General features: G+C 37.7%; 1 protein-coding gene and 1 long non-coding RNA gene across 23 annotated transcripts; both read left to right on the top strand.

Annotated features, from left to right (window-relative positions):
* Positions 1-9,065: 9,065 nt before the first annotated feature.
* SCEL (sciellin) lies at positions 9,066-120,953 on the top strand. 22 transcript variants are annotated; one of them, XM_005586042.5, is made up of 34 exons: positions 9,066-9,184; positions 28,061-28,122; positions 28,804-28,921; positions 31,986-32,045; positions 35,917-35,985; positions 39,802-39,870; positions 40,450-40,488; positions 41,502-41,582; positions 44,105-44,170; positions 61,430-61,510; positions 63,677-63,742; positions 65,793-65,852; positions 69,856-69,900; positions 71,643-71,702; positions 72,001-72,060; positions 74,399-74,458; positions 74,993-75,052; positions 75,420-75,479; positions 76,744-76,803; positions 81,129-81,188; positions 82,145-82,204; positions 83,159-83,218; positions 85,970-86,020; positions 86,975-87,034; positions 90,458-90,517; positions 90,662-90,721; positions 90,863-90,922; positions 100,729-100,791; positions 107,690-107,782; positions 108,476-108,547; positions 111,210-111,284; positions 114,557-114,665; positions 116,876-116,978; positions 118,431-120,953. In XM_005586042.5, the coding sequence occupies exons 2-34, from the start codon at positions 28,080-28,082 to the stop codon at positions 118,445-118,447; spliced, it is 2,160 nt and encodes a 719-aa protein (XP_005586099.3). In that variant the 5' UTR covers positions 9,066-9,184; positions 28,061-28,079; the 3' UTR covers positions 118,448-120,953. The 22 variants fall into 22 exon arrangements, with proteins under 22 accessions (XP_005586099.3, XP_005586100.3, XP_005586101.3 ...); XM_005586043.5 differs by having other exon boundaries at positions 90,866-90,922; XM_005586044.5 differs by having other exon boundaries at positions 74,996-75,052.
* A 14,531-nt stretch (positions 120,954-135,484) lies between these two features.
* LOC141408894 (uncharacterized) lies at positions 135,485-136,517 on the top strand. Its single transcript, XR_012426449.1, has 2 exons — positions 135,485-135,602; positions 136,206-136,517. It is a non-coding gene; the product is annotated as an uncharacterized lncRNA (long non-coding RNA).
* The last annotated feature ends 7,662 nt before the right edge of the window (positions 136,518-144,179 follow it).

Raw genomic sequence — 144,179 nt, forward strand, 5'->3', positions numbered from 1 at the left:
TAAATCAAATTATTGCCTGCATTTTGAATTTCATTTACTTAATGAAATATTTAGTTTTTTTTTTAATTGTAAAAATAGATTAAGTTATAGGAAACTTGGAAACATGGTAAAAATATGGTAGGTATGGTAGATTGGATTATGGTCCCCCAAAGATGTTCATATCCTGATATCCGGGCTCTGAATATGTTATCTTACATGGTAAAAGGGACTTTGCAGATGTGATTAAATTAATGCATTGACATGAGAGAATTATACTGGGCTATTCAGGTGGGCCCAATATAATCACAAGTATCCTTATAAGAGGGAGATGAGAGGATCAGAGTCATTGACAGGCGATGTGGCAGAGCAAGAGGTTGGAATGTCACCATGAAGAGATCATGGACCAGGGATGCAGCTGACCTCTAGAAGCTGGAGAAATCAAGGAAACAGATTCTCTCCTTAGAGCCTCCAGAAGGAACTAACCCTGTTGACATTTTGACTTTAGCCCAGTGACACTAATTTTAGACTTTTGACCTCCAGGACTGTAAGATAATAAATTATGCTGCTATAAACCACGAAGTTTGTGGTCATTTGTTACAGGAGCAATAGAAAACTAATACAACTATGGATTATTAGGGGAGAGATAAAATAGATTTCAAGAAAGAAAACTCTGCTGTGATGGATATGGGAACACTGAGGAAAGAGAAGAAAGATTGGGTCTAAGAAGAGAAAAATGCCATGCCAATCAAACAGAAGAGAATGTGAGAAGCAACAAGTTATCATCTAAGAGAAACGAATTATACAGTACTACAGTAAACACTGCACTCCACATGGACACCTCTCATTCTGTTCCTTTACATACTTTTTTCTCGGAGGTTCCTGCACGATCAATCTTTTAGAAAGTCATCAATAAGTCCCAGGGACTGACTCTTGAGAGGATCTTCACACACCTTCTAAAACCTGCATTTAGTCATAGACAACTAATGATGTTCATGAACAACATTGCGTGTTAAAGGACTTGAACACTGGGCACAGTAAGTGTACCTGAGAAGAGAAGAATTATTAATTGTGCTTATGGTCTTGTTCTTAGATATAATTCATGTATGAATAAATAAAATGCGTTAACAGTTTACTAAGAGTTAACTTTTAGGTAGCACCTTACAAAATTGCAGGCCCCATTCTAAGTGCTTTTTCTGTGTTACCATGACCCTATGGGACAGGTACTGTTTTATTATTCCTATTTTACAGGTGAGAAAACTGAGACAAGAGGAGTTAAATGACTTACCAAAAGGTTACTCAAGTAGTCATTGGCAGAGACCATCTGGCACCTGAATTTGTGCTCTTAAGCAATAGTTATACTGCTTCTGCTATTAAGTTCTTCTAGAATGGCATATTGTATGCTGGTTACAATTATATTATCATATAATGCAGTTAGGTATTTAATAAAATATGTACAGAGTTCCCTTGGAGCAGAGAGAAAGGGGGAAGCTACCTGTGTTTGAGGCCCGAAATGGTAGGAAAAGCTCCATAGATCAGGTTATGTGTTTGCAGGGACTGAGAAAGTGAGTAAGAGATCACTAAAGTGCACAAGAAATGGACATTTCAAGTCACAGGAATGACATTAATACAGATATTAAAAGCCTAAAATATTATAGTATGTTTGGGCAACAGGAAGGATTTTGATGTGATTAAAGCTTAGGGCACACAGGGGCAAGTGGTGGGAGATAAGCCTGGAATAGTTGAAAGTGACTTAACAAGACATCTTAGACCAACTTTCTGTATTTCCTATCTTCTCCAGCCAATATGGTATTTGAAATGTGGCCAGTGTAACTGAAGAGCTGAATTGTAAATTTATTTAATTTTAATTAGTATAAAAATTTTAAATAGAAACATGTAGAACAGTAGGTGCTACATTTGACAGCAGAGTTGTGTATTAATCTAAAATGTTTCAATTTCATGCAACACAGGGAACTTATCATGGGTTGGAAGATGGGGAGTGATATGATTATATCTGTCTTTTGGAAAAATAGCATTAGGGAATGGACTGTCTTTACTAGAGAGAAATTTACAACTGGATGCAAGGCCATGCTTGTAGTCCACTTTTTAGCAGTTCCACGGCTCAGGGGAACCATGCATTAAACCATCAGTGCTGTTGCCTTAGTCACAGCTAATTGAGATGGTGTAGTCTGTCTGCAGAAAATGTGGACCCATAACAGCCTGAGGAGCTGGGGTTGCTGGGGCTGCCAAGTTGCTCTTTTGGTAGAGGAAAGGAGGCAGGAAAGTTGCAAAATGGTTCACTATTGAGTCTGTCCTTTTATAACTAGCCAGAGACCCAAGAGATGGCCCAGTGTAAGACCTCTTCCCACAGAAACCCAGTATGGGATGGTGGATGACTAACTCAAGCAGATGTCTTCAGGGGATTTAAACTGAAACATATAGAGACTGTGACAAACTGGTAGCATGGCAGAAAGAAGCAGGTAGAGAATCAAGGTTAGAGAGCTGAGTCATGAGCATGCGAGACTCAGAGCTGTCCTTGGGTCCCCAGATTTGTGCCAACTAGTGTTGGTTTTGCAAAGTAACCAGCAACTTGTATATTTAAGATCTAAGAAAGGCTGCTGAGACAATATTCTTTCTTCCTAACCACCCCTAAATCTTTATACTAAACCCTCTAGGCTGTGAAGGTTAATTCTAGCAGGCCTGAAGCTAGCCTGAGTTGTTCTGCTGAAATGTGAAATGAGCCTGCACAGCCCTGATCTGAAACATACTGATTGGTCGCATGGCTTTGTAACCAAGCACCCCAAGAGTTTCAGGGTGATTTTTACCAGCTAGTCATTTACCAGTTATCATTGTTTATTGATAACAGTGAAACTGACGATTTGTGTCTGCTGAAACCCCAGGAGGCATGGTCCATAGCAGGATATGTCTATGGGATCAGCAGGGTAGAAGATACTGCAGCTGAAACTCCATTTGGGTGTTCCATTCACGAGTCAGTGGTTCTCAGCCTGAGGGAGAAAGTGGATCCTGAGAAGAACTTTGTGGAGAAAGGACAATTGGAGCTTGCCCATGGTTCCTTTGACTTTTTGCTATGAGACAGCCCTTAGCTGTGATGCTTCTCTCTACTTTAATGCAGCTGTTACATTTTATGTTTTTCTTGTGATAAACTGTAGACTTCTAAGTATCATCATTTTGGATTCTTTGGGTATGCTCTGCTTAACTCTACTGCCATTAGCTGAGGTTTCCAGAACTTATCGCTGATCCATACAACCTGAAAGAGCCTAACTGACTGAGCAGGGGTTAGAGTTGAACTGGGAAGAGACTAGTTAGCAGGTGATGAAAGCAGTGTTTTCTTAGGATGATGGGGACCTGAATTAGGCAGCAGTGGGAGTCAAGTGGAAGGGAGACTGAATTAGGAGGGAGAATTGATAGTAATGGTTGAGTGACGAACTAAATTGGATGTAGTTTAAAGCAGTGGGGAGAGGGTGAGGCAGGAGACAATGACGATGGAGGTTCCAACCTTGGGCAATAAGTTTAGCTATGATAATTATTATTTGAGCAATCTCTGTAAAATGCAGAGAACTCTTCCCTTGTTTTAAGAAAGCAGTGAGTGAGCCAGGCACGATGGCTCATGCCTGTAATCCCAGCACTTTGGGAGGCAAGGCAGGCGGATCACCCGAGGTCAGGAGTTCAAGACAAGCCTGTCCAACATGGTGAAACCCCGTCTGTACTAAAAATACAAAAACATTAGCTGGGTGTGGTGGCAGATGCCTGTAATCCCAGCTACATGGGAGGCTGAGGCAGGAGTATCACTTGAACCCGGAGGCGGAGGTTGCAGTGAGCTGAGATCATGCCACAGCACTCCAGCGTGGGCAACAAGAGCAAGACTCTGTCTCAAAGAAAGAAACATCAGTGAGTGTTCCAGGTGAATTGAAGAGAATACTGTAGTCTTTCAAGAAAATCAGATTTATAAACCAGATAAACCAGACTTTAGGTAAGCAATAAATACCTTATGCATGCACACTTGTTGTTTATGATTATTATTCCTTCATTCAACCAACAAACATTAAATGTTACTATATGGATCATATAGGTATATATATGAGTAAATATCTATATGAGTCAAGAATTGTGCTATGTGTTAGCGTAAAAACAAATGTGAAGGCCTGGTCTCTGATCTCAAGGAGCTTATGATGTAATACTAGTAAGTATTTGGTGATGAAGAGACATGAATGAAGTGGGAGAATTAACTAAATTGAGGAAAATTATGAAATAATCTGAGCTTAAAAGTAAGATTTTAATTACAAAAATTGGCCTTTCTTAGTTTTTCAATGGGGAAAAAAAACAGTTCTTGCTTCTAATCCCCATAGAATGGTTTATTTCAGACTGTGGTCAGGGGAATTACACTGTATTTGCAGTGTGGCTCATGACTGTCTCCAGAAAATGTGGACCCATAACAGCCTGAGGAGCTGGGGTTGCTGGGGCTGCCAAGTTGCTCTTTTGGTAGAGGAAAGGAGGCAGGAAAGTTGCAAAATGGTTCACTATTAAGGGGAAATGTGGAAAACATTAAGAAGATGACAGAGTGGATGAATGGTTCTTCTTCTTGACTATCTAATCATTGTCCACTCAGACTTTAAAACTCTGCATCAAAATCACCTCCCAGATTCTTCTTTCTCTCCAGTATGTGATACCTGGCATTGAAAATTTCTGCGTATGACTTTATCATGCTGTGTTATAGCTATTTAATTCAATGTCTGTCCCTCCAAACAAATTGTAAATTCTTGGTGAGCAAGACTGGGTCTCATGAATTTTCCTTTCCCTTGGGATGGAAACAATGTAGGAGCATTATGGGTATTTAATGCTTGTTAAATGAAGAAATGATTGAAAGAAGACAAATGAGAATAAGAAGGATAAGTTGGTAAATCCATTACTGAGGGCGATTTGGCAAGATTTGCTCTACCAAAATTAAAATGTGCAAACACATGGGCCCAACAATTACATTTTTAAGAATTTATCTTACAGATTCACACATGTGCCAATTGATTTATGTACAATGTTACCAATGGCAGCATTGTTAGCAGAAGTTTGGAAATAATGGAAATGCCCATCAACAGTGGATTGATGACATAGATTATGGACTATCCATATCGTGGAATACCAAGCAGCTGTGAAAAATCAATATAGAAAGATCTTCAGAATACAATCTTAGAGGAAATAAGCAAGATTCAGAACAGTATAATATATCCACATCTTACATTTGCTTGTATATGCATAAATGTCTCTGGAAAGACCCAGAAGAAACTAATAACTACTTTTTTGTTGGAAAGAAAGGTTTGGAGGAAAAGGAAGACTTTTCATTGTATTCCACTTTATACCTTTTAGTTTCCAAACAATGTTATATATTACTGGGTTCAAAATATAGTATAAATATTCAAAAAAGAAAACTGCACACACATGTTTATAGCAGCTTTATTTATAATTGCCAAAACTTGGAAGCAACCAAGATGTGCTCCAGTAGGTGAAGTGAATGAATAAACAAACTGTGGTACACTCAGACAATGGGATATTATTATTATTGTTATTTTATTTTATTTTTTAAAGTCAGGGTCTTAATGTGTTGCCCAGGTTGGTCTTGAACTTCTGGCCTCAAGCAGTCCTACCACCTCAGCTTCTCAAAGTGCTGGGATTGTGGATGTGACCTACCATGCCTGGCCTTGGAATATGATTTAACACTGAAAAGAAATGAACCATCAAGCCATGGAGAAAACTTAAATGGAAAGACATGATGAAAACTTCAATGCATATTGCTATGTTAAAGAAGCCAGTCTGGAAAATGCTACATACTACATGATTCCAACAATATGACATTCTGCAAAAGGCAAAACTATGGAGACAGTAAAAAGATCAGTGGTTAACAGGGGTTGCAGGGAGGGAGGTATAAATAGGCAGCACACGAAGGATTTTGTAGGGCAGCAAAACTACTCTGTATGTTACTATAATAGTGGATACATGTCATTATGCATTTCTCCAAACTCAAAGAATATACAAAACCAAGAATGAACCCTGATGTAAACTATGGACTTTGGGTGTTAGTGATGCATCCATGCGGGTTCATTAATTGTAACAAATGTCCCACTGTGATGTGGGATGTTGATAGTGGGGACACTGAGGGTATACGTGAACTCTTTGTTGTTTATTCTCAATTTTGCTGTGAACCTAAAACTAAAAAAAGGTGCTCATTTTGGCTGGTTGTTTCTTTGGATATAACACATAGACAAAACAATGTGATGTTGCAACGTTTAATTTTATGAGACAGGGTCAGCAAACATTCCCCCATCCAAGACCTGTGGTGGATATTGCTAATCGACCATGACATTCCCTTGTTGAGTTCCAACTTGCTTACAAACCTCAAGATTCCTCCAGGAAGCCATCACCAATCAATTGGCTTTTGTACCCGAGATAAAAACCATTTGCCATTTCAGCTTCTGAGCTTACCATTTGGCATTTCAGCTTCTGAGCTTACAGTTCTAGAGAGATCTCAAGAACTCCGACACTGAAAGTGAACAGGTGTGGTGAAGCCAAGTTATTCCAAGCATGCCCAAGGCTTCCCAGTTAAAGACCTGAGTGAAACTAATGCCCAGCCTATTTGGCTACCTCCACACCTGAAAATGTTCTTGATTCAACCTCTTCACATTTGAGATTTTAAATTTTAGGCAGTCATGTCTGCTTAGCATGAAGAGGTCTGAATTTTGCTCAGTGGTTTAGAATTGTCCCTTTTTATACCAGAGATTTGATTCTAAATGAAAAAACACTGGTTTGGCTTAGCAGTGTGGATGGTCCGGTGTATAAAGCAAGAGAAACCCTTAATTGCATGCAGAAATAATTGCTTGGAAGCTCAAAATCCATAACTTTGGCAGCTGCACTTTACTTCATTGTAAGATAAAAACTTATCTTTCAGGTTCTGTGTTTTATGAAGTAATATATTTCAACATTCTGTAATGTAAATTACAACTTATCCCTACAAGGAAGCTCTTAAACTGTGTTTGCCTTTCATTTTGGCTAAGTTCTAAGGCTGAAGATCTCTTCTAGTTTATCTTTTGAGTTAAATCGTATCTTTGTTTTTCAACTTTATCATTTGTAATATTAATGTTCAAACCAAGATTTTTGGGCATCACAGAAACTTAAAGCATATTTTAAAAATATTTTGCATGTATAAAATTCCACAAAAAGGCAGAGTAGACACGTATATATGTTTTACTTTGAAAAAACATTTTCCATTTTAGATTTCAAATTCCTCAGCCCAGAATAAGGGAGCATCAGGGAACGTAAAGGAAGTGGTCTCCCAGTCACAATGACCACATACTGCAATTGCCTTGCTCTCCAGTCTGGGTTTCTACTTCGTGTTACAGTCATTTCAGTGGGCACCACTCAGCTGCTTTGTAGTTTTCAGGAGCAGTTGTTCAGGGAGGATTTGGTTCATTGCTGGTGTGACATATGAGTGACGATGACCCAGGAAGTTCTGATGACGTGACTTCTCTCAGCAATGTTCTGGGTTTGCTAAGCTTCCTCAAAGCCTCTTTGGCACTTACGGAAGTTGCATTTCAAAACCTGTAACAGGAGTCCCCACCTAGGATGGCTCTTCAGTGCTACTCCTTCCTCCCAGTAGAAGCAACCTTTGTTTTTGTTTGTTTGTTTTGTTTTTTGTTTATTGAGATAGGGTCTCACTCTGTCACCCAGACTGGAATGCGGTGGTGTGATCACAGCTCACTGTGGCTTGGTCCTTCCATGCTCAAGAGACTCTCCTGCCTCAGCCTCCTGAGTAACTGGGAACAAATACATGCACTATCACACCCAGCTGATATTTTATTTTCAGTAGAGATGAGATCTCTCTCACTGTGTTGCCCGGTTTGTCTCAAACTTCTTGGCTCAAGTGATCTTCCCACCTTGGCCTCCCAAAGTGCAAATGAAAGCCACTGCAACTGGCCAGAAGCAGCCTTTGACATTGGGTCTACTGCTGCCCTCAGTTATGAGAGAAGTTTCAACCATCCTTTTCACATTTTTTTTTTTTTTTTTTTCTGCGAGAGTCTCACTCTGTTGTCTAGGCTAGAGTGCAGTGACATAATCTTGGCTCACTGTAACCTCCACCTCCCTGGTTCAAGTGATTCTCCTGCCTCCTCCTGCCAGAGTGGATGAATGGTTCTTCTTGACCATCTAATCACTGTCTACTAAGACTTTAAAACTCTGCATCAACATCACCTTCCAGGTTCTTCCTTCTCTCCCCTATGCGATGCCTGGCATTGAAAATTTCTGTCTATGACTTTATCATGGTATGTTACTGTTATTAAATATAGCTGGGGTTACAGGTGTGCGCCATCACACCCAGCTAATTTCTGTATTTTTAGTAGAGACAGGATTTTACCATGTTGGCCAGGCTGATCTTGAACTCCTGATCTCAGGTGATCCGCCTGCCTCCACCTCCCAAAGTTCAGGTATGAGCCACCACGCCTGGCCCTTTTTCACATTTTTTTATACATGGATAAATAAGATAGAGATTAGAATTCTTATGTGCTAGGTGTATTTTCCCTTTGATAGTTTTACAAAATATTCTAGGTGTAGAATGTTTGGAACAGACTTCTTTCGTGTTTTCTGATCCTAGGGTTCCTGGGTTTTTGAGAACTTGTTTGTCTTGAAGTTTCCTTTAAGCCATGTACTCCTTGCATGCTTGTCTGTGCCCCTGCCTTCCAGGTACTGTGGGCATATGGGGGTTCCTTCTATTGAGTTTTCAGTTTTATTTTTTGAAAGAGAATGCAAAATAGATTGGGTCCTATGCCACCTTGTCAGTGATATGGTTGTGCATATTGTTGATATCAGTTAAAGGGCAATCACAGGAGCGTATCTATATATATATATATTTGCATAACAAGGCCGTAAGTTAAAGAATTCACCAAACAAAGGCCGTAGGTTCACGAGTGAGACTGTTTTAATTGAACTGGTATTTGTACAAGGTGACACCCTGTTGCATACCACAGACCTCCTCCCTGAGTGACTCAGCCGCTGAGAAAGAAACCTCTGAACTGTTCATTAATACAGTCAGGTAGAGGTTGAGACTCCACTGAATAAACTCTAGGTTCCCATTTCTTTCAGTCAGATCCTCCCAGGGAATCACTACAGGCCGGTTAGCCAAAAAGTCCTGGTTTTCTGCTCAATAGAGGTAAGTTGAATTATACTTGCAAACAGAAATACATCTGCTGTATGTGCACAGCTTTCTCTGTGTTCCTTTCAAATGATTAAAATTAGAACTTACAGTATTATCTTTGTCTTTTCTTCCTATAAATTTTGACAGCCTCCAGCTGACTGTTAGCTCTGCTCTTCCTTGCTGTACTTTTAGGCCACATTGCATTGAACTTCTTGGCAACTTTACACATTACGGGCATCACAGAAATGAGCACCTATTTGATTTTCTGGGTGGGAGCTGTCAGCTGGTGAATCCTGCCACACAAAGGATAATAAATTATTTAAGCGAAGGGACCAGCACCTGCTGGTTTATTTTCTCAAGTGACTATACAAACATTTTTTAAAGGAACTTTCTGTTTTCATAAATGATGCTTTTAGTGAAATAGTGAACTCAAATATTGCTTTATAGTTAATAAGTCATATTTTTTCTCTACTGCTAAAAATATTGCAAGTTGTTGAGCTATGAGAGAGAGAGGTTTATTTTTATGAGGTTTTTGTCTCCACCCTATCTTCCCCAAATAAGAAAATTGCCATTTCTTACTTGAAAGTACCAAGGAGTAAAGGCAGGGTGTGGGGGCAGAATAGGGGTATATATGATCTGTGGGCATCTGGCCAACTTCTCTACAGTATATTCTGCATTCTAACCTAAGGAGTGATTAATATATATGGGGGCAATTTTCAAACTTTATTCATAGCCTAGTCCTGAAAAACCAGTTTTGGGAGACTTTTGGTAAGGATAGAAGAGTTCTTTTGTAATTAATAGTTAAGCTGACTTGTCTGGTTTGTGTTTTTTTTTTTTTTTTAATCATTTCTATTTATGATACAGAGCTGTGGAATTCAAATGCAGGGGCCACTCACAGCTTGCAAATTGCAGGTCTGTGTCCTCCAGAGAGGCGCCCCCACAGCATACTTGGCTCTATCTTTAGTACTTGAGTTCTCATGGCTTCCTATTGCTGACCAGGTCACCTGCAGTCTGAGAGGGGTTTAGGCACACCAGTGCTCAGTGCTCATTTCCCAGAGGTTTACCGAAGAATTTTATAACTTGGCTTTCAAGTGTTTATAGTAACCAGAAAACTAAAGCATAGCATGTGTGGGTAATTTTATTTTTCATAAAATGTGATTACATTTAAAACTGTCTTTCACTTCCACAGTTTATAACGTAGATATAGCCTTCCTAATATTTGCGGTGCTCCAGTGTTTAAAGTATCAGAAACATCAATTTGAGAAAACTGAGAAATGACAACAGTAAAAATTTTAGTAAAACATTCAGATGATCCTAAATGTTGGGATATGCAGAGAATGCCAACAACAGGTCAGAATTTTTATTGGAATGTTAGCTTCGTGTAAATCTTAGATCTAATTGACTGAATATTTCAACTGAAATGGAGCATAGGCCCATCTAGTCTAATGCCTGAATTTTCTAGATGAGAAAAACAAAGCATAAATGTTAAGTAACTTGTGAAGATCAGAGTAGCAGAACCAGAACATGAAGCCAAATTGCTTGTCTTTTGTCTTACTGAATTTTCTCAATATTTTTTTCAAATACTTTTTATTATAAAATATGTAGTAGCAATAAACGAACCACACTCCATCACAGACTGTGGTTATCCAGCAATATGTGGAAATATTATACTGTGTATGGTGTGACTAAGACATAATGGAAGACATAGACATATGTTTCCAACTTGTGGCTTGTGGAATCAGTGTTGCCATTTATTATATTTATGAGATTTTCATCTCAGGATCCAGTAGCCCCTCAGCAGGGAGGGGATCTGATGTATGTGTGTTAGCTGTGGTCTGTACAATCAGAACACCCTCGCCCCGAATGCCATTCTGTAGGTGATGCTTACCTGACTGCCTTCTCAGACTACCAGAATTATGATGAAATACCTGAGAGGTTCATATTCCTGGGGACTATGTAAACAAAACAAAGAATATGTTTTGAATGACTGAGCTCATACTGTGGAATGAACTAAGCAGTCAACTTAAGCAAACATTGTTTAACTGAGAGCATCCTATATGGTTCAGGCATCAACTCCCACCATTTCTTAAGAGTGAGGGGATCAAATCTTTGGCCCTGCAGTCCAAGGGAAATCTTTATTGGTTTCACTTGGCTTCACTTTCTGTCATTATCCTGCTTCTAGACCATTTGTTGATCATTTTCCATTTGCTCTGGCTAGGGACTTTGAAATAAAGATTTTTATATATTAATTGCTGCATACATAGCTGGAGTTGTTCCAAGTTCACTTCTGAATCAAAAGTCATTTTTGTTGTTGCTTTTTTTTTTTTTTGAGATGGAGTCTCGCTCTTTTTGCCAGCCTGGAGTGCAATGGCACGATCTTGGCTCACTGCAGCCTCCGCCTCCCATGTTCAAGTGATTCTCCTGCCTTAGCTTCTCGAGTAGCTGGGACTACACGTGTGCACCTGACTAATTTTTGTATTTTTAGTAGAGACGGGGTTTCACCATATTGGCCAGGCTGGTCTCGAACTCCTGACCTCAGGTGATATACACGCCTCGGCCTCCCAAAGTGCTGGGATTACAGGCATAACCAATGCACCTGGCCTTAATCAAAAGTCTTTATCAGTTATATTCCTTAAGTGTTTCCAGCTTACCACTGTACAAATGGTAAACTGTGATTTTTCCACGAACTTGTGATTTTGGGGCTTGGGAGAAGCTCTTCCTTACATGGATGCTTTGCCAAATGACAGCTACATTTACTAGACTTTCATTTCATGTTGATTACTAAATTTTTTAAGGATATGAGTCATCTTTTTATTGTAATACTTAACTGGAAGAGTGAATTTTATAGCTATCTATTAAATGACAACTGGTTTGCTTCTAGATACAAGAACTGATCGTCCTGAATCCTCATTGTAATAGTATAATTGAGAGCTCTAAAAATCTAAATAATTTATTCTTTGTCTGTAGACCCAAGTTTCCCTGACTCTAAAATGTGATTACGTATCCTTCATATGAAACCTCCTGGGGAAAGACAGTGAACTATAAGCCATGTTTTTCAAATTGAGATATATACATCCCAGGAGACTGTGTCAATATTCTAGAAAATGCAATACAATTATGAAATAAGCATGGCACATGTCTGTATGGGGAGCTAATTTTTGTTAAAAAACTTTGGAGAAAACTATCCCTACTGCCCTGCCCTCTCGCCAGTTCTCCCCAGGGTTCCCTCTTTTGTAATTAGAAATGCTGTGTGTAAAAGTTTAAAAGAAATTTGTATACAAATTCATGCAGGGATCTGAAATCTAGATAGACTTGAATTTGAACCACGATCCCATGTGGACAAACGGTGACATGTATGAGTATGTCTAACTCACAGCACCAGCAGATAAAAAGAAAAACTAGGATTCTTGCTGAATAATTAATAGATACATAAAGTTATATAATGGTGTATTATATACATATTTTATAATATACATAGCATATTACATAATGGGACACATATGTATAATATGACTCACAATAGCACAAAAATATAGAAATCTAGAAAAAATCTCTACAAGAAAAATTTAAAATCCAGATTTAAAAAATAACAACATTTTATAGTAAGACATAAAGGTCAAAGTTGACCTTAAATGTCAGTTCTTCCCAAACTCTTTTATAGAATCTGTACAATTTTAGTCAAAAGTTCCAAGAATATTTATTTTGGAACCTTAGACAATAATTTAAAGTTATCTTAAAGAAATGAATAAATGAGAATAGCTGATAGAATTTCTAAAAAGGAAATTAATGAAGGGTGCTGTGCTACTAGATATTAAAAATGTATGTATCAGAAAAACACAATAATAAAAGTAGCTTGTTTTTATTGTAAGAAACTAAAGACAGATTTCTTGAGAAAAACAGCCACAAAGCACATTTGAGAATATGTAAGAATTTAAAGTGTGACAAAGGATGAATCATGTATCAATGAGAAAGGGAGTTATTCTCCCATTACCAAAGTAAATCCACATGGATTAGAGAGATTACATAAAACAACAAAATATATTGTAAAAATTAAAAGAAAAGTAAATATTTAGTTAACCTCATGTTTGTCCAACAAATATTCCTCTAGAACTGATTATGTACCAGGTACTGTGATAAGTTTTGAAAATCAACTGTGGAGAAGATGGGCTTCGCCACTACTCTTAAGATGTACAGTGTGTGAGTGTGTGCGAGTGTGAGTGTGTGAGTATGTGTGTATATGCGCGTGTTGGGGGTGGGGGAAGATTATTTAGCCACACACACAGACAGTCTTAGGTGATGTTATGGAAAGAAACTCTTTGCTATTTGAACACACAGTAGGGCTCATAACTTAGCCTGGGGAGGAAGGAGTGGGGCAAGTGGCGATGGCATCATGGAATGATTCCTGGAGGATATAGAATGTGTGATCTGGAAGGTGAATGGAAGTCTTTCCTGAAGGAAAAGGAGGGGTTGAGGGAAGTTCAGAAAGAAGAGTGTTTCAGGCATAGATAGAATAAGCAATAGCTCACAGGTGATCAAAAGGATGGAGCACCAGACACTGGAAGGAGTTGCTATGGCTGAAGCCAGAGTGTGAGTGGGGAGCGGGAAGCAATGAGGCTGGAGAGTATGGCCTTGTTAAAAATTCGATTTTATCCTGACAGAAATGGAACACCCCTGAACAGCTTTAAGCAAGGTGATGACTACTTTGGCACCAGTGAGGAGAATGGATTAAAATTGAGGAAGTCTGGAGACTGAGAATGTAGCTGGGAAGCCGTTGGAATAGTCAGGAGATTATGGTAGTTTGAATTGGTGTCTTGGAAATAGAAAGATACATAACAAGAGATATTGAGTTATAGGACTTGACGATTGCTTGGACTTCGAGGTCAGAAAGAAGATTGATGGATGGTCTACAAAGATGGCTTTTAAAGAGTGAAAGTGGAAGAAATTATAAAGGGAAAAATAGGGAATGCAAAATCGAAAGCTCCTGATACAAAATTATAATTAGAAGCTAAATGAAAAACTAGGAAAGTAAAGATGAATGTTCCTGACATATAAAGAAAATGAGAAATCAGTAAGAAATATATAATAATTGTCAATGGATAATTTATAAAATAAGCAAAAAATGCCCTGTAAAGTGAAGACAAATATGCAAGTAAAACAAAATGATTCTACTTTCACTTATTATGTTATTAAAAAGATTAATGAATGATAATTCTAAATGCTGGCAAATGCATAGACACTCATGCTGCTGGTGGATGATAAACTACTATACGATTTATGGAAAGAAACTGGACAATAGGGATCAATAATATTTTAGAAATAATACATCTTGGCAAGCAATTGCACTTCTAGGATCCATTCAAAGAAAATAATCAGATACTTGGTGAAAGACTTTTATATGGTTTTTTAGAAACAACAGAGGAATGATGTTACATTAATAAATAAAATGGGCTGGGCGCGGTGGCTCACATCTGTAATCCCAGCACTTTGGGAGGCTGAGGCAGGCGGATCATGAGGTCAGGAAATCGAGACCATCCTGATTAACACGGTGAAACCCTGTCTCTACTAAAAATATAAAAAATTAGCCGGGTGTGGTGGCGGGCGCCTGTAGTCCCAGCTACTCGGGAGGCTGAGGTGGGAGAATGGCGTGAACCCAAGAGGCAGAGCTTGCCGTGAGCCAAGATCGCACCACTGCACTCCATCCAGCCTGGGTGACAGAGCAACACTCCGTCTCAAAAAAAAAATAAAAAATAAAAAATAAATAAATACATAAATAAATAGATAAACAAAATGAGATATTTTGTAGCTGCAAAATAAATATTTAAATATTCTTAAATGGCATTGGAAAAATGCATATCAGTAGGCTCTAAGTGGGCAAAGAAAAACCCTGGAAGAAAATTGCTGTGATTGATTAAAGGTGTCTGATTTTTTTTTTCTTTCTTTATGCTTTCTTGTATTTTCCACATTTTATATATACTTTCTTGTATTTCCACATAAGTTCTAAATATAATGAGAAAGATTTATATTGTGTAAAATTGGGATAGAGAATAGCTACATGCCAGAGCTTTCGTGAATATGAAATCCAGTAAAGTATTTAAGATAACTAACAGGGTTTTGGCTCATAGTCTATGGTCAAAATTTGAGTTTTTAGTCATTTAACTTGTATTTTCAGCTAGAACTGAAAATAGCCCCTCGTGGGGCTCAGGTGATAGATAACTTTTATTGGATAGCTTTTTTAATCAATGAATGTTAGACCAGTGTTTTTTGTAAAATGAAATAAATAATTATAGGTCACTATTCACATTAAAGCTTACTGTTATCATTCTGCAGAAAAGATGGGCCATAAGAAAAAGAGCTGGTGAGGGTTGCGTATTAAAAACCAGAATCAGGCAGAGGCAGGTGGATCACGAGGTCAGGAGTTCGAGACCAGCCTGACCAACATGGTGAAACTCCGTCTCTACTAAAAATACAAAAATTAGCCAGGCATGGTGGTGCGTGCCTATAATCCCAGCTACTCAGGAGGCTGAGGCAGGAGAATAGCTTGAACCCCAGAGGTGGAGGTTGCAGTGAGCCGAGATCATGCCATTGCACTCCAGCCTGGGCTACAGAGCAAGATTCCATCTCAACAAGCAAACAAACAAACCCCAGAATCAACAGTGAGAAAATTGTATGGTAGGGTCTTTCATTTGTGCTACATTCTGGACTCTGTTTCACCATCAGTAAACAAGTTTCCCAATGCTAAGCTTAGATTGTGAGGTTGCGTGACTGAAGAAATAGCTGCTTTCTAACCATCGCAGAAGGCTAAATGAATCTCAGCCTAATGATTTTTGGATTTCCTTTTAGGCTGTGTATTCAGGCTAAACACAGTTGTTTGTTTCTGAGAGATCATTTAAAAATGGATTTAAATAGATTTGTTAATATTACACTTCATGAAGCACTGTTTGTTTTCCCCTTACATATATTTCTTGTACTTTTAGGTGGTAATTAGTTGTTTGATGGTTTGTTTTATTTATCTTCCAAAAAATAATGCTTCTGGTTATTGGTCTGTAATTATAGAGCCCCTCTTATACTTCTACTGAAAATGGTTTTATGGCATTTGTCCTTTTCCAGTTCCTAGGGATTTTCGCTGTTTCATTGATTTCTGGGAAACAAGTAGTGGTGGGGTTGGCACTGTTACTGCGCCCTGAAACCCTCAGGACATTTTCAGAAGCAAAAGTGAATACCACCAGGGCGATTTGCCACCCTGTGTCATTTTCTAGACCCCTTTTCTGTATTTGTTCACTTATTCTACTTTAGCTTTTTTGCATTCTCCATCACTAAAGAGATTTGCCCTGGGCAACTATTGACATTTGGTCTTTCATAAAGATAGTAATTTATAAAAATATACTAGAAGCTTGATAAATTGATTGAAAGATTTTGGTTTAGTTAAAATATCCAAATGTCACTCTATGTAGATCTCATGATACTTTGGTAAAATGGTCAAAGAAAGTCTGCTCCAATTCTTCTTTGCTGTTGAGCTCCACCATGGATCTCTATTGTTGCCATCTTTATGTCCATGAGTACCCAATGTTTAGTTCCCACTTATAAGGGGAAACACTTGGTATTTGGTTTTCTGTTTCTGCATTAATTCGCTTAGGATAATGACCTCCAGCTGCATCCATATTGTTGCAAAGAACATGGTTTCATTCTTTTTTTATTCACCACTTTTTAGTCTAGTAAATTTCTTCCTGTTAATTCCTTTTTGTTTCTCGGGCTTCTGAGATAGGTACTCTCGTGTCAGGTTGATTTGAGTTTGAAACTCAACTGGGCGATTCACTAGTTATGTAACCTCAGGCAAACTAGTCATCTTGAGACTCTTTCCAGAAAAAAAAAAAAACTGCCTACATTTCGCCCACTGCCCACATTTCCAACTCCTGCCCTATCCTTCTGCAAAAAGACTCTGACTTCACTGAAACCATTCATCATTAAGTTTCATGTAAAGAACAAGTATAATAATAGTAACAACCTAAAGGCATGTAAGGCTTAAATGAGACAACACCTGTGAAATATAAGCTCAAAATAGTTATTATTATTGTGGGACCCCAAATCTAAACAGTCAGAATTGAAGTCCTCGTTTTTTCTCTTTTCTTCCATCATCCTTTATTTTGCTAATTTAGTTTCTGCTGCACTTTTTTTTGTTTTTCTTTTCTGCCTTATTTCTCCTATTCCTTTTCCTCTATGAGCCCTTCTTTAACCAATTTTAGTTTCTTTGTTCACACAATCTTTCTTAAGAGAAGGTTAGCAGGGAGTGCTAAAGACTTCCTCAGGTAAGCCAAGAGGCGTTATGTCCTTGGGTGGGAAGGGAAGAGTGAGATTTTAAAAGTCTTCATGCTGAGAGAACCCAAAAGATGACGAAGATTCTAGCTGAGCTGGGAACTGGCCCAGGAAATTCTTGGCACTGGGACAGGAAGAGCGGGGCTGCGATCGTGCTGGGGGACTGAAGTGAAAGTTGGCTCAGGGAATTATTGGCATGGGGACAAGAGGAGCTGGGGCTCAGATTGGGCTGGTGGGGGGAGCGGCAATTGGGTCACCTAATGGACGTAAATGCTCCCAGAGGAAGTGCTCTTATTAGAGATAGAAAATACTGAAGGAAATTGATTAAGGGCATGGAGAGATGAGGAGAAGCTGAAAAGAAGACAAATGTAAGAAATAGGAGATGCTGATAGTTTCAAATGCATACGAAAAGAGCTAAGAAAGTTGATTGATTTCATGATTTAGAACTTGAGCAGTGATTTCATGTAAAACCTAAAGACAAATGTCCTTGGGCAGAAGCAGTAGGCAGCAGATAAAACTAGCTGTTTCTGGTGTTTGGCCACAAAGAGGAAATGAAAGATGGGCCAGTAATTGAAAATATTTTTTCCCTCTCTCCTCATAGACTTTGACTTTGTGATTTCACATCATAATTTTCAACACATGCATTCAGTGCTTCATAGGTAAATGGTTTTCTACTTCCCAGCATAGGAGAGACAGCGTTCACACATCTTTTCTCATAATATTACACTTCTAAAACACAGTTGCTGGTGTCTGTAATCAGTAGGCATATGTACTGGCAACAGTCTTTTGAGAAGCCAAGATTAGAGTTTCATCTTTTTTGTGAGAAGCTAAAAACCTAATTGGAATGAAACTGAAATGTGGCGCTTAGAAATAAATCCAATCAGCTGAACTGGAGTCCAGTCGGGAACCATGTCAAGCCACTTCTGGCTGCAGTGTGGTCATCGGAGAGTGAGTTTTGAGGCTGAGCTGTCAGGAAATGTTGGGGCCGTCATTCATTCCTGCTGTTCCTCTCACCTGTTCTCCCATGAGCATCCATCATCTGGGACTCCAAGCATTTCTCTGAGTGCCTGATATGGGTCATATCACATGGCACTTTGAGGTACATATAGTATCACTTACGGAAAAGAGCTCTGGCGCTGCAGTCACACACACCTAACTGCAGTTTCTGATTCTTCCTCTAACTGTGTACTTTGGGCAGGTTATTTCACCTCTCCGAGGTTTGGACTCCCATAATTATAGATAATAGTACTGACCTGGAAGGATTAAATAAGACAATGTGCATAAAACATGTGGTACAGCAGGTGGTACATGGTAGGGGCTTAACATGTGACCCTTCTTGCTAGGAACATTGAACACATATGTTTTGTTGATACAAGAATCACACATCCTTGCAATTACATGTGAATTTTGAGGAGTGACATTCACCACTACCAAAACTAGAAAGAAAAAAAAAAAAGAATCACACATATCATTTGTAGACTCCTGTCAACTTTTGGACCTTTTATTTGCTGCATGATGGCTTCGTGACATGGAGGAAGAGCATTAGGCTTAAGTAACAAAAAAAAAAAAAAAAAAGAAAGAAAAAGAAAAAAGAAAAGGAAAATAAATCTCTTAAACAAACGAGGAGGTTTATTTTTCTCTTGGAAGGAGAAACTCAGAGATAGATAATACAGGGCTCTTGTGGCAACTCTATGACACTGTCAAGGAACCAGGTCCCTTCTAACTTCCTGCTCTGCTATTTTTCGTGTGTGAATTTAGTCCCTATGGTTGCCCACAGTCCCTAAGGTCCAAGAGGACTGCTCCTCCCTCCTGCAAGCCAACTTAGTTTCAGAAAAGAGTGGAGGAGCACAAAAGCACACATTCTTCCCAGGGACTTCCACTTCAATTGTAATAGTCAGAACTACAAATGTGTCTACTGCTAGCTTCAGAGAGCCTGAGAAATGTGGCTTTAGCTATCAGTAAGAAAGAAGGGGAGAATGGATATCAGATATGCCGTCATTGTCTGCTATAAGTCTCTACTTGGAAATCTCCAGATCATCATGACTGGACCTTTCCTTACTGTCCTCTCCCATTGGAACATACCGCCCCCAGCCCCCCCCCCAAATTTAAGATAAATCTTAAACATTAAAAAAAATGTGAGTAACATTTGTAATTTTAAAGAGAGAGGCATGGCATTCTGGAATAATTCGTAAAATAAAAATTTAGATTTACCCCAAAATCTACAGTAATGATTACTAACTGTTTTAAGAATGAAAATTCATTTTTAAAATAAAAACATTCATGATGTTTTACATATAAGACTAATTATATTTTCAGTAATTTACTGGTTGACAAAAGGGTATGATGGATTTGGTATAAAAATGCTTGGATGCTGAGTGCAAAAGGATTTGCAAGCAGACCCTTTGCAATGAACTCAGTGCCACTGCCTTCCATCCCTCACTCCCTCATCCTCTGCCCATCTGGAGGTCTGCACCCAGGGTTATGTACCATACTGGGAGGGCTGAAGTCTTAATCAACTCTCGGATCATCAGAAATTCCTGCAAAAAGATGTGTAGAGGAAAACAGGTATCTCTTCATCATTTTATGTTTAGGGATAGCTCCAATCAGACCCAGCATTCTGCCATAGGGTCTGATATATTCATGCTTTTGTCAGCTAGGTGTTTTCCTGAAGACCTGGTTAAATGAAAACCAGTGAAATAAGACGTTTGAACAAGCTCATGGGCCTTACCCTCTTTCTCTCTGTTAATGACTAGCCCCAGGTATCCTATAGACACCCCCACTGGCTTCATCCCAAAACTTCTGGGATATTCCCTAAGAATAGTTTCTGGTAAACCCACTTTCTTTCTCTGGGACATCCCAGCTGCCTCTTCCATAGTACATAGCTCTTTGGCCAAAAACCCAGATGGTTGCTGTGTTTTAAATTTTCTTTGGTATTCTACCCATATCCCACCTCAGTCCTCCTCTGACCTAGGCTTCTGCTGCCCTTTTAGGGTCTGCGAGGTAGGGAGGAAAGTTCAAACAATAAAATGCTTTAGATGATTTTATAGGAATTTGTAATTTACAAAGCATTATCTCATTTAATTTCCATAACAACCTTTTAAGATTGCTATAACTTCCTCTTTGCAGAGGCAGAAGCAGAGACTTGGTCCAAGTAGCTAATGAGTGATGAAGCTGGGACACACACAATCTGGGACTTTCTTGCTCAAGGGCTGTCAATCATTTTTCCTCCTATGCTACTGCAAACACATTAGGTTGTCACCTGTTCAGGCACATTTTACTTCAGATTGGCTAGTAGACAGAAAGATCCTGAGGCCTTGAAGGTCAGATGAATTTTGAGGGTTTGAGGGAGATGGAAAGTTCTGGAGCATAAAGGGAAGCTAAGGATAAGATGTAATGGGGAAAAGAAGGGTGTTGACATTAAGATGGGCAGGAAGTCTGTATAAAGATCAGCGTGTATCTTTAACTCTCTGATAGGATTTGGCTCTGTGTCCCCACTCAAATCTCACCTTGAATTGTGAGAGTCCCCACATGTCGTGGGAGGGACTTGGTGGGATATAATTTAATCACGGGGGTGGGGTTTTTCTCATGCTGTTCTCGTGATAGTGAATAAGTCTCGTGAGATCTGATGGCTTTATGAAGGGCAGTTCCCCTGCACATGCTCTCTTGCCTGCCCTCATGTAAGATGTGACTTTGCTTATCATTTGCCTTCTACCATCGTCGTGAGGTCTCCCCAGACATGTGGAACTGTGAGCCAATTAAACTTCTTTCCTTTATAAATTACCCAGTCTGGGGTATGTCTTTATTAGCAGCATGAGAACAGACTAATACACTTTCTAAAAGAAAATAAGGGAAATTTTCACAAGCAGAGGATATTTGTTCAGGGAGGCTGGCATAAGTAGCATGAGTAGAAGAATATGGCATGCATAAGATAAATTTATGTGTTTTAATGAGTGTAAGTATGTTTTCTAAAAACTGAATTCTAATTTTATAGCTATAGGGATAGCTCTTTATGTTGTATACTTATAAGTAAATTATTTATATATAGACTGTATTTACTAACTATATACTACATATGTAGTTTATGTATTTTATCTTTTATTGATATAAAATATTTTACATATTTGTGGTATACATGTGTGTTACATGCATAGGGTGTATAGTGATCGTGTCAAGGTATCCATTACCTGAATGTTTAACGTTTTTATGCATTAGCTTCATTTTGAGTCTTCTGGTTACTTTGAAATATACGTAATGTTGTTGCTTACTCACCCTAGCCTGATATCAAACATTAGAGCTATTACTCATAACCAACCTCTCTTCATTCCCCTTTCCACCCATACTCCTACCTGTCTCTGGTATCTATCATTCTACTCTCCACTTCTATGAGATTAAGTTTTTTAGCTCCCACATATGAATGAGAACACGCAGCACTTGTCCTTCTGTGCATGGCTTATTTCACTTAACATAGTGTCCTCTGGTTCCATCCATGTTGCTACAAATGACAGGATCTCATTCTTTTTTATGGTCGAAGAGTATTCCACTGTGTATAGTTCCATTGTGCATATATACCCTATTTGCTTTATCCATTTGTCTGTTGATGGGCACTTAGGTTGATTCAATATCTTTGCTATTGTGAATAGTGCTGCAATAAACACGTGAGTGCAGGTATCCCTTTAATATACTGATTTCTTTTCTTTGGGATAGATACCTAGCAGTGGGATTGCTGGATCGTATGGTAGTTCTATTTTTAGTTTTTTGAGAAATGTTCACACTATTTTGCATAGAGGTTGTACTAATTAATATTCCCACCAACAGTGTATGAGAGTTCTCTTTTCTCTGCATCCTTGCCAGCATCTGTCATTTTGGTCCTTTTAATAATAGTCATTCTAACTGGGGTAAGATGGTATCTCATTTAGTTTCGATTTGCCTTTCTTTGATGATTAGTGGTGTTGAGCATTTTACCTGTTAACTATTTGTATGTCTTTATATGTAATATATATTTTAAAATAGCATGTGCTCAATTGAAATAACAGAACACACTACCCAATGGTTCCATGTTTTGGTAACATGGTAGAATATCACATTCTCTTATTGTCACATAATCTGCTATACCCCATTGTTAATTCACATAGACATGCTCTTGCCTGGGATTGACTTTATCCTTGCAACTCTCATTCTGCTTTCCTGTACAATAGGATGACTCTTCTTAAACCACAAGTGGGAACTAAGATCCAATCAGAAGACAGAAAGTTTTAAACTAGGATGTTCCTGAATATGTGTGTTTATATTATTTATGTGGTTTCTGTTTGTGAGTTCCACAGAAGCCTAGGCCTGCTTGTCTCTATTGTATAAATTTGACAGCTTCTTGCATAGTTCAGGGTCAGAGAGCATATTTTCAGGCCACAATGATGAATGATCCATGGGTCACTCACGGCACCAGTTTAACATTTAGGAGTTGATACAGATGCATACCAGGGAGGGCTCAATTGTTAGCGGTGTATGGAGGTGCACAAATCCTCATGGGACTGGGATAATCTTGTGAAATATAATCTGATTGCATTTTATTCTGGCAAAACCACACGGGACATATAAGAGTGTCTTTTCTGCCTCTCTAGCTCAAAGACGGCCTGGCCTGCTGCCAGTTTTTGTTTCTGGAGTTGAGATATAATTTACATACCATAAAATTCACCATTTTAAAGTGTAAAATTCAGTGCTTTTTAAAAAATGTATTCACAGCTGGGTGCGGTGACTCACACCTGTAATCCCAGCACTTTGGGAGGCTAAGGCAGGTGGATTGCTTGAGGCCAGGACTTTGAGAACAGCCTGGCCAACATGGCAAAACTCCATGTCTACTAAAAACACAAAAATCAGCCAGACGTGGTGGCACACACCAAGCTACTCAGGAGGCTGAGGCACGAGAATTGCTTGAACCCAGGAGGCAGAAGTTGCAGTGAGGTGAGATCGTGCCACAGCACTCCAGCCTGGGTGAAGAGTGAGACTCTGTCTAAAAAAAATATATATGGATAGATAGATATTATTAATATAATAAATATAAAATATATAATATGACATATTATTTTATATTTATCATATTATAATAATTACATATTACATATTATATTATTAAATATATATTATATTTATTATTTAATAAATATGTAATATATAATATATAATATATAATTTTATATTTATTATGTTATATATATATTCGCAAGATTGTGCAACCATCACCACCATCTAATTCCAGAGTATTTTAATTTTACCCCAAAAAGAAACCCATTCCCTTTAGCAGTCACTCTTCATTCACCTCTCCCCCTAACCCCTGGAAAACACTAATCCACTTTCTTTTCTATGGATGTGACTGTTCTGTACGTTTCATATCAATGGAACCGTACAGTGTGTCCTCTTCTGTGCCTGGCTTCTTTCATTTAGCTTAATGTTTCAAGTTTCATTCACGTTGTAGGATGCATCAGTGTTTTGTTCCCTTTTATGCTGAGTAATATTCTGTTGCACAGAGATACCATGCTGTGTATCCATTCATCCACTGATGGACATTTGGGTCATTTCTACTTTTTGGCTGTTATGTGCTACCATGACCATTCACGTACAAGTTTTTGTGTGGACATGTTTTTAACCTAAGGAATATTGGGGAATACACAGAGAAGCCTGTCCTGTGAAGGTTTGTTTGTTGCAGCAGTTCATTGAGAGGCTGCCCTGGTACCAAGCACTTGACGGAGGTCATGGGACTTCCAAGGAGTGAGATGCCCAGCACCAGGCAAGCCCCTGCATCCACGTTCCTGCTCTCGTTCTAACACCAGGGCAGCAGCCTAGTCTTGCAGTGACTACTGATGGGCATTAGTGCTGTTTGCTGAGGAGGGCGTGGCTTGGTTTGGAAGCCCGACACAGCCCCTTAACACCTTGGACATGTTTCATCCTCTCTCTGAGCTCCAGTAGTCTGACCTGGGAGTTGGAGGTACCAAGAGCCACCCCGCAGAGTTTATGTGAAAAATGAGAGACAATGCTTCGGAGGTACCCTGTTCAGGGCAGGGACTCGACCTGTGGATCTTTATTCTAATAGCAATTATCCTGTGCAATAAACCATTTGAAGACACGGAGGGCACAGATCAGGTGCAGTGTGGACCAAAGCTCTTTGAATGACTTGGCTATCTTATAACTCTTCAAATTACTTTTTTCATAAGGATTCCATAGTTTGCTCAGGCTGTTATAACAAAATACCACAGATAGGTGACTTAAATAACAGAAAATCATTGTCTCACAGTTGTGGGGCCTGGGCATCCAAGATCAAGGTATTGGCAGATTTGGATTTCTCCTGAGGCCTCTCTCCTTGGCCTGCAGATGGCCACCTTCTTACTGTATCCTCAAAGTGGCCTTTCCTCTGCTGTCTCTTTGTGTTTCTAAATTTTCTCTTCTTACAGGGTCACCAGTCAGGTTGAATTAATGCCCACCCTAAGGACATTGTTTTAACTTAATCACCTCTTTTTTATTTATTTATTTTATTTATATTTTATTATACTTCTAGATTATATGGCACAACGTGCAGGTTTGTTACATATGTATACATGTGCCGTGTTGGTGTGCTGTACCCATTAACTCGTCATTTACATTAGGTATATCTCCTAATGCTGTCCCTCCCCTCTCTCCCCACCCCACAACAGGCCCGGGTGTGTGATGTTCCCCTTCCTGTGTCCAAGTGTTCTCATTGTTCAATTCTCACCTATGAGTGAGAACAGGCGGTGTTTGGTTTTCTGTTCTCGCGATAGTTTGCTCAGGGGCATGGATGTAACTTAATCACCCCTTTAAAGGCCCTATCTTCAAATATAGTCACTTTCTGAGATACAAGCGATGGAAACTTCAACATATGAATTTTGGAGGAACATGACTTGGCCAGTAACAAGCACCCGGGGAAGACCTACTCTTTCCCAGCTGCTGGGAATAGAAGGAAAACATTTAGGCCTTGCCCACTAGAAACACAGTCTCTTGGGAGGGACAGAAAAATAAGCAGGTAATTGTAAAACACCCTTTCTCCATTTACCCTGTCTTTTGTCTCACAATTGCATTACTGTCTCTGCCGATGTATCACTAATTATGCAATCAGCATTTTGACCACCTGAGAATTCTAGTGCAATCAACTGAGAACTCTCCAGGTCTTTATCGGCTAAGAGGAAAAAAAATATATCAGAGCCCATTTAGAAACAGGAAAAAGGTTAGCCAAAAGTCCTGAGACACACTCCCAGAGAGAGGCAAAATAGTCACTAGTTGAGCTTTAAGTTTGCCTTTAGGTGCTTCTTTACCTTCATTTTACCAGAGGTTATCTATGCAGCCTCTAAACATAGCCAGCCAGGGGATCCCTGACACTTCTGGTGTGCCCAGCTGCCCAAGTTCAAGTCTGTTCCATCGCATCCCACATCCAACCATACCTCTCCTATGTCTTTGCTCTCTGCTTGCCAAGGTAATGGAGTATGGAGTTAAAAATTATCAAGCACCTACTGTGTGCTGGGCAATAATTAGACACTTTACATATATTATCTAGTAATATTTGAACCTCATAATGTTCCTATTTCATCTCATTATACAAATAAGAGACCTGAGCTAATAACATACCTAAGGTGACACAGTCAGTAAACAGCATCACTTAGATGCAGTTCTTTCTAACTCCACTAAGACCTTCAGAATCAGCTATTCATGCAGCGAACAGCTGCTGGTCCCTGAGAAGGTAATGGTCATGATGAATACATTGGTTCTTAATCCACGTCTTAGGTTAGGTTTCCCAGAAGCCATTTCTGAGAGGCATTTGGGTGCTTTTGAGTTATTGAGGGTGTGCTTTCAGGAGAGAGGCAGGGGAAGGCCAGGGAAGGAAGTGAGCAAGGATGTGCACTCTGCTGGCTGATCTACAGCCAGATCCCAGCTCTGAAGTGCAAGTCACTGGATAAAATTGATTCTATCTTGAGGCAAAGGACTGACTTTTTTTATCCCGGTCAGTCAGCCACCGGCTCCAGGTTGTAGTGAGTGGGGAGGCTGTGCAACCAGCCAGGCAGAGTGAAGGGCAAATCCTCAGGGAAGGTGCAGTCATGAGCCTGTAGCTGCCAAGCTTCAGACTGGTGAGGGGGAGCTGGTCTGGACACTTACAGCCTCCACCTCTGATCTTCTGCAGTGCTACTGACATTCTAAGAAGCGACCCCAAGGAAAATAATACCTTGACCCAGAGAAGTGTGTCTTTTCTGCTTCAGGTCCTATGGCAAGTTGTTGCAGGAAATACTTTCGCATTAGAGGATAGGAAGTGGGGGCTTTTAGAACCCCAAGTTATACCTATAGACAGTTGTCCGATAATATTTCCTTAAGTCCAATAGCATTTGATCATTTAACAAAGTGGGTTTTTTGTGTACATTATTCATTTGATCATCACAGCAACTTAGGAAGTAGATGGCAGGTTTCAATAGCTTCATTTTGCAGGGAGATTAAGTGGTTCATTTTCCAGACATTGAGTGTGATAAATATGGACCTAAAACTTGCTTCTGACTTGAGCTTGAATGCCCCTCCTATGTTCCATGCACAGTCTGGGTGAGATGGACACTGGAAAGGACATAATAACCCCACCTAGGGTGACCAGCCATCCAGGTTTGCCCAGGACTTTTCTGGTTTCCACTTTCAGGAAGACGCAGGGTTAACTCAGGCGCACAAAGGCCCACAATACATTTATGATCCACAAAAGCATTCTCATTTTTATTTCTTTCAATAACAGAAGAAAAATATTGATAGAACAATAATAATAATGAAGTCAGCCAGGATCATATTCATACTAACATAGTCATAAGATATAATTTTAAATTTGTGTGTGTGTGTATGTCTGTGTGAGTAAGAAGGGACCCTGAAGGCAAAAGTGCCTAGGACCCACAAAGTCATAATTCAGTTCTGGGGAACTGGATCAGTCCTGGGCAGACTGGTGCTGTGGGTTACCTTAACCCCTTAACACCAGAAGAGTAGTTCAGAAACTTTGAGTTTTTCATGTGGCAGTTGCCTAAAATCACCAATGCTTCTCAAAGTCTGTGATTTCCATGTGCCTGGTTGCTTTCCTTCTAATTACACAGCAATTTCCTGAGTTTGCTTTGGCTTTTTTCAGGAAGGAGCTGAGGAGCCCTTCTTTGGGCATTCACAGTGTGCTGTGGGTTCAGCACAATCTCTCTCTCTCCCTCTTGACCATGACCAGACACTTGTCTAACTCATTTTTCTGCCCCCAGCACCAGGCTCAGTGCCAGGGACAGTGTAAGCATTCCATGCGTAATTATTGATTGAACACATGAATTAATTGATGGCCTGATTCTACCAATTGCTTATGATATAACGCTGGAATCACAAAACGCCCTGGGCCTCATTTTCTCCATCTGTAAAACAAATATGTTGGAAGAGATGAACTTTCAGGGGCATTTTATGTCATGCATTTGTTATGACAGACCATGTGACTATCACTGTCATTGAAAAGTGAATCTCAGTCATGAAACAGTCACTTACGGGTTCTTAGAGTCATTGTTGTGCTTTCTCTATTTCCCATTTTTCTTTTAGGTCCTTACTGGAAGGCAGCATGTCCAATGTTACCTTGAGAAAAATGTCTCCCACAGGAAATGGTAATGTACATGAGTTTCTCTTACTCAGAAAACTTTAAAATTTCAGTAAAACAACTCACAGATCTCAGTTCTTTAATACAGACATTGAATGCTGAGAAACAACAGTCTAATTTAATTAGCATTGCAAAGTTAGGCTTAAGAAAAAGTATACATGCCACAGCTTTTAGTCATGTAATTGGAATTCATTTTTTAAAAATCAATAAAAATATCTTTTTAAAAAAAATATGACCTTCTTTGTGTTTGGCTCTTACAGAATAAAAGAATTAAGTTACTTAGAATCAAATGACCAGGACTTATTGACTATTACTAGGTATTATAAAAACAGTCTTTTGTGGGCTTCCAAGGTATATTTCTTATGGGGTAAAATGGCCAGCCCACTAAATCCTGGCTCAGTTTATCCCAGGCTGGGAGTTCTCCTTTCCCAGGAACTGGATGGGGCCTCATAAGTGGCACTGGCAGTTTCAGTTGGCACCTGAGCAGCTTTGTGTGTTATCTTTGGTGATAGGGTGTGGGATCTGTTCTTTCTTGCTGGTGCATCCTACTTTGAATCAGTACTGGACTTGCCAGCCTAGAAGATTGATGCTGGCCAATCAGTTGTGCCTCTCAGGATTTTCAGGTTACCAAGCCCACGCTCAACTCCACACTATTACATCTTCCAGTCTTTCATGTTTCTGTTGATAGAGATGAAGAGCACCACTCTGGGAACCACACGGAAGCAGCAGGATTTTCAGGAGGTGAACAAAAGAAGAACTTTCTTACAGGATAACAGTTGGATAAAGAAACGCCCTGAAGAAGAAAAGTAAGCTGGTGTGGAGCGTGGTGGGTGGATGGAGGGGCAGAGAGAGGCATTCTCTGTTTGGGAAGCTAATGCTCATCTGAAAAGTGAATACTTTTCTCCTGAAACACTTTGTTGCATGGTCTAATCTTTGGTAAGACTTAGTAAGCTTAAAAAGGTTACACACCAGAGTTTCAAGAATACCTCTGCCATTTTAAAAATCCACATACATAAGAGAATGTGAGTCATTACTGAGAGAGAGCCTGGTTATTACCTAGGATAGATATTTGTGCTTACTTGGTAAATTGAAAAGAAAACATGACTTTCCAGTTTCCAAAAAGGTAACAGTTAATCCATGATCAGACAATTCCTGCTATGTTGATCATGTCAGCTGAAATAAACAAAAATAGTATAATTCCAAATTTAATATATAAAATTTTGATACGTACAGGAGAAATTTAAAAAATTACCGACTTATTTTAGTGCCATCTACTTCTAGGTATTCGGAAGGTGGAATATATGGTATGACTTTGTAAGTACTTACCACCAACAAAATTTTGTCTGTTTTGAGCATTACTTCTACTAGCTGAGAGGTTTAAAGATTTGAAAACTATGGCCATAGGCATATAGCCTCATTGCCAATATAGATTTGCAATAGGTATTTGTCCAGCCCGGATATATATCGTGTTGTGTGTATGTTATAAATTATGTAGACATTTTATAATTTCTTTGTTATTAAGCTTGGTGTTAGATACTTTATGTATAAAGCACCAGTAATTTTACAATAAAACACAAGGTAGGTGTTATATCTCTTCATTTTACAGAAGAGGGATCTGAGCTCAGAGAAGCTAAGTAACTTGTCTAATGGCACATAGCTATTTAGTGGTAGAGATGAGATTTTAACATGGTCCATTGTTTTTCCATTACACAAATGTTTCTCAACCAGGGACAATTTTAACTCCAGGAGACATTTGGCAAGGTTGGAAGACATTTTTGTTGTTAAAATTGGGGAGTGCTTCTGGTATTTAATGTGCAGAGAACAGGGATGCTGGTAAATATCCTATAAATCACAGGACAGCTCCCACACAAAACATTATCAAACCCAAAGTGTCAACAGTCCTGAAGTTGGGAAATCCTGCATTATAGGATACTTACTCTAAACTATTTACAAACTCTGCAGATATGGTTATTTAAGGGTCATTCGTGTAAATGTTAAATTTAAAATATCTATTAATTTCTGTTATTGAATATTATTATTTCAAGGAAATATACAGGAGTTTAGAGATTTAGAGACTCACACTAACTTTTGGAGTTAGCACTATTGGACAACAATCATTTCCTTCCATGAAACAGCATTTATTGCTTCTGTCAGAGCATTTCCAATTTTCTGTAGTGATAGTGTCATGTCAAATGTAGACCATACATTTTGGATTGCCAATATTTACACAGATGAGTGAAGATAGAATGTATAAGACAAATCACAGTTGGGAGGAATGTTGCTTTTATGCCAGGCATGCCTCCCCAAGAAAACCCAGGGAAGCCAACTTGGATGGCATAGGAGCTGCTGAGTGAAGGGAAAATTGGCTTTGATGCTTCCCTGATTTTCCCTGGCCCAGTTCTGGGCTGTGTGTTATAATTCTGCCTCAGATAAAAATATGCCTGGTATCTGCTGCTCTTTCAAAAATTTCAGTAAGAGATACAGAGGAAGATAGGAAAGTTCTCTTGGGGTCTTTGAGAGTATATATTTGTTGGCATTGTTTCACTTTTACTGTTCATCTTTCTATTTAATTGTCTACTACAGTTCTTTTATAGCTTCATTAAAAATGGTACCAGAGGCCGGGCGTGGTGGCTCAGGCCTGTAATCCCAGCACTTTGGGAGGCCGAGGTGGGCAAGTCAGGAGTTCGAGACCAGCCTGGCCAACATGAAGAAACCCCATTTCCACTTTAAAAATACAAAAATTAGCTGGGCGTGATGGTGGGCACCTGTAATCCCAGCTACTCGGGAGGCTGAGACAGGAGAATTGCTTGAACCCGGAAGGCAGAGGTTGCAGTGAGCAAAGATATTGCACCACTGCATTCCAGCCTGGAATACAGAACAAGACTCCATCAAAAAAAAAAAAAAAAAAAAAAAAAAAAAAAAAAAAAAGTACCAGAGGATTGAGTAATGTTACTGGAGCACAACCAGGAAAAATGTGGTATTTCAGGTTTGGTTGGGTTGACATGAAATAGGTTCAAGTACTTTCTGCCTTGGCTCAAATCCAAAGGCTTCACTACATGTTTTGACATTTCCTGAAAGGGCCTGTACTTTCAGTTCCACTGTACAAAACAAGAATGATATTACTTTGAGATTTTACATATGAAGGTCGATTGCAGGGTTGACCAGTAGGAATAGCAATGGTTTGGAATGCAAAGATATGGTTCCTAGACGCATGTCTGTTACTTGCTAACCTTGTGGTCTTAGGAAAGCCACAAAATCCCCAATCAATTTTCTCATCTGTGAACTGGATGTGACAGTGTCTTCACTGCCTAATTCATAGGATTATTTTAATGATTAACTAGAGCAAACTGTATTCTCATGGCTCAAAAGTGGGCTAGGTCTCCTGTGAATTATAAATCTCCTTAACCACAAATATTGGTACTGAGTTTCCCACATTTTATGAAGGAGAACTGTCAAGTCCACCAACATATCCAGACATAATGGGCTTGCTTAAATTTAAACACAATTTGTGGAAAGCTTTTGTATTTGACTTCAAGCCAAAAAGGACTCTTCTAATACATATAAAGCAAATGGGCTCATATTCCCACAGTCTGATAAAACAAAACACATCACAACACTCATTCATTGTTGAACCATGTGCAAACCTCATGGGATAAATGATCATTTGTACTGACAAACTTGTTTCTTTTCTCATGCTCTTTCAAGTGGTGACTGGTTAAAATAGATACATAATTTTGTGTTCTCACAACTGAAGTAAAATGAATTAACCTTGCCAAAAATTGTGAGCTCGCCCTCATGTCTCTCTCATTTGGTGCTTAGCCAATATTGTGGTAACTTTCTATGTGACATACTTTTGTTCTTTCTTTGCAGAGATGAAAATTATGGTAGGGTGGTGCTCAACCGACATAATTCCCATGATGCATTGGACAGGTGGGTGTTCAGACATGTTACATCATGAGATGTAACATAAAGATGGTAGTTTTCAGAGACTTGTTCAAGACAGCTGAATATTTGCAGCATGCCTCGGGCTTTCCCCGATGTTCTGGGCATGTGAAGGAGAATCTGTGATATCATCAGAGGTTTCCACAAGAAAACTCTGCCTCTCCAGAGCCATGACTTGGAGGCAGAACATAACCAACCCTCTGTGCATCCCATGGAGGTAGTCCTCCTGACAGGCAGAGAAAGGACTCTCATAGAAACACGATCAGATCAGGCAGGGTGCCGTGGCTCATGCCTGTAATCCCAAAACTTTGGGAGGCCAAAGTGGGAGGATCCCTTGAGCCTAGGAGTTCGAGACCAGCCTGGGCAATGTGTATAAAAAAAAAAAAATTATTTAACTAGGTGTGATGGTACACACCTGTTGTCCCAGCTACTCCAGAGGCTGAGGTGGGAGGATTGCCTGAGCTTGGGACACTGAGGCTGCAGTGGGCAGTGATGCTCCATTGTACTCCAGCCTGGGTGATGGAAGAAGACCCTGTTTCTCAAACAAATGAATGAACAAACAAACAAACAACAACAGCAACACGACCAGATTAGATATCTCTGAACCTTAGGGAAAGGAATCCTAAAACACAGAAATAACAACTCCAGAGTTCACTTGCTTTATGGTACAGTACCTTTCTTTTTGGAAACTCCTGGGCTAGTGGGAAAACATGAACTGATCCTCAGTGGCAAATAGACTGATCAAAGCACATTAGTAGAAAAATTAAGATAAAACAGTAATCACAATGATGTAAATAATCTCGGACTGATAAAAAATAGAGAATATTGTTACTAAAACACAGCTGTACTCACATGCATACAAACAACCACACCCATCAGAAGAACCTAATTATTTATCAGACGCAAGTTTTATCTGGTCTAGTAGCTTGTGTCTGTTTGTCATTAAAATGTAATTAGAAAGGGAGTGTGGATGTCTTCTATGGCGTGGAGCTTAAAAAGTTAAGCAGACACCTGGGACATGTCTATGTTGGAAACCTTTGTTTATGAATTTCAACCCTTTTAAACTTTTTAATAATTTTGACCTGTTTTAAGGGTGCTGAGCATATAACCCTCTACACAGAGTTGCCGTTTCATTTTCCTGATGCCAGCTTTAGTTCATCTGATTTACTGTTCTGTGATCTGGCAGACTCCGTCGAGGCCCTGTCCTTAGTCTTTATGGTTTTGAAGATCAGAGCCTGGTTCTCAGCTGGCTCTGATCTCACCAACAAAGGAGAGGCTCATCATTTGAGTCCAGCCACCCGTGGAAATTGCTGCCTATATGTTATTCACCTTTCTCTGGAATGATTAAAGAACACAGACCCTTGTGTTTTTTAAGTGTGAAATACGCTTCATATTCTTAATGTACATACAATGTGCTTTAGGTTAACAGGAGCATAATCCCTTTCATGCTTATTTCATATTTTAAATTGTATTGGTTTCCTGAACCCTTCCTCATGGTGGCCAGTGTTGTGGCTAAAGTAGCATATCAGTCTTTTAAGGAACAAAAATCTGTAAGCCCTAGACATTTCCCCCTTGACCTATAACTAACATCACAGAATCAATCTCCCTAAAAGAGTAGGGCAGATTGTTTTTCTCCTGGTACTTGCTCAGAGGGTGTCACTTGTCATTTTTCTGCTCTGCAGAGGCTGTCTTTACCTTGATGCCCACTCAACAGCCACTTTGGAGCACCCGCTATGTGCCAGCATTGTGCCAGGTGTCAGGAATACAAAGATGCATAGAACATAATCTTTGACCTTAAGGAGCTCTTGTATTCATGAAAAAATATCCACAAATGAAAATACTAAAGTTTGTCATGGAAAGTGCTATAGTAGAGGTGTGTGAGTGCACTATGGGAATAGAAAGGAGGGAAGACTAACTCTGCCTAAATAATCAGAGACCTCACTATGGAAGTGGTCTTTGGTGTTGGTGATGATGCTTGAAGGATTATGAGGAAAAATTTCCCAAATGGGCAAGACTGGCTGTTGGGCATGGAGCAAGGAAAGAAGCACTTCCCACAGAGATGACAATGTGTGCAGAGAGCTGACATGAGTGGGGTCTGAAAATAAAGGAAAATAAATAATATACTGTCATCACCTTAGATAATACCTTCATATTATCCACAATTGGAAAGTCGCTGCTTTCACAGAACTTGCATCCTAGTTGAAAGTGAGGGAAGAGAGAGAATGAAAATAACATGTTGAAACATGTCTTATTGTGATAAGTAGTAGGAAGACAACGGCCACCTAGAGACATAGTGATAGTGTCTTGGGAGGGGCTGTTTTCTGGAAGGGGTCAGATGGCCCTCCAGCACCTGCTTGCATTTACACATTACACACGATGGTGAACCACGCCATGATTTCACTTTGGGGTTGTATTAAACTTTGGGGGAGTTGTATTTGGCATTTTTCTTCACTTTTTTTCTTGCCTCAACTGATACTGTTCCCTCTACCTCTATTCGAAAATGTTCACATCTATTCCACATCTATTTCCCCTCCAAGGCCCAGCTCAAACTGCACTTCATTCCATAAAGCCTTCTCTGGTTTGCATACCTAGAAATCAGCTTTCTCACTTAGAACTTCCTTACACCTTACCTAAACCTCTTTTATGGCACTCACTACTTTCTGTTTTTGGAGGTACTGTCTTTGGAGGTACATACCTGATTTGTCCGTCTTACTCTGTAGATGGCAGCTATAGTTATTTTATTCTAGATTTCCTTATATTTATTAGTACAACAGTGTTGATTAATACAGCAAATGTTACTTTCTCCACTACTAATACAACAAATATACTTTTTGCACTATTTGTAGTACTTTTTATATTGAATACATCCAAATAGTTGCTTAGTGAAAATATGCCACATCAAGTTTAAAATTAAATCTTTAGCACCTAGTCTTAGTACTTATTCTAATGCAATACTTTGGATAGGACGGTTTTAAATGATACTTGGAAAAACAAACACAATAAATAATAGAGAATTCTCCAAAAAGCTTGCTTGCTTTATATCATAGGGTTATAGGAGGCATTAAACAGGCTTTTTCATGTTTGATCAAGATCTTTCTTTTGCTTCCATGATCACGATTCCTTCTGTTGAACCTTCTATCCTCTTTTCTATTATTTTCTAAATCCCTCCCCCCATTTTTGCTCATCTGTCTTGCTCTCCTCTCTTTGCCCTTGTCTCTCTTCTCCTTCTTCCTATCACTCTTCTCTCTTCCTCTTTTCCTCCTATCCTTCCCTTCTCTCGCTTCCCACTTTCTCCTTTTCATTTTCCCAGCTTTTCCTGTTTCCTTCCTTTCCTTTCTTTGCTGTCTTTCCCCTCCTTCTCCCTGTAAATTCCCTTCTTTCAACCCTGTCCACGGTGCTGAATATTAAACAAAGCGTTTACGGATTTAGTCCATGGTGCTGGTTTATGGCACTGCTAAAATTCTGCAAACAAAATATAGTTGAGTATAAAAGATTGAGTTCCTATTATGTAGAAATAAACAACATTGACAAGAGTACACATTAGTTATTAACCATTTTGCGTGTCGTGTTGTTTGTTGTGTTGTATGATTTACGAATCCTTATCCCTAATTTGAATATGTTACATTGTTGTTAGAAATAATTGAAGCCAGAGAAGAATCTTTTATTAGCATTGGATATTGGATTTTCCATAATTTATTCCATCCAAGTTGGAAGATTTGGGTACTCTAAATCTATTTTTCCTTGGTAACATGTACATTTCCTACTCAAATAGGTCAAAATATTGCCATATGTATGATAGGTTTTATAAACTTTTTTTTTATAATTTATCTGATTTTTTTGGTAATTATTTTTGCTACAGGAAAGTAAATGAGAGAGATGTGTCAAAAGCTACAATTAGTCGGTATAGTTCTGATGACACTTTGGACAGGTAAGGTTCTTTTGAACCATGTAAGTAGAATGCATAACATATGAAATTCCTTTTCTTATAAAGTTATGAAGAATTTAAACGTTTACCAAAATAAGGTTTGAATCGCTGTTATTTTATTCCCAGGGATGGAGAGCTCTAAGAATTGAATTACTTTCTTCAAATCTCACTAAATCTTGACTAGATGCATTTCTAAAATCTTGCTAATAGTAGGTTGATGTGAACAATTCTTAGTGACGCTGATTTGAGTACAGCTAGGGTGGGTACTGCACGGCATCTGTTAGTTCAATTTAAAATGAAGAATATAGGGGTTTTTTTGTGTGAATATGTGTAATCCTTGTTCCAACATTTGGTTCTTCCACACTGATGGTGGAAAAACATCAGTCCATGCAACTGCTTTATGGAGAGACTGTAAATTTTAATAATACAATAGTTTCAATACACTCCAGGACAGAGACATTAGCTCTTTACTTTCTCTTTAGAAAGTGAAAATACTCTTTCGACACTGGAGTCTCCATAGGGCTGATAGAATGAGTCCAACGTGTGTGCCTGCTGTTAGTTCCTTCTTACATGGAGGGAAAGCGCTCATCTCTACAGGGAAAATAGGGCAACTTCTATTCAGGTTGAAGTATAAATGCCACAAATCACATTTTTAGTTTAGATTTGGTAGAGATGCTTAGTAAGCAGAAGTAAAGGACAAAGTTAGCATCTTTAATAGGAGTCTTTTGGACTCCTATTAAATAGGCACCATGAATACCCAAAGCCAGTGCTAGTTGAGTTTACTCCTTGCAGCTAAAGACGTGCTGCAATTGTAGGCAAAAATGGCACCTACTGGGTTTTAAGAAAATACATGGTAACTTACAGCATCCAATAGATTCTAAACTCAGACTGTGCCAGTGTTGATTAATGTAGCAAATGTATATACCTTCTGCACTATTCCTAGGCTTTCAAGTCAGTCACCCTATTAGAGGATAATCAACACTGGTATCTTAAAGAGTTAGTCTTTCTCTTTTAAAAATTATCATCCTTGTCAAAAATGAATTTGTAGTATATGTACAAGATCTCATCTCCACAACGGTGCATAGAGAAGAGGTAGATAAAATACCTCTGTCCATTCATCCTGGTCTTGCAGATGGCTAATTGAAGAAGGAAACCTTATTTCTAGGAATGAATTTTAAAGTGAGATAATTGACCTCAAGTAAGGTGGAAGACATAAGCTTTTGTAGGCTATGTGTCTGAACGTTTATGTCAGGTCAGCTGAGACGCAGCCTACGAATGCTGGAAATAGACTAGACCTCGCAGGCAATGTAGTTAGGTCATTCTCAGCCTTAGTTATAAATTAGAACCACTGACGGAGCTCTTAAACTTTGTTGGTGCCTTCTATCCTACTACCCCTCACTCCTCAAATTCTGATTTAATTAGCCTGAGGTGGAACTCAAGCATTTTTTTTCAAGCTTATAAAGTAATTCTATGTGCAGCTGAGATTCAGAACCACCAATATATCCCAAGCCCTTCATTTTATACTCTCGAAAGCAGGCCCAGAGATTACATAATTTATTTATACACTTTAGTGGTATGTTTGGAAAAAGTATTCTGGCAGCTCATTCCCAAGGCACTCGATGTGGAAATAGATTTGAGGAAGAGAACACAGGCGTCAGTAAAGAAAGGCAAGTCCTGTTAGCAGGAGCCGAACTTCTGTAATATAGACCACTCCAAAATGTAAGACATGAAATAATTTTAGGAGGAGGATGATCAAATATATCTAGTATGTGTGCATTGGCATTTTAATAATGATGCAGATGAATTGTTTTAATGAATATGAGAAAAGTACTGGGTTTGCATTTGAAAAGTTCCCTTTAAAATATACTTATGTGTGTAAAAGACGAGGTGTGGAAAAGAAACATAAATATGTATGTAGCATGCAGAGATAGTGGGTTATAACTAATTTGGAAAACCTAGGTTAGGAGGCCCCCTAGTGCTCCATTGTGAAAGTATAACTTTTCCTTCAGCTTTTCTGATCATGTTGCTAATTACATTGTTGGGTATTTCAAGTCTCCAAAACCGATTTTTATTAAAATAACCTAATTTATATCACTAGTTGACAGAAATTTAATTTCCAGGATAATTACAAAATTAATATCCCCCAGCAATATGAAATCAACATACATATTGAAATGGTGGTTTAGAGTTCTCTCCATTACCATTGATAGACTTATCCCCTAGGTAGCATGAAAGAGATTGTGAGAGATGAAGAATAAAGACTAAAGGAAGATGTGTTAACCTAATATATGCGTTTGGGGAACAATCATACTACAGAATCAAATATATGACATTGGATCCCAGTGAATGACTTGGGAGATAGACTACTTTCTATTTGTGTTGCCAAGAGAAAGCCACACAATGACTCTGAGACTCCATTTCTTTATCTATAAAATGAAAATCATTATGCCTACCTTGCAGGGATGTTCTGGAGAGTCGAGAAAGCATATCAAATGACCAGCAAACAGTAGTAGGTATGAGACAAGGAAAGAAGGAACGGGGCCGAAGTTATGAGATCCTACCATTGGTAGAGAATGATAACCTTCCTTATTTGTCCTTTCTAACTCAAGAAGCAGATGAACACAGCTTTTCTAGATCTATGAGATTAGAATGATTAAAATCTCTAATGATCATTTGGACTTATTACATGTATTAGTCAAAGTAAACTAATTTGTCAAGGTAGAGTAACTTTTTAACAAGTCTGCTTCCTCTCTTCCAAATCTAGATGGTTTAACATACTATAAGGTACTGCTTGACACATCAGAGTCCAATGTGATTTGCTGGAGTCCATGAAGTGACTCAGGGACCTAAGTTCTTTCCATATTTTAATGCTGCCATCTTTATGCTGCCATGCATACCAAAGCCATAGTAGAAGGGGGAAGAAAGAACATGGAAGATCACCAGGAGGTTTTACAATGGGTCTGGAAGTGGCAGATAACATGTCTGCCCACACTCTTTAGTCTAGAGCTCAATCATATGGTCCCAATTTAATTGCAATGAAGGTTGGGAAATGTGGTCTCCCTGATTGCTCAGAAAGAAAAGAAAATGTGTTTGGCAAACACATAATATTGTTTATGCCACAAACCATTAAAAAAAAAAGTATTTCATTGACGCCTTTCACTGACTTAGGAAGTACTGTCATTGACAAGATATATCATTAGACAATAATGAAAATGAAAATAGTTAATGAGTTAAATGCTCGAAGAGTCAGAAAGACAAACCGGCAAAAGGCATAACACTTTTAATATTTCAGGTTGGGCGCAGTGGCTCACACCTGTAATCTCAGCACTTTAGGATGTGGAGGTGGGTGGGTTACCTGAGGTCAAGAGTTCAAGACTAATGTGGCCAACGTGGTGAGACATCATCTCTACTAAAACTACAAAAATTAACTCGGCTTGGGGGTGAGTGCCTGTAGTTCCAGTTACTCAGGAGGCTGAGGCAGTAGAATAGTTTGAACCCTGCGGGCGGAGGTTGCAGTGAGCTGAGATCACACTACTGCACTCCAGCCTGGGTGACAGAGCAGGACTCTGTCTCAAAAAATAAAATAAAATAAAATAAAATAAAATAAAATTTCAAACTCTATTAAAACAACTTCATAAGTAGATTTTGTCGTAAGTAGTTTCTTTTTATTTAAAAATTTTCTAAAATGTAACACTTGAAAAATAGTTCTCTTTATGGGAGAAAGGTTATATTGTTAAGCTATTCTAGCAAGAAAATGGTCTGAAAGGAGTTTGACAATTTAAATGTTTATTCAGACTTTTGTCTTGTTTCTTTATAAAGGATCTCAGACAGAAATGATGCTACTAAAACGTATAAGGCCAATACCTTGGATAAACAACTAACCAATAGGTACCAGTATCTACTAGCTATGGGAAAGGCTCAAGTATAATATTTTTCTAAGTGTTACCTATGCACTTGCAATTCTTCAATCCTACTTGATATCTTTCTGTAAATTCTTACTCTCTATTATTTTTATTGCAGAAATTCAGGAGTAAAAATCATTACTCCTGTGCATGGCTAGAATAAAATCTTGTTGTTTAGCTTAAAAATCAAGAGCGCTAGTAGCTCCAAATCACCATTCTTACCACATTTATGTTTCTGTTTAAGTTGTCCTGGTGGCAAAATTATGAAATAGGTACAAATGCAAATTTTACATTATTATTGTTAAGGAAAATTACTGAATCCAACAAATAAAAATACTGGACTTAAACGACACTAAATTTTCAGAAGAAGAAAAATTCTTTGGACTCTAGTACAAGAGACAAAATCATGAAATCATCTTATGAAATTTATTAAAATATGATGCTTTCTATTTCTTTCTCTCACCAATGTCTAACTTTTAATAACTCTAAATTCAAGAATAATTCCAAATAGATGCAAACGTTCATTCTTCATTGTTCAAACTTTGCTTTCTTTCTCTCTTACCAGGAGCATGTCCATGTTTAGATCACCGGAAGTAACAAAGTTGTATGTATTCTTTCTAATTGTAGTATATTTCTTTTTACGTGTTCAAGAAAAACCAGGGAAAACCACCTCAGGCCAATTTTATTGGAATACAGCCATGCCCCTATTGCTCTGGCAGAGTTGAGTAGTAGAAGACAATACCAAAATGGTCTGCAAAGGTCCAAATGTGACTATCTGGACTTTTGCAGAAAAAAAGATTTCCAGTCATAACTCTAATCAAACACCAAAGCTTAGGTGATCCTTTCTTTCTTCTTCTTTGTTAAAATCTAGACTCCTTATTTTTTCCCCCACAGGACTTTTCTTCTCTCTACTCCCACAATAATTAACCCTTCCTCCACACCTCACTTCCTTCCCTACCCACCCTTCACATCTATGCCTCCTGCTTCAGAGAAAATTGAATTGGGAAATCATGGGGTGAGCTAAAAATCTATTTAAACGAAATACATTTTCCCTGGAATGTACTACTGGTGGTTACAAGCAGCCCAAATCAGACATATTTGTAAACTTATTTTATTTTTGAATTCCTATTTATGTATAAAGTGATTTATACACTGGATCACAGCTCTCAGAGCTTTAAACGGGCCTGGGTCACTTCCATTTCTGAGGATCTGCCTATATGAATAAATGCTAGATAGAGACTTAAGACGGTATGATTTAAAAATTTTTCTAATGCAAAAAACTGCAACATAATTAGTCACAATACAATCACAGGAATAAAAGAAATGTGAATCTGTAGCATGCCAGAATTGATTGGTGTGAATTTCAGACAGTTAATGTCATTTTATGAATCACTTCTTTATTCCTTTAGTTTTAGCTAGTTCTATGAGAACCTGACAACTTCTAAAATATGTCAACTAAGGGAGAAGATTTTTGGCTGTTTTTCCATCCTCAAGTGAAACACTTTATGATGAACAGAGAGCAGGCAGGAATATGAGTAGAATTTAAGACTTTTCAAAGGTAGGCTGAAATGAAAAAGTTTGAGAGTGTGATTAATTGTTGTTCTTGTCATTAAACAGGCAACCTGGCGGTTCACTGAATGCAAACACCTCCAACACCGTAGCATCCACTTCTGCTACTACTCCTGTAAAGAAGAAGAGGTACAATGAACTCACTGTGTCTGCCTCTTGCTGATATACTATGAAAGACTCTTCTTTATTAATTTCTGAAGCAAGTCATCCACCAAACTCCCAGGCAGCATTAGAAAGCTTCCTCCTCTCTTTGGCGGGGTTCCAGCATCTACATTCTGCTGTTCCCAAACTTCAGCTCTTTCCTCCAACAATCTCTTTCTCAAATATAGAGTCTTGTTTTCAGTTCCTTTAGGGCCTTGAATTTCTAGGAAGTGTTTTAGATGATAGAGCTTGCATGTTAAATGGCGAACTGCTTGAGGTAGCATGTTTCATGGAGTGTTGCTGTTGGGAATATCTTAACCTGAAATAACGATGAATATAGGGCCCCATGCTGCCATGCTCCTGAAACAGGCCTGTATGTGGAGATGCCACCTCTGCTCTGTGGATTGGGCTGGTCTTGCTTCCAAATGCAGAGTCAAAGACCCTTTCTGGAGACATCCATCTGTATTTGTTTGATTATTGCCTCCTCCACCGACCTCCTCTCCATGGTCTCCCACATTCTGCTGGTACCGAGTCCTATGTAATTAGCAGGCACGGAGGAGTAGTTGGACCAGTGGTGACCAAATATTCTTCATGGGACAGAACATGATGGTGGAAGAGAAGTTTGCATGTTGAAAAAACCCCAGGGCTATGAATTGTGATGCAAATGGAAAATAAGCATTTACAAACATCAATGTTTTAAAATTTTCTCAATTTCCCTGTCTGTACCTGGGTCCATGCTCTGTACGGGGTAGGTACTCAATGTTTGTTGATGGACCGGCTGACATCGCCGTGGTGCTGCTGGAGAAAAATGACTGATTCTATTTTTTTCCTTCAACAAAATTCTGGTTGAGGCTGCAAAGTCTCAGAAATGTGATTCATCTTTCCCTTGAACCTAAATTTCATGCCCCTTGACCCTTTGCCTAGTAAAAACAGATTCCTAAGTTTGAAAGAGAAATTTTAGGATAGTCAGTTCAATCTCCTACCTAGTGCAAGAATCTTTCCTCTGACATTTTGGGCATAATTCAGGGTCACTGAAGCCAGCAATAAGACTCTCATTATTTTGGGACACATCTTTGACTTGCTCTCCTGGGTAGCATCTATTCCTTACCTTGAGCTGGGATCTGCCTTGAGTGACTCGTAACTTGTCTTAGTTCAGCTCTGCAGTGGCTCAGAGAAGAGACCTACTTAAACAATTTAAAGCCTGCTTTCCTGTCTGCCTTTTCTTCTGTAGTGCATACTGTTCTCATCTGAATATCTTCAGTTTTCGTTCGTATCTTGGTCTTTCTGCTTAGCTATTGCTACCAACTAAAATTATGACCTAGTGATGTGAGGACATCTTTCTAATTAAGGTTAGAACTGAAGCTAGTGCTGCTATGATACTCACTTACGCTTTCAATATTCTTACTTGTCAGAGTTTTCTATCAGTTTCTTTTCTTTCTTTCTTTCTTTCTTTCTTTCTTTCTTTCTTTCTTTCTTTCTTTCTTTCTTTCTTTCTTTCTTTCTTTTTCTTTCTTTCTTTCTTTTTTGGAAATGGAGTGTGCAATGGCACGATCTCGGCTCACTGCAGCCGCTGCCTCCCGGGTTTAAGCAATTCTCTGCCTCAACCTCCCGAGTAGCTGGGAGTATAGACACATGCCACCACGCCCAGCTAATTTTTGTATTTTTAGTAGAGATGGGGTTTCACCATTTTTGCCAGGCTGGTCTTGAGCTCCTGACCTGGTGATCCACCTGCCTTGGCCTCCCAAAGTGCTGGGATTACAGGCGTGAGCCCCTGCACCTGGCCCACAGTTTTTAAAAAATTATATTTTGAGGCTGGGTGTGGTGGCTCACGCCTGTAATCCCAGCACTTTGGGAGGCCCAGGTGGGTGGATGACCTGAGGGCGGGAGTTTGAGACCAGTCTGACCAACATGGAGAAACCCCATCTCTATTAAAAAATACAAAATTAGCCAGGCGTGGTGGTGGGCACCTGTAATCCCAGCTACTTGGGAGGCTGAGGCAGGAGAACTGCTTGAACCCGGGAGGCGGAGGTTGTGGTGAGCTGAGATCGCGCCACTGCACTGCAGCCTGGGCGACAAGAGCGAAACTCCGTCTCAAAAGTAAAAATAAAAATAAAACTATATATATTTTGAGTAGAGTATAAGATTGTTATTTCTGTTGTGAATAGTTCAGACATGCAAAAAATAGGGAGAATAACATGATAAACATACATGAATTTACTATCTAGATTTAGCAATTGTCATTATTTTCCAGGTTTGCTTTAGATTTATTTTTAAAAGAAACGTCCACATTACTTAGTGCCAAAGGAAATGAGAAAAGAAGTTTACTTGGAGGAACAGATAGCCTAGAATATAGGACAATTACTTCCTACTTCATTTATGAAATAGTGTTCATTTTACTTCCAAGGCTTGGTATAATCTCACTGTCTTTTTAACTGTCAAATTATTTTCAGACATGTGGGTGGGATCAGCCTTTCAAGCATTGTGTTTATTACCGTGTCATTTCTTAACAGGCAGTCCTGGTTTCCACCGCCCCCTCCAGGTTACAATGCCTCTTCAAGCACAGGAGCCAGGAGACGGTAAGGGAACGGTGTCGGGCGTAATTGCTGTGCCATTAGATGGAAGAACATGTCAGACATCTACAACATATAATTGTGGATGCTTTGGGATAAATTGGAGGCAATCTCGTGAACTCTCAGCTCTGTACTGTAGGGTGTCCAGTGGGAGTAAGGTCAGGGCTACAAGTACCCTGGTAGGACATCTGACAAACTGCTAGGAGTAAGTAGGTGGCTGCATTAGATTGCTAGGGTTACTTACAGCCAAAAGAAATGAGTGCCACAAACTGGGTGCTGCAAACTGCCACAAAGTGCCACTGGGTGGCTTAAACAACAGGAATTTATTGCCTCATAGTTTTAGAGGCCAGAAGTCCATAATCAAGGGTTCATCAGGGTTGGTTCCTTCTGAGGACTGTGAGGGCTCCCCTAACTTCTGGCGGTTTCCTGATAGTCATTGACATTGCCCAGTTGGTACAAGCATTGTTCTGATTGCTGCCTTCATCTTCACATGACCTTCTCCCTGTGTGCACGTCTGAGTCCAAATTTCCCTTTGTTATGAAGCAACTAATCATGTCTATCCTACTACAGTATGACCTCATCCTAACTGAACTAATTACATCTGCAATGACCCTACTTCTAAGCAAGGTCACATTCTGAGGAATTGTGGATTAGGACTTCAACATGTGAATTTTGGGGGCAGAGGGGACACAACTTAATCCTTAACAGTGACAGCAGGAGAGAACAGAGTCAGGCATCAGACAGGGGTTCCGATGTGGGCTCCTGGTGCCCAGCTGTCTCCAGGCTGTGCAGAACCTGGAGAACTGGATGAGGTTATGTGTGGCAAGTTGTTCATAAATGTTAAGTGACAAATGAATATTTTCTAATTTTTTTTGTTGTTGTTGAGAGTAATAGTTATAACTAAATGATAGATCAGGTGGAGGACACCTTATTCTACAATTTTCATGCTAGAAATGCCAGCACCAATTCAATGTAATAAATATTTAATAAACACTGCTGTGTGCCAGATATTATTCTAGGATCTTGGGATATATCAGTGAACAAAACATGGAACCTACACTCTGGTCTTTAAAGAAGCATGCTCTATAATCAATATCATCACTAACTCAGAAACAAAAACAGGTCTTCTATTTAGTTTACTTTTCAGGTATCCAAAGATGTTTTTATGTCTCAACTTCTAGAATATTTTAATGTTTCAATGGGATCAGTTTTTCTAATTCTGACTATTGGAAAAGAAAATTTTATTAAACTATGTGCTCATTTAATATTAGATTGGTTTATTTTATAAAATTTTCATCTACCCTGCAGACTTCTAATGTCTCTTTCATTTCCAAGTTATGGATATATTTAGAAATACATGTATTTTGAAATAATTTGAGTGAGATCTATAAGGATGTAAATAAACTCTAGTTGGTCAATAGAAAGAGCTCGAGTTACTTTTTTTATACCTATCATTACATCTATCTATGTATCTATGTATCTATGTATCTATGTATCTATGTATCTATGTATCTATCTATCTATCTATCTATCTATCTATCTATCTATCTATCTATCCTATCTCTATCTGTTTGTCTATCTGTCTACCTATCTATAACTAAATCAAATTATATTTCTATAACATGTTGAGCAGTCACAACTTGGAGTCACATTCACCAACTGTTACAATGTTTTATTTTAGAACCTGCTCATCTACAGATGACTTCCAATTACATGAACTTCCATGTATGAATTACATTTGGAGTTTAAAACATTCTTTCCCCTCAGGCTGTTATTAGATACTTCCCTATGGGTGATACCTTTGATGTAAGGAGTTATCTAAGTGGGGAAAATGTTAACTAGGAGTTCTCCTAGTTATTATTTTTTCTGAGTATTGTTAAGATTCATCCATTTTTGTCTTGATAGAGAATAACTGGTACTTTTCTTAGATCTATTTATTACTTATTTTTAAAATAACTTCATATTTTGTCCTCAACTCATCATTCCAATTATTCATTATTCCAATATCATTATAAAAAGCAACTGGTTATATAACAGGGTAAAAACGTGGAAGGATTATTCATGAATTAACATCTCATGCTATCAATGCCTGTTGAGGTTGTGGATCTGTTTTCACAGAGCTGATGGGGCTTGGCTCTCTGCCCTCCCTCACGATTATGCATTGCTGGATGTGATTTACATGGGAGATGAAATGAGTTACAATGTTCCTATTTCTGATTCTTGGCTCAGATCCATAGCTCTGGAACTAAGGGAAAGAGGAGATTATTAGGCTAGGTTGATCAATTTGTATATCCATTCCTTTTTTAGAGTCACAGATTATTAATATAATGGCTAAACGAAAAGACTTCTCTTTGAGCATCAAAAATATGTCATGCCAAGCCTTCAGGGGAAGGAGAGAATAATAACAATATAGCAATGCCTTTGATTTCTGAAGTGCTTTTCTTTGGAAAAGCTGAAAGTACAGCTTCTGTTTCTCACCTTTAATGCCAGTGCATTCCCAGGGCTGAGAAACAGCCTTTTTAGTAAATGCTGAAAAATAGAAGCGATTATTAAATGATGAAAGGGAGTAAAGGCTTCACAAAGATATCTTTGTTCCCAGAGGAGCCCAAAGAAAATGAAAATAGGTCAAAAACAGATAAAAATGGGGGGCTATGATTGATAACACTAGCTAATAGCTCAATGTCAAACATTTCCCTTTATCTTTCACTAATACACTGGTGTTCATCTCTCCCCCTTTTCTCTCCCCTCCCATCTTCTCCAGAAGAATTTTCACTTAAGACTGACACCCTTACTTTTTCTGTTCTTAGTTTTGCAAGCTTTTTTTCACCACCTAATCTTTCCCTGAAATTTCATTTTCTCCCATACATCTTTTTCTGTGCAGCACAATTGAAAAGACCATCAAACTCCCCTGTCATCCAGGAATGAGTCCTTTTCCTGGAATTTCCTCCCTTGACCTCTCTGTAGCCCTTAACACCATGGGTTATCCCATCTCTCATTTGTTCCTTTCTTAATTTATACTATGGAAGAAATCAAGTTCAGATTAAAAACTTGTGTTATATTGTGTTTTGATTAAAATCTATTACAAGCACAATGTAAACCACACCCAAAAGGCCTTAAATTTTTTTTTATCAACAGAAGAGCTCATAATATCATACCTTTGTTTAAATGTATATCTATGCCTATAACTATGTTAGTCTATCTTTATAATTAATATATCTATTCCTATATCTACATCTATACCTATACTTACAGAGAGTTTTTTTAAAATTATCATATTTTATAGCTAAAGAAAAAATGAAATTTTCTGAGAAGTGTCATTTTATGTATGGTATACATTAGTTATGCAATGAGAGAGTTCAGACCTGGGTGATCAAACAAAATTTTGGAGTTAAGACTTGAATATCTTTGAAAGCCTCTTGTCCTATTTTTGTAAATGTTCAAGAGAGTAGCTGTAATTCATGACAGCAAGACATGGCATGTAAAATTTTTAACTTAAATAAAACCTTTGGCCCTTCTAGTTGATTTCCAAGTTTGCTTCTTGGTCATTGTGATTTCAACCATTGGGATATTGATGTTTTCTGTCTTCTTTCTTCTCTTGCTAAGAATGGAAATAACCAATACAGTGTTTTGAATTATCAAGATATGCCAAGCAGATTATCCTTTGAAGTCTTCTCATCAGAGCATGTTTTATTTTCATTTTAATCAAGACTGAATCAGAATTTTAGCTTTATAACTGCTGTTCCTTGTTACATTCCTCTGTCTCACTCCTATCTCTCTGATCAAAGTCCTGCTTCACTGGTTTCCCCATTTTCCATGTTCAAACCTCTTCCATCTTAAAAAATATAGCTCCTAAAAATTTGATAGCCTAATATTACAAACCTACTCTGCTGACACCCTTCCTCTCTTTCCATCTTAGCCAACGTTCTCAGAAGAGTTGATGCTGCTTTTCATCTCCATTTTCTGGTTCCTATCACCATTAGTTCATGGAAACAGCTTTCCCTAAGTCACTGATGACATTGTTCATATCAGTCTGTATGACCACGTCACCCTTCAAAGGGCACCACTGACTCTTTATGCCCTTATCAAATCTCTCTTGTTGTGTTTCGAGAACCAGCACACTCCCCCAACACACTCTTCTGGATTTTCTTTCTTTTTCGATTTCTCAGCCCTTCTTCCTTAGTCTCCTCAGCTTCCTCATCATTTTCTACCAAGCCATTAAATGTTGATGCTCCTAAAGGCTCCAAGTCCCTCTTCTCTTCTCCTCCTGTTCTGTGCTCTGCCTTTCAACAGCAGCATCCAGATCCAGGGTTTCAGTGGCCATTTGTGTGCTCTCCACTTCTTTGTTTATATCTGCTCCAGATCTCTTCTCTGAGTTGCCTTTGGGTAGCCCACTGCCCACTGTCTCAAAGACATGAGAAACTCAATGTGTTCAAAATGAAATCCATCCTTCTTCATCCTAACCCGGTCTCCTATCTCATTCTCCTGTAATGATAGTTTAATGGGAATAACGTTGACTCTCTAAATTACTTTGGGCACTATGGCCATTTTCACAATATTGAGACTTCCTATTCATGAACATGAAATGTTTTTCCATTTTTTTGTGTCCTGTCTGATTTCTTTGAGCAGTGGTTTGTAGTTCTTCTTGAAGAGGTCCTTCACTTCCCGTGTTAGCTGTATTCCTAGGTATTTTATTCTCTTTATAGCAATTGTGAATGGGAGTTCATTCATGATTGACTCTTTGCTTGCCTGTTGTTGGTGTATAGGAATGCTAGCGATTTTTGCACATTGATTTTGTATCCTGAGACTTTGTTGAAGTTGCTTATCAGCCTAAGAAGATTTTGGGCTGAGATGATGGGGTTTTCTAGATATAGGATCATGTCATCTGCAAACAAAAACAATTTGACTTCCTCTCTTTCTATTCGAACATGCTTTATTTGTTTCTCTTACCTGATTGCCCTGGTCAGAACTTCCAATACTCTCTTGAATAGAACTGGTGAGAAGGAGCATGGCCATGTGTATTAGTCTGTTCCAACACTGCTATGAAGAAATACCTGGCACTGGGTAATTCATAAAGGAAAGAGATTTAATTGACTCACAGTTCCACCTTGCTGGGGAGGCCTCAGGAAACTTATGACCATGGAGGAAGGCAAAGGAGAAGCAGGGGCCTTCTTCACAGGGTGGCAGGATGGAATGAAAGCAAGCAGGGGAAGATACCAGACACTTATAAAACCATCAAACCTCCTGAGAACTCACTCACTATCACTAGAACAGCATGGGGTAAACTGCCCCCATAATCCAATCACCTCCACCTGGTCCTGCCCTTGACTCAGGGACCCATGGGTACTACAATTCGAGGTGAGATTTGGGTGCGGACACAGAGGCAAGCCATATCACCACGTTTTGATCTGATTTCCCTTCAGTATTTCACTTCTGACTTACCTCTGTCCTGTTCTCTCACTTCCACACTAAACCAGCTATAGTTTCCTTGATGTGTCCAAATGCCACTTGGATAAAGTCTTAGTAAAGACATGGGATGGTGGGAGTGGTAGCAATATATTGCAGAAGCCTACACCAAACTACGTAAAATGAAATATTGGAAATCCCTGTTCATAAATTCCTTGGCCATCCCTGTTATTGGGCATTTCTTGTTGGCTGGTATTTCTCTGCAGGCCTTCACCTGCTGCTGTTTTCCTCAACAGCCCCTTTCTTCCACCTTCGCTCTCCAGCCCCCAGTTCCTGTTAACTACTTACACTGGGGAGATTAGCTCCTTTCTTCCTGCGCTAGCCTATCCTTAGAGAATCTTATTGTCATAACCAAACACGATGACATATTCACTTTTGAGAGGCATTCTATGCTACTTTTTAAAATTAAATTTTTCTTGTGTTATCATAAGTTGAATATTCAGCCACACCCACACTTAAAACATCAAAGCTATCATGGACCTCTTTGTGTTCCTTACTGTGTTTATTTAATCATCATTGCAGTGAGTTCCAAGGATTAGGGTGCTGATGGAGAAAAAAGATATGACCATGAGATGGCAGAGGCATACCACAAGCCTAATTTGGCTGGTGCTTTCACAGGCTTTGCTTCTGAGGGAGTCACTTGCCACATGAGAACCTCCAAAGACAACTGCAAAGAGACCATCACCCAGCAAGGGAGGAGGGTGAAGGGACTCCGGGGAGAGGAGGGATCAGAGAAAGGGCTTTCATGTCTAGGTGATGTCACTCAGCATCATGATGGGAGTCCCAGAGCAGAGAACTCTGAAAAGTGGCAGCAGCTTTATAGCCCCAAAAGTTGGAGCATATGAATGTACAAATAACCATACCATAAGATCAACTGTGAGGGCATGAGAAGAACATCAGTCTTCTCTGGGAAATCTGATGTTGTAGGAAGAGCTTCTAGCAGGGAACTCAGAGATCAGGTCCCCATAGGGGTGTGGGATTTGGGGGAAGGAGAGAGATTACACAACGCTAGGTTTTCAAGCCCAGGGTGATTTTAAGCGTAGTAATGCCACTAATCAATGTGGGAAGAAATAGGAGCAGAATAGGGAGTACACAATTGGTCTTAAGCAGCTGACACTCTGCTTTGTGTTGAGCAGGTAGAGCCTGGGACACTGGCGGGATATATTTGTATCAGTGATTCCCAAGCAAAGATAAACACCTAGAGGGGAAGAAGGAGTGTGCTCAGGTAAAAGGCAGTTTCTGAAGATCCAATTTGGGGTTGAACCCAAGGATTTAAAATGTAGTATCTTTATAGAGTAAAGACACCTGTTGAGAAAATATTAAATGAGAAGAAAATGGAAGTGGAACTTTAATGTGTGTCTATACATCAGGTGTGGTGGGGGGCTAAGGTTGCATGGTAAAGGTAAGGTGTAATGAGAGGTAGATAGGGTGAAGGCAGTGTGGGTCAATGGATTCTACCATCTCAAACCAAGCCATCCTTCAAAAAGTCTGGCATGAATTTTACTTCCTCCCCAAAGCTTTCACACCCTAAGGTGTGACTTTTGTCATCTGGACTCAGAAGGCTTATTATCTTCGATTCTCATTTAGCAATTAACTGTGCATTACTTTGACACATCGCTTACTATTGCAGTGTACTCATCAACTAAATGGCATCATCTTATAACTCTTTGAATCATCAAGTAAATTTATCCATAGTAGTTTGTCAATAAGTACATATTGACTGATTGATTATTTTAATATTTCTTCGTATCTACTAGACAATGAATTTCCCTCAACCTGTTATCTTATTTGTCTTTTTGTAGTTGTGCTATATTCTATGTGCTAAGTAACACCTCTCTCTCTCCCTCTCTGTTTCTCCCTGTCTCTGTGTCTTTCTCTTTCCAAAACAATTGTCGAGCTCTCGCTATGTGCTAGAGAACCACTTTGCTAGATGCCAGGAGTACAAAAAGGAGTACAGAGAGAAAACTCAACTTCTAGCAGGGAGTCATTTTGAGCCAGGATTGTTAAACATGAAGGCTGGCCCTCACCAAGGGAGGGTCCTCGGGAATATGATAAACACAAAGGTCAAGGTAGCCACAAAATATGTGGAGTGTGGAGAGGGAGGCAGTAGACATTGTATCTGGAGTAGAGTAGGCTCAAAAGAGGCAATGCCAGAGGTAAGCCTTAAAGAACGAGCAAGAGTAAGCCAGATGCAAGGGGGAGGTATAGATAGAGGCATTTCAGGCAGAAAGGAGAGGAGGAGCGAAGTTCCAGTGCCAGAGAATACGGGGTATATGGGCATGTCTATGTGAGCGTATTTGTAAGCGTAGAACGATGGGCTTCCCATCCATGGGACATTCTCTGCATTTATCCTTTATCAGTTATGTTTAGTGATAGCAGGAAATCCAGCAATTCCAAATCTGATGTTATGTGGGAAAATGTCTTTTAATGTAAGACCCTATGCGCAGATATCCACTCATAATTTGTGGTGAGCCTAAGTACCTTTTTAGAATATCATGTTTCTGTTTTAAGAGTTAATGTTGTGCTGTTAGGTAATTTGAGCTCTGACCATATGCCGTAGATTTGGAATATGTACAAAAGAAAGTGCAAGTGTCATCAATGTAGAAAATTACTAGAAAGTCAGAGCCATGTTCCCCTCTTCCCACTTCTTTTGTTTTATGATATGCCTGAAAGCCTGAGGCAAAGCAGTGTGTCAGCAAACACTTGGGGATGTCTTCATTTTTCAAGTTCTTAAACACTTTCTTGTCTCTGAGACTTTTAAAAGAGTGGTAACATTTGCCGGACGTGAGCCAATGGAGGGAATAATAAGAGCCATCTGGAGAAATATTCAGGTTCATCACAAGGAACTAGAGATATAACAGTTCTGGAAAGTCGAATTTCTTTCTGATTTCAGAACCTACCATTAAATTTTTGTATTCTGTTTATGATAAATTCAAATGATTCTGACTGTGTATTTAGGTGACTTGGAGATTCAGTGGTTAAACGGCATGTAAAGCTCATTTAAGAACCTCATGGAAGCCAAACTAAAGTACTTGCTTAACAGACAGTATGAATATTTATGAATGTTATTCATTATTCTCATTAAGGAACAATAATGAAGCCACCACTAGAAATGAATGTGCTTTTTTTTTTTCTGGAATCATTTTTAAAGATAGAAAAGGAAATAATATTTGATAAAATTAAAGTAGAAACGCATCTAGGAAAATTACCATATAAATATTTTCTACATAATTTCTCATCCTTATTTGTTTCGACCTCTTCTCCTTCAGTGGTTATTTCACTTCCTGTTAGCTGATTGGTAGATTTGGAGGAGGAAAAAAATATCCTGATTGAGAAGTGAGTTGCCATGGCAACCTTGCACTACAGTTATATTTTTCTGTCTGTAACTATAAATGGTAAAATGTAACCTTTCTAATTATGCTGCAACATTTTTAACTCTATTGGTACCAAATCCTCTACAAAGTTTGATGTCATGCTAAATAAAAGCAATACATCCATCTCATTTTTATATCAACAAAAAAATCTTTATATTAACTGGAATCTCTTTTGTAGAAATTAAGATTCTATGACACGCAATAAAATATCAAAATACAGAATTTAAAAATCTTACCTGAATGCCTAGATTGCTCATTCTAAACATTCAAAGTAATTAAAATATTAGCCTGAGTTTAAGTTTATTATGTTTAAATGTGTAGTTTGAACAGAATAAGGAGAAACCTAATTCAGAATCTGTAAATGAAGGTCTTAACATTTATCATGAATAATATTTTCTTCAGTCCTAGGGGAATAACTTAGACAGTCCCTGATTTCCTAACACTAGTTTGAAGTAACTCATACCTTCAAACAACAAGTACAAAGCATCCCTGCTTTGCCCAACCCAGATTCCCACCTCCCCTCCCTCTCTTGGAACCCCTGTTGCCTCTGCCCCTGGCAGAGGACCTCCTGGAAATATGAGAAAGCAGGGAAGCTCCAGGTTCAAAAGTAGGATAGAGAAAGAAGCTGTGAGAATCAGGATACCTAGGGTCAAGCACTCTGTCAAAAACGTCACCTTGCTCCGATCATAAAAAACAAATAATTTGATTTAAAAAAAAAATTATTTCACCATTTAGTAGTATTGCTGAAAGTTCTATCGACTAGAGATTGTAAATTTCACCTCAATTATAAGCATGACAGGTTAAAGGGGCTATCTCTGGTCATTCAAATCTTAGTGTCAATTATATAAATCAGGTTTCTTTCCTGCTAAAACTGGGCAGGATTAGAGCATCCTAAGGGAATGGAGGCTTGCATTGTGTGGAGGGGAGTGGAAGATGGCTTTGGAGGAAGAAGATGGGAGGCAGGGAGGCCTGACTATGAAGTATAGGTGATGGGGACATGCTGTGGCATAGGGTTTGGGAGAGGACAATGGGAGTGGGGGATGGGGGTGAAAGGACCAGCATTTTGCTTGGGACTGTCTTCATACTTGGCAGCCCGTCTTTGTCCTCTCATCTCTCTGTCTCCTCTCTTAGCTATATGCAGAATGTCATATAAATGGAATCACCCATGACATACACCCTTTTCATATGTTTGCATGGGTGTGTTTGTCATCTGTGTATCTTCCTTGGTGAAGTATCTGTTAAATTTTTTCTTTTTTTTGAAACGGAGTCTCACTCTGTTGCCCAGGCTGGAGTGCAGTGGTGTGATCTCAGCTCACTGCAACCTCCGCCTCCTGGGTTCAAGTGATTCTCATGCCTCAGCCTCCTGAGTAGCTGGGACTACAGGTGCGTGCCACCATGCCTGGCTGATTTTTTGTATTTTTAGTAGAGACAGTGTTTCACCATGTAGGCCAGGCTGGTCTTGAACTCCTGACCTCAGATGATCCTCCTGCCTCAGCCTCCCAAAGTGCTGGGATTACAGGCGTGAACCACCCTGCCCAGCCCAAGTATCTTAAATCTTTTGCTGATTTTATTTCTGCTGGTTTGTTTACTTATTGTTGAGTTTTGAAATTTTTAAAAAAATACATTGTGCTTGGAAGTCCTTTTTCAGGTATGTGAATAGCAAATATTTTTTCCAGTGTGTGACTCGTTTTTCAATTCTCTTAACGATGCACTTTTCAGAGCCAACATGTTTTTCTAATTTAATGAAATCCAATTTATCAAGTTTTGTTAAATAAATTATGTTTTTGGTATTATGTTTAAGAACTCTTTGCCTAACTAATGATCACAAAAATTTCTTCTGTTTTCTTCTAAAAGTTTGTAGTTATATGTTTGACATATAGATGTGTGATCCATTTTGAGTAGACTCCTTTTTAATGTGAACATTTTTTTTTAGTTCACTTGGTAATAGTTGGAATATTTTTATGTCTTTGAGAAAACATCTAAGGACAAAAAGCTGCTATGACTTATCAATACTTGAATTTGTGTATCTTTGTATCTACTGACCAATAAAAGTTGACTCATGTTCTTATAGAGCCAACTTACATTTAAATTTTATTAACCACAACAGCATCTACATACATTTGAAAAGCACAGTACATGAACGTCAAGGTACTTGTGGAGTTGAGGATTCCTTGCAATAGCGCCACCCTCCCTCAGTCATGTAGTGGTTTACCATCCACAGATCTGGGCCAATCTCTTCCTTTTATAGGCAAATAAGCAGAGTTTCGGAAGGAATCAGAGCTTTTTCCAGAGTCAAAGAGAAAGTTGGTGGCAAAGCTAGTCTAGAATCTAGAATCTAGATCTCTAGAATTCTAGTCCAGTGCACGCTCCATTACTAGGTTACGGTTTACTGACTGGCCACTAGAAAGCGAGGCATCATTACAGTAACCACTCTTTTGAACAAGGCAAGGAAATATTTCAGATCAATCAATTTTTAATAGATTTGCAGTGAAAATACCTGGAAGAGAATTGGTTGTCTACAGTATGATATAGAGAAAAAAACAAGGATTTAACATCAGAAAGACCAGTTTGAAACCCTGGCTAAGCACAATGAAAAGGGAAAACAAAATTCACAGGTAAATATTAGAGACAATGATTCTTTGTTCAACCTAGATTTGCGCTGCAGTAATAGACATGTTCACACAGCCAGACTAGAACAAAAGTCACAGAGCCAAGCATGTTATGCAAAAAAGCCATGAGGAAAGATGTGATCTTTGCAGCAGCATATGGAAATGAAATAATATAGACAGCTTTCTTTACAGTGTTATTTCTTTTAGCTTTGGCCTTTGAGCTACAGTCTGCAAGTGTTCACATATTTCTCATGAAATCCACCTTTTATATTCCTGAAAGCTCATCATGATAGCCACTAGTGTGGTGGCATAAATCCTGCAGGAGCCTTGAGGTGTCTGGGAATGGGCGAAGGGGAGAGCCAGGGTCAACTTACCCGAGCTTAAACATCGCATCTCAAAGCAGAATTCAATGAGGATCATTCCAATGAATGTCTCTTGTTTCCTTCTCTTCAAAATATTCTGGCCACAGCTTCCTGCCTCACTCTTGCATTTTAATCCCCCTGCTTGGCATCACATCATGCTCCTGGCACGACATGAATGACTCTTCTCATTGCCCGCCCCACCCCAGGGCTTGAGTTCTGTCATCTGTGGCTGTCATTGCAGTGATGCAAATGAAAGCTCCTTTGAGGTAAATGGAAGTCAACATGGCATCGCCTGGCTCCTGGCCCAGCAGGGGTGTAAATGCATCACCCTCGGAAATAAACACACTCCTCCACTTTTCTTGGCCTTCATAACCGCACATCCATCTTTCTCTTTCCTGTGTATTCTCCAGACCATCTCAGATCTATTTCTACTCACCTCTACTGCCCTCATCCATGCAATGCATATTTACCCACCTCTTTGAGGCCCTAGACATTTTAAAATGGAAGAAATTGAGTATGTCATTAACATGACTCTAACATAAGTAAAGTTTGGCACCATCCCATTTCTACTTTTTGTAATCCTCCTTTCCACCTTGTTACCTCTTTCCTGCCTGTCCTCAGACATCTAGTGTTCTGTACAGCCTCATTATTACCCAGGACTGACCGTCTCCTTCCCTCTTTCCTCTGCCTCTGGAAGGAAAGCATGTAACCAATGAATCCACATAGATATACTAAAGACTCTAAAGACTAAAGATCACTTGATACATACACCCAACACAGGCATATTCTCTGAGAAAAGAAGATGGTAGCAATACAAACAAAATACTGTGGAATCTGCCCCTAAGCCAGGATGGGAAGACTATTTCCATGTAAATTGCTCTTCCAGAAATATCACACAGCACAATGACTCAGCCAAGTACCTGGCACCTAGTAGGTGTTCTGTAATGGGATTGACAGTGGATTTCTCCTATGAGGAAGCTAAGCTTGCACAGATTTTGAAAGTTGCAAATCCCTCTTTGGTACCTATTTCCTTCCTGCCGAAGAAATACAGCCAATCACTTCCTCCTTCATTCTTACGTCATACACAATCCTAGTACTTGGGATATAGCTGTCCTTTTAGGAACTTTCAGTCCAGTGTGGGAACAGAATATCATGTGTAATCCAGAATAGCGTGGTATGTGCTGTAAATAGGGTTGTTATGGGGGAATGTAGGGATGTACGCAGCATGGCTTTGGATATCCCTGGAGATAGTTACTCCTAAGCCAAAGTCTGAAGGGCAAGGAGAGAATCAGGGAAAGGGAAGAGGGAGGTGCTCCACAGCGGGGACAGAATATAGTGGGGTGTGTTAGTAAGGGTAAGAGTTTGTCACATCTGCAGCTCTGGGGTCATGTGGGGTGAAAACAACAACCACTACAGCAAAAGACACTTACTATTTCCTGTGTGGAAGCCAAGCATGCACACCCTCTTCTGGCTTCAATGTCACCTTCAACATGAGAGCCAAGAGACCCACCATGCTTGGTGCTCCACTGTCCATCACCCACAGCCTCGTTACCACTCTGCTGAGAGGTCTCAGGACTCATTTCATCATGTCCTCCATCCCTATGTCCATAGTCCCTCACTGAAACCCCAGTCAGGTCATTTCTTATCACCCGGACCATCTCCACAGAGCTCTGTACCTCCCTGAACCTGACCCAACCTAATATCACACTGAGCTCTCAGACCCTTCCACTCCACCTTGCTGAGCATGTCATTTGTCATTGCCAAAATCCTCCACTCTTCAGCCTCCCCTCTGAATGATCTCCCACCTTTTTGTTGTGCTCTTCCAGAGGACCCTGCTTCCACAGCCTCTCTCTCAGCAAGGGCTGTTTTCCCTCTGAACTGACCTATCACAGGGTCTGGAGGAAGGGAGGGGTCTGGTTTCTTCTCATCACCACCTCCTGTTAATTTTAACTCCCGCCTCCCTGAAACTCTCCATCTCCTTTGAAGTCATGCCCTTGTGAGCTTCTCTTCTTCACTGGAGTCATCTGAAGGTCTCTGAGACACTCATGCTCATTCTTTGAATACTTGAGCACCAGGTTCACCATCTTTCCCAAACCCTCCTCTTGTCACAATGCTTGGCAATTTCAAAATCCATGCAGAGCATCCTTCCCCTCCCCAATCTCTCACTTTTGTGACCTTCTTCCCAATGATCTTGTCCTTCCCACTACTGCAGCCATTGATAGATCTTGCCCTGTAAATAACCACACACCCTACAAAATTACAAGACTTCTACTTCAAAGCTTTCCCTCTCTGGCTCCTGCTTTCTATCTGTCCAGCTCACTCTCTTCAGTCCTTTAATTCCAGGAATTCCTCAGCCCCACCACAATCACCAGTCCATTAATTCTACCAGTTTTTTCACAGTCCCAACCACTCATATTCTCATTTCCCTCTATGCCCATCTCAAACTCCACAGCCCCCATTGTAACCCTTCCTTGCAGACCCCTTCCACTCCCTTGCCATCATTCTCTTTGTTGCATTCACTTGGCTGAATTGTAAATGTGGCTAATGGTAAATCCAACTCTCAGTCTATTCTGTTCCTCCTCCCCAACTAGTTGAATATGGCAAGAGGAAACAATGCCAAAAACGTGATTTGTAACCCCTTCCTTGCAGACCCCTTCCACTCCCTTGCCATCATTCTCTTTGTTGCACTCACTTGGCTGAATTGTAAATGTGGCTAATGGTAAATCCAACTCTCAGTCGATTCTGTTCCTCTTCCCCAACTAGTTGAATATGGCAAGAGGAAACAATGCCAAATAACGTGATTTGTAACCCCTTCCTTGCAGACCCCTTCCACTCCCTTGCCATCATTCTCTTTGTTGCACTCACTTGGCTGAATTGTAAACGTGGCTAATGGTAAATCCAACTCTCAGTCTATTCTGTTCTTCCTCCCCAACCAGTTGAATATGGCAAGAGGAAACAATGCCAAATAATGTGATTTTAAGCCCATGAGTACTAACCTCAGCTGAGCGATTGGTATGGCCCAAGGATCCTTCAAGAGACAGCACAGCATGTGGAGAGTTTATGCAGCCAGACTTTCCAGTTTAGATTCCGAGCTCTGCCCCTTATGAGCTGCACCATCATGAGATATTTATCTTTATGTTCTGTGCTTCAGTGTTTTAATCTGTAAAATGGGAAGAAGAATAATACTTATGTCTGGGATTGCAGTGAGGATTACATTAGTTAATATACGTAAAGTGCTTAGAAAAGTTTCTGGCACATAATGACCCTATATAATGGTACATCATCATCATCATCATCATCATCATCGTCATCATCTTATTACATTTCCTGGGTCCACTTACTCTTCTGCTTGCCTAGAAAACCATTTCACACATTTTCTACCCCTCTTTCTTTCTCACACAGCCCTAACCCCTACTCAACCTCCTCACTTTGAATCAATGATCTTGATTACTATTTTACTGAGAAAATAGAAGTAAACAAAAGAGAACCTTCTCCACTCTGAGTCAATGAACATACCCCAGCTATACCCATCTAGTTCTTTCCCTCTTGCTGCTATGAATGAGCCCTCTGTACTTCCATCTAAGATCGGCCCCTCCACTGTGCCTTAGGTCACATCAATTCTCAAAGTCATCTGTCTAGTAATTTCCCCTCACTCTCCTGCATCAGTGATTCACTGGATCATTCCCATCATCCTATCTACATGCTGTAGTAACCTTCCTCAATCCATCAACCTCGAAGTAGCTACCTATTTCTCTCTTTCTTCTTTACTGCCAAACTGCCTCAATGCCTCTATCTCCTTGCTTCCCATTTTTCCCTAAATCCACTCGTATAATGGCTTGTTTGTTTTGTTTTTGTTTTTCCCCCCCCACCCCGCCACCATCGTTCCATCAAAACTGCTCTTATCAGGGTTACCAAAGACCACTCTGTTGGCCAAACCAGGGTAACTTCCCAGTCCTTGTTTTTATTTGATTAACAGCAGCATTTGAAATGGCCAATTACTCTTTCCTTGAAACTTTTCTCTCTTGGCTTCTGGGATACCACGCCCTCCTATTACTCTTGTTTCCTTCTTGGCCACTCCTTCTGATTCTTTTGCTGTTTTCATCTCATATTCTTGACTTCTAAATATTGCAGGGCCTGAAGGTCCAACCCCTGGCCGTCTTTTTGTCTCTACTTACTCTGACTTCCTTAGTAATCTCTGCCAGTTTAAAACATAATAGCATCTCTAAGCTAATGATGGCTGTATTTATATGCTTTTTCTCCAGATAGCCTCACGGCTTACTCTATTTCTTCCTACAGGTCTTGGTTCAAATTTCACCTGACAGAGAGGCCTTCCCAGTCCATTCTAAATAAAATAGTCTTCCCACCCCATCAGTCTATATCTCCTTATTCTGTATTATTATTATTATTTGCACAGCACTTTTCTTCTTCTGACATATATTTATTTGTATATTGAAAGCCTTTGAGAATGAGGACATTATCCAGCTCACAGAGAGCCTTGCACATAGAAAGCTACCAATAAATGTTTGTTGAATAAAAGCACAATTTCATTCAGTCCTGACAATACCCCAACAATCCTATTAGAAGGATTATTACAGATGAAGAAACAGAATCAAGTTAACTCATTATCACACAGCTGGCAATTCAGGCAGCCTGACTGCTACCCACATGCTTACCTACCTTGCTACGGAAGCCAGAAGGGTACACAGGATCAGAGGGTTCTTTCACTAGGTACAGAGTTTATGTTGAGGGCAAATAGAGAACTGCTGGGGTGGTAGTGGTGGGGAACACATGGGAGTGACATACCCTAGTAAGGTGCTGACTCCATCCAAAATGTGCACATAATTGCCCATCTCCAGTTCCTACGTCATTAAGTCCTGCCAACTCAGAGACTGCCGTGGTGCTTCATTGGAAAGTCTAGGCTGACAGTAGATTATATGTATGCTTTGTCAGCATCAAACTGGCCTGTGCTGACAATATTTAAGTCAGATTTAGTTAAGAGCTTCAAATCAATGCTACCTTGAGGTCTCTGAAATTAAAGCCTTTTCTTGCTGTTTCCATAGCAGCCTGATAGTTGACATAATCCCCAAAGAAGCTTATGTTAATACCCAAGGACCATTTACAGTTCTCATGCACTGCTGACCTGAATGCCATGACTAGAGCTAGATATACTAGCAAAATTTTGAGCTATTTAAAGAACATAGGATAGTCCAAACTATAGTGAAAGAGGATAGGGTTTTCAAGAACCTGATTAAATAAACTTTTAAAATACACGTCTTTTAAATATTTGACTTCTTTAAAGTTTAGTGCTCCATGGATTCTGACCTTTCAGGTACCTCACACATGGGGGTTGTAAGATGCAAAGGATACTTTTATGTAGGTAATAAATGCATTCAGTTAATAGATCTAAAATTTGCCATGTTTCCATGGGGAAATGAACTGCTGTTTTCTGTTTTAAAGGGAACCAGGTGTTCACCCTCCAATACCTCCAAAGCCCAGTTCTCCTGTTTCTTCTCCTAACCAGCTGAGACAGGATAATAGGTAAGACCTAGTACTCCAGAATTCCTTGACAAAATGAAGTTCAAGGGAAATGAAAGCAAATGGATTATGACCCTCTGTGTGCAAAGCATGAATGTTTTGTGTGCACATTCCCTAAAGAAGCATCTGTAGAACTTTTTCTAATTTTATTTCCCAACACATATGTTTATTTATGTTTGCCTTTGAATACTAATGGCTAACTTGTCTTAAGAAAATAGCCTTCAGGATAGAAATGGAACAATATTCATGTTCAGAAAGTGTTTGTGCACAGGCTTTTTTATATATTAGTTCCTAATATGCAAATATAAATACATATATATATTTGGCCTGTAGTATATATAATATAAATATAAACCATATTAAAAGTATATTTTTTGTTCATATTTGCTCCAAGTGAAGTTTCCCACTAAGAGATACAGATTCTGATGAAAGATGTTCTTGAAACTTTGTGTTACCACTCAAATCCTTGCTTATGTTAGAAATACCTTTGGGTAGTTCTTTAATCTTTTTTTTCAGTGAAGGGATTTGTAATTTATTTCAAAACTATCACAAGTTTTGAAAGATGTTCTAATTGACTTGTCTCTGAATCAGGAAAAATAGACTTGCTTCTCAGCTTTGAATCTCTGTCACTCTATAATTAATACTTGGAAACAAATTCAGAGATCTGAAACTCTTCCCATGTGTTACATTTAAACTGTTTAATATATCTTGAACAATTTTTCGAGATGTACACCCCACATTTCCATTATTATTGTGAGATTAAAAATGGTAACTCAATGAAGATTGACTACATTAGATCTGCTTGATTGCCTACTGTTGCTTCTTTTGTATTTTTGCTCTTTGATGGTTATTTTTTTGACACCATGTAAGACACAATTATGAAACTATTCTTTAATAAGACACAACTATAGAACTATTTTTTAGTAGTCACAATTATAGAAATTTTCTTCATTAAGAGGGTAACTTCAGTTAGAAAGCTTTGACTGGGCAGCAGGACTATGTAGCAATAGGTGTTAAAACTCCAGGTTTGAATTTCTGTTCAGTGAAACTGCACAGTATCTTTGAAATTTTGTCCTTAGGATGAGAACATAATTTTTTAAATTGAGTCAAGAGAATATTTCTTCACTGAACTAATTAAAATATAGATTAGATTTATAACTTTTTGTTTGTATGATGGTTATAATGATCTCTTAAAAATATCTTCTCAAGCTTTTTAATCTTACATTATTTTTCCTCTAACATTTCTAGTATTGAGTAATTAAATACCAATTTGAATAGAATTTTTTAAGGGGCTAAAATTAATTGGCCTTAGTACCACCGACATTCTAATCTATAATCAGCATCACTAGAACTACCAGCTTTTTTAAATTTAAAGGAAGCCAAATTTCACAGGAACTTACTACTCAAATTTCTTTATTCCACCAATGATCTAAAAAATAAAATTGGGACAACTTGCATGTTTTTTAAAATCCTGACTACTTTAATCACAGCAAGATTATTTTAATGAAAGAATATGAAATGGAAGTGTTTCCTATGTAATTAACACATGTCCTCAGGAGTACAAAAAATAGTTGAATGTAGCTTCTTGAGATCAAGTAGGAATGTATAAGTAGGTCAACCAGATACTTTTGAAAAGAGTAGAGAAAAGTCTTAAATTGTGCCAGAACCTAACATAATAAAATTTAATTCTGTCAGCTTAGTATGGTCATTCCCAATGTGGTAGGTGTACTTGAAACATAGACTTTTTTTTCCACCTTATATTAACAAATATATTTCTTGATAGTATTCAAATGGGTTAATTCTTTAAGCAAAAAAAATCTCTTTGATGCCCATAACAAAAATTAATATTTTAAAATATTATATTGTTATCTAATAGAGATAAGTATGAAAATGCTTTATTGATGGAGAACAAAAAATCAACATAAATGTATTTAGAACTTATAAGTCTAGATATATCCAGTGGTTTACAAATATGCAATAAAGATAGATTAAATTACAAACTCATTATACTGGAGTTCCTGCCAACCCAAAGAGTTTAAGTTTGTTATCTCAGGTATGGTTCCAACAAACACTAATCTTTTTGTACATAAATTTTTAAAAATAAATTTAAATTTATCAAAAAAGTGTCTTCTTTTCTGACTGATATAATCTTTAACTTTGAAAATATAGGCAGATACATCCACCTAAACCGGGTGTATATACAGAAACCAACAGATCTGCTGAAAGAAATATAAGGTAAACTGATTTCTATCTATATCTACATAACTGTAGCAATGATAAAGTATGCTTTCTCAGCACATTTAAAACTGCAAGGCAATTAATAATAAGGTAGACAAAATCAATTTTCCAACTGACTCCAAAATATCAATAAATGTTTTTGTAGGCACTTTCAGAATTTTGTTTCTTTTAATTCTATCCCAAACTTTCCATTAAGAAAACTACCAAAATGGTGTGAACAAGATAACAGGATAAGATCAAACCCACTAAAGGCAGGAGAGCTTGCTCACCTCTTTATTCCCAGGACCTGCTCTGAGGTCTATCATATACTTGGTGTGGATGTATAAACAAAGAGGTGGAAATAGAGTTGTTCAGTTAAACTTGTGCTACAAAAACTTTGTCTAGTGTTGGCTGAACATAGACATGTCCAACTCCTCCTACGGCATCAGGAAGGAGCACATTGATGCCATTTGGTAAAGGGACATTCACCAAATGTCTTGGGTGGGGGTAAGGTGGCATTCCCCAAATGTCCGGTGTCCTGATTTACACTTCTCATTTATACTTGTTGTCTTGCACATCCTATTTAGTCTAGCATTTGTTCTGGATGTGTCTTGTTTTTCTCCCTTTTTTAAGGAAAAAAATATTTTTTTTTGAAAATAGTTTTTAAACAGTGCTATTTTATAGGTCTATCAATGTGATAAACTATTTTTTCAGTCAAAAGATTTTTATCACTGAAAAATTATCTTGAAATTTAAAACTTATATCCTTTTCATCTTTTATATTATCCCCGTTTGACTCTCAGAAGAGTCCCATTCTAAAAGACACATCACATAGATTCTTTTCTTTGGAAAAAGTCGTTTCCCTTGTTCCGAGGAGCTGACGGCACCACTCTTGGCATTCCCCAGCCTGTGTTCTATGTGCCACAGGATGTCAATGCATGTTCTGCAAAAGAAGAGTTCAGTGTTTCATTACATTTAGGAAACACAATTAAATAGAGTTTTCTGCCACAGAACTTTTCAGAATCTTTAGTGTGCTTATGTGTATTCCAAATCAGCAAAAGTCGGTTACATTTCCCAACTTGGCTACAGAATCCTTTCTTCATGGAACCTTATTAACCCTCTGTCTATGAGATGCTGAGTTCTTTTCTTTTTTTCTTTCTTTTTTTGGACAGGATCTTGCTCTGTCACCCAGGCTGCAGTGCAGCAGAGAACTCATAGCTCACTGCAGCCTCAAACTCCTGGGCTCAGGAGATCCTCCTGCCTTAGCCTCCTGAGTAGTTGGGACTACGGGCACAGGCCACCACACCCAGTTAATTTAAAATGAAATTTGTATGTGGAGATGGGGGATCTCTGTTGCCCAGGCTAATCTTGAACTTCTGGCCTCAAGGGATCCTCCTTCCTTGGCCTCCCAAAGTTCTGGGATTACAGGTGTGAACCACCACACCCAGCCCACAGTTCTTAATTACTATAAGAATTTTCCTAACTGTTCCTTTTATGATCCAGGGATATCGGCATTGATCTGATTTGGAATACACAAGCCGTCTATGTGCTCAGGTGCTTCCACCTATTCTAGAGTCTGAGAAGACAAACATTTTCACCGCTACAGGGTGAAAAGGAATAAATAATTGTATCTGATACTTAATGCTGCTTGGCTCTGGTGGAAAACCTTTTGAACTCACTTCTGTGTTTACTTGTTAGTTAAGTGGATTTTGTTTTCTATGTCTTATTTGTAACATAGAACCTGGGAGCTGGCAATACCAGTTTTCAGGAGAAAATGTAGTTATTTCAGTGAGCACTAGATGGCAGAGCCAACACCCAGGTGGAATAACAGAGGGAAGTGTGTGTGTGTGTGTGTGTGTGTGTGTGTGTGTGTGAGAGAGAATGGGGGATGTGTGTGTCTCTGTGTGCCATGAGCTGACATAACAGAACCATTTTGTCTTTCTGTTAAACTCAGTAATTCCTGAACACCACCTATTTACTTTATTTACTGAAAACAAATGAGAAATTTTAGCTCCTTCAAAAAATAGCTCCTCTGTCACCGACCTGTATTTATTTTTCATTGTTTGAAGGAGTCAGGATCTTGATAACATCGTCAAAGCGGCCACTTCACTTCAGAGAACTGACAAAGGGTGAGATCTCCGAGCTTTTGAGCTTGGGTTTTATCTTCTCTTGTGTTTCAAAAATGCTTAACCATACCTTTAAAAGTTCCAAATAGGAACAAAATCCTAGTGCTCTATATTGTATGTAATTTAAAATAAGAAAGCGTCAGTTTCTCTAGATGAGTACTCCTGAATAGTGGATGGTGCCGACATTTACAGACACTCTTCCAACTCTGCCCCTTTTTCTGGCAATTTTACTCACCCAGTGACCTCAGCTGTCAAGCCTTATTCCACATGTCCAGTCCTGTTGCTGGTCCAGATCTCTACTTATCTCCTAGCACCCCTGCTCAGGCTGTCCAAATTCCTTCCCAAATGTGCTGTTCCTGACTTCTCTGTTCTCGCATTCCTGCAGACTCACCTTTCTGGAATAATCCTTGATTCTTCTTTCTCCTTCCCCCTAGGTAGTATCATGCATGCTTGAATTAAACATCTAAAATGTTCCTCATGTGTACACAGACTTCCTCTAGTTTAAACCCTCATTGACTCCTGCACAGATTATTAGAGTAGCTATCCAGCTTTACTTACATTCTTCAGGCTTTCCTTCCACTAAACTATTATTTCCCATCAATGCCAGAATTTTTCCAAAGATTCTGCTCAATCACTGAACCAGATCCTCATTGCCCATTCAATGGCATATAACCTCATTCAAAGCCCTTGCCAACCTGGCTCCAGCCTCACATTCCAGTTATTTCTGTTTTCACTCCTGTATTTATCCCACATTCATATCAAGGGAAACCACTTTCTCTCTGTAGTTTCCAAATACTCTGGCTTTGTTTATACCACATGGTAACCTTGCCCAGTCTCAAGCCACCATGCCAGTCCATCCAAGCCCTGCCCATTGTTCAAGATCCGGATCAAGTGGCACCTTCTCTGTTGTCTTCCCTGAGTGATCCAGTGAGATGTGACTTCTGCCTCTATAAGCAATTAGAGTTGCACTATTCATATTTTATAAGACTGAATCATACTCAGTTTTGTTTCCTGTTATTTGCATAAATGTGTTACCTTCTCTGTCATCTCTATAGTCTCTCAGGGCAGATGTTTTGTCTTATTTGCCATTTACATTGTGTGACATGATGCTTTGTACAAAGTAGGTATTTAATAGATTATGGTAAAATCATAATATTCCATTGTTTAAATCCAAAGCTCTCAAAAAATATTCCTTGTTTAATAGATTTTAGTAATGCTAAGAGTGTTGTTAGAGATTGCAGTCTCTGTCAAAAGAACTGCAGAGAAGAAAATATGACACTTGGCTTTTCTGTGCAAATTCATAAACAAAATAGGAGCTCTGAATCCAGATGGAGTCTATAGAAATTGTCCTGAATGTTTCATTTCCATGTCTTCTCTCACTGAGTGTCTAGATCTCTAATTTTATTGATTTATTTTTGTTGCAGGTAATATTTTGTTTCCAGTAGGGATTAGACAGTGGTTTGGTGGGTGATCAGGATATCTGAGAAACAGCTAAGTGAGTGACTCTGAAGGGAAATTATGGTTTGGTGTAAACCAAATAAAAACCATGAGAGAGGCAGTTAGTTTAACTTTCCTGTCCCTGCTCCCTAGCCATAATGCTCAAATTCCACAGCCAGGTACATTTATCACAGAGAGAAGTTGCTGCCTGACATGGATCAGGAAAAATGTTCGTAGTAGTCATGATAGAGTATTGTTACTTTGGGCCATCCACAGGGAGTAGAAATGGCTTTCATTATCCGAGCTGCTCTTTGTGAAATGGAATGTTACTGCTATCTGATTAAGAGCATTTAATTTGTTACAAATGCAATGGTGAAACTTAATATCCAAAGCTTTCATCAATTTAAAGTCATTTTGAAAGCTTAAGTCTTTTATTTGGAATACAGTATCCATTTTATTTAATTTGCCACAGAGCGTCTTCTCATGATTTATGCTAATTTTCTTGGGATAAAGCAACTCCAAATCCTGATAATCTCATCATTGTGACTCATGCCAGTCAGAAAAGTCTGGGGCTAAGATTTATAGAACTCGTGGGTTTGCTCCTTCCCTTGGGGACATGAACAGATTGTTAGTCTCAGAGTTAGTGGGTAGAATTTCAAGCAAGAAACAGTAATGGGTTACTGTATCAAGGGACTGGGTAGTGTTTGTCACACGCAAGGATAGAGCATTAATCTTTTATTTTTTCTTTTTTTCTTTCTTTTTTTTTTTTTTTTTTTTTTGGTTAGAGGTGGCAACTTTTGTATTTCAGTATTTATTATCAGGCATCAATTCTACCATTGATACCTAAAACTATTTGAAAGGATTCATCTATGTACTGGCTGTTAATTTAGGGTCTCTAAGAGGACTACCCTCAGCAGCTATTCTTGCCTTAGTGTCCTCGTGCCAGGCATCTTCAAGCACATAAGTGACTCAGCAATTGCATCTCTCTGAAGGCTAAGTCGAATTCTTGGTGTTTCTAAGTGCAATTAAAAAACAAGTATAGCAAGCATTTATTAGGCTGGGCATGGTGGCTCACACCTGTAATCCCAGCACTTTGGGAGGCTGCGGCGGGCAGATTACCTGAGGTAAGGGGTTCGAGACAAGCGTGGCCAACATGGTGAAACCCCATCTCTACTAAATCTACAAAAATTAGCTGGGCATGGTGGTGCACACCTGAAGTCCCAGCTACTCAGGAGGCTGAGACAGGAGAATCGCTTGAACCTGGGAGGCGAAGGTTGCAGTGAGCCAAGATCATGCCATTGAACTCCAGCTTGGGCAACAAGAGTGAAACTCTTGCCTTTAAAAAAAAAAAAAAAAAAAAAAAAAGTAAAGCAAGCATTTATTAAACAAAAATTTTAGTGTTGACAGGGCATTATTTATTATAATGGCCCAAATTAATCAGGAATTTATGACTGACTAGGCGTCGTGCTAAGTACTTTATATTCATGAGCTTATGATTCTTTTCTGAGGTGGGTATGACTAGTATTCTTATTTTACAAATGGGAAAATTGAGTCCACAGAAGGTTAGGTAACTCGCCCAGATTCACCAATGAATAAGTGATGAATCCTGGATCGTACTCCAGGTGTCCTTAACGAGGAAACTTGAATGCGTAACTACTGATTTGTGAACAGAAAAACTTGCTGAGGAAGGCAAGAGAGGTGGGGCAAGGGGTGTGTGTGTGTGTGTGTGTGTGTGTGTGTGGGCAGGGGGGGCGCGGTCATGAATAGATAAGTTAGAGAAATGACATGCTGTGATGGGGAACTAGAGGAAGAAACCAATAGCACTGTGGTGAAACCCCCACCCCACCTCACCTAGGGTGCCTGCTTGGGAGAGAAGGTTGAACCCATGTGGTTTAAACAGAATTCCTGAACCTAAGAGTTTAGATAGGTTGCTCCTGAAGCAGCAGCCAGAAAGGGCTTTGCAGTTCTCAGATGTGGAAACAGGCTAGCAAATTTAGCTGACCTGGAAATGAAGTAGCAGAACTTAAGAAGGAAGCCAGACTTACTGATGAACAAATGTTTTCTAGAAGCTACGTGTGCAAGTACATTGCGCAATGCTGTAATTAATCAATGTACCTATGTGTAGACTCAATTAAAAGTGGGTATTAAGTATCTACTGTATGAAAGACACTGTATTAAAACACGGAAATGTGTCTGATGTAAAATACAGTTCTAAATTTTAAGTGGTGCGCATAGGTGTGCCTGTGCAGAGGTAGGGGCATTAACATGAGACCAGTGTGCAATGGCTATAACTCAAAGTATAGTAATAGATCTGTCATAAAGGAGGTGCAGAAAAAACAAATGCTGCAAGGGCTCCAAAAATGTAGAGGACTCTATTCAGTTAGAGGACTAGGAAAGGCATTCTGGAGAAAGTGGTGTTTGATGAGAGCTTTGAGGATCATCAGGATTTTCGCAGATGATAAAAGTGGCATGTGTTGTATTTCAGAGAACTGTTATTTTAAGGCAAATTTACCCTTTGACCCTGGGCAAGCTTTTTACTAACATTAAACATTTTTTTCTCTTCCCAAAGTGAAGAATTGGATAATCTCATCAAAATGAACAAAAGCTTGAATAGGTAAGATTTTTAAATGTTTATTTTTTACTGCTGAGTTGCATATTGTGACTTTTTATGCCTTTCCAGTCTTTGAGCGTGAGGACCCACATACGTAGTCAAAAATATCCTACAAATCTTGAATAAAAGCTTGCAGCAATCATCATCATTTCATTGTTATGATGAATGGTTATTGAGGTCTAAAGATACTAATATGAAAGTGTCCTTGATTTTCATGCTCCATGTGTTTATTAAGGCAGTTATATAAATAACCACTTTTCTCTTCCTGAAATACTAAATCACTAGAATGTAAACAGAATTTGGTTTGATCATGGAATAATTTTAGTTTAACCATTACAAAAAACATTTTATTATCATAGTTGATGTTATATTGTTTATTATTATTTTTGAGACATGGTCTCACTCTCTTACCCAGGCTGGAGTGCAGTGGTGCACACATAACTCACTGCAGCCTTGACCTCCTGGGCTATAGCCATCCTCTTGCCTCAGCCTCCCAAGTAGCTGGGACTACAGGCATGTGCCACCATGTGTGGCTAATTTTTAATTTTTTGTAGAGATGGAGTCTCACTATGTTGCCCAGGCTGTATCTTCTTGTTTTGAATCATTTATAATTGTATAACTTGAAATATGCCAAGAGAGGAAAATCAATAATCAAGGCTTGTGTTTGTGGTCTGTATAAGGTAAGCAAGCTCTCTATTATTTTGCATACTAACCCACTAAACAGCGATCAAAGAGAAGGAGAAAACAGGGCAAATGCCAAATGAATTGATCAGAGGATCATGGGATGTGTTTTTCATATTCTGTTCTGGCAATAATGCTCACTTAATTTGCTGCTCTTCAGTTTCCTCATTTACAAGGAGAGGAGGTTTTAGATCAGGAGTCACAGACTCCACGGCCCACTGAGGCCAGGCAGGTGTGAGTGGGTGAGGAGACTGACTATATGAAACACAGGCAGTGAGAGAACTGGGGCCAAAAGGAGAGCAAATGCCCTGTCTAAGCACACAGCTACTTCTCAGCTCAGCTCCAGCTGAGGGTCTTCACTGAGTCTAGTGTTGCAGGACAGCAGGACATTCTCAGGAGATCCTATAAATCCAGTTTTGTTGTTTGTTTGTTTTAGAGACAGGGTCTTGCTCTGTCACCCAGGCTGGAGTGCAGTGGTACAATCATAGCTCACTGCAGCCTCCATCTCCTGGGTTCAAGCAATCCTCCTATCACAACCTCCCAAGTAGCTGAGACTACAGGCACCAACACCATGCCTGGCTAAGTTTTAATTTTTTTGTAGAGATGGGGTCAGACCATGTTCTCCAGGCTGGTCTTGGGCTCCTGGGATCAGGTGATCCTTCCACCTTGGCCTCTCAAAGAACTGGGATTATAGGCATAAGCCACCACACCCAGCCTGAAAATCCAGGTTTCTGTGTGTCCTGACCATCATTGTAAACATGGGCTCACTTTAAAGCCCATGCTTGAAAGCTAAAAGGATAGAAATGCTCCATGAATCCAAGCAACACCTCTATGGACCTATTGTGGTTGGCAGATCCCCAGTTTATATCTTTTATTTTATTTTCTCTAAGGCCCACTACAATTTAAAATTTGAGTCTATGAAAATACCTGTTTCAAGAATTGTGGCTCATCTTCCCCAACAAGCTTCTGTTTCCTGTCTTAGATGTAAACTGGTCTATGTTTTTATAGGGTTAAGCATTGGTCATTGTCACTGATGAGGCTTTTCTTAATCAATACATTTAAAGGAATCAAGGTCTTGATGGTCTCTTCAGAGCAAATCCAAAGGTAGACGAAAGAGAGAAAAGGTAAGTGCATCTGTCTCAAATCTGAAAATCTTATCTTGCAGATTGCTCGTCTTATTCCTTCAGACATTAGCTGTGAGGGAGTTGAATCCTCTGGCATGGAAATGTACTAGCAGATGGGGTAGTGCTCTCAGCATTGTACATTTAGTTCAGACATAATTACCAAGAAGGATTTCTGCTCTTCCATTCAATAAGAGTAAATGAGTAGTTCATGGAGAATTTTTATTGCATCTGACCTTTCAAGATACCACACAATTTCATTTCAATACTCAGTCTTTTATGTGAATTTCTTTGTTTTCAGAGCCAAAAGCCTTGAAAGTCTCATCTATGTGAGTACCCGGACAGATAAACATGGCAAAGGGTAAGATTTTATTAAGACAGACCATTTTGGTTGAGTCCCAGACAGTATACTATTTTCTGGAAGAGAGCTCCTGCTTAGGACAAGGGTCAGGCAGGCTGGTGGAATAAGCCTCAGACTGGGGTCCAGAGGTAGTGTGTGTCTTGGTGCTGGCTCTCCCACCAACATCAATCTGGGTGACTCTGGGCAAGCTGTGTAATTTCTGGACATCTCTGTTTCCTCATTCCATAAAATGAAGGATATGACCTAGATGATCTCCCAGTTCCCCTTTATATCTAAAATGGAAAGAAACACAACTAGCTGTTAAGAGTAGTGGAGAATAGGTTGATTTATAAACTAAATACATTTATAATAAGGCATTTAGGAGCATAGCCCCTCACCACCGAAGTCTCTCTGTTTTTTTTTTTTTTTTTTTTTCTTTAAGATAGAATCTTGCTCTGAGGCTCTACTTTGGCTCACTGCAACCACTGCCTCTGAGGTTCAAGTGATTCTCCTGCCTCAGCCTCCCGAGTAGCTGGGATTACAGGTGCCCGCCACTATGCCCAGCTAATTTTTGTATTTTTAGTAGAGATGGTGTTTTACCATCTTGGCCAGGCTGGTCTTGAACTCCTGACCTCATGTGATCTGCCCATCTAGACCTTCCAACATGCTAGGATTACAGGCATAAGCCACCACGCCTGGCCACCACTGAAGTCTTTAGAGTGTATAAGGCACTTCTCAGTTGGAATCTTAGTTGAGTCATTTCATATGCATATCTCTTCATATATATTTGTAAACATCTTTAAATGCAAAACTAGGCTTTTATTTATTTTAAATCATAAAATGGGTTAATTAATTATTAGTAACTGAGCTGATAGCATTTAAGAGGTTACCTTGTAGTTCTAGCCTGACTGATACACTAGATAATTGACTTACATGACTGATATTATTTTTCTTGTTGAAAGAAACCAAAGCCATGCCAGTTTCATTAGAGAAAATCCCAGAATAGTCAAGAATGGCAAAGGGCAAGGATTTATGAGATCTCTACTATTTTTGCCTTCCAGATTGGCTGTTTACTTTGTATTTGGTTAGTCATGAAATTTGCCTTTCTAACATGAGAATTATTTCTGTTGTCACAGTTATTTTTAAAAACCATTTATCTGTGCCAGTCTATGCCCAGGATGGCATTCTAGCTTTCCAAGCCAATCTTGGCGATGCATTCTTAACCCTTTCTGATATAGAACACTTAACAAAGTCTATATGATGAAAAGCGTTGGCAGTAACCATCACACAGGCATTGAATGCTTATTAACAACTTATGACTATAATGTAAACATGCCAACATATTGTAGGTGACTTTTTCAAATATGGAATAGATGAAGTAGAAAAATAGCCTTTTGTTGTTGTTGTTGTTCATGGATATATGAGCTTTCTAGGAATAGATGAGGTTCCAGATATTTTTCAAAAACAGTTTGGAGAGTTCTGCAAAAGTGGTAGACGAAAGGAAGACTAGGATGAGCATCATAAGTAGATCATTTTGTGGGCTAGGAAAAAGATTTATAATCTGGGATAATTTGATGACAACTGAGTTTTGGTGCAGGAATAACTGATCTTGTCTGCGTGGTAGGGAAAAAGTCCAAGTTCTTTTTTCTTCTTCCCTTCCTTCTTTCTCATGTTGAAATAACTTAAAATATGGACAGTCTTATCACAGAGAAATCAGAGAGAGGTGAAAATGGCAAAGCATAATACTTGGAAGCTTGGGGGAATTTAAAGAGATTAGCTTTCATATTTGCTAGTGATTGTCAGTCACTGGCATGTGAGAGTTTTATTTCATTTATATAAAGTGCTGGGACCATAACAGTTATTTTGACTTTACCAAGGTGACTTCAGACCCTTTAAACACATCTGCTAACTTTTAAGGAGAAATGACTTGTCTAAATCCTCAAAGTATTTAGACTTAAAATATTGATCAATTGATTTCCACCCCTGATGTAAATGATTTTCATGCTTAAATAAGACAGTATCTCAATATATGTATTAAAATCAGTATCTCAATATATGTGTTAAAAGCCTCCCACTAACCCACCTCCAAGAAAGCAGAAGCCAAGACGTTGGTTAAAACTTTTAAGTTGACTCTATCATAACTGAGTAATGGTTGATATCTTAGTCTCAGGCTGCTGCTTATGCATTTTGCATGATGGATAGAGCCACTTGAATTCAATATTTCCAAGGACTTCTGATCCTTTAGGCACTGATTACATCTTACGAGATTCTCTTGTGGGAAATCTGCTGCTTGTCATTACAAGATTCTGAATATACCACTGAGTTGCTCTTTCTCTTTTTTTTCCCCAATGTTTTAAAGAACCCAAAGCCTTGGAAGTCCAATTAAAGTTAATCAAAGGACTAACAAAAACGAGAAAGGGTAAGTAAATCTCCTACCTTGATGGGTCTCTTTTTATTCAGGTTAGCTTTTTATACCTCATTAGGAATGGGAGTGCTATGCTTTCCTTTGTGACAGTGAACTCTTGCACTGCTTTGACCCATCAGACCTAGCAGGCAAAAGGAATACGATGAGTGCTGTTTCCTTCATAGGACCTCTGATTTGAGTTACATTGAAGTAGGTGCAAGAAAACCCGCTACATAATCTCTTATTCCATATTTTCTTAAATAATTAAGAGATGAGTCAAATTTTAATTTAAATTAAGAAATACAAAGGACAAAATTGCACAGTGAGAGCCACATTGAGAAGTTTTTCTAAACTGATTTAGACTCGTTTAAATGAAATGCTGTTGTGGAAATTAATAAAGGTAAGTTAAGGATAATTACATCAAAGCTCTTCCTGGTCATTTTGTCCTGAAAACACCTGACACCACATTCAGGGACATTCTTGATTATACAGATTTCAGAGAAAAGTGTACTGTAACCTAACTGACAAGTTTTGGTGTTTTTTTCAAAGAAGACAGGATCTCGAATCTGTTGTTAAAGTGAATGCCAGGATGAATAAAACGAGCAGAAGGTGAGAACTGAACAGATGTCTCTAAATATTGGTTATTTTCTCTCATATTAATTATGTGATATTGAGGGCATCACATCTTTGTTTGGCTTCTCTCTTCTGTGTCTAATCCCTGGTGCCCTGATCTTCACTTCAAAGAATCTACATACAGTATATTCGATCTAAATTTACATTTACATATAACCCAATAAAATCCTAAGGATTAATTAAACTAAGTTATTGATAGGCAATTTTTATCCTAAAAGCCAATTTAATGTTAGTATAATAATTTTCTCCAAAAGCTTGAATTAATCATTGGGAATACAGAAGATGTATGTGTCTGATATTATGGGAATGTTTTGAAACTGATATAAACCTTTTTTTTTTAAAGAAGTGAAGACGTTGATAATGCTATCAAAGTAAATCCCAAAGGAAATGAAAATACCACTGGGTAAGAATAATTAATGTCTTTAATTATGGTTTCTGTTACATGTCAATCAGAAGATAAAATAATTTGACTTTTTAGCTTCATAACCACATTTTATTAGCAGGGAATTAGACAAGAAAGATAGGCCTCATGACCATCCCTCCTTGCCCTCAATAAAACCACTAACTTTTGAAGCATTGTCTTAATGTTTGATAGTAAATTGCCTTTTTGCCCAGATTTTGGGCTTTGATTTGTCTTCAGAGTAAGTGATCAAATTGAATTTTTTGTGCCTAAAGAATGCACAGTCTTGACAAAATCGTCAAAGCGTCTTTCCAAAATGACAGAGATGGCCAAGAGTGAGCCATCATTGAAGCTCTGCTAATTCAACTTCTCTAAAGCTCTGCTAATTCAACTTCTCTAAAGCTCTGCTAATTCAACTTCTCTAAGGGTGGTGGTCTCAGGAGGCAGCCCAGGGGAGGCTGGGCTGGCACACACAGGGGTAGTGAGGACCTCCCACCACTTTGTCTCCTGTTCAGAGCTGTGTTGACATGGCAATGGCACCCAGTCACAGTGCTTCTGCCTTCCCCTCCTGTCCCTTTTAGATTCTGCTTCTGCCTTTTATGGTATCAAAGTATTTTAATGGGGTGGCCCCAGGTGTCCCCCTGGGGAGTGAATCATTAATTTTTCTACTATGTGAGCTGTTTTTTCTTGCCCTTTTTTGCTCACCATAATCTACTCTGAAGGAACTGATATTTAAAAGGGTTTGGGCTAGGTAGATAACTGAGTTTATATGAAAGCATACATTCTTATTCTTTTAGTTAATATTGTTAAATTATTGTTATTATGAAATTATGATTCTCAACATTATTCTTACTACTTAAAAACAGAATAGGCAATTGTATCCAGTTTGTTGAGTAGAAATTTATACTGTCTGGGTCCAGTGTAGAACTTAATCTAACTTAATGTTACTTCAATGCTGCCTGCCTGGAGTGTTCTAACAAGATATATCTGAAGACAAAGTTGATTTTGTTAAATAACAAGTTTCATATACTTATGCATTCTGAGAACAAAACAAAAAATCACATTTATCACTAACAAATAAGCAACCTTAAATGGTCTTCAGCTCAAGTTACAAGAGAATAATTTTCATTTTCATGTAGAGCTTTAAAATTTTACATTGATATAGAAAACTTGTATATTTACCACTTCTTAATTTTTCCAGCCATTATTCATCTGATTAGTGCTATATTTTAACATCATTCATTAAAATTAATTTCCTTTTCCAAAGAAAACAAGACCACGATGGGCTTGTTAAAGTGGATCCTGAAACAAATAAAAATATTAGGAGGTAAGGCATTTAAAGTTCCCCTCTCCCCTTTGTTTGGCATTTAGAAGCACATTAGAATTTTGAGTGTTGGTATTCAGGACAGTAAATTGGAATTCAGGCCAAAACAAACTGAGCTCTTTTTTCTCTAAACACCTTATATTAAGTAATTCTGTGCAAGTGATACACCTAAATCTCCTGCATTTTATTCTTGGGCGAAGTTTGTTATCAAATAAATTTGAGAAATTAAATGAGATTTGGGCTGACCTTCTCTACTGAACTAAATGATTTATTTCTTTGTATGCTAGTGTGAGTACATGTATTAGTGTATGTGTGTGAATATATAAGTAGTGTGTTTATATATAAGTGCATGTATGTATAAGTGCATATGTATGTAGATATAAGTAGTGTGTGTGAGTATATGTGCACATGTATCAGTAGCATGTGGATTTAAGTGCATGTGTGTATAAATGGGTGTGTGTATAAGCGTGTGTGTGTATGTGTAAGTGCATGTGTGGATGTGTATATGTATGATCTACATGTGCATGTGTGGTGTATTTGTGTTTAGTGTATGTATGTGCATGTAGTGTGGTGTGTATTTAAAGATGAAGAGCTTAACAAAGTGTACTTTGTTCTTACCCATGAGTTGTCAAGTAAGTCTGGAGAGCTTATATCTTCTTGCTTTTTGTTCTTTATAAGGCAGATGGAATATTTTTGAAACTGAATTTGTTGGTATGTTGCTGGAAACAGTAACATATAATTGCATGTAGTTTCCCTTGAATTCCTTTCCATTCAATTATCTCAGTTCATGATATTATTTGTCAGTTCTAACGTGTGTCAAGGATGCCTGCAGGCCAGTTGAGAGGGCAAAGGCTTAGGTAGTTGAAAAGCTGGTGTGCACACTGTCAAGCCTGCCCTGTTTGTGTAGTTGTGGCATGGTCAGAGGCACAGCGACCCAGTGAGTTCGAGGCTTGCACAAGCTTGCAATCCATAGATGGAGAAGAAAGCATTGATTTCCTTCAGTACCTGGGTGGTTCAGGGAGGTAACCTGAGGTAGTGAATGCGAGCAGGGAATCCAAAAATCGTAGGTTCTAATTCTGGCTCTATCACTTGCTAACTGTGTCCCTGTACCTCAGTTTACTCATTTACAAAAGAGGGATCATAAGATTCTCATGCCAGGCATATAGTAGATACAAGTAATTGTTGCAACAATAAAGATTCAAGTGAATTATATTTTCTTCATAATTTAGTGTTCAAATATTTAATATCAACTTTCCAAGAAAAATCCATGTTTCCTTTTCTAATTTTTATTAAAAATAATATTTCCAGACTGAGTACGATGGCTCAAACCTGTAATACCAGCACTTTGGGAGGTCGAGGTGGGCAGATCACAAGGTCAGGAGATCGAGACCATGGTGGCTAACACAGTGAAACCCCATCTCTACTAAAAATACAAAAAATTAGCCAGGTATCTCAACTACTCGGGAGGCTGAGGCAGGAGAATTGCTTGAACTGGAGAGTTGGAGGTTGCAGTGAGCCAAGATGGCACCACTGCACTCCAGCCTGGGTGCCAGAGCAAGATTCTGTCTCAAAAAATAATGATAATATTTCCAATCAGGACTTATTTTTCTTCATATATTGGTGTGTGTGTATGTGGGCATGCCTATGCTCATGTGTGTATGCATGCATGCAAATGTTTTTGTGCATGTGTGCATTCATGTGCATGCATATATGTATATGTCTATATGCATACGTGATTGCCTATGTACATGAGTCTGTGCATTGCATGTGTGTACATTGTACATGTGCGTGATTGCATATGTATGCATGTTGCTTGTGTTTTCATGAGTATATGTGTAAATATACACATGTGCTTTTGTGTGTATATGAGTGCATATGTACATGTATGTGAATGTACCTGTGTGTGTGAGCGTGTATGTAGCACATGTGTCTATATTTGTATGTGTGTACTTCCTGTGGGCTTTTGAGAATAGTAGTTGTCATTTCCTTTTTCTGAACATAATGAAGTCTGTGGATCTTTTAAAAATAAAGCAATAGCCTTTTACTTTCTCAGTAAAGCCTCGCCAAGCTGATATTTTTCTATTCCAGACTCATTCCTGCCTTAAGGTTTCAGCATATGCTGTTCCCACTTCCTGGAATGCTCAATCCCCATATCGTCACCTTCTCCAATAGGTCATTTCTGACCACAGAATATAATTAAGTCACTGTCCTGTTCCCCACCCCCACTACTGCAGGCACCAACCACTCTTTTTTATTTTCCTCATAACATATATTGTTATTTGGAATTGTGGTATTCATTTATTTGTTTAATTGTATATTGCCTGACTCTTCCGAAGCTGAAATGGAAGCCTTGTGAGGTTTAATCCTGTGTCTATATTGTTCACATTTATCCCAGAGCTTGGGGCAGGGTCTGGCCCATGGTGGGCTTTCCAAAACATATATATACTCTGAAGATAAATATACTATGAGGTATATACTATGAGGTATGGATATATATACTATGAGGGTGGATTGAAGTAACCCATAATACTGCAGATATATATACTATGAGGTATTGCTTTACATAAACTCACATATTACTTTACATTATTACATTAATAGTACATTACTACATTAATCTACTCTTCTTTATGGACTTTATGAACTATGAGATTTAAATAACCTTATTTGATTATGTGCTTTATTTAATATTTAAAGAGATCAAGTCCTAAAATATAGTTAAAGCAAATTCCACAACCAACACAAAGGGAGGAGTTATAATGCTTACCGTTTTGTTATTTTTTTGAATACACAAGTCTGGAAATAGCATCCCGGGAATTTTTTTTTTTCTGTCACTGGCCTTCAAATCCCACATACTTCATTTGGGCAGAAATCAACAAGGAGTAATCTGGAGTGGAGTGATTGCTTCTGTGGGGCTAATTGTTTCATTATTTGCATGACAAAGGTTCAAAGTAATTATTGCTACTTTGAGTCTGTATATCACATTCTCAGACATCTGGATACAAATAAAAGACTTGAATCAACATCTAGTTGCTTTCAAATATCTGTATCTTTGATGTTGTATAGACAAAACCTTGGGGCTTTTGGACATGGCCTTAATAGAGTCACAGAGTATGGAGACGCAGTGCAAAAAGGCCTTCCTGTGGATATTCTTTTCCCTATGTGGCATCCTCTGTAGATCAGAGCAGCATTTATTGCTGCTATTGGTATGCAGAAAACACATGTAGATGCAGGGAGAAAAGCAAAATTCCACTAAGATCAGAAACCGACGTATGCTAAAGAGTAACAGCAAACTACTAAAATGTTTTCGATGACTGCATGGAATTTAATTTAATTTAATTTAATTTAATTTTATTTCATTTTATTTTATTTCTTTCTCAGACAGGGTCTTGCTCTGTCCCAGGCTGGAGTGCAGTGGTGCAATCACAGCTCACTGCAGCCTCAAAAGCCTGGGCTCAAGGGAATCTTCTCACCTCAGCCACATGAGTAGCTGGAGCCATAGGTGTGCACCACCATCCCAGGCTAATTTAAAAAAAAAAATTTATGGAGACAGGATCTTGCTATGTTGCCCAGTCTGGCCTGGACTTCCTGGGCTCAAGTGATCCTCCCACCTTGGCCTCCCAAAATGCTGGGATTACAGGAATGAGCCACCATGCCCAGCCAGATTGTGCTTTATATTACAGTTGATAGATCTTACATTTCAGAATGTTTCAGAACTCTGTAGATTTCAATATTCCTATTGTTTGTTGCCAAATACAACTAGTCAAAATTCATAATTCTAACATAGTTATAAGTACCAGAAGCAATTACTGGGTTGCATATCATAGATTTTTAACAAATTGGTGTATTAATACAGTTTTGTGATAGAAAAAATCTGCTAATGAATGCCAATTTTACAAAATATGGATTCTCCAAAGCTGGTTTTAAAGTTCTACATGTCAGAGGTTGGTAAAGAGTATCCCTTCTGGAATATTTCATGAAACAAGTATATAGACTAAGTTACAAAAATGTTTTGTGCACCTGGTAAAAGCTAAAATTGTAGCATTTAATGCGTAAAAGTAGAGAGAATCCTAGTGCAGTACTTGCTAGCGGCTAAATGGCTCTGAGACTAAAATACTGTCTCCCTGAGTCTCAGTGAATTTCAGACATGTACAAATCCCTACATACTTCTGCAGTCACCTTTCACAATCTTCAATCTTCAACTCCTTGGCATGATCTCAATGAGTTTTTACACTGCTTCTGAGTTTTAATGAACAGCTTTATCTTCTTGTTGTCAGTCTACTGTTGTTATGTGTTGTCAATCTTACCATTTCTTCAATGTTTTAAAGGGGCCAGAGTCTTGACAATCTCATCAAAGTGACTCCTGAAGTAAACAGAAGTGACCAAGGGTAAGGACTATGTCTTACCTCTCTTCCTTCCTCTTCCCCATCCATTTGTGGCACTCAGGAAAGAAGATGTGTTGAAAAACCTTTGGATTGGGATCAGAAAGTCTGAACCCCATTACTTACTAGCTTGGTGTCCTTGAACAAGTCCCTTGAATGCTGAGCTACAGCCTCCTTAGTTATAAAATGAGGATCATAATATTTGTTTGGCTGGGTACGGTGGCTCACACCTGTAATCCCAGCACTTTGGGAGGTCGAGGCAGGCGGATTACTTGAGGTTGGGAGTTCAAGTCCAGCCTGGCCAACATAGTGAAACCCTGTCTCTATAAAAAAATACAAAAATTAGCCAGGCATGGTGGAGTGCACCTGTAGTCCCAGCTACTTGGGAGGCTGAGACAGGAGAATCGCTTGAACCCAGGAGGTGGAAGTTACAATGAGCTGAGATCCAGCCACTGCACTCTAGCCTGGGTGACAGAGTCAAACACCATGTCAATAATAATAATAATGATGATGTTTGGTTTTTGTCACTTGATAGTTGTTAGGAATGAATGAAATAATGGGTATAAAATCCATTTTTTAAAGAAGGATATTACAAATGGAAATGATTAACAAAGCAGTTTAGTTATAGCTGTAACATTAGATGGAATGCTTAGGGGAACCAGGTGAGAGTTTTTAGCAGATTATTATGTCATTCATTAACTGATTTTTTTAAATGGAGTCTTGCCCTAATTGTATGGTTTTATTTTGGGGGTAAATGAGAAACTATGTCAGTGTACCAGTGATTGGTAGGAAGGTCACAAAGTTTAGTCTTTTAAATTAAGAGCATAGTCTTGTACCAATTTATCTCAAAGCTTAATAGTAACATTTATCTTGAGTACATATATCCTTTAAATCGAAACAGCCAATTTATTTAATTCCATTTTTATTTATCATGTTTTTTGTTTTTTGTTTTTTGTTTGAAGTTCCAAAGACCTCAATGACTTCATCAAAGTGAATCCAGGAACAGAAAAAAGTACTCAAGGGTAAGATTTAGTAAGCTCCCTTTTTTTGTTTCATAGTAACCAATACCTAAAAGTATAATTAAAGCCTCATTTCGGCTGACTGATGCTGAACCCAATGATCCTTCAAGAGAAGCTGTGTAACCCTGCCTACTTCACATCTGAAATGTTAAAAATTTTGGTCAATCAATTTCTGATACAATGAGAGTACTCTTTGACTAATCAGGAATAAAATTGTTTTCCCACCATGGACAGGACATTTTTATTCATTGATTTATTATTTTTCTCAAGCAGAAGGGATGACATAGTAGAGGAGAAAGAGAACTAGACCGGACCCCGTAGTTGTGGGTATAGGCCTGTCTCTGCTCCTCTTACCTGTGTGTGCTCAAACTAGTCACTTCTATTTAGGCTTCAGTTTCTCATCTGCAAAGTGAGGAAATTGCACCAGGAGCTCTCTCAATACTCCCAAGTCTAATTCAGTTACTAAGTTCCAATAGATGTTTGGTGTCATGATAAGGCACAGGCATTCTGCAGCCAGATTACCTAGCTTTAAATCCCAGCTCTGCTACCACTAGCCATGTGGGAAAATTACTTAAGCTTTCTGTGTCTCAGTTATTCCCTCTATGAAGCTGGAATAATAATACTTCCTATGAATACTTACTATGTCATAGGATTGATGTGAGGATTAAATTAGACAAATCACGTAAATCACTAAGAAGAGTGCCTGGCCTGGCACATCAAACATTTTCTAAAAGTACTTATTCATTATTTCTCTCCAGTTTTAGTTAGGTCCCTATATGTATATTCACAGTCAACACTGAAAACCCCCAGCCCTCTGAGATGCTCTCTAATTTTATTATTTTGATAAATATTTTATAATAAAAGTATTTCTCAGTTTTAACAAATACTTGAAACCATTAACAAATACTTGAAGTCAGCGGTAAATCTACCACTGATCTGGTTTTCTATGTTTTGAAGGGGCCAAAGTCTCGACCGCCTCATCAAAGTGGCTCCTGAAAGAAACACAGCTAACCAAGGGTAAGGTTTATGGAACTTCTCCCCCGTTTTTTTCCTAATCAACTTAAAAACATGGTAAATTGCGCAGTGGCTCATGCCTGTAATCCCAGCACTTTGGTAGGCCGAGGCCAGCGGATCACGAGGTCAGGTGATCGAGACCATCCTGGCTAACATGGTGAAACCCCTTCTCTCCTAAAAATACAAAAAATTCGGAGGGCATGGTGGCGGGCGCCTGTAGTCCCAGCTACTCAGGAGGCTGAGGCAGGAGAATGGCGTGAACCCTGGAGGCGGAGCTTGCCGTGAGCCAAGATCGTGCCACTGCACTCCAGCCTGGGCGACAGAGCGAGAATCCGTCTCAAAAATAAATAAATAAATAAATTGCATCGTCCCACCGTAGAGACAACCAATGATGGGACCCAAATCAGCAGATCCTGTGCTCAAGGCTCTCTGGCCATGGGAGAGAGAATTCCTTGAAATACAGGAATGATCTCTTACCAGTATGAGATTTGTGTTCCATGCTGAGGATTTCCTTAAAAATTAATGAGAATTCCCCATGAGACAAAACATCACCCCAAACAATTTCCCAGATCTAAGTAGCCTAAAGAAAGGTCTTCATATGATAAAAAATTCTTCCTCCTTCTTCCATCATGTATTCCCTCTCTTCTTATTGTCTACCACCCAAACAATTCCTAAAGTTGGGAAGTCATTTAAAAAATTATTCTCAGTTCATTGAAAAAAGAATGACATTTTTCTTTTATATAGAAAGAATTTTATCTAAGGCATATCATGTTAAGTAAATAAATAGGCATAATAAAATCACCAACTTGTAAATGTATATTGTTATATGAATTTGAACATGAGTTAGATATAAAAGATACCAAGATATATATCTTCTCTCAGCAGATTTCCTATCTTACTTTGCATATTGGAATACGGTCTATTTTAGAGTATGTGGCTATCAAACAACTTATTTAGACTAGATCAGAGGTCAGCAACTTTTTCTTAAAGGGCTAATAGTAAATAGTTCTGGTTTCAGGGACCAAAATTGTCTCTGTTTTTAAGTATCTCTGCCAATAGTGTGAAAGCAGCCATAAGTACCTTGTGAACAAATGGGCGTGGCTGTGTTTCAATAAAACTTTATTTACAAAAGCAGGCTGCAAGTTGGATTTAGCTTGAGGTCCATAGTTTGCTGACCCCTAGACTACATAGTATTTTGTTTGAGCGGGTGAAGAGAGTCAAATCTGAATGTAGTTGAGGTGGAGTCTGAAATACAGCCTACTACCCTACTGCCCCCCTGATTTGGCATATATTAATACAACTTTAGTTTTATTATTGAGGGTCAGACACTAAATCCAGAAACCATATAATTACATTACAGATTAAGATTCAGTGAAAGACAGTTGCCTTTTCCCTCTCCCAAGATGACTTAGTTTCTAAAGGTGAAGATGGCCTGATTATTCATGACTTTTCCTTTATAATGTTTGAGGCTGTATTTTGGTAGCCACATGCTGCCATGTATTGCATTTGGTTGTGTGTCTATTTCTTTTACTTGGTAGTGAGATTTTTTTGAGTTCAGAGGACCTTTTGCTAGCTGTGTAGTCTTGGACAAATTGCCTAACCTCCTTTATACCTCAGCTTTTTTATATGTAATATCAGGATTGTAAGAGTTAATTTCTTCATGAGTTACTACAAAAATTAAACATGATCATGCTTGTAAAACACTTAGTGTTCACGTGCTTATTACACATTATCTATTAGTATTATTATTACTCTTAACAATTTTTTCTTTATTGTTAATTTCCCATAGCACTACTCAATGTGAAGAACATAGCAAATAAATTTTCCTGGGAGGTTGAATCTTATGAAATTGCTGACATTCAACTATTTTTGACCAACAAAATGGCAATTTTAAACAGTTCAATGTAATAGAATATAATAATTTACATGGAAGAATACGCACATGATAAAATGAACCTATAGATTAGTCTTAAGGGTTAGTTAAGATATAAGTCTTTCCAATTATTTTCTCTCCAGGATATATAACATATCATCCAATAATAAAGTATATCAAATTAGGCTTCCTATTCAGGTCTTTGGTGTTAGGGTTGGTATCATTACTGTAATAACAGCAGCATCTCTGTAGAGCGATGAATGCCTATTTGAGTGTTTAGAATAGAAACATAAATTATATAAACTGATGCCTCGCTCGCTCTAATTTAGCTTTGCATGAAGTGTGATTCTGAAGTGATTTAATATCTTGGGGTAGTGTGAATATTACATATTTATATTATATATATTACCTACATAGAATCAGAAAATGACTTTTTTTCTTTTTTTTCTTTTTCTTTTTTTTTTTTTTTTACAAAAAATCTCAGCTTCTGTTTGTTGTGGAAGAAGGGGAGCAAGGAACATATGGATATAATGAATAATTTTATATTTTCTCTCGCTCATTATAACCTCCAGAAAATATTCTAAATGGTCTAATTCTGCCACACAGATAAAGTATGTAAAATAAAGAGTTTAGGAATAATTCTGCTTTGAGGTTGACTTGAAAGAAACAAGAATAAAACCAAATTAAATTATCATATACACAAATATATGCAAGAAATGAATTGACAGTAGCTACCTGTTTTTACATAAGGCTAAAAATTTAAGTATAGATGAAGTTTTAAATTAGCAACAATCATTTGGTTAATATTAAGGCTGAAAAAATATACAAATTATTGGATTTTAGTTGACCTAGTCAGCTACTGAAACTTAACATTTTTTTAGGAACCAAGACTTGGACAATCTTATCAAAGTGATCCCTTCAGCAAACAAAAGGTAAGTCTATTAAGATTATTGAAGACTTCTTAGCAAGTCTCCAATTTATGCCCCAAAATAAGATTAATTATTGACTAAAGACATTTTGAAAGGGGACATGAAAAAAAATGAGAACAAGTTGATGTATAATAATGCTGGATAGATTTTTTTTATCTATTATTGCTTTCATTAATTTCATTATATTATTGTTGAAGATGATAATATTGAAGGTAATTCTGTAATTACTACTTTAGAAGTTCCTTTGACACAGTAATAGCATAACTAAATTATAATCATAAATTCATAGTAAATTACAAGTTCATAAAACTGAACAAATAAGTAAATATTGGCTTTCTGTTCTCTCACAAACCCAGAGATTAATATTTAAATAACTGGCAAGAAAACTGACAACATAATATTCTTATGTTTGATTAGAATATTTTTTGCATGACATTGAATTTACTTCTGTTCTTGAGAAATTAAGACCCATTATACACGGGACAAAAGTTACTAAAAGCATGGCAGAGAAATCCCAAACTATCACTCATTAAATTACTGTGAAGATAATGTAGGTGAAAAGCATTGTATGGATGTGAGGGATTGTTATGAACATGAGACAGAGGGAGGATGTTTGGGAAAGGAGTGTGGAGTTTGCGGTCCAGTTCCTGTGGTTGGAATTTTGGTTCACCCTCAGCCATTTCTTAGGTATCTGGCCCCAGGGAATGCCTTTATCCCTCTGAAGTGCAATATCTTTGTTTATAAAGGCAGTGGGGGTGGGGGTAGGGATGGTAATGTGGATGTCACTGAGTTGTTTTGAGGATTAAAAAAATGGTAACTAATATATATAAATTGGAAACTCAGTAAACTCATGACTTCTTACACTAGGATTCTATTGAATGATTTACACCTGTCGAAACAAAAAAAAAGAAATGCCGGTATGAAATTTGCCAATTTCCTCTAATTTTGTTTTCGCAGTGAACAAGGTCTTGATGAACACATTAATGTCAGCCCCAAAGTTGTCAAAAACACTGATGGGTAAGAGATGGGTGTGAGTTTTGTTATGTTTCTTGTTAAGTAAACCCAAAATTAATAGAAATGATTTAGAATTATTCTATGGGCAAATTGAATGCAAATCTCAAAATATCATCGCAGGTGGAAACCTAGATGTCTCAATATTTGTTAATTGCAAGAAAGAGAGGCAGCTGGAAACAATGTATGGCTGTGCTTTCTCTTCTCTAAGCCTCCAGTAAAGGAACTGAACAGAGCGGTTGGAGAAATGGGCAGGAAGGAACATAGGTAGTCTAGGAGCTGTTGATGTTTTGTTTTGTATGGTATTGAAATTAATACTTTTGTCTTTGAAATTGATGATAATTTATTAATGGTAGTTAATTTTTTTGAAAAAAGACCTAGACACTTCATTGGACTAATCATTAGCAATATCATTCACCTCATTTTAGAGTTTTCTGGTAGTCAGTGGAAATTTTATGAGGTTCATTATTCTTGGGAGGTTTACTGCGCTCAGCAAGGTGATGGACCTAAAGTTTAATAATTCTTCTTGAAGTAATGTCAGTAAGATAATGAAATTCACTTTTTGTCTATAGTTAATTGAAGACTTAATGTCATTACACATTACTGTTTTATATATAAATACATCTTAAGAACGGTTTCATGATTTCCCCTTTTAAGTTCTGTTGGTACGTATACAAATTGTAAAATTTTGGAGATGGAGGGAAGGAACCTTAGGATATCTTGGCCCAGTCGTTTGAATAATTTTGAAAACCAGTGTTCCAGATGAATCTACTCATTTTGCAGAAGAGGAAATTAAGACTCAGAAAGGTTAAGTGATTTGAGCAGGCCACAGAAAAAATTAGTGGAAGACTGATAGTAGTTCTATCATCTCTTAGGCAGTGAATAATTACTGAGCACCTACTGGGTTCACAGCTTACAACCAGGTATCATTACTTGTACATTAGGTATAATTATAGGTTGTGGAAGCCAAAAAGAGAATTCAGTAGGCATATTCAATCTTATTAACAGCAGGCAATTAACATAGATTAAAGCTAATTATGTACCAGGGGCACAGAGATGCTACACCAAGACAATAATAGGTTGTCAGTTTAATATATTACATTTTGGAGCACTCATGTACTGCTTGCTGAATATAGAATATATTGTCAATGAGTTGCATTCTTAAAAAGGAGAGATACTGAAGAGCTAATTAATAAACACAGAGGCAGTAAAATTCGTATTCATGGAGTCCTAGGAGGAGATGTTTGGAGTTGGACAGAGCCTTGGAGATTATCCAATCCAACCTCCTCATTTACAGATGAGAATACTGAGACCAGGGGCGAAAATCTCACAGTCATCTGTGAGATCTTCTAACTCCCAGCCCAACTCCTAGTCTTTACATCACAGCACACAGACTTTGATCTTAAAATACATAAAAATTAATTAAGCACCTTGGGAAATAGCAGAGGCTGTAAAGATAGGAGTGTTGCTCTTGCTGTGGGATGACCAGGAGGTGTTTTTTACTGTTCTTACAGGGTCACTTGAAAGATTGCTTCATAGATTAAAATGGCACAAATGTGCAAATGATTGCAAAACACTTTACAGCTTTTAAACTGCATGAAAGTAATAATAACCTAAATATCCTAATGTATCCTTTACTACATTCTTAAAGCTAAATAAATAAAAACAGTAACTTGAGAGAAAAAATGTTACATTTTCCTGGATAAAATTTAGACATCTTGCTTTGCAGGATCTAGGGCCTGAAAAAAATCTACATATTTGTTGTTTTCAAAAATTGCATGATGCTATCAATCAAGGCAATTCCAGACTGTTCCTGAGATTTTTGTTTTATTAACACATGGTGTTGTCTTTATAGGAGTGGTGGTAGAATATAGCATATATTTATGTTTTCTGAGCTAGTGTTTCTCAAATGTGGGTTGCAATCCATTAAAGGGTCTTGTAATTAATTTAGTGAATGGCAATCAGCATTTTTCTCTTAATTAAATAGAATGAACTGAACAGAAAATATGAGAGTTCTTATGTAGTAAGAATATTATTTCATAAAATGTATGTCTTTGTGTGTGTGTGTGTGTGTGTGTGTGTGTGTGTGTGTGTGGCTGTCGGTAAAAGACAGTTTTAGGCTGTGATGTAAAATGTATTTCTTATTGGGCTTTATGTAACAGTGGTTAGTATATAATTGTTCTAGATTATTAGGTAAATTAAATTTTTGTGCTCAGTAGGACAGTGAAAATGGAAGTTCTAGTGGATTTTTGTTTTTTTTTTAATGTTACTCTTAATTTTGCTGACACATAAATATTATCTGTAGTTACACTAACCAATATTGTGATTAATTGTATATTTTTAAAAAATTGTGGCTTTTGAACATACTGTCCACTCTACAAAGTTTTATTCTTTGTATTTTATAATAATATGTGAAATTAACCTCATTTTAAAGACTGTTGTCTTTCTGACACAGTTTAGTTTTGTGACAGATTTTGTCATCAGTTTACACAAGGAAATTATGTTGTGGATAGTTTTCATATGTCAATCATTCTTTTAATAGTATTCATAGATATCAATTTATTATGTTCAGTTGAGAACATTATCACAGAATAAAGCTCAAAATAGGGAAAATTCAGTTAGAGCCTTTCCATAGGCTATGGAGAGGTGAGAACCATGAAGAATAAATCAAACTAAATGAAGCCTTGAACATTCTATGGAAAGGTTGAAGGCTGGGGAGAAAATGCAGACCTTTTCTCAGACGTTCTGATGATTCATCTCTAAATGACGCTCTTTTGGTCCCTGACCTTGCATCCTTTTTTTTTTTTTTTTGAGGAATAAAATGTATTTTATTTTTATATAAGGAAAAAGCACTGTTGCAGGGAGAGGTACATGTAGATTGTTTCCCAGATGGTACTGGAAGCAGGTGTTGTCAGTTCTGCAATCTCTTGCCATGATAACTGCCATGTATTTCTCTGAATAAGTATTAAAATGGGTTTAGAGGAGCACTTTGAAATTGATGGATTGCTGGAACTCTCTTTGCTAAGCCTTATATTAACAATAATCCCCATTTTAGAGTTTATTTTTTTTTAAATTGATATCCTTAGTTGATTAACCTGATTTTAAAAATAAGGATATTAAAATCAGTTGGTATCTTCATAATGTTAATACATTCAAGAATGAACAATTGTCAGTTACCAAATGTTTGCTATGGTGACTTAACCAGCATGCCCTTGTAGATAGGCTCTGTCAATAAAATGTATGAAATTAGAGTAAGTTTTCTTCTGATAAAGCGTAATTCTTCATCCCCTAAATTGTTTAGAAAACATATTTCATGGTTAGTCAATACTAAAACAATATGTCTTATACTATTATCCTTTCCATTTCCAATTACCTTAAACCTATGATTATCTCTAATCCAAGTTGCTTTAATATTTTTTCCACTTAAAGAAAACAAGATCTTGATAAACTCATCAAAGTGAATCCTGAAATTTTCACAAACAACCAAAGGTAATAAAACTATGTTGTTTTAATGTGCTTTGGTCAGAAAGAATATTAAGTTTTATTATTATTTCAAGCAGATTTATAACCTTAATGATATTACCAAAAGAACTTCATAATTAACCTGCTCTCTTTTTATTGTTTGATTTAAAGAAACCAAGATCTTGCTAACCTCATCAAAGTAAATCCTGCAGCAATCAGAAACAATCAGAGGTAATCAAATAGAAGCAGTCAATTCATGTTTTTATTTGTCTGTTGCCCCTGGATGAAGTAGATTTATAATGTTGCTTTATTGACCTAGCACAACCCCAAAACCTATTACTAATCTGAACTTTTTTCTCTCCCTCTTTTAAGCAGCCAAGACTTGGACAATCTTATCAAAGTGAAACCTTCAGCTCTTAGAAACACTAATCGGTAAATGACCTTAACTATCTTGACATGTTTACAAGTTTCTAGGGTAGGAAATTCTTCCTCCCTCCTTGCCTCCCTGCTTCCCTCCCTTCCTCTCTTCCTCCCTTTTTTCTTTCTTTCCTTCCTTCCTTCCATTTCATTCTATCACCCAGGTGGGGGCACAGTAGCACAATCGTAGCTCACTGCAGCATCAAAATCCTGAGTTCAGGTGGTCCTCCTGCCTCAGCCTCCTGAGTAACTGGCAGCAAATTTTAAAAAATTTTTTTAGAGATGGGGTCTTACTAGTTGCCTAGGGTGGTCTCAAATTTCTGGGCTCAGGCAATCCTGCCTCAGCCTCGTAAATTGCTGGGATTACAGGCATCAACCACTTCTTCCTATCCTTTTTTTTGTTTTCTTCTTTTCTCCTTTCTTCCTTCCTGCCTTTCTTTTGAAGACTTTAAGTTTTCTTTGGTGTGTTAAATGAGGATACATTTACGATCCATCCCATGTGACTCCTGTCAACAAGGAAACATATCACACTCTTCTGGAATCAATTGCACTATTTTGGAATTAGTTCTGGGCTTCTTATTTGCACTAAAACAACTTAGTGTTTGTTGTCTACAGAAAATAGAGTTTTAGGACTGAAATGTAAGAAATGAATACAATTAAATAAGGAAAAAAGATATTTTGAAGAAGTTGAACCAAACTAATGGTTTCTGTGGATGTCTGTAAAACATTAGAATGCATGTCTGTAGAACATTGGAAAGAATGTTCATGGTCTTCAAAATCCTAGATCCACAGCTAGTGTGGGCCCACAAAATATTACAGATTTTAACCATAAACTTCCATTTTACATTCTTACGATATCTTATAATTTGTTATTTGATATATTTCACATAAACTGCTTTATTAACCTGTAATAAAGTAATAGACAATGCAAAAGAGTGCACTGTATCAGAAGTCCAAATTGCTCTACTGACCTGAAATTATATTATAATAAATACATTGCTGGAAATAGTAGTCCAATATTCTAAAATGACAAAAAGAAATTAACATATGATAAAGTACTTTGAACCCATTAGGAGAAACAGGAAAGTGTAATTCATGATTGGCCTAACTCTTACATCTCCTAGTTTGTTTTCTATCTGAGTATCATATTTTGTTCTTGCTGTTTTGAGCACCTAGGATATGACTGGCAGTTCACATACATTTAATCTTCACAACAATCCCATGAGAAATCTATTCATGCACCCTATTTTGTAGAAGAAGAAACTAGAGCTCAAAAGTACTAAATAACCTTTTCAAGAAAGAAAATACACCCTGGACTTAAACTCAGGGACTTCTGATGTCACTACCTAGAGGAAAAACAAAAGATCTGTGGTAAAATCAGCTCAGACTCTCTTGTTCTTTCCATTCTTCATATTCCCTATGATCCTCTGCTGCTCATACACAGTTAAAGGACAATGATCAGATATATTTATTCTGGAGGATTATTGTAAAAATGACAGGGAGGAAAGAAAACCTTGCTGCATGTGGAGTTTCTAATAACTGAAATAACAGTGGACTCTGCTGCTGAGAATTGTACGGAAATATCTTTGCGAAGTAGAACCCTTTCTTTATAGTGGCATTTGTTGGGTGGATTTTTCTTTTTATCAGTAACAGTTTTAGGAAGTTCCCAATCATGTTGAAAGTGGTTACGTTTAATAACCACGTTATGTAATAACTGACAGTGAAAAACGTAGTCTCTGACTTTCTCTCCCACATCTCCTCCCTCCACCTCTTTCCTCCCTCAGTTCCTCTGACAATTGTGCTTTATTGACAACGGTAACTTTCTCAGAAGGGTTTTTTCCCTGTTTTATTAGAAGAGGCCAATTTGGTAAAAAGGTAGTTTATATTTCAGCAACTCCTAATCAAATATCCATAGAAAGAGGACATTTTCCGTATACAGATATGATTACTATAAAAAAAATTTAAAAATATTGGCTATCGTGTTGTTTTAAGATGGTGGCTTGATTCACAAATCTAACCTAACCTATGTCTAATTATTCTTTAGTAGTATGACAGATATGATGAGAATCAGCTGGGATGTTCAAGAATTATCACAAAGCAGACAAACAGGAAAGACTGAACCATCTATTTGAAAAAAGCGACTTCATTCAATTGGTTCAGCCACCCGTATCTATAATCTATCCATTCTGCCCTCTATGAAGGAAAGCATTTTAAAAGTGCCTCTCAGTAGGAAGAACAGTCACAAGGCACTGTTACATCAATTCAATGTGACATAAGCACTGATTATTTAATAGTGTAACAGCCGTGAATCAGAGTTCTTTCATCTGACTTTGCTGACATTTCCAGCAGCTGTATATTTAATTCATAGTTAGGGGCTGAATAAACTACTGCCATTGATCAGAATGTAAGCAGGCATCCTTGAACTGCTTCTAGGAAAAAATACAGATGTGCACAAAATTTTCATTTAGTCAGTAAGAATTTGCATGACTTTTGGTAGTAACAGTTTCACATTTTCATTAACCAGTATCAAAGAGAGATATTCAGTTATCTGTAGCCTATAAACTGTTGTTAGACTGATTATTAAAATGCTAAATATCTGCTCCTGAATGAATATTGAAAAGCATCTAGTGACACCACCGTCTCTACAGTTAGAAAAGGCATCCTTCATCTAAAGTAGAAAAAAAATAGTCTTAACTGTTTGTGGCATTATACTTCCATCTTCTTAAGGATTTCCTATTTGTTAAGACATCCCCAAGTTTTTAGTATTCCAAAAAGAGAAGAGTTCCTTCCTAACTACCTGTTGCATATTTTTCATATTTCTGTTAACATAAACTTGGGGACAACCTTGACTCTTTCTGGTGTTTCATTCCCCATAATCAATCAATCAATCACTTTGGATGCATCACCTCATCTCAGCGAGTGGTCCAAGACAGTTCATCATACCCACTGGTTCTGTAGTCCAGATTATTGTTCAGCCTCTTAACTTGCCCCTCTGCTGCCAATCTCCCCTTCTGCCCTTCAATCCATTTGCCACCCTGTAGAGTGGTTTTCCTAAGACACAAATCTGATCATGTCATTCTGATTAAACTCCTTCTGTGGCTCCGCATTGCTGTTGCATAATGGCCATGATCCTCCTTAACCTGGTCTCCAAGCCCACCATGATCTGGCATCTATGGGCTTTCCCACTCCAGTCTATTATCATTCTCCACCCAAAAGCAAACCCCACCCACACACACCCGCTAACTTGCATACTCCTCACTCCTCCTTCATCGCTATTGCTTGGCTAACTTCTACCTATCCTTTAGGTATCTGCTTAGGTGTCTCTCACTCAGGCTCTGGGAAGCCCTTCTAACCCACCACGTCTGCATCAGATGCTTCTTCTAGATGTTCTCGATCTGTCTTTTCTGTCCCATAATGTTGGTCTCTTCAAGAGAGTTATTATTTAATCATCCCTTTTTGACTAGAAGGTCTTTAAGGGTAACTACTGGGTCTGCCTTGTTTATTTCTTTATCCATAGTGCATAATGCAATGCCTGGCACATGTTAAGTATTTAGCAAATACTGAATTAAAGGATAAATCTCAACCTCATCAATGTCTTGTGATAGTCCACTTAAAGTCTAGCCTTCCAGCTGTGACATTCTGAGCCCCTATGAGTGAAATCAAATGAAAAGAATCAGATTTCTTGTGACTGGTCTCCTTGCTTGAGCCAATGACTATCTTTTGCTCATGACATAATCTCAATAAACTATAGTGAATTGGAGCCACTGAAATTCTTGGTCACATTTTATATTTAAAATACCTGAATTGCCTAACTGCTCTATGGACCTGTTAATTTCTTTAATACAAAATCTTTAAGACTCCCTCACTGAAAAGAATTATAAAAATATGTAAAAATATAAAGAGTTGGGCCCGTTTTGCTATGTCAATAAGTTGAGGAATTATACCAGTTCTCTCACTGTATTCTCTATTCCTTTCAGAAAGACAGATATTCCTTTTGAACTTACGCCTAATGCCTAAGATTTAGTTCCTGGCATAAAAGGAATACCATAGTACATTTTTTATATGAAGACTCTTAATTTTGTAAATATGTTTGATACTCTACAAAAGCAATTTAAATGAGCTGTATGGTGAGAAACATATTGCTGCCTATTAATAAATACCTCCCACACCCACATGAGAAAGGAAGAACAGTTAGGAGTGGGCTAATAACTTTCTCATATGCAGAGCTTCTCCTAGGAAAAGTTGTATAGTAAAAGACGTAATTCCTGGGTCTCCAGAATCTCTTATTTTTTTTCCTTCACCTGCTTTGTAAGAGAGTTTATAGTTTTTGATGTGGTAGTAGAAAATAAATGACATTATTATAACATGGATAAATTACTCAAAAATTGTCCTGTGGCTTTATGTCATAGATAACTCATATTTCTCCCCAAATATTCTGAAATCTACATTTAAAAAACATTATTAGGCCAGGTACCTGTAATCCCAGTACTTTGGGAGGCTGAGGTGAGGTGATGGCTTGAGGCCAGGAGTTTGAGACCAGCTTGGACAGCATGGTGAGACCCTGTCTCTACAAAAATAAAAAAAATTTAGCTGGGTGTGATGGCATGCACCTGTAGTCCCAGTTACTTGGGAAGCTAAGACGGGAAGATTGCTTGAGCCAAGGAGTTCGAGGCTGCAGTGAGCTATGACAGCACCATTACACTCGAGCCTGGGAGACAGAGCTGGACCCCAGTCTCTAAATAACAAACAAAAAACATTATTAGTTGCAATAGTCAGTAACAATTTGCTCTTCAACAATTTTCTGTAACTACAGAAAGTTGGTGATTTTCTTAGAATTAATTCCACCTGTCCATCAACGTATAATATTTTAAGGTCTGCCTGCCTTCTATGCCACTGCCATGAAAGGGGATTGGAATCAAGCCTCTGCTTAACCCTGCAGCATTTGGTTGCATTTCTATAAAAATCTATTTTTCACACTTGACTCACAGTTCTTCATCTTATACCAAGTGTAAAAGTCACCATGCAATTGATGTGGTCTTAATTAAAGAACAAAAATTTATTTTTATCTCCTTTAACTTGGAAAGCTTATGAGCAGTCTGTGCTTCTTTTACTGGATCTTCAAATGTAGCTGATGGCATCAATCAGAGTGAATAGCCAAAGTAAATACACATTTTGTACTTTTCTTCATCTGGAACTTTCTATTTTGCATTAAATATTGGTATAGATTATTCAGAGTAAAATCTTGGCTGCTCTGAGTGCAGTGGTGTTTACTCCTAACTGCTCACACCAGTTATAGATTTCTTTGTTCCTTTTCCACTTCCACTGCTTCACTTGACTAGCCTTAAATAAATAAATATTACTCTACCAAACCTGATAGGTGGTAGTGTTTAATAAAATAAGAAAAATGTTATGAAACAAATAATAATATAGTTTACTTGGTGATTTGCAACTGTATTTCCTCTTTGGAAATGTGTTTCTTTGAAGGCATGCATAGGTTGCAATTTTGAGTTATCTGTCCGTAGTTGTTGGATTTTTAAGATTCTGGCTTCTTCTCCTTTCTCAGATCCAAACCCATTCTTTCTCCCTCTCATGAAAACTAAGGTACAAAAGAGGTTAAGCAGCATGTGGGCAGTATCTATAGCAGCCAGGAGTTCAAAGCCAGGAGGAGTTGAGGATGTCCACCATAAGGTTGAGAAAATACATGTAATCACATTGTGAGGGTAGAAGCAAACCTGTATTTATTTGTTAGGGCTGCATAACAAACTACCACAGACTGGGTGGCTTAAAGACAAATATTTGTTGTTTCACAGTTCTGGAGGGCAGAAGTCCAAGATCAAGCTGTCAGCAGGGTTGGTTCCTTCCACAGGGCTGGCTCCTTCTCAGGCCAAAAGAGAAATATCTGTGCCAGGCCTCTCTCCTTGGCTTGTAGAAAACTGTCTTCACTTATTTTTTTTTGAAACGGAGTCTAGCCCTGTCACCCACACTGGAGTGCAATGGTGCGATCTCGACTCACTGCAACCTCCGCCTCCTCCGTTCACACAATTCTCCTGCCTCAGCCACCTGAGTAGCTGGGATTACAGGCACCTGCCACCACGCTCAACTAATTTTTGTATTTTTAGTAGAGACGGGGTTTCACCATGTTGGTGAGGCTGGTCTGGAACCCCTGACCTCATGATTCACCCGCCTGAGCTTCCCAAAGTGCTGGGATTACAGGCGTGAGCCGCCACGCCCAGCCAGAAAACTGTCTTCACTTTATGTCTTCACTTTGTCTTCCCTCTGTGTGTGTCTGAGTCCAAATTTCATCTTAGAGACACTATTTGTAACTTGATTACCTCTAAGGATGCTTATCTCTAAATAAGGTCATGTTCTGAGGTATTGGGGGTTAGGACTTCAACATATGAATTTGGGGGAGTATATAATTCAACCCAGAACAAGCTCCAAAGATAATGAAACAAAGCCAGGACTGGGAGCTGTGCAAAAAGGAAATAAATATAATATGTGCATTCAGGGGTGAAGTAAGGCAGGTGCTGGGTGATGGACAGAGATGGAGGTGAAATGTCCATAACTGGCTTTAGTGGTCTTTTTTCCACATGAATTTGGTAGATACTATGTCCCTAGATATAGACAGACCAGACAATCTTAAAGGTTCATAGTCTAGGCTAATACTTTCCCTTGGGGTTCCTTTAATATCTTTTCTCAGAGCTGGGTAAGGTTGTAAGAGGTTTCCCCAAAAAAGAAAAGATAATTTAAATTAATAATTTAAATTGATTCCACAAATGGAATTAATTTGTGGAATTAAAATAAATTATGGAGCAGCTACTATGTGCAAGGCCATATTAGGCCATAATAATATGACCCTACTCTCAAGTTGTAATGAAAGCCACCAGTTTCCCTATAAAACTAGCACTCAGTTCCTCCAGCATTAGCACTGGAGGGGGAAACACTTTGAGAAACAAAGTTCTAATTGCCCAAGATTCACACCTCCTGATGATCTTCCACTATTTACCACTGCCCACCATCCCAGTTTGACATTTCTAGGAAACTGGATCATGGAATACCATGATACTCCCTTTAATTTTATTCCACTATCCCCAAATATTTAGTAAAGTATTACTTAAAACATTAAGGGAAAGATCTCTTAATGGCTAAGGTTGTTAAAATAGTTTAGTGGCCCCTTATGCCAAGAAGATGGCTCTAGTAATTAGTAGAGACCATCAAGGATTAGGCAAATCCAAAGACTCTAGTCACTATTTCTCAGTTTGCAGGATTTAGGATAGTAGATTATCTTACTCAGTTCTTGCAGTTACGTAGAAGAATTCAGTTTTGAATTTTAGATCGTTCGGACTGCAGAGCCAATAATTTGATACTTCCGAGCTACTTCTGAAACCTAGTACTTTTTACCTACATTAATTGGCATAGTTCCACTGTAACTCACTTAAAAAGTAATTTACCCTATTTTCTACAGTTTCAAAAGTATGCAGTTAGTGCTTTACATGTGAGGCTTAAGTATGGCTAGGGAATGCTGCCGAATTTGCATATTATACCAATATTGACAGCTTGGATGTTACGTAAAAAGAGTATTAAATCTCACCCCACGTAAACAAGAGAACGTTTTACCGTATTTTGCATCTTTATCAATATTTGTGAGTGAGAGTATATACTGATTCCATGTATAATAACCTTATTTGAACCGACTATTTAGGACCATGAGAGGGGAGATTTTTAAAAACAGAGTTAATTCCAAAGATGTGACAATTCAGGACAGAAATAAAAATGTGAAAGTGGCCTCTCAAAATGTGGAATCAATAGTGCCAACTGCAGGATCACTGCACTTCTTTTTTTTTTTTTTATGCTTTTTCAATTCACCCACAACTGTAGTCACTGTTTGTGTATTAGTCTGTTCTCATGCTGCTAATAAAGACGTATCTGAGACTGGGTAATTTATAAATAAAAAGTGGTTTAATGGACTCACAGTGTCACATGGCTGGGGAGGTCTCACAATCATGGTGGAAGGCAAAGGAGGAGCAAAGGCATGTCTTACGTGGTGGCAGGCAAGAGAGCTTGTTTAGGGGAACTCCCATTTAAAAAACCATCAGATCTCTTAGGACTTGTTCACTACCGCAAGACCAGTGTGGAGAAAACCACTCCCATGATTCAATTATTTACACCTGGCTCCACCCTTCACACATAGGGATTATTACAATTCAAGGTGAGATTTGGGTGGGGACGCAGCCAAACCATATCATTGTGCCATGAATTTTATTTACATTAACTTACTCGTTCTCACCACAATTGTGTGAGTTTGGACATTAGTGTCCTTCTTTACCAAATGATATGGTTTGGCTCTGTGTCCCCACCCAAATATTATCTCAGATTATAATCTCCACATGTCAAGGGAGGAACCTAGTGGGAGGTGATTGGATCATGAGGACAGTTCCCCCCATCCTGTTCTCATGAGAGTCAGTGAGTTTCCACGAGATCTGATGGTGTAAAAGTAGTTTTGGTTCCCCCTGGCTCTCTCTCTTGCCGCCTTATGAGGAAGGTACTTACTTCTCCTTGTAAGTTTCCTAGAGCTTCCCCAACAATATGGAACTGTAAGTCAATTAAGCCTCTTTTCTTCATAAATTACCTAGTCTCAGGCAGTTCTTTATAGCAGCGTGAAAACAGACTAATATGCAACATGAAGTTTAGAATGGTTGGCTAACTTGCTCACAGAAGTAAGGAAAAAACCGGGCCTCATTGTTTTGACTTCTAAACAGTGCTCCTACCCTATGACAAAGACTTTTCGTAACTCATGAAAAAAGAAAAAAAAAGAACTATCAATGTTATACCTAATATATAAATAACATACCAGAGGATCCTGTGTCTCATGAAAGGGTGTCGAATCATTAATGCAGCCCAAGATATAAGAATCAAATCACTCCATTTATCCCCCACATAATGAATTATTTATTCAAATTTTGAGTTGATTTCCCTTGTTTCTGTGATCCCCAAAGCCTAAATAAGGTCTCTGGGTAAACATCTAAGAATTGATTTCAGGTGGGCAGATGGCATCATCTCAAATCTTGACTCTTCCGAAAATTAGTTAATTGGCCTTGGAAAACTGACTTTGCCTTTCTGAGATCCAGATACTGTTCTGCAGGATTTTGTGAGATCTGAATGAGATAATCCATGTGAAAACACAGTTAGTACTTCATGACACAGAGATAATACTCATTAAATGTTAGCTGAAAAGAAGTTGATTAATGGGTAGAAATATGCAGTTTGATAAAAGAAATAAGACGTAGTATTAGATCAGTAGGATGACTATAGTTTACAATTATTGATTACACATTTCCAAATAACTAGATGAGAAAATGTTGAATGATTCTAGCATAAAGAAAAGATAAATATTTAAGGTGATAGATAGCCCAAGTGCACTGATTTGATCTTTACAAATTATATGAATGTATTAAATCATCACATGTACCCCAAAACTAAGTACATCTATTATACATCAATGAAAAAAGAAAAATGAACTGAATGTGAATAAAAATTATTGATTTCTTTTCAGATCAGATTTCCCAAACCTTCCAAAAAGTTAGTTCTTTATTTCTCTTTCACAATGTAATCCATACTTCCATGTTCGATCCATGAGTTGTATGGATCAAATAGCTCAATGTCAGATATTCAATCTCCCATAGCCTGATAGGTCACAAATGACTGTGTCTAAGATTATGTGCTGATTTTTAGATGTTTCAGTATTTTCTTATTTCCTGTCATTATGTTGTAACTAAATCATATATACATGTATATATAAATAACATATTTTTTTTCCTTAGAGACCAGAACTTGGAAAAATTAATTGAAGTAAATTCTCATGTTTCTGAAAACAAGAATGTAAGGTAAAGTTTATTATAATTCACTTTTTTCTTATGAATTCCATATGCATCTGCATATATTGTATAGCCTTAGAAGATTAGATATATAATATTATACATTATATAATATATAATTTGGATAGTGTGTGTGTATATATATATATAATCCAGATACAAAAACTTATGTGGTGCTTAATAGCTAATAGTGAAAAAATTAACATAATTCTAATTCTGTAGAATTTCTGACTCAGGGCCTGCTGTTCTATTGCTTAGTATAAATGGCATCATGGAAATTCAAAGCTCTTTGGGGCTGTGAAGATTTATTTTTACTTACTGTTGCTTGGTAAGCTCTCAGCAGTACAGAAAGCACTCTGGGAATCTCTTCCCTGGATGCCTAGTGCTAAAAGAATGCATGAATTTATCACAGCCACAAAACAGGAGCTAACTTTGAAATTTCTTTACACCATAGGGTATAATAGCTTTAAAACTGTGACACCTTATTGGCCATTACAAGAAAGGTTAGGACAGGAGCTATACTTCATTTTTGTCACAGACTGTATACTTTAGGAAAAATTAACTTTTCCATGTTTAGCAATTCTTACCCCTATATATGAGGGAATACTAAACACAATAGCTTACTATTTTCAGTTTCATAAGGTGCAGTTGCCTTTTGTATTAATTTTTTTATGTAAAGAAACGATATTGTTGATTTCATCTGCAGAGAATGGAAAAGCTAGCAAAAGAGCTGGCTCGCTTTTCTTTTTCATATTGTCTATAAAAGATTCCTGAATTCCACAGGTAGATAGTTTCTTTCCATTCCTTTAATTCCCCAAATCATCTTCTTCCTTCTGTTTGTGACCTTGAGAAAGTCTTTGAGAGAATGAGGGAGAATAAATTTTCAGCAGAATCTGCTTATCCTGGAAATACATGAATTCTTTTGGGAATAGGACTGGGCTTACACTTAAACTAATCTCATTCAAGTATTATTTGAAAGTGATTGGGGTAAAAAAAATTACAAGTAAATTATTAAGTATAATTAAGGAATTTCCCATTTAATTTAAGAAGTGTTCCAGTTCCATTGGACTTGTTAATGAAATGGGATTTTATCAGAGGGATTAATGAGGAAATGGAATTTCATGGAAGTTCAAGAGCAGGAATGGTGGCTTTGCCAGGCCTCAGAAAGATCTCACTTGGAATATTGTTCATTCTTGACCTAAAGAAGTTTGGAACCCTTGGACATTAACTAGAGTTCGTTGTCACTAATGCAACTCAGCTAGTCACTGAGTATTGGATTTTGTCCATCTTTTTCCTGTCCTTCCCTGTACCTATTGGCTTCCTTATTCTCTGCTCGTCTTCTGTTTGATAACCAAAATTTTGTGTTGCCTCTCAGTTTTGGCTACTTTGTAACTTCAGCTTATTCTACCTCTTCAGGTACTTTAATGAATCAAATTAAAAATCTAAATAAGCATCCCAGGAAAATCTGCTAAACTGAGACGTGATTCATTTTATGAATGTATTCACTGTACATCATAATTGGATGCGCAAGCAAATATATGTTTTCTAATCTGATTTGTTAAGAAGGTAGGAGCAAAGGGGAAAGTTCCAGTTTGCCCTCTGAAGCTTTGCTGAAAAATCAACTCCCAAAAGGCAGAGTAATTAGAGAAAAGGCATATAAATTTATTTAACCTGTGATGGGAGCCTTCAGAATGAAGACCCAAAGATATAGGGGAAATTGTCCATTTAATACTTAGGTTCAATAAAGTACAGAAAGCCATGAAGAAATATGATTGGACAAAAAGAATATGACCTAATGGCAACAGACTGAATGGGGAAAGCCAGCAAGGCCTGTGTCCTTGGATTCTTCTTAACCTCTTGAGCATGCATTCCTTCCTTCTGGGCATGGGGCAGAATCATTCTGGAATGGGGGTCTTATGACCTACAGTCAAACAAGGGATGTCAGATAATTTCTTTATGGCCAGTTTTTACGTAGAAAGAAAGGTGAAGGGATAGGTAGAGTAATAATTTTAGGTTTTACGGCTGGCTTTGGGGAAAAGGGGTTTTGGTTTGTATGACTTGCCTTGGGGAAGAGGGATTCTAGTTTCTTTGGCTATCCTTGCGGGAGAATGAGACTGAGATAGGAGGGCAGGAGAAGGTCAAGGAAAAACTTTTGTTTCTGAGGCTACTTCTGAGGCTTTAGTTTTGGGTTTTTTTTTTTTTTTTTTCTGAGACTCAACAGGAATAAGTTTAAGTATTTTTATTTCAATTCTAAATGATAAAGTCTTTCCCTAAACTAAATGGTTTGTGACTGTGAGTGAAATTAATTTCATAGAGCCATTTCACAGATTTTAAGGACTGTAATAATTTTCAAATCATATAATGATAAGGTGGTCAGACAATTTTATTTATCTATTCATCACCTGATGGCATTTGGATTGTTTCAATATTGGGTTTTAATTCACTATTGTGAATAATGTTGCTATGAACATTCGTATATGAGTTTTTGTGTGAAAATGTGTTTTTATTTCTCTTAGGTATATACCACGCATGAAATTGATGGATTGTAGAGTAATTCTATGTTTAACCATTTGAGGAACTGCTAGACTGCTTTCAAAGCAGCCATATCATTTTATATTCTCATACGCAGTGTATGAGGGTTTTAGGTAAATTTTCAAGGTGAATTTCCACTGCAGGGAACATTTTCTCAAGTGTAAATCCATTTGGAATTCTATAAGATTCAATACAATGTTTGGGTTTGTATTTGTAGAGTCATTGCTTAATTAAGAAACAAAACTGTGACCATTGATTGGAAATTACAATTCAGCAGTTTGTTTCAATGGAGGATAACTTCCTAACAATTAAGCCGTCAAGTGACATATGCTATGAGTCATGAATTCTCCTTTACAAAGATTATTCAAGGCATTTGAGAGGAATAATTTGGCAGAGATTCTTCTATTACACTGGTTCTCAAACTTTTGGGTACATCTGAATCACTCGCTATTCCAGGGACTACACTTTGAGAATCAATGCTCTTTTGAGTAAGATGTTGGACTTCCCAACCTCTAAGGCGGTGATTCTCAACCTTGACTGTATAAGGGACTCACTGGAAAGCTTTAAAGGTTCCCAGTGACCAAGCTGTACCCCAAACCAGTTAAATTAAAATATCTGGATATGGGGCCCAGTAGCATTTTAAAAGGCACTATGGGCTGTTTTGTTGGTTGCCAAAGTGTTGTCTCCCCAACTCTATTCCTATGGTTCTAAATAACAAAAAATTAGTCTTACAACTTAATTGTCGTTAAGATAACATTTCTTTCATAAAATCTATTACTATCCCATGAAAAACAAAGACTTGGCAGACTATCACAGACCCTAGGCAGCCAAAGAGACATGATGGATATGTAGATATGGTATCCTGGATTGTATTCTGAAACAGAAAAAAGTCACCAATGGAAAAACCAGTGAAACATGAATAGAATCTGTAGTTTAGTTCACAGTATGGTACAAATATTAATTCTGTAGGTTTGACAACTCTGTTATAATTACATAAGATATTAACCTTAAGGGAATCTGGGTGAAGGTGTACAGGGATTCTCCGTGTTATCTTTGCCATTTTTCTGTACATTTAAAGTTACTCCAAAATAATGGTTTATTTGTTTAAATTATCATCCTCAAAGTCTACATGAGGAGCAAAATCCATCAAAGAGTTTGTTGTACCACATTACAAACCTAGCATTTGGTTTTTGTTCACAGTTCTAAAAATTAAATATTCCACAAAATCATTGTCATTAATCACATTATAAACACAACTGGGAAAAGATACCAGTATTAGTCAGCGTGGGCTGCCTTAACAAAATACCACAGACTGGGTGGCTTAGACAATAGACATTTATTTTTTCACAGCTCTGGAGTCTAGAAGCCCAAGAGCAAGATCCTATCAGGATTGGTTTTGGTGAGGCCTCTCTTCCTGGCTTGCAGCTGGCCACCTTCTCACTGTGTGCTCTCATGGCCTTTCCTCTGTACACAGAAGAAAAGACATCTCTGGTAGCTCTTCCTCTTTTTATGAGGATTCCAGTTCTGTGGAACCACAGATGACCTTTATTACCTCCTTATTAACCCTGTCTCCAAATGTAGTCATGTTGAAGGTTAGGGCTTAAACATATAAATTTTGGGGGAATATATCTCAGTCCATAACAGTACTGTTGGCAAATCACTTATCTCTCCTGTTTGTGGATTTTGCAAACTGGTGATTTTTGATATTCTTTATATATATATATATATATATATATACACACACACTTTAAGTTCTAGGGTACCTGTGCACAACATGCAGCTTTGTTACATATGTATACATGTGCCATGTTGGTGTGCTGTACCCATTAACTCGTCATTTACATTAGGTAGATCTCCTAATGCTATCCCTCCCCCCTCCCCCCACTCCACGACAGGACCCAGTGTATGATGTTCCCCTTCCCGTGTCCAAGTGTTCTCATTGTTCAATTCCCACCTATGAGTGAGAACATGCGGTGTTTGGTTTTTTGTCCTTGTGATAGTTTGCTGAGAATGATGGTTTCCAGCTGCATCCATGTCCCTACAAAGGACACAAACTCATCCTTTTTTATGACTGCATAGTATTCCATGGTGTATATGTGCCACATTTTCTTACTCCAGTCTGTCACTGATGGACATTTGGGTTGATTCCAAGTCTTTGCTATTGTGAATAGTGCTGCAATAAACATATGTCTGCATGTGTCTTTATAGCAACATGATTTATAATCCTTTGGGTATATACCCAGTAATGGGATGGCTGGGTCAAATGGTATTTCTAGTTCTAGATCCTTGAGGAATCGCCACAATGTCTTCCACAATGGTTGAACTAGTTTACAGTCCCACTAACAGTGTAAAACAGACTTTAAACCAACAAAGTTCAAAAGAGACAAAGAAGGCCATTACATAATGATAAAGGGATCAATTCAACGAGAAGAGCTAACTATCCTAAATATATATGCACCCAATACAGAAGCACCCAGATTCATAAAGCAAGTCCTTAGAGACCTCCAAAGAGACTTAGACTTCCACACAATAATGATGGGAGACTTTAACACCCCACTGTCAACATTAGACATATCAACAAGACAGAAAGTTAAAAAGGATATCCAGGAATTGAACTCAGCTCCGCACCAAGCGGACCTAATGGATATCTACAGAACTTTCCACCCTGAATCAACAGAGTATGCATTCTTCTCAGCAGCACATCGCACTTATTCCAAAATTAACCACATAGTTGGAAGTAAAGCACTCCTCAGCATATGTAAAATAATAGAAGTTATAACAAACTGTCTCTGAGACCACAGTGCAATCAAACTAGAACTCAGGATTAAGAAACTCACTCAAAACCGCTCAACTACCTGGAAACTGAACAACCTGCTTCTGAATGACTACTGGGTAAATATCGAAATGAAGGCAGAAATAAAGATGTTCTTTGAAACCAATGAGAACAAAGACACAACATACCAGAATCTCTGGGACACATTTAAAGCAGTGTGTAGAGGGAAATTTATAGCACTAAATGCCTACAAGAGAAAGCAGGAAAGATCTAAAATTAATATTCTATTGCTGAGGACAATACAAATGCATTTCAAACTCATAGATAATCTTTGTCCTTTGAAGCTCTCTACTTGTTAAAGTTGGGTTTTGTATTGTATATTATATGATCTGAACATTTTCAAACGATTCTTAGCTAGGTTTATGATTCTTGGGATGACATACTCTAGTAATCATGTTAGAAAACCTAATAATATTAATTCCACCTTCTCATCACTTAGTAAAATTTTAACTTACGTGGATATTTTGTGAAACATCTGCCTTAAAACCAGATGGTTTTCTGTATGCCAGAGATAATATGTAAACAAATGCTTTCCTCTTCTTTAAGAGCTATCTGGAAATCAGCCTGTTTGAGAATGATAAGGCTTGATTAAGACCTAAACTCTCATTTAGGTTTTCATATCTCTTCTATGTCAGAGTTTATTAACATGGAGGAGCAAAAGGAGCTAAAATTTTCTCTATTTTTGCATTAAGAATCTCCTCTCTTCCATAGGAAAAAGCGCATATGCCTACATTTTGTTGAGTATCATGACATTTTTAGATTAGCAGAAATCTAGGTCAGAGTTCTTCTGCCATCTTCAAGATATTGCCTTCCATTAAAAACAAAATGAAGACTGGAATTTCTCAAAGCAACCCCTGGATCATTTTCATTCAATTGATAAATTCTTAGATATATTATACATGGGAAACTTTCTATAATGGCATTGCTGGTGTGAAAATGTTACAGAAACCAATTTCAGATGATTTCTGTCCTTGATAAAAAGAGCAATGTTAGGCCGGGCGCGGTGGCTCACGCCTGTAATCCCAGCACTTTGGGAGGCCGAGAGGGGCGGATCATGAGGTCAGGAGATGGAGACCATCCTGGCACGGTGAAACCCCATCTCTATTAAAAATACAAAAAAAAAAAAAAAAAAAAAAAATTAGCCGGGTGCGGTGGCGGGCGCCTGTAGTCCCAGCTACACTGGAGGCTGAGGCAGGAGAACGGCGGGAACCCAGGAGGCGGAGCTTGCAGTGAGCCAAGATCACGGCACTGCACTCCAGCGTGGGCCACAGAGCGAGACTCCGTCTCGAAAAAAAAAAAAAAAAAGAGCAATGTTAGCTAATGTGGCACATACCTACAGATTGTTCTTAAAGGTAAGGCAGAGGTTTCCATAGAGGGAGTAAAATAGTACATGCATTCTATTTGTGTTATCTGTGCAGAAGCCAGGCAAACACAAAAAGATTCACATTGTAAAATAATGTTAATTGAGAAGAATTTTAATAACACAAAAAACTTCTAGTGACCTTGATTTGAAGTGCCAAATACTTGTGTTTGCTTTATCAGGCTAGATGCCCAAGTCAAAGAGTTCACCAATCCTCTGCACAACCAATCCACAAGAATTGCTTCCCATTCTTATGAAGCCAGGAACAATCTCAGGTACCGTGGCCAACTGCAGAATAAACGACAGGACTATTCTCCTTTTGTTTTATAAAGATACCCCACACCCAACTTGACTCTTTCTTTGAAATGCAGAAATTTCTAATTTTATGTGGGGTTACCTGTATAAACAGCTTTACACAAAAAAATAAGTTCATGAATGTGTCATTGTGTGACATCTGGTAGGAAAGTATCAAACGTGATTTTCCCTCAAAAAGTCTGCAATTTAAAAAAGCATGATTGTGACATTAGTGTGACATTCTTTAGGTAGATCTAAAGGCTTGGTTAAATCAGATATTGTCATGATAGCTAATTAAGGTCTACTTTTGGTTTGAGGTTCATGAAGAAAGTTATGGTTTGGAAATATGAATGAGACATCAAAGAAAGAGACACTATAACATATTACACAAATATTCAAAAATAATCCTCATGTTCTATAAAAGAATTACCGAATGATCAAGTTTTGTAACAATACTTAGGAAGTAAACCAAGACAGTGGAAGTTAAAAACAAAATGGGAGATAAAACATTTTTGCAGTGCTGTATTAATACCACTCTAACATTGATGTTTCAACAATTATAGCTCAGAAGGAACATATATGCATTACATTTTGCTTTGAATTGGAAAATAGCCTTGTTTATGTTATCCTTGCAAATAAACTTTAAACATGAAGTAAAATGATTTGTTTTGCAGCACTAACACTGGAGCCAAGCAGGCAGGACCAAAGGATACTGTTGTGTACACAAGGACATATGTGGAGAATAGGTATTCAAAATTTATTTCAAATATTTTGCTTCATTTTATAATTTTGAAAGGATCTATGTTTAATAAGAGATGCTATTGTTTTAGGGTGTGCTTCTTTCAAATAGAAGACCATTTATGAGTACACTGAGTCCTACATATATAATTCTCTATAATGTTTCTGATATTATGTACTTGGGCTATAAATAATTGTAGTCATTAGATGAACTCAATAATATTTTAATATAACACATGTATACATAATAGGGTTGCCATTTGAAAGTCCTCACATAAATGTATATAACTATATGGTTAAAATAAGCTTTATAAAATGCACAACTATTCCTATACTAATTTGGAGTTCCACTTGAATTAACTGATTCTATCTACAGTTGTTTACTGCCAATCTAAAATAAGGGGTATAAATTTGAGTAGTGCATCCTGGCCCAAGTTGTACGATATTGATGTTTCAATTGAAATCTGCTGCTTGGAGTGATGGATATTGGGGAAAATGTAAACCAAGGTCAGGGCTCAACAATTCATTTGGTTTTCAAGGACTATAAAACAAGAATTGTCCCAATTGTGGAGTACAATAATGGTGGGGCACACAAATGCTGCTATACATGACCCATATGTTAAGACAAGTCCATTTCAAAGGGGTCTAAGAGAAGTGTATTCAGGCAGCCTTCTGTGTGGAAGGCAGTCGTGATGGGGATCCAGGAAATTCAATACATGTCAGGAGCTGAGTGATCTTCCAAAAAAGGTTTCTCAAACCCATGCATAATTTACCTTGCAAAATGCAACATCAAGATTGATTTTTTCCTTAATCCAATTCTCACTCTCTGGTGTGTTCAAGTCAGTGATTTCTGCTGTCTTTCAATTAAACTCAAATTTAAAACACTTCAGAGTAAACTTTAAAATAGCAAGTAGTTACTGAATCTGAAATAAATTGATAAAAAGATGAGTAATATCAAATAGTATTATAGTAAAGGCAAGGTGTGAAATATTGGTGAATAATAACATAGGCTTTTTTTCTATATTTACATAATCTCTCACATTTTTATCCTTACGGAATGTCACATCAATACATTTTGATTTTTAAAGAAATTTCTTATGGGAACTAATGCCAAACAACCACAATATTGATTTTTGCATAATGAATAATTTATTTAAGAATTAGGAATATTCTGCTAAACATCATGCTCTAGATTTTTTTGATTAATAGGATAGTTGGATAAAATAATATTAACTTGATTCCTGGAAGTACCAAGACTAAAACATACTTATTTTATTATGATGACTATGGTTTTTTTTTTTAAAGTACATACTGTATATACCCTGTACATATGTGTATCATGTTCACATATAGAACAGTAATTCTCAAAGCAAAGTCTCTGGGCCACCACCATGAGCATGACCTGGGAACTTTCTAGGAATAAAAATTCTCTGGCCTCACTCCTGCCTGCTAAATCAGAAACTCTACAGCTCCGGCCCAGCAACCTGTGTTTTAACAAACTCTTCAGATGTTCCTAATGTGCATCTGAGTTTTAGCACCGTCATTATAAAAAGATAATATTAATATTGTGTCATATCAGGCTAATAGTCTGTTGGCCAGAAGCCTCTGGAAGGATTGGTTGCCTCCTGTACCTTAACCTAGCAAGGATGGTGATGTACCTTGGACATCCTTAAGTTCCCTAAAATCTACATTGACAGACAGTGTGATACAGTACAGAATCCCTAGAGTTACATTTGAGGTTGAATCCTTCTTTGTCGTTTCCTAACCATGTAGCCTCAGTGATGTTACTCTTCCAGTCTCAGTTTCCTCATCAATAAAATGGGAATCATGACATACATCCTACATAAATATGTGCAAATTCTTAGGTAGCATTGTGGGATTATGGGTTTCATAAAGTAGATTTTAGTTCTGACGGCAGTCTGCCTCCACGAAATATGGAGAGAGAGATAGGTTTTTCATTTAAAAATCCCAAGTGAGGGCCATGTGGTTATCACTCATTGTATGAAATAAAGAAACATATTGCTTCTATTCTTAATATATGCCCAGATAGCATAAGTGCTTGGGAAGCAATTAAGGGAACCAGCTGGTTAGGACATTACAGATTTTATTTGTCTCCAGGAAAGAGTGGTGTTTAAAAGCTGGGGCAATCTACATAATAGAAAAGAGAAGACTTTTAAAAATCATACTTCTTTTGCTTTCGTTCTAAATTATTCTTTCTTGGATATATTCAAGTAAAAATAAAAATGTTGGGTGCTTTTTCTAAAAGTTCAAGAATCTCAGTTTCTCCCTGTGAATGGTGTGTCTGTGTGCTTGCCCTGTTTGTGCTTTGAGTATTTTCTTTATCTACGTTACATTCTGCGTAGCTTTCTTTAGTAAACAGATGAGGTGCAAGTATAAATTTCATGAAAGATGAGGACTTCTTTTCCTGCTCACACTTGTTCCTGTATTCCTTACCCTACTCTCTATTTATTTTGGTATATATGTCAGTTTGGGGGTGACTTGTGTATCAATATTTCTACAGATTAAAAAAGGTGTCAGTACATCATCCTGGCTTGTAACATACACAAAGATAAAATATTATGAGGCTTCATGAGATGGTGTGAGTGTGTTTTCTTATCTACATAAGGAAAATTGCCTGACTCTCACATGCCTGTATATGTTTGTTCCTAGTAAATCACCCAAGGATGGATATCAGGAGAATATCTCCGGAAAATACATACAAACTGTTTATTCAACTTCTGATAGGTGAGTATGTCTTTATTTCCATACATAAAAAGTACACACACACACATGCATGCACACACATTTTTATATATATGTATATATATAATATACGAATATATATATATATATATTTCATGCTGTCTTTTGTCCTTGGAGATGGTTCTGCTGATGTTTCTTGTCATGTATGTGCATGGACAGAAGTGCATCTCAATAACAACAACTTCTGCATCCAGGAATTTGTTTCTTGGCTTCCTGGCTGTTGCTGCTGTCTGATTTTGATGCATATTATCAAAAGACCTTTCTGTGCCTTACAGCTGCCTCCCAGGCCAGCCCCTGGTGATCCCCAGGAGGCCCCAGGGCTGCCACATTATTAGCGTTTAGGCTTCATTGCATCCATAGACTGCGCGCTCAACACCCGCTTCTTGTGCTTTTCTGCAACCTGCTTGGCTTACAAACAGCCGTGCACATATGCTGCTGTGACCCACTCTGGGCCCAAGCTCAGTTCCCAGGAGTGGAGTTATGATGAGTATTGATTGAGTGCTGGTGAACTGGCCCCATTCCAGGTTTTTGCTGTTAATGATCCTCTTTTACCATTTAACATTTAGTGGGGCACCTAGGTGACACTTACGAGAGTATGGCCTGCAGCTTTCCAGTGAAGTAAATGAAAATAAATAATTAGCATTTCAACTCAAGCCCTGGAAACAAGCCATCATGCAAATGTCTGATGTTCCACTGATGGTGTTTCTTTATAGCAGGGGCTGGAGATATGACTCACTGAGGGTAGAGACATACTTTATTTTCTTATGTAGTCTCAGCTTCTAACACAGTGCTTGGTACCTAATGTGTACTTAGTACTTTTTTTTTTTTTTTTGAGAACATGAACCTATGTTCCATTTTCTAAGGGAAACATGGGTGAACCAGACATCAAAATTATATCCCTTTCTTGTCACTTTTCCAATATTTTGCCCACTAGCAATGCTTTGCTGTGTCTTGCCTATAAGTCACACCTCTTTGAGTAGTAAATTCATCGACACCAGCATTAGAACTACAAATATCTGGATAACCAATTAAAAAAAAAAACAGAGTTAGGTTTTCATAATGCTTCGAAAAGATCTTTGACTAACTGTATGATCTTAATAAAGATAATACCAACATCAATGCATTTCCTGAGTTTGTATTTCAATTATTAACTTAAGGGAGGAAAACATTCTCCATAGAAGTATTGCTGTTAATAGAAAGACTTTAAACCCTATTCCTAAAGTGGCTTTGAAATTTTTCTTAGTCATCAGTGCAGAAGTCGATTCTCCATGAGACCAGTCAGTTCCACAACCTTTTGCTGTTGATAGTGTGTGAAATTGGCGATGTTCTTACAGTTCTTATTTAAGCAGGTCAATCCTGTTTAAAGTGGTTTCCCATGTAACGGGATGAAGTCCAACTTCTTTTGCACATTCTCCGTGGTCCTTCAGAACCTGCTCCTGCAGAATATCCTTTGTATGTTCTGTTCACTCTGCTTGGAATTCCTCTACCATGCCCTCATCCCTACCCCACCAAGCCCACCTTGAGAGCTCTTTCCTCTTCAAACAATGCATATAGCACTTTTTTCTGACAAGGCTTTCCTGACTTCACCCCAGGGGTTAGTGGTTCTCTTGGCTCTGCTCTCCTCACTCTGTCCACGTACCTGTATTCCACTGTGATCATTATATCATGCATCTGGTTTCCCCAGTGGAAACAGCATCTTGTCAGAGGAGACTGTCTCACCACTCTTTGTATTTGCAGCGCCTAGATCAGTGCCTGCGGAATGCATGAAGGGCATAGAGCACCTATTTTCTACTCTTAAAGTGCTTACAGTCTTAAATGGGAAATTTAAGTGTATGCATACATATGTGTGTGTGTTTATGGATAATCCATAGGAAAATATTTGCCAGGTAGCTATAAGCAAGCGGGTACAGAACAGATAAAAGCAGAAAATACTCATTTATATACACGAGACTTAGAAAGATATTACTAGAATGATGAAAAGTATAAAGCTAGATAAAGTTTATCTGCTATAATGCCTTTCTTCTCCCACTTTCTTTTCCCTTCCATTCTCTCTCCTCTTTGCTCCTACTTCTGGGCTTGGTAATAGATTAGCGGTTCCTGGGTATGACTAACTTATTTCAACACAATGAGCGCAACAGATCTTTGGATTCATTGTGTTAGGACCACGCTGCCTCCATTCACATCTTCACTCTTCCACTCACTGCTTTCATGACAGTGGCAAGTTACTTATCCTTTTGTGCCTCAGTTTCTTTTTTAATAAAATGATGATAAAAATAATAATATTGGCTTGTCAGGAATGTTGTGAAGAGTGAGTTTATGTAAGTAAAGTGCAGAGAAAAGTGCACTTCACATATCATATAAAGCACTATTTAGATATTGGCTGCTTAATTTCACTATCCCATTACATATCCTACTCTGGAAATGTCAGGCCTGCATGCTAATACCCTGAAACTGGTACACTCTGCAGGGGCTATTTAAGACTGTCCTAAGACCTTACAAAAGGAAAAGGATCCTTTCTTAAGGTTCCGGTGTGACTCAAGATATTTTGGATTCTGCTGATCATATCTGCAGATCATTTATCATTGAACATTATTTTAACAAACATTTAATATTTGTTATTTAATAAACAAAACTCTCTTTTCTTCCCCATCAAATTTGTGGTGGGGTTATATCTTGCTGAAGGGTATACATTTTGTCACGATAGGGATCCTTATATCCTGAGTCTTACAGTGGCACCAAGAGGAGTGTTTTGGTGACTCTGGCCCCTACAGTCCCAGGCACTACAGACTCATCATTTTGCGAGTTTATCTACGTGCTCTTGAATGGATTTCTATTTTGGGTCTATTGAATATTTTGAGAGTTAAAAATTAATCTGCAGCATATTTTTTCCGTGTAATCTGTAACACGATATATGTAAATTAATAAATAAAAGCCCTCAACTACTTCTGAGGAGTACTTGAGATATTTCCTAATTAGGAAACTGAGCATCTTTGTCCCACCCAGCTGTACTCTTGATTTCTGATGAATTAATAATTTTAGACTTTCTCTCATGTTAGTTATTTGATATCATTTTGAGATAACTAGAAGAGTCAATTCTATTACTAGAATAAGTAAACTCCAAACTTTCCTTGATTTTTGTGAAATTTTCTAAAGTATCATCAACATTAACATACTGTTTCCATGTGAGTTTATAGGGAATATATCTGTCTTTTGTATTATGGCAAATTTATTTTTAATTGCTTACATCTCTATAGGTCTGTCATTGAAAGAGATATGTGCACTTATTGCCGAAAACCCTTGGGTGTAGAAACTAAAATGATTTTAGATGAATTACAAATTTGCTGCCATTCTACTTGCTTTAAGGTAAGGATGTGTTTATTTCACTTAACTAAATAAAAAATTGCATAATGACTGGAATAAAAATAATAATTTAATGTAATAAATGAGATGAAACAAAAGCTTTCAGAAGCACTGTCAGTCACATTGATAGTACACTACTTAAATATTTCTGAGTTCTGCAGCCTAAACCTCAAAGGTTTGTAATTACTATCTTGGCTTTAGACTTACAGTTGATTACTGACACATTTATTCACTCTTACCCTAGAGATTTAAATCTGTGGGGAAAAAAAACCACTTGTTCTTTTTTTTTTTTTTTTTTGAGACGGAGTCTCACGCTGTTGCCCAGGCTGGAGTGCAGTGGCGCGATCTCGGCTCACTGCAAGCTCCGCCTCCCGGGTTCCCGCCATTCTCCTGCCTCAGCCTCCTGAGTAGCTGGGACTACAGGCGCCCGCCACCGCGCCCGGCTAATTTTTTGTATTTTTAGTAGAGACGGGGTTTCACTGTGGTCTCGATCTCCTGACCTTGTGATCCGCCCGCCTCGGCCTCCCAAAGTGCTGGGATTACAGGCTTGAGCCACCGCGCCCGGCCCACTTGTTCTTTTTATAAAAGTTTTTGCAACACTTTACTAAATTATGCATTACAGAAAATATGTGATGAAATCAAAACAAGAAAATAAATTGTTGAGAAGAAAGTTAGCAGTTTCTTACCTTATGAAATTAGGACCAATGGGTTTAACAATAGGTGAATGTCAGTCTGCTTTTGAGAGCATAATTAGTTGTAATTAATTGTGGCTCAATAAATAATAATAAAGTTTTCATTAGTAGTCTAAAACTTCATAGTTTGTGCTTTCATAGGATGCTTCTTTGCATTCTCACCATAACATTGGGTGGATCGACATCATTGTTTTTGGTGTAACTGCATAAGCACTAAGTGGGAGTCTGAAGACCTGAGTTCTAGTTTTGCCTCTGCCTGTAACTGTGTCAGTGTGACTTTGGACAACCACCTAAATTACCTTGGCCTCAGTTTCCATAACTGTAAGATAAGGTGTTGACTAGACCAGTGGATCTGAATCCTGGTTGCATATTATAATCATCTGGGGAGATGAGGAAAAAAATAGAATGATTGGGACCAGCCCCAGTTAAATCATGAATCTTAGAGGCAATTATTGGGCATTGGTATTTTTAAAAAGCTCCTTGATTAATCTAATGTACAGTCAGTTGGAGAAACAATGGGTCAAATATATGGTTTCTTTCTAGTGCAACATTCTATGGTTGATACAAATGATCAAATCCAGTCAAATAATGCAATACTTTGTCAATTGATTGCTTCTATTTCTATTACTTTCAAACAGTGACACATAGCAATCAGAAATGTAGTAACTCATTTTGAGCAAAACATTTCAATTTTAGGGCATAATGTACAGAATTCTATATAAAGATATAATCTGCAGGTTTTATAGTTATGAGAACAAAGTTTTTTTAGTTATGAAATATGTTCAATTAAACAAAACTTAGTTTATAGCTTTTTAATTAAAATTACTATGCAGAAAAATTTAAAGCAAGAATATTCTCCTGATCATTGCCTTTAGTAAATAGAAATACTTTCATTTATTACATTTTAGATCATTTATTTCTATTTTCAGTGTAATTTCAATAAAATATTACTGAGAATAAAAACAAACATCTTCACTCTCTTAGAAAAATACTGCTTTTTCTATAGCCATAGCAATAGAGAGCCACATGAACTGGTTTAGACAAACCCAATTAATCAATGACAGTTTACTTCAATGAATTGGCTTCTGAAAGCCAACCAATCAGTGACAGCCTCATGCTTTGAAGTCAGCCAGTCAGCAGTGGATAGGTCTGAAGCAGAGGTCAGCCCTTTCCTACCTCAAACCAGCACAACTCAAAATAAACTTTTTCCCAAACCCAGTCAGATCAGCAGTTTATTTCTTCTCTCCATTAGGTTGTGCCTGGACAGCGTAACTAGCTCTCCTTTAAGTTAGCAAACAATAAATGCACCTTTGTGTGTTTGTTTGAGATACTGAATGGTCATCTTGTCCTTGGCATAAACAATTTCTGGACATTTATATCTACTCCACTGTGAGTGAAGTAGAAAACTTCAGTGGTAGACATCCCTTAAAGGTGCCTCGATGGTAGAGAGATGATGTCTATTTCTCTAATAATCTAGACTTCATTTATAATGGAAACTTTATATATATATTTTTTCTTTAGTGTGAAATATGCAAGCGGCCTTTGGAAAATCTACAAGCGGGTGATAGTATTTGGATTTATAGACAGACAATACACTGTGAACCTTGCTACTCTAAGATTATGGGTAAGTGTTACACTCTGTAAGCATTTAACACTTTTGTTAACCTTAATGAGCATTTGGTATCACTTAAAATGATGTATTTTAATAAAGTAAAACATTTTATTAATTATATTTAGTTAATAATTCAGCTGCAGATATTTATACTATGGTAGTATTTTGTTTAATGGTGTGAAATCAGTCAACTTTTATATTGCCTTCTGGTATCAGATTCGATATAGATACAACTAAACCAAAAGGTCGTTCATTTTAGACAATTTTCCATTTTTTCCAAACATAAAAAGATATTCTCTACTCACATAATTGTTTAAATTGAAGTCCATATTCGTAAATGACATTTTATGCTTGCACTTGAATATTGTATAATTTTAAACTAAATTTGGTTATTGCAGTAAATGCTTTTGAATATTACTTTTAAATTGAAAATTTAGTTAATTCTATGTAATTCTACAAAAATATAGCATTTAAATTTTTTATCCATCTAAGATCAATGTTACTATAATTTGCACTCTTAATTAGCATACGCAATGTGAGAAAAGGATATTGAGGACCTGTGTTTTTAACTAACATTTTTTATAAGCTACGTATGAAAGGTTTAAAAGCTGATTTAAGAGATGTGCACATTGTACCATAAATTAGCAAAATTAAGTCCTGTGAAACTTGACTGGTTATTAAAAGCTACTATCCACATTTTACTTTTAGATTCAGTAGTAAGTAGATAAAATAACCAAAATGATATTGAGAAGATGGTCAACAGTACTATGTGAAAGGCACTTTTTCCTGCTGTCTTATTGGTATGGTGAATGAAAAAGGAACACTTGGGACTCCTACGTGGGATCCAAAGTATGGAATTTAATGACAAATGTGTGATATTAATGAGCTACTGGGAGACTACATCTAGAAAATGCTCTGAAAAAATATCAGAAACCCACATTCCATCAGGCTGCAGAATCAATTACAAGAACATACCTAATTATATTCATACTTTGCCTTCTATGTTCTGCTTCCCCCAGAGAGCTCTCATACTCACTTTTCTTCCTGAATTAGTAATCTTATGATGATCTAATGTTGTATCATGGGTCCTGATGTGCATGGTGGTAGCTCTAAAATTTTTATTCTCCCAGAGTTCATGATGTGGCTTAGCGGGTGTGATTACCAAAAGACTCAGAAGTTTTTCTGTCTTCTCCATATGTATGTACTCCATAGGCATTGCATGTTTTATAGTACATATAAGTTGTCAGGAGATGACTCTCAGACATCTCATAAATATGCATACCAGGCATCTGGTACATCATATACACAGTATGACCAAAAGCCATAGTGATTATTTCAGAAGTGGAAGGAAAAGTGGAATCCTTAATCTACCACTGCCCTTTGGGTGAATAATTGTCTGTAAATTTTTAATGATGAGCTTGTTTTTGTACGGAATTTGCATGTCTTTTTTCTTTTAATTTTCAGCAAAGTGGATTCCATAACTCTGGCACAAGGAAATCAAGATGAAAAGCACTCATTAAGGAATTAAAAGTTACAAGTTTTATCTTAATAATATGTAATCTAGAAAAGCTTTCACATTGAAGATCAACTCTTGTACAAAATTAATAATTCTGTTATTGCATAAGTAATCTAATTGTCTTCAATAAGGTCACACACATAAAAAGAGCCATCTGGTCTCTGGTTAGAGTTAGCAATAAAAAGTTCAAATGGTTCCAGATACCAATGTCAAAGGAATGATGCTTCTGATAGGCAGTGAGCATTACACTCCAGCCAGGTCCATCCCTGCTCCATATGCTGGCTGTGAGTGGTTTCTATTTAAACCAAGTTTCTCATTTCCTCACCTTTTATTCTCTAAGAATTCGGATTCATAGACATTGACATCCTGAAGAACTGTGAAGAAAGCAAGATATGTTTCCTTCCTCTGCAAAAGAAATACTAACAACACTTTTCTTATACACTTGGGCAGAAAGATGTTAACATAAAAAGTTTATAGACCTCAAAAATCACTAAACTTTCCAGATCTCTGTGCTACTATTTGTAACATAAGGGGCATTGGATAACATGATTTCTAAGGTTCCTTTTGCTTCCCAAATTCTCTGATTCTAAAGCAGGTTTTAGTTTGCTCTTTGGAAACATGTATGCATATGTGTTTATTAAGCCTATTGAACTAGGTAGGACATATAAACAATTTAACTTTAGTGTCATTGTTTAATCACAGACATAGTGTTTGAAAACTGTGTTTTAAAAACAGAAACAGATTGATGGGTAACAGGTAAAATCATATGACATGTATAGCTTACATGTAATTATTTGTTAAATTTTCTTTGTATGCATTTGAAAATCTGGGTATACATATACTCTATTAGAAGTAATGGTTATGGACTAAAAGGATATGTTCTTTAGCATGTTATATATACTCATATTACATAGCACCTATTTACAAAAGGCTTATAAAAATAAAATGAACTATCAGTTACATAGAATCTTTATGTGAAGTGTTTGTAAATATAATTCACCAACATTAATTTTGTCAATGATAGTGATCACAATCTATTATATTCTCTGTTGCACTGTTTAGCTTATTTTTAACTACTCAAGCTATATATTTTATTTTTAAGAAACTTTTCTGAAGAAATTGAACATGTAATAATCATGTGAGGAACTAGTATTATTAACATTGGGAAATTGAACTTTTAAACCATTTTATGTGCATATAGCAACTGTTTCTAGAAAAAAGATGTATGGAACATGGAAGTAGGGGCAGAATTCTAGAGAAGTTAAGGCAGTTGTGGAAAACTGCGATAAACTAGGGAGATTAAAAGATTATCATGTGTTTTCCAAATGTTAATACATTCAAAGAATTATTCTCCTGTGTAATAATTTCATGCCTCTGTTCCTCTTAAAGCCTGGTTCACAAAGTGTTAAACACAAAATGCTTATCAAAATACAGCAATGTAAAATTGTTGTCCAATGAAGAGGGAGCCAGGAAAAACAATTAATAATAATTTTATATTCATTAATTCATGCTTGATGAGAAGCAGTGGTAATTGAGCCACATGTTTTATTGTTCTTTTATTATATGCTATCAGAGTGATCAAAAGAAATAATTTTCTCAGAGTTGAAATTCACTGCAGAAAAGGATGGATGAAATAGTATCCCTCCCTTTCATCTAAAGTATATTAACATCTCAATGCTTTTGTAGTAATTAAAATCATCTGAATATCATTTAAAAAGTATAAAAACCTAAAAGGAACACATTTCTCATTTTCTATAGCTGTTTAATGGGCCCTCTCTCCTATAATAATGTATTAAATCAAACCAAAAGCTGTTGTAAAAATGGAATAGACATGAAATGGAGAGAGAAATGTTTCTGATTCATCAAGATCATTTCATTATGTCTGAGTTTATTTTCACTATAGAAGTGACAGATTCCCAAAACAACTTACAAGATCTCACATTTTTTGCAGGCTATTAATTATGTTATGACTGACACTTTTCCTGGGCACAATTGCCTAAATCTAAGGATACTAGGTCCTGAATTCTATCACCAATAAAAAGATGTCTCTAAAAGAGAATGAATAGCTTCATCATGACAATGTCCTTCTAAATAAGTCAAAGACATATAATAATCTCAGAAATAGTGTAATGTAAAATGATATTCTCTCTTTTAATAAGGCTAAGAAATAAGAATTTATTCAAGAAGTAATATGTATATCTTAATGGTTTGATTGCAATCACTCAACTTATTAGATATAAGTGATGAGATGGTCCAGCTATCACTATTGTGCATTCCCTGACTTGTTTACTATGATGGAAAATTGTGAGTGTTTGGAACATTCAGCTTGATAAAGAGCTCTACCAAAACAAGTGACTGTTGGGTCTACATCATGGCAAACTAACAAGGATGTTGATTTTTTTTTTTTTTTTAACTGCTGAATTTGCTGGTTATTTTGATACAATGTAAATAAATTGCTATTAAAGTTCCAACTACTCCCTAGTGCTCAACAGTTCCCAGAGCCACCTATAAATATGTGTATAACGTGGGCAAGCCATATTCCCTTTTGGACACATTCCCTACTGTTTAAACTATGGGGTTTAAAATATTGACTTTCGAATGTTTCCACCAACTCAACCATCACATGACTATGAATCTATTCCTGTTACTTACCCAGTTCTTAGGTGATATCTTTTATTAGATGCATAAGAGTTGTTGAATATTTTGTATGTACTTTAGAATTGCATGTTGACTTTATCCCAACACAAGTTGAGGCACCATTTTGACCCTTATTTACTGGATCTTTGTCCTGCTTAGAAAGTGTGGCTTCTGGCTGGGCATGGCAGCTCATGCCTGTAATCCCAGCACTTTGGGAGGCCAAGGTGGGCGGATCACCTGAGGTTGGGAGTTTGAGACCAGCCTTACCAACATGGAGAAACCCTGTCTCTACTAAAAAAAATACAAAATTAGGAGGGGCGTGGTGGCGCACGCCTGTAATCCCAGCTACTTGGGAGGCTGAGTCAGGAGAATCGCTTGAACCTGGGAGGCAGAGGTTGTGGTGAGCCGAGATCGTGCCATTGCACTCCAACCTGGACGAAAAGAGCAAAACTCCATCTAAAAAAGAAAAAAAAAGTATGCTTTCTGAGAGATTAATGAAATACTCAAATGCATGAGGTAGGTAGTGATTTCACTGTTTTCACTGTAAGAGAGGAAAGTGATCATCATCATTGCCTTGTAAATGCCTTCTGGAAAGGATTTTCGTATTCTCTTTGATGCATTCTTCTCATTAATACGTCTAAATGCCCAATTATTCTAGGTTCCTTGGAAAAAAATGCATGGTTTATCATCTATCATTGTTCATTCATTTATTCATTTGTTCTGTTATTCAATAACTTAAAAAAAGACCTACATTCTAGTTCCCAGGAATAACCCAAACAATCAAGGTTCCTGACCTCATGAAACTTACATTCTAAAGCCAGCAGGAGGTGGAGAAGGAGTTTGAAAGTCAGAAAACAAATTAACACAATAATTCTGAAATTGATAAGACTTATGAATGAGTAAAATACAGTGACTAGATGAAGGGGTAGTTTTAGAAATAAGGTGGTCAGGTGAGGAGGTAATATTTCAAATCATCTGGATGATGGGAAGGAATCAGCCTGGGAAAAAGCTATCCAGGAGAAGATGTCTTAGAATTGGCCCAAATCAGGCCATTTGTCTGGGCTAAACTGAACCTTGCTTCTTTAAACGTTATGAGATGGAAGTTCAAAGCTGCCAGGAGACAGAGACCAGTCAAAAGATTTGTAAGTTTCCTCTATTACATGGTTCCACAGGGAACCACATAAGAAAAAAAATCAGATATTACTCAGACTGCTTTCAATTCTCTGCCATGATGAGTTACCCACATGCCTGCTGAGTCCTGGACTTTAGGCTGAAGTTGCTCACCTGGGCCCAGGCAGGCTCTGATGACTATTTTAAAGGTGAGATGAGTAAGATCTGAACCAACCTGCATCTTGAGGGAAAGTAATGGATCCTGTGTGACATTTCCTCTCCTCATCTAAGGCCCTAAGGATCATATCCCTTTCTGTTTTCCAAATAGAAACATTAAACAGTAAGGCAGCATCATTTCACGTTTAGGAGACTTCTCATAGGAATTTTATAAACGTGTGATTTTCCTTTGTTGCAATATGAATAATGCATCTGGAAGAAAGAAACTTTCGATCCTGGTATAACTTTCTTAACAGCTAAAATGAAGGAATTTTACATATTTTCCTAAGACAAAAGGAAAGATTGTGAGCTTTAGGGTTTCTTCAGCTCATAAAGACAAACCAAATTGAAAGTCTCCCACAAGAAAGTGTTTAGGCCCTATGTCCAGTGAAACTTCAGTGTGACTTAGAAAAGACTAAATACACAGAAAGACTGCCAGGAGGCTGGAATTAGGCTGGAATGGGCAGGAAGAGATGAGGTTGAAGAAGCAGGCAAGAGTCTGGTCATCATAAATTCATAATGGATCATTAAAGATATACATCATTAAGTGAATGTTGAAATTTGGTAGAATTCATGTATGCCTTTTAGATTTGTATCATTAAAATATTATTGAGTATGATTGATTTCACAAACAGGTTAAAATTATATTAAGACAAATTTAGTCAACTGATTTTTGACAAAGGCACAAAGGCAATTCAATGGAGAAAGAAATAGTCTTCAAAAATGGTGCTGGTGCTGGAAAAATGAATGCTCAAATGCAAAAACAACGTAAACAAACAACACCTACACACAGACCTTACACCTTTCACAAAGATTGACTCAAAGTGGATCATAGACTTAAATGTAAAATGTGAAATTATAAAACTTCTAGAATAATACAGGAGAAAAGCAACATGAGTTCTTAGATACATCACCAAAAGCATGCTCTATAAAAAATGGTTGTATATAAGTTGAACTTTGTTAAAATTAAAAACTTCTGCTCTGTGAAAGACATTGTTAAGAGAATAAAATATAAGCCATTGACTGGAAGAAATTATTTGCAAACACATATCTGATTAGAAACTTGTCCCTAGTATGTAAAAATAATTCTTAAAACTCAACATAAGGAAACAAAAAAAAAACTTAGTTAAAAAAAATGGGCAGAAGACCTGAACAGACATCTCACCAAAGAAGATATACAGATGTCAAAAAAGCATATGAAAGATGCCCAGCAACATTTGTCACTAGGAAAACGCAAATTGAAACAAGGAGATACTACTATATGCCTATTAGAATGGCTAAAATCTAAAAACTGATAATATCAGTTGTTAGCAAGTACTCAGAGCAATAGGAACTCTCATATTCATCGTTATAGGAATGCAAAATTGTGTAGCCACTGCCGCAGTTTGGATGGTTGTTCCATCTAAATCTTGTGTTAAAATTTGATCCCCAGTGTTGGAGCTGGGGCCTAATGGGAGGTGTTTGGGTAATTGGGGAAAGTCCTTTATGAATGGCTTGGTGTCATCCTCACAGTAATAACTGTGTCTCACTCTATTAGTTCCCACAAGAGCTGCTTGTTAAAAAGAGCCTGGTGCCTCCTGCCTCTTTTTATTCCTTTCTCTCTTGCATTAGATCTTTCACACACTGGCTACTCTTCATCTATTACCATGAGTGAAAGCAGCCTGAGGCTTTCACCAGATGTCCGATCTTCCAGCCAGCAGAATTGCAAGCCAAATAAACCTTTTTTCTTTATTAACTATCCAGCCTCAGATATTTCTTTATGGCAACACAAATGGACTAAGATACCCACCTCAGACAGCAGTTTGGCAGTTTCTTATAAAGCTAAACATAGTCTTAAAATATGATCCAGCAATTGTGCTCCCAGGTTTTTACCCAAATGATCTGATAACTTATATCCATACAAAAACCGGTATATAGATATTTATAGCAATTTTATTTATAATCATAAACAACTGGAGGAAATCAAGTTGTCCTTCAATAAAGAAATAGCTCAACAAACTATGGTATATCTATACAATGGAATAATATTCAGCAAAGAAAAGGAATAAACTACTTAGTCTATAGAAACATGAATATATCTCAACTGCCTATTGCTAAGTGAATGAAGACTCCATACTGTATTATTTCATTTATATAAGTCTGAAAAAGACTCCATACTGTATGGTTTCATTTATATAACATTCTAGAAAAGGTAAAAACATAGAGACAGTAGACAGATCAATGATTGCCAGGGATTCAGGTAAAGTGTGTATGTGTTAGGGGTGGTGGTACAGATGGAGAGCTGAGTAAGTGAAGCACAGGGAGTTTCTTAGGGCAATAGAACTATTCTGTGTGATACTCTAATAATGAATATATGACACTATGCCTTTATCAAAACCCACAGAACTTTACAGTACAAAGAATGAACTCTAGTAGTAGGCAAATTAAAAATATCATTTAGGAGGCCAGGGCCAGGGGATTTCAACATGAAATGCAGAGTGTGACAAAAGAGTCTAATCGTATTACAAATGTATGATACAGTATCACTAAAGAGGAAAGGGGGAAAAGGTCTTGACCTACGTAACTTTGAAAATGAGTGAAGATTGTAAGACTAAATGCAAAAGCAACTGTATACAGACATTGTACTCTAGTTGTTAAAGTTCTTTCCCATGGGCATAAGGGTTAACAACTCTGAAACCACTATACATGTATCCTGGAATTGAACAATTAAGTAAATGGACAGCAGATTGTGGGAGCCAGGCTTTTCACTGTTGCAATTAATGGTTACAGATAAGCAAGCAAAGGAGGCTGGCTAGAATGATTCATGTGGCAATGAAAAAGAGTTGGAATTATCAGTATGAACTCATGATAGTTTAATACAGATGCAGATGGTTATATATAGAAACATTTGTAGGTATGTGTATATAAATATCTATATCAGTTACCATACATATATATTTTTTCTTGCTATCTCAGATGAGAATGCCTAGAAGCAATGAAACTCCAGTAGCAGTGAGCATACCTTGCATTCAGGTCTTGATTTCTCATACTATCTCCCATAGAAGGAACTGGCACTCTTTGGCGATATGACTGGTTCTTGGACTACAGCAGTATGTACATAAGATAAACCTGGAGCATCGTATAGTGCCAGAAAATAAGGAAGTGCTCAAACACACACATGCACACACAAAATGATGTGAATATGTTAAAGGGACATAGAGAAGTCAACTGAAAGCGCTCACAATGGCCAAACCTGGGAAAAATTTGAGCAACAAAATAAATTATGTAGTATTGAATTATAATCCAAAGTGTAAAATAAATATCCATGAGGCTGTGATGGTGTAAGTAAATAATGGAACAAATAACTAAATGGAGGAGAAGACAGAAATCTCCCATGTGAAGAATTCCAAATAATTTATCTAGCTATTCCATTCTTAAGGAGATGGAACATAACTCCACTCCTCAAGTATCAGCTGTGCATAGTGACTTCCTTCCAAAGAGCACAGTATGGAAAGAGGGGTGAAATGAGTAACTTTATGGTGGAGAAACCTGACAAACACTTCCTCAGCCAAGTGATCAAGATTAACATCAACAGTAATAAATTGTGTCACTGGCATGTACCCTCAATATGATGTGATAAAAGTGGCCCTATACCTCTGCAGTCTTCTTCCTTGAAATGCATAACTCCAGTCTAATCATGATATAAATATCCTTGAAACCCATAACTCAAGTCAAATCATGAGATAAACATCAGAAATATGTTAACTGAGGGCCCAGTACTCCTCAAAATTATTAAGGTTATGAAAAACAAGAAAGTCTGAGAAACCGTCACAACCAAGAAGAGGCTAAGGAGATACGACAACTAAATGTACTATGGTATCCTGAATGGGATCCTGGAATGGGAAAAAAAAAGACATTAGGTAAAAACTAAACAAATCTGAATAAAATATAGATTTGAGTTTATAATGGGTTTATTAATTATGACAGATGTACAATACTAATGTCGGATGTTAATAATACGGCGACCTGAGTGTGGGGTATACAGAACCTCTATACTATCTTCACAATTTTTTTTGTATGTCAAGAACTACTATAAAATACAGTTTTTAAAATAAATCAAGTTGAAAAATTACTACGAAAACCTCTATGCCATTCCACTATTGCTAGGCATGTAAACATTGTCAAATGTTAGCTATTGTATTAGTTAGAGTACAGGCTAAGCTTCTATAACAATGAGATTCAGAAAGACCGTGGCTCCAAACACATAGAAATTTATTTTTCTCCCCACATTACAGTCCAGAATTAGGTTGTGGTCCAGAGAAGGCAAGCAGCTCTGTTTCTAGGTCATCCAGGGATGCTGGTTCCTTCTGTCTTCTTGCTCCACCATCCCCTAGCAAGCTGCTTTCAATACCAGGTCAAAGCAGGTTCTCCAGCTTTGCTTCCCCTTTCCAGCATCCAGGCAAGGGGGAGTGGAGAGCAGCCATCTTCCTTTTTAAGGATGTGACACAAAAGTTGCACATGACTTCCACTCACATCTCATTTGACACACCTTGGGACACTTGACTAGGTGTAGTTGCACAAGAGAATGAAATGTAGTCTCTAGCTGTGAGTTTTCATTACATTGAAGGAGTTTCTATTATTAAAGGAAGAAAGCAGAATGAATATTGGAAATAAAGAGCAGCATCTATTAAAAAAAAAAAACTGTTTATAGAGTTGCTTGTTCAAGTACCCAAGTCCACCTTTCTTCCTACACACAGAACACTCCTCAAGGAGGACATCTCTAAATCCCATTCAATTACCCATCCAGCTAAGAGGCTAGGGATTCTGCTTGACCCCTAGTGCCCTCTGTCAGGTGCTGATATGACTTCTTCCAGTCCAGAGACCTACAGACTGAAATGTGAGTTATCTGTCCTCCCGGGCGTCCAATAGATCACTGTGGAGTAAAGATAATCACAATGAGAACTCTCATTCAGAAAAGGGAAGGATGGAGATTAGCAGTCTGTGGTCTGTGTTAGCTAACAATTTTGCCAGCCAGTAATTATGAAAAGTTTCCTCTGGTATTAAGTTCCTGGGTTTGACCTGGTTCTGCTCTCTGGGAGGAACTCCCTTGCCCACTTGCCTCCATGGTCGCACCTGAGGTGGACGTTGGAGAGTTTGGCCTCCTTGTGGCTGCACAGCTTTTATGGCCTGCTTTCTACCGGTGTGGGTTTAGGGACAGAAAGGTTACTTCAGGGTGAGAGGAGGGAATGGCAAACTATCATAGCTTCTGTAAGTCTGGTTTATGTTTTATTTTTAAGCAGTACAATCTGCTCAAAAATGTAATAGACTTCTAATCTGTTTCTACTAGTCAGTTCCATATGAAGGCAACCTTAGCAAAGGCCTTAGGTGGTCATAGTTCTTCCATGTGCAGACTTTTCTCTTTTATTTACTGGCTTCCATGCTTGGCTCATCCCTCTCTCCCTCAATTGAATGATCTTTGCAGGTGAGTTGATTCCCACTGTTTGAGGAAAAGCACTGGATGGAAGTCCCTGCAAGAGTTTCTGAGAAACAGTGATATCTCTTGCTCTTTGTCATAAAGCTGCAGTTGGATTTCCTAGTGTATTAATCTATACTTGCACTGGCATAAAGAAATACCTGAGGCTGGGTAATTTATAAAGAAAAGAGGTTTGTCTCACAGTTCCATAGGCTATTCAGGAAGCATAATGCTTACATCTGCTCAGCTTCCGGGAAGGCCTCAGGAAACTTACAATTACGGAGGAAGGTAAGTAGGGAGTGAGGCAGCTCACATGGTGGGAGCAGGAGCAAGAAAGAGAAAGTGGGGAGGTACTACACACTTTTAAACAACCAGATCTCATGAGAACTCACTATCTTGAAGACAACACCAAGGGGGATGGTGCTAAATCATTCATGAGAAACTGCCCCCATGATCCAATCACCTCCCACCAGGCCCTACCTCCAACACTGGGAATTACATTTCAACATGAGATTTGGTGGGGGCACAGATCAAAACCATATAATCTAGCTTGGTTAAATCCTCAATCACTGGACTCCCAGTCTATCTATATCTATATCTATATCTATATCATCTATATCTATCTATATCTATATCTATATTTATATCTATCTATCTATCTATCTATCTATCTATCTATCTATCTATATCTGACAGATAATAGATATACATGTTTTCAGGGTACATGTGATAATTTGATATATTCATATAACCTATAAAGATCAAATTAGGGTAATTGGGGTATTGATCATAAATATTTATCTTTTGTGTATGTGAGGAAAATTTGGATTATTCTCTTCTAGCTTTTTGAAATGTACAAAGACCGATTATTGTTAATTATAGTCACCCTACTGATCTATTAAACACCATTTCTTCTATCTAACTGTATATTTGTATCCATTAAACAACCTCTCTTCATCCTCCCCTTCTGCCCACCCTTTCCTGGCCTCTGGTAACCACCAATATACAATCTATCTTCATGAGAACCACTTTTTAAGCTCCCACTTATGAGTAAGAGCATGTGATATTTGTCTTTCCACGCTTGGCTTATTTCACTTAATATAATGACCTCCAGGTCTATTCATGTTGTTGCAAGTGACAAGATCTGATTCTTTTTTATATCTGAATAATATCATATATATATATATATATAATTTTCATTATCCATTCATTCATTGATAGGCTTTTAGGCTGATTCTATATTTTGGCTATTTTGAATAGTGCTGCAGTAAACATGGTAGTGCAGATATCTCTTCAATATATTGATGTCCTTACTTTTGGCTATGTACCCAGTAGTGGAATTGCTGAATTATGTAGTAGTTCTATTTTTAAATTTTTAAGGAACCTCCATACTGTTTTCCAGAGTGGCTGTACTAATTTACATTCCCATCAACAATGTAAGAGGGTTCCCCTTTCTCCACATCCTCAGCAGAATCAATTGGTCCCTGTCTTTTTTTATAAAAGCCACTTTAACTGGGGTGAGATGATATCACATTGTGGTTTTAATTTGCATTTCTCTGAAGATTAGTGATGTTGTACATTTTTTCATATACTTATTGACCATTGGTATGTCTTTTTTTTGAAAATTTGTCAGATCTTTAGTCCATTTTTAAGTCAGATTATTAGTTTTTTTCCCTGTTAAGTTGTTTGAGCTCCTTATATAGTCTAGTTATTAATCTCTTGTCAGCTGGATAGTTTGCAAATACTTTCTCCCATTCTGTGGGTTGTCTCTTCACTTTGTTCTCTTTCCTTTGCTGTGCAGAAGCTTTTTAGCTTGGTTTACTCCCGTTTATCTAACTATGCTTATGTCACCTGTGCTTTTGAGTTCCTACACAAAAAATGTTTGCCCCAACCGATGTTACAGAGAATTTCCCCAATGTTTTCTTCTTCTGTTCTCATAATTTTATGTCTTAGATTTAAGTCTTTAATCTATTTTGATTCGATTTTGTATATGGTGAGAGATAGGTATCTACTTACATTCTTCCTCATATGGATATTCAGTTTTCCCAGCACCATTTATTGAAGAGACTATTCTTTCCCATTGTTCTTGGTGCCTTTGTTGAAAATGAATTAGCTGTAAATATGTGGATTTGTAGCTGGGTTCTGTATTCTGTCCCATTGGTCTATATGCCTGTTTATATGCCAGTTGATTTGGTTATTATAGCTTTGTAATATATTTTGAAGTCAGGAAGTGTGATGCCTACAGCTTTGTTCCTTTTGCTCAGGATTGCTTTGGCTATTCCTGGGTTAGTTGGGGTCTTCTGTGGTTCCATATACATTTTAGGATTGTTTTCTCTATTTCTGTGAATAATGGCCTTGGTATTTTGATAGGGATTACATTGAATCTATAAACTGCTTTGAGTAGTATTGACATACAAATTTAGCAGTATTAATTCTTCTAATCCCTGATCATGGAAGAGCTTTCCAAATTTTGTGTCCTTTTCAATTTCTTTTACCAATGTTTTATAGTTTTCCTTGTAGAGCTCTTTCACTTCTTTGGTTAATTCCTAGGTATTTTACATTCTTTGTCATTACTGTAATTGGAATTATTTTCTTGATTTCTTTTTCATATTGTTTGCTGTTGGTGTATATAAATGTCACTGGTTTTTTGTATGTTGATTTTGCATCCTGCAATTTTACTGAATTCATTTATCAGTTCTACCCAGTTTTTGGTTAAATCATTAGGATTTTTAAAATATAAGATCTTGTAATCTGTGAACAAGGCTAATTTTACTTTTTCCTTTTTAATTTGGATGCCCTTTCTTTCTTTTCTTTCTTTCTTTCTTCTTTCTTTCTTTCTTTCTTTCTTCTTTCTTTCTTTCTTTCTTTCTTTCTTTCTTCTTTCTTTCTTTCTTTCTTTCTGTCTTTCTTTTCTTTTCTTTCTTTCTTTCTTTCCTTCTTTCTTTCTTTCTTCCTTCCTTCCTTTTTTTTTTCTTTTTTTTTTTTTTTGCCTGATTGCTCTGTCCAGGGTTCTAGTACTATGCTTAATAAGAGTAGTAAAAGTAGGTATCTTTTTCTTGTTCCAGATCTTAGAGAAAAGTCTTTGAACTTTTTCCCATTCAGGATAATGTTAGCTGTGGGCTGACAAGAGATATCTTCCCTTCTATAACCAGTTTTTTAGGATTTTGATCATAATGGGATGTTGAATTTTATGGAATATTTTTCAGAACTTATTGAAATAATATGGTTTTAGATATAGATAGCGTCTATTCTGGAGAATGTTCCATGTGCTGATGAAAAGAATGTGTATTCTATAACATTTGAATGAAATGCTCTGTAAATGTCAATTTTGATTACAGGTCTCAGACAGGACTGAACTGCAACATGTAGGCATCTGTGCTTGTGAACTGACTAAATTCTGCTTTACTTCATCTCTCTCATGGCAAATGCAGCATCTTTGTCCATTTGAGCTGTGATAGCAAAATACAATAAACTGGGTAGCTTATCAACAGCAAAGCATTATTTCTCCCAGTTTTGAAAGCTGCGAAGTCTAAGATCAAGGTGCCGGCAGATTTGGTTTCTGCTGCGGTCCTACTTTCTGGTTCAAAGATGGAAACTACTTGCTGTGCCTTCAAATGATAGAAAAACAAAGAAGCTCTCTGCAGCCTCTTTTATGAGGGCACCATCTCATTCATGAGGGTCCCACCTTCATGATCTAATTACCTCCCAAAGGCCCCACCTCCAAATACCATCACACTGGATAATAGGTTTTCAACATATAAACTTTGGAAGGATACAAACATTTGATCCATACCATTCAGTAAGAAACAGCTAAAATATACAAATATTCTAGGTTTTCCCAATCTCTTTTTCTAGCATGGGCTTCATAGGTAGCTAAGGCAAGTGAGAACTTTGCCAAATATTTTGCCATAGCATAAGAAGGGTCAATAAACTTTTAGTTTTCAACATTTATTTCTTCATTCCTATTACAAAGACAATTAACTAATAGCATGTGTTTTATGCTCCTGTTTGATAGCACCTGATTCCTAGTAGCAATCTGTATATAAACTAGGGCAGAGCTAAGTGATGTAGCAAAAACCTCTAAAATACAGTGGCTCAAACAAGATAGAATTTTAAAATATATATATATTTCTCACTTGAAAACAAAAGTAGGTTCTGCCCAGGAAAGTGTCCCAAGCACATGTTACACTGCCGTCCGCTAGTATCTCATGATCAAAGCTGAAGGCCTAGTGTGGTGGCTCACGCCTAACCCCAGCACTTTGGGAGGCTAAGGTGGGCAGACTGTTTGAGGACAGGAGTTGAAGACCAGCCTGAACAACATAGCGAAACCTCATCTCTACAAAAAATACAAAAATTAGCAGGGCGTGGTGGTGCATGCCTGTAGTCCCGGCTACTTGGCAGGCTGGGGTGGAAGGATCACTTGAACTCAAGAGTCAGAGGTTGCAGTGAGACAAGATCGTACCACTGCACTGCAGCCTGGGCGACAGAGTGAGACCCTGTCTCAAAAAAGGAAACAAAACAAAACAAAACAAAATAATCCCAGCTCACCAGCTCTGTAATTGCCCCAATGAGAAAAATAATGGATGTGATGAAGAAGCAGCCCTATTCCTTTCACTCACATCCAATTGGCCACTTATATCCCATTTCACACCTAACTCCAACGGAGGTTGTGAAATGTAGCTTCTAGCTACATGCCTAGTAAAATGAGGGTCTTACAACTAAAGAAAGACTATGGGAGCTGGTAATAGTATCAGCTATAGATTCCTGTGAGCCAGGGCCTCTGACCTGGCCCCTGTGATAGCTCATCAGCAGGTTGTAGCCCACAGCCTCCTGTGAAACATCTCTTTGCATACAAATATACTGTGATTCAATCCTCCCAATGATTTTGAATAATGTCTTTTCCTGTTGAACAAAGGATTTAAGATCTGTGTGGTGATTTTAGTATGATTCTGGCCTGATGTCCTCAATTTACAGGATCTGGAGATGAAGAGAGTTGGGGACCTGACTTTCCCAGGTAAACAGCCACATTTAGCAGACAGGACATTCCAAGGACTTAGAAGTTATCTCCCAGGGCTCTAGGGCAAGGCCAAACTCTGATAGCTTCCATGAGATAGCCAGTTTGTTAGTGGCAAAGCTAAGATTGGAACCCAGCATGCTGAAATTTCTTTCACTATATATGGAGTTTTAAAATGAATATGATAATCTAAAAATTATCCCACTAGAATAGAATACAGTGACAGACTTAGCCTTATATGCCATTCTCTTATTTGGATAATGCAGTATTTTATTAACTTTTAGAATTACAGTGACACGCTGCTAACTCCTACTTAACTTGTGGTTTTTATTTGTCTGGATGGATTTTATGCCATACATTTGCAAAGTAAGTTCTGTCCTAGCATGCATTTGTATAGATTTCTTCTTTTGTGAGTTACTTCTTGTACTCTGCATGTGTCACTATTGAATTAGTTAAATTTGTAGTCCTCTTGGAGGCTGTTTAACATAAGATGCTTTAAAACATCAAACCCTGGGACTAAATAAAAATTTTACTAAAGTTAATATGCATTATACCCATTCTATAAATATTTTAATTTACTATATTTATCACTACTGTAAAGAATACATTAAATCATCATTTATTTCTTTAGAAATTATATCATTTTCCATATTTTGCTATTTTGACTATGTATTCTAACATTTTCTCTGGAAGTACAGCTTGTTGGTCTACAATTCTAGACTTGTTCTCCTCTGAATGTGGTTCCTCTTTTCACTTTTAAGCTTTTTCATAAATACTTTTATCTTACATTTGTGTGTAGAAATATATTCTCAATGCACTTCTGCAAAGTTTGTTGGTCCCCAAGACCACCCTCATTTCTGACATCAACTTCTGAGTTCCGGGGTCTCTAAGACCACCTTCAGTTCTGACACAGCTATCAGTTTGGGAGGCCCCCCAAGAAAACTCAGAAAAGCTGTTATATTCACAGTTTATCACAGGCAAAGGATACAGATTAACATAAGCCAAGGGAAGAGGAGCACAGGGCAGTGTTCAGGAGACATTAAGTGTTGAGCTTCAGTTGTTCTCTTCAGTGGGGTTGTGTGGACAGGTTCTATTTCTCCCAGTAATGATGTGTGACAATCTGCACTGCGTAGGGGCAACCGGGAAAGCTCATCCAAACCTTGGCGTCCAGAGTTTTTACTAGAATTTTGTCTCGTAGACATGGTTGAACACTTGCATGGCTGACCTTCGTCTGCAGCCTCTCCAGAGGTACTGATACTGTATGATCCAAAGGCCCCAACATAAATCATATTGTTAGCATAAAATATCTGCCATGGTCCAAAGCCCCCAGGTAAACAAACTCACACTTAGCAAGTAGAACATTCCAAGGCCTTAGAAGTTATCTCCCAGGAGTCTAGGGCAAGGCCAAACCTCTGTTTGAGCAATGTTAATAATTTTCTACACAACTTTCATGTCAATAATGTAAGCCTTGTAAATCCAGACATTCTCAGGGTTCAGTCCCATAACACTGCTACAGTCAAGAAGGGTAGTTTGACTCCTGAAACATAATTAAAAAGAATTTCATCTTTTATAAGATACCTCTCAAAGGACAGTCAAGGGGATTCAAATACATACTCGACATCCGCTCTTATTAAAATCCCCCTTCCTTTTCTACTCCTCTTAACTTCAACTCCAATACCCTACCCCCACAGGCCCCCGGCCTTCTCTTCTCTTTCTCTTCACATGATTTAGTAGATTGGCTTAGGTTTAAATTTAGCACAAAATTATATTTATCCTTTAAGAGGTGAGAGGAAGTGGGAAATTGGGCTTGTCAATGCAGACTTTCTTTGATGGGTAGGAAAAGGGGGAAAATCAAAGGTACGCCCATATTAATAATGTTTTGACATCATTGTAATTCTACTCACTGGGCACCAACTGTGTTCCAGGCACTTTACATACCTGTGTTGCTGGTTCTAATATCACACCTTTTTAGAGATGTTACAACCTGAGAAGATTTTTGACAATCATTAAGTGAAGGCAGAATTGTTCAAGAAATGCTAGAGGAATGTACCAATGAAGTGCCTAATTCCATGATATTTTAATATGGTAAAGGAAATGTATACCACACAGGAAGAAAAATGAAAATGTATAAAGATCAAAATATTTAGCCTCAAAGATTCTTTTTTTCTTTGTTTTTTTTTTTTCTCATGGTTTTCTTCAATACTGGATGATTAATATAGGTGAAAAAAGGGAAAAATCTAAAGGTTCTACTAAATTTCAACAAACATAAAATTCTAAAATGGAGGCATATGGATATATATATATACATATATACACACACACATATATCTTTTTCATAAGATATTGAGACTTCTGTCAATTCTAATATATGTGGAATGCTTGAATTCATTATAAACTTTTCTCTTTTTTTAAGACAGGGTCTCATTCTGTCACCCAGGCTGGAGTGCAGTAGCTTGATCTCAGCTCACTGCAGTCCTGACCTCCAGGGCTCAAGGGATCCTCCCACCTCATCCCCCAAGTAGCTGGGACTACAGGTGTGAACCACCACACTTAGTTAATTTTTGTATTTTTTTGTTTGTTTGTTTAAAGAAATGGGGTTTTCTCCATGTTGATCAGGCTGATCTTGGATTACTGAGCTCAAGCAATCTGCCTGCCTCAGCCTCCCAAAGTGCCGGAATTACGGGATTACAGGTATGGGCCACCATGCCTGGCCACTTGAACTTTTAATGTACTTTGTTTAGTAGAGAAAAATGAGATAGAAAGAAACTTATTCAATGCTCTTTATGCCTTAACAGGTCACTAATTCATTTGTTAAGCTGTTCATATAGATGCTTCAAGTGAATTAAAACCAAATTTGACATGCACTTTATAATTTATTCTCTGGCTAAAGAAAACAACAAAACATTCATTTGCCACTTCCATCACCCTCCACTCTCCCATCCCTACCCTACTGCCACTTAACTGCAATCTCAGGAGACTGATGCAATGGCAGTTAATATATACATATATATATGTGTTTACCATAGTATACTTACTATCTGTATGTTTTTAGAACAGGGCACAAATATCACCAATATCTCTCTTAAATTAGCCATATTTCCTTAATCTCCTCAAATATCCAGATAGTGCTCACATTTCACAATTTATTTATGCTACAAATGTTCTCTCCTTATTTAAGCTTATTTGAATTATGATTCAATCACTACACATTATTGATATGTCATCTCTTTTAGTATATAGGTTCCTCCTCTGTCTATTATTTTTCCTCTTGCAATTTTGTTGTTGTTGTTGCAGAAGAAAGAGGATGAGTGGAGGAGGAGGAGAAGGACGAAGAGAAGCAGGAGGAGCAGAAGGAAGTTGGGTCACTCGTCTTACAGAGTTTTGCTGATTGTATTTTTTGTTTTGTTTCACACATGTTTCTCAGCCCCTGTATTTCCATGTCTTGAGATGTGATCAAATTCAGGTTTTGTGTTGGTGGTGGCGGTGTGTGTGTGAAGACCACTTAATCAGTGATATTGGGTACTTTCATTAGTGGTGCATAATATCTACCATCATTTTGTGAGATTAGCAATTCATTAGATATTGATAAATGTGCTGTTTTCATTTTATTTTTCCCTTTTCATTTATTAGCCAAAATACATCTATGAAAAGATACTTTCTTTCAAAATAATTAGGTTATCTTAAATTTTTATAGAAAAGGTAGAATAAGAGCTTTATCCTTTATCAGTTTTCAAAATCATAAGTCAAAGCTTTAGTATTCTCCAAAGGTGATTAATGTATTTAAGTATCATTTTAAACTATGGACTTAAATATATTTTGTGTGTTTCCATCCATGACAGTTACTGTTCTTACTGATATTGAAATGGCCCCATCCCTGGACAGTTGGGAGCTTATTTAAGCTGGCTCCTCTGTCCTTTTGACATAATTCTACTAGTTTTTGATAATAATTTTCAGGCTCATCTGGTAAATTTTCTACCTTAGATCTCTAACAAGTGCCTTTTACTTTTTTCAAGAACACTGTTCTTTTAGTGGAATAGTTAAAGGACCACAATCTAACCACCAGGGTTGCTCACTACTATTGGGTTGATCAATATCTCTAGGCCATTTCAGTGGATAATATTAAAAATATATTTTTTTCTTAAAAAAGATAAATGACCTTACACTGATATTCCAATTCAATTTATTTCAGGACTCTAAGGTCAAACTCATTGATCTTAGTGGATATCTGTTTTTTTCCATGCTATTAATACCAGTTGTCAATGATACAAACATAATGCTCATTAGCTTTATTCCACAGTGCACACATCAGCACATCAAAGTAACCACACCAACCCCACTATCGCCAATATATTTCTGTACAAGTCAAAACCAAAATGAGATACCATTCATACCAGTTGGAATACCTATTCTTTTTTTTCTTTTTTTTTTTGAGACGGAGTCTTGCTCTGTCACCCAGGCTGGAGTGCAGTGGCCGGATCTCAGCTCACTGCAAGCTCCGCCTCCCGGGTTTACACCATTCTCCTGCCTCAGCCTCCCGAGTAGCTGGGACTACAGGTGCCTGCCACTTCGCCCGGCTAGTTTTTTGTATTTTTTAGTAGAGACGGGGTTTCACCATGTTAGCCAGGATGGTCTCAATCTCCTGACCTCATGATCTGCCCGTCTCGGCCTCCCAAAGTACTGGGATTACAGGCTTGAGCCACCGCGCCTGGCCAGAATACCTATTCTTAAAAAGACAAAAAATAACAGATACTGGTAAGGTTGTGGAGAAAAAGGAATTCTTATACACTGTTGGTGGGAGTGTAAATTAGTTCAACAGTTGTGGAAGACAATGTGCTGATTTCTCAAAGACCTAAAGACACAAATACCATTCTACCCAGCAATCCTATTACTGGGTATATATCCCCCAAAATAGAAATTGCTCTATTATAATGACACATGCAAAAATTCAGTAGGGCATCATGGCGGACGGGAAGCAGTACTAGACTGCAGCTTCGACTCAGATGGACAGAGCAGCGTACGAAGGCTCGCGTTGTTAATTTTAGCTCCAGAATGACTGCCAGAACAAACCAGAAACCCCAAGAAGAGCCACAGACACTCTGAAGGAAGCAGATTGCTCCTGCAGGACCCAGGAGACACCTCAAATACTGTGAGTGCCCAAACTGTGGAAGTGGGAAAGGGAAATCCTCTGCTCCAAACACACACCCCCAACTAGTGAAACTGATGGTCTAGTTTGCAGGAGAAGCTTTTGACCTTACCTGGAGCTGAGTCAATTTAGACAGCCGAGTGAAATGCAGGGGTAGGAGAAGCAGTGGGAAAGGCCCTGGGAGATTGTTGCAGCCACAGCAAGACCCACCCAAGGAAAGTCTGAGATCAGACTTGCCTAGCTCTACCCCCTCCTGATGGTCCTGCTCTATCCACCCTGATTGCTGAAGACAAAGGACATATAATCTTGAGAGTTCTGGGACCCCACCCATGGCCGGCTCCTCTCCATACTACCACAGCTGATGTTCTCTGAAAAGTGCCACCTCCCCACAAGAGACCAACCAGCACAAAAATAGAACATTAAACCACCAAAGCTAAGAACCCTCAGAGAGTCCATTTCACCCCCACCATCTCCACCAGACTAGGTGTTGGTATCCATGGCTGAGAGACCCATAGACAGTTCACATCCCAGGACTCTGTGCAGACAATCCCCAGTAGCAGCCCAGAGCCAGGTAGACTCGCTGGATGGCTAGACCCAGAAGAGAGACAACAATCACTGCAGCTTGGCTCACAGGAAACCACATCCACAGGAAAAGGGGGAGAGTACTACATCAAGGGAACACCCTGTAGGACAAAAGAATCTGAGACACAGCCTTCAGCCCTAGACTTCCCCTCTGACAGAGCCTACCCAAATGAGAAGGAACCAGAAAACCAACTCTGGTAATATGGCAAAACAAGGCTCTTCAACACTCCCCAAAAATCACACTAGCTCACCAGCAATGGATCCAAAGCAAGAAGAAATCCCTGATTCCCCTGAAAAAGAATTCAGAAGGTTAGTAATTAAGCTAATCAGGGAGGCACCAAAGAAAGGTGAAGCCTAATTCAAGGAAATTAAAAAAAATTATGCAAGAACTGAAGGGAGAAATATTCTAGGAAATAAGATAGCATAAAGAAAAAACAATCAAAACCTCAGGAAACATTGGATGCACTTACAGAAATGTGAAATGCGCTGGAACGTCTCAGCAACAGAATTGAACAAGTAGAAGAGAATTCAGAGCTCGAAGATAAGGTCTTCAAATTAACCCAATCCAACAAAGACAAAGGAAAAAGAAAAAGAAAATATGAACAAAGCCTACAAGAAGTCTGGGATTATGTTAAGCGACCAAACCTAAGAATAATTGGTGTTCCCGAGGAAGAAGAGAATCCTAAAAGCTTGGAAAACATATTTGAAGGAATAACTGAGGAAAAATTTCCTGGCCTTGCTAGAGACCTAGACATCCAAATACAAGAAGTACAAAGAACATCTGGGAAATTCATCACAAAAAGATCGTGGTCTAGGCACATTATCATCAGGTTATCTAAAGTTAAGAAGAAGGAAAGAGTCTTAAGAGATGTGAGGCAAGAGCACCAGCTAACCTATAAAGGAAAACCTCCCAGTTTAACAGCAGATTTCTCAGCAGAAACCCTACAAGCTAGAAGGGATTGAGGCCCTATCTTCAGCTTCCTCAAATACAACAATTATCAGCCACGAATTTTGTATCTAGAGAAACTAAGCATTATATATGAAGGAAAGATACAGTTTTTTTTTTTCAGACAAACAAATGCTGAGAGAATTCGCCACTCTTAAGCCACTACTACCAGAACTGCTAAAAGGAGCTCTTAATCTTGAAATAAATCCTGGAAACACATCAAAATGGAACCTCCTTAAAGCATAAATCACACAGGAGTCATAAAACACAAATACAAGTTAAAAAGCAGAAATGAAAAAACCAAAGTGCACAGGAAGCAAAGAGCATGATGAACGCAACGGTACCTCACATCTCAATACTAACATTGAATATAAATGGCCTAAATGCTCTACTTAAAAGATACAGAAGGGCAGAATGGATAAAAACTCACCAATGAACTATCTGCTGCCTTCAGGAGACTCACCTAACACATAAGGACTCACATAAACTTAAAATAAAGGGGTGGAAAAAGGCATTTCATGAAAATGGACACCAAAAGCAAGCAGGAGTATCTGTTCTTACATCAGAAAAAACAAACTTTAAAACAACAGCAGTTAAAAGAGACAAAGAGGGACATTGTATAATAGTAAAAGGCCTTGTCCAACAGGAAAATATATCCTAAACATATATGCACCTAACACTGGAGCTCCAAATTTATAAAACAATTACTAATAGCCCTAAGAAATGAGATAGGCAGCAACACAGTAACAGTGGGGGACTTCAATACTCCACTTACAGCAATAGACAGTTCATCAAGACAGACAGTCAATAAAGAAACAATGGATTTAAACTATACCTTGGAACAAATGGACTTAGCAGATATACACAGAACATTTCATCCAACAACCACAGAATACACAGTCTATTCAACAACACACGGAACTTTCTCCAAGATAGACCGTATGATAGGCCATAAAACAAGCCTCAATAAATTTAAGAAAATTGAAATTTTATCAGGCACTCTCTCAGACCACAGTAGAATAAAACTGGAAATCAACTCCAAAAGTAACCTTCAAAACCATGCAAATACATAGAAATTAAATAACCTGCTCCTGAATGAGCATTGGGTCAAAAACAAAAGCAAGATGGAAATTAAAACATTCTTTGAGCTGAATGATAATAATGGCACAATCTATCAAAACCTCTGCGATACAGCAAAGGCGGTGCTAAGAGGAAAGTTCATAGCCCTAAACACCTATATCAAAAAGACTAAAAGAGCACAAACTGACATTCTAAGGTCACACCTCAAACAACTAGAGAAACAAGAACAAACCAAACCCAAATCCAGCAGAAGAAAGGAAATAACCAAGATCAGAGCAGAACTAAATGAAATGGAAACAAACAAAAAAAATGAAACAAAAAGCTGGTTCTTTGAAAAGATAAACAAAATTGATACAGCATTGGCAAAATTAACCAAGAAAAGAAGAGAGAAAATCCAAATAACCCATTAAGAAACAAAACAGGAGATATTACAACTGACACCACTGAAATATAAAAGATCATTCAAGGCTACTATGAACACCTTTATGCACAGAAACTAGAAAACCTAGAAGAGATGGATAAATTCCTGGAACAATACAACCCTCCAAGCTTAAATCAGGAAGAATTAGATACCCTGAACAGACCAATAACAAGCAGCAAGGTTGAAATGGTAATTTTTAAATTACCAGCAAAATAATTCCAGGATCAGATGGATTCACAGCAGAGTTCTACCAGACATTCAAAGAATTGGTACCAGTCTTTTTGACGCTATTCCACAAGATAAAGAGGGCACCCTCCCTTATTAATTCTATTAAGGTAGCATCACCCTTATACCAAAATCAGGAAAGGATATAACCAAAAAAGAAAGCTACAGACCGATATCCCTGATGAACATATATGCTAAAATCCTTAACAAAAATGTTAGTTAACTGAATCCAACAACATATCAAAAAGATAATCTACCATGATCAAGTGGGTTTCAAACCAAGGATGCAGGGATGGTTTAGGATATACAAGTCAATAAATGTGACACACCACATAAACAGAATTAAAAACAAAGATTACATGATCATCTCAATATATGTGGAAAAAGCATTTGACAAAATCAAACATCCCTTTATGATTAACGCTCTCAGCAAAATCAGCATACGAGGGACATACCTCAATGTAATAAAAGTCATCTATGACAAACCCACAGCCAACATAATACTGAATGGGGAAAAGTTGAAAGCATTTCCTCTGAAAACTGGAAAAAGACAAGGATCCCCACTCTCACCACTCCTCTTCAGCACGGTCCTGGAAGTCCCAGCCAGAGCAATCAGACAAGAGAAAGAAATAAAGGGAATCCAAATCAGTAAAGACGAAGTCAAACTGTCACTGCTGACAATATGATCATTTAACTCAAAAATCCTGAAGACTCCTCCAGAAAGCTCCTAGAACTGATAAAAGAATTTAGCAAGGTTTCCAGACACAAGATGAACGTACACAAATTGGTAGCTCTTCTATACACCAAGAGTGGCCAAGAGGAGAATCAAATCAAGAACTCAACCCCTTTTACAACAGCTAAAAAAATAAATAAATAAATAAAATAATTACGAATACACCTAACCAAGGAGGCAAAAGACCTCCACAAGAAAACTACAAAACACTGCTGAAAGAAATAATAGATGACACAAATGAATGGATACACATCCCATGCTCATGGATGGGTAGAATCAATACTGTGAAAATAACCATACTTCCAAAAGCAACCTACAAGTTCAACAAAATCCCCATCAAAATATCACTATTATTCTTCACAGAATTAGAAAAAACAATTCTAAAATTCATACGGAACCAAAAAAGAGCCTGTATAGCCAAAGCAAGATTAAGCAAAAAGAACAAATCTGGAGGCATCACAGTACCTCACACTACTGGTACTAGTATAAAAATAGACACATAGATCAATGGAACATAACAGAGAACCCAGAAAGAAACCCAAATACTTATAGCCAACTAATCTTTGACAAAGCAAACAAAAACATAAAGTGGGGAAATAATACCCTTTTCAACAAATTGCTGGGATAATTGGCTAACCACATGTAGGAGAATGAAACTGAATCCTCATCTCTCACCTTATTCAAAAATCAACTCAAGATGGATTAAGGACTTAAACCTAAAACCTGAAACTATAAAAATTCCAGAAGATAACATAGGAAGAATCCTTCTAGACATTGGCTTAGTCAAGGATTTCATGACCAAGAACCCAAAAGAAAATGCAATTTAAAAAAAGATAAATACGTGGGACTAGTTAAACTAAAGAGCTTTTGCATGACCAAAGGAGCAGTCAGCAGAGTAAACAGACAACCAACAGAGTGGGAGAAAATCTTCACAATCTATACAGCTGACAAAGGACTAATATCCAAAATCTACAATGAACTCAAACAAATAAGTAAGAAAGAAAACAAACAATCCCATCAAAAACTGGACTAAGAACATGAATAGACAATTCTCAAAAGAAGATATAAAAATGGTCAACAAACTTATGAAAAAATGCTGAACATTGCTAATGATCAGGGACATGCAAATCAAAGCCACAGTGTGATACCATCTTACTCCTCCAAGAATGGCCATAATAAAAAAATAAAAAATAAAAACAGTAGATGTCTGCATGGATGCAGTGATCAGGGAACACTTCTACACTGCTGGTGGGAATGTAAACTAGTACAGCCATTATAGAAAACAGTGTGGAGATTCTTTAAAGAACTAAAAGTAGAACTACCATTTGATCCCACAATCCCACTACTTGATATCTACCCAGAGGAAAGGAAGTCATTATATGAAAAAGATACTTGCACACACATTTATAGCAGCACAATGCGCAATTGCAAAATCGTGGAACCAGCCCAAATGCCCATCAATCAATGAGGGGATAAAGAATCTGATATATACTCAGCCATAAAAATAAATGAATTAATGGCATTTGCAGCGACCTGGATGAGATTGGAGACTATTATTCTAAGTGAAGTAACTCAGGAACGGAAAACCAAACATCATATATTCTCACTGATGTGTGGGAACTAAGCTAAGAGAATGCAAAGGCATAAGAATCTACAATGGACTTTGAGGACTTGGGGAAGGATGGGGGGCGTGGTGAGGAATAACAGACTACAAATAGGGTACAGTGTATACTGCTCAGGTGTTGGATGCACCAAAATCTCACAAATCACCGCTAAAGAACTTACTCATGTAACCAAATATGACTTGTACCCCAAAAACCTATGGGAAAAAATTGAAAATTTTTAAAAAGACACATGCACATGTATGTTCACTGCAGTCCCATTCACAGTAGCAAAGACACAGAATCAACCTAAATGTCTATCAATGATAGACTGGATAAAGAAAATGTGGTACATATACATTATGAAATACTATGCAGCCCTAAAAAAGAATGAGATCATGTCCTTTGCAGGGACATGAATGGAGCTATAGGTCATTAACCTTAGCAAACTAATGCAGGAGCAGAAAGCCAAATACAGCATGTTCTCCCTTATCAGTGGAAGCTAAATGATGAGAACACATGGACACATAGAGAGGA

Source organism: Macaca fascicularis, chromosome 17 (genome assembly GCF_037993035.2).
Source record: "Macaca fascicularis isolate 582-1 chromosome 17, T2T-MFA8v1.1".
Classification (NCBI taxonomy): Eukaryota; Metazoa; Chordata; class Mammalia; order Primates; family Cercopithecidae; genus Macaca; species Macaca fascicularis.

Excerpts from the sequence above, each read along its gene's own strand:
- SCEL (XM_005586042.5), top strand. The coding sequence starts at position 28,080 with ATGTCCAATGTTACCTTGAGAAAAATGTCTCCCACAGGAAATG. Across the intron at positions 61,511-63,676 it reads CAGCTGAGACAGGATAATAG|GCAGATACATCCACCTAAAC; the intron begins GTAAGACCTAGT and ends TTGAAAATATAG. Across the intron at positions 65,853-69,855 it reads CTTCAGAGAACTGACAAAGG|TGAAGAATTGGATAATCTCA; the intron begins GTGAGATCTCCG and ends CTCTTCCCAAAG.